The sequence below is a fragment of the Harpia harpyja genome, chromosome 1, assembly GCF_026419915.1.
Source record: "Harpia harpyja isolate bHarHar1 chromosome 1, bHarHar1 primary haplotype, whole genome shotgun sequence".
NCBI classification, from domain to species: Eukaryota; Metazoa; Chordata; class Aves; order Accipitriformes; family Accipitridae; genus Harpia; species Harpia harpyja.
In genome coordinates this window covers 12346742-12457807 of record NC_068940.1, presented here as the reverse complement: position 1 = coordinate 12457807, position 111066 = coordinate 12346742, and the positions used below count along the sequence as shown (strand labels likewise).

At 43.7% G+C, this 111066-nt stretch overlaps 1 protein-coding gene and 1 long non-coding RNA gene across 6 annotated transcripts; both read right to left on the bottom strand.

Moving 5' to 3' along the window:
* Positions 1 to 21433: 21433 nt before the first annotated feature.
* On the bottom strand, positions 21434 to 86249 carry F13A1 (coagulation factor XIII A chain). Of its 5 annotated transcripts, none has more exons than XM_052778400.1 (15): positions 86053 to 86249; positions 81787 to 81959; positions 75791 to 75979; positions 64212 to 64463; positions 57410 to 57528; positions 51753 to 51860; positions 49053 to 49227; positions 45205 to 45343; positions 38000 to 38103; positions 37101 to 37189; positions 35972 to 36125; positions 35106 to 35393; positions 30825 to 30985; positions 27663 to 27799; positions 21434 to 23683 (listed from the first exon to the last, which is right to left on the bottom strand). In XM_052778400.1, the coding sequence occupies exons 2-15, from the start codon at positions 81932 to 81934 to the stop codon at positions 23539 to 23541; spliced, it is 2208 nt and encodes a 735-aa protein (XP_052634360.1). In that variant the 5' UTR covers positions 81935 to 81959; positions 86053 to 86249; the 3' UTR covers positions 21434 to 23538. The 5 variants fall into 5 exon arrangements, with proteins under 5 accessions (XP_052634360.1, XP_052634272.1, XP_052634605.1 ...); XM_052778312.1 differs by lacking the exon at positions 86053 to 86249 and adding an exon at positions 82863 to 83105; XM_052778645.1 differs by lacking the exon at positions 86053 to 86249 and adding an exon at positions 82863 to 83035 and having other exon boundaries at positions 81787 to 81935.
* Positions 86250 to 91376: 5127 nt separating this feature from the next.
* LOC128139982 (uncharacterized) lies at positions 91377 to 105153 on the bottom strand. Its single transcript, XR_008234581.1, has 3 exons — positions 105053 to 105153; positions 91769 to 92620; positions 91377 to 91569 (listed from the first exon to the last, which is right to left on the bottom strand). It is a non-coding gene; the product is annotated as an uncharacterized LOC128139982 (long non-coding RNA).
* Between the last annotated feature and the right edge of the window lie 5913 nt (positions 105154 to 111066).

The following is a 111066-nucleotide window of genomic DNA, read 5'->3' as shown; positions in this document are numbered from 1 at the left end:
TGCCCAGTGGGACACCACTGACGGGTGCAGGAAATTTATGCACACACGTTGGCCATACTGGCCATGCACATGGTGCCCTTGGTGTATCGCAGTGCGGCCTACCTTGATGGTAGGCTTGACACTAGGTTGGAGGAGGCCAATAGTGCTCCTGAAGCCATCCAGATCCTTCACCCAATCTGTGCCAAGGTAGTAGGGAGCCTGACAACCCAAGCAGCAGAAGCCAGCAGGCCCTTTCTTTTGGTGAATGTGATTCTCACAAGGGACAAGCAGTACATGATGCTATTTGTGCATACACCAGCACAGTCCTCTGTCTCTATAACCTTCTATATCATGCTGCACCGTGACTAGTAACACCTATGCTACTGCCTACCTCTGAGATGCCTCTCTCTCTTTCCATCACTTCCAACTCCATCCCTCCCGGTAGTTTTCCCTTCTCTGCCCCCTCTCTTTTTACATGGCAGACTCTCCTGACCATGCCCCACCAACCTGGCTGGATTTGCCAGTGTCCCTCACTGAAATCCTCTCTTTATGAGAAAAAATGTTAATGCTTTTTCAGACTTTTCATTGTCTGAAACAGGAGGAGTAGCTCCACGGTGTGAGGACCAGCTGCCCTCACCTCCCTCACACTCCCTTAAAAAAGGCTCCATGGCACCCATCCTGGAGGACATGCCTGACAGTTTGCCATGATCTGGATGTGTTTCACTGCCACATAAAGGTCCATGTCAAGGGGGACAGAATCTGCTTGAATCATCCAGACATAATCAAATTTGTTCTGACCTTCTACCTCAAGCTAGTATAATCAAGTCACAGCTAAGCTTTTGGCCTGGTCAAGGCTGAATGTGGTGAGGGGAGGGACTAGCCCAGCACCAGGATAACAGAATATAAATTCTTACCTCACATACCACCCAGATTTGAAGGCCTGCTCAGCAGTCCTAGTTAATGTTCTTGTCTACTTTCTACCATTTTCTGCGCATCATCTGGAGACAGCTGCAAGTTGTAGCAGAGTCTTCAGAGATTAACTCAAGTAGCAGCCTTGTAAATCTCACGTCCCTGTCAGCTGCAGCCTGACTGCTGTATAATGCCTCAGGGTCCCTTGATCGTGCCATGGTCTAATGACACTCAGAGAATAGGCCTTTATGTTACATGGTGTTGGTGGTGCCCAACACATCATGTTGTTCAACAGATCATTTGTTGAACTGGACATAGGTGGTCATTCACACAGCTATGCACAATGTTTTGGAGAATACAGTGGTACTGTGACTCATGCAAAGGGTATGACAAAATCTTTTCCCTTGAATTGTCACAGAACTCCAAAATAAAGAAACTTCTTTGTTATCAAGGCCTGCATGGATGCTGTGATGAGGGGAGGGGTGAGATATTTCTAAAGATCTCTGCACTTGTTGTGGGAGGAATGTCCCTCTGGCAGTTGCAGGCGACAAAGGAAATGTTAGCTGCAGCCTTCTTGTTGGCACTCTCATTGCGCCAAGGTTAGGGATCACACGTTACCTTACCTTTAGAAAGTTCTTCCTGTTGACTGACTGGGACATCCAAAGATCTCTCTTGCCAGCCGACACTTCCAAACGTAGGTTTGGTCCTCTTCATGCAGATACTCCAGCGCAAGGATGAGCAGGAAACTGGGCAGTTTGGCTCCTTCATACAACCTCCAACACTGGTGGATAGCGGATTAGACGATCGCATGAATTTCTGTATATGTCTTAATACAGATACTTCTGGAAACCTAGGTAGCTTTACATGTCATTTGTTCTCTTGGACCTTTGTTGAAGCATTCCTTGCTTTGCTGCAAGCTCATGCCATGAAAGGAGTGCTTGCAGGGCCAACCCATGCTTCGGTGTAGAAGTCCCTCCTTAAAATGGACCCTTCATGGGCCATGATGCCTCCATGTTCTCCAGTCTTTGGGCAGCTGGTGGATGGGTGCCCTTCTGCCACCACTGGAACAAGGTGTGTGGTGTGGCCAGCCAGAACAGCTGAGCACCACTCAACTGGTGGTGAAGTATCCTTTTCATTAAAGGCAATGCTGTGGTCTCGGTCCTGGTGTGACCGTTTAGGCTTTGTGCCAGCGAATGCCTCACCTCCCTCACTCCCGCAGAGCTTGAAGACTGTCCTGTGCGGGTGACTGGTGACTCGCCATGGCTGACCAATATGGCTGGACCAGGGCCTGACCGAGAGCAACAGGGAGGCTCTCCTGTCTGTTTAAAACAGGGAACGGTGGGTTGGGGTGCTCAGCTGGCACTTGCCAGGCAAGGATCTAGCCCTGCAGATTTTCACCGGGGTAGCAAGACAAGCTGTTGTGCCGGTAATAGAATGAGGAAGGCTGAAAAGAAATATTTACCTGGCAGCATCCCTTTAAACCCATGACTCATCATCACAAGCACATTTCTGATTCTCTTTCCATTCATGTCTCAAGGACCAATATCTCAGTTCATGAAAATTTTAGACAGTTTCTTTTCTGCCTGGTGTTACAAACTCTATCTAATGGATGTGGGTAGTACAGATGACTTTGTTATGAATGAACAGTGCTCTGTTGAGGAAGTCCATGCACATTCTCCAGCTCCTCACCAGAACACCTGAGGCTGCATGTGGGTCTGACAGGGGGCCAGACTTCAACATCTGAAATGGAGCCATGATGGAGGGACTGCTGTTTCACATGCTTATCAGCCATAGCTTCAGAAAGCAAACCAATGTGGATTTCAGGGCTCTGCTTTAGAGAGAAAATCCTTCGAATCGAGGTGCAGGTCTAGTTATAATACAAGGTCTTATCCCACATTATTGCATTGATTATTGTAAATATGTCCTTTCAGGACTTTTTCAAGCTACACTATATCCAATTATAGCTGTTTTAAATACGTTTGTACTGTACATCATGTGGTGCTGGAGAAAGGAGGTAGTAGATGTATTTTATTTAGCTTCCTGTTCTTACAGTAAGGCTTTTTATGGATAAGAGAGTTGGCATTATTAATAGTCTTTATTTCACTGATGGCTATATCTGAAGCTATCTTTCTGAGCACCATGCCAAAAATGTACTTATCTGTGTTTCTGCAGTGCAGAGTGTCCAGTTTTAGAAAGGGATGAGGAATAGGCCCTCCATACTCTCGGCCCATTCTTTCGTGGTAGGATTTATACACTGAATTTTCATGCACTTCTTTTACAATGGAACACATGAAATGTGGCATCATTGAAGTCCAAAGCAGCAGTGAAGTTGACTTCAGCGGGAACAGGATTTCTCCTTGAGTATCCCCTTATGTTGATCAGTACTGCTTAGAGGAGCTAAACATTCTGGGCTCCTTATGCAAGGGAGGAGCTTTCCTAGGAGGGTGACTCTATATTGCTCTCCTTCCTTGTTTTCCTCCTCCAGAGCTCTATGATTTGGGTGGTTTTTAATTGTTGTCCTGGTTTTGTCTGGGACAGAGTTAATTTTCTTCCTAGTAGCTGGTACAGTACTGTATTTTGGATTTAGTATGAGACTAATGTTGATAACACACTAATATTTCAGTTGTTGCTAAGTAGTGCTTACCCTAAGTCAAGGATTTTTCAGTTTCCCATACTCTGCCCGAAAGCAGGTGCACAAGAAGCTGGGAGGGGACACAGCCAGGACAGCTGACTCAAACTAGCCAAAGGGATATTCCATACGATGTGACGTCATGCTCAGTATATAAACTGGGAGGAGTTGGCCAGGAGGGGCAGATCGCTGCTCAGGGACTGGCTGGGCATCGGTCAGTGAGTAGTGAGCAATTGCATTGTGCATCTCTCTCTTTTTGTTATCTTCCTTGTCATCATCATCATCATCATCATCATCATCATCATCATCATCATCATTATTATTATTATAATATTTCAATTATTAAAGTGTTCTTATCTCACTCCCGTGAGTTTTACTTTTTTTCCAATTCTCCTCCCCATCCCACTGGGAGGAGGGGAGGAGTGAGCAAGCAGCTGCTTTGGTGCTTAGTTGCCGGCTGGGGTTAAACCACAACAACTGTTTGGGGTTTTTTGCTTGCCTAAACTTGAAGACAAACTGCACTTAGGCTTTAATTGCCTGGCTATGCATTCCCCTTTCCTCTGTGCAGAGGGTGAGTGCAATACTGATGTATGACTTACTTCCACCACCTCTAATGGATTTAAACAATTTGTTGGCCTTCTTTTGATTCCTTCATGAGAAATGATCTCAGACTGGGAGAACCTCCACAAAAGCCATTCTCAGATGAAAGTCACACTGTTTCCAGTTCTTGAAACTGCTTTTCCATCCCAAAGGATTTCTTTCCTTCTCTCTTTCTTTTCCTTCCTTCTTCTCTCCCTTTCCTTCCTTCCTTTCCTTTCTTTTCCCATCCAGCAGGGAAATAGCAGAATCATTATTGCAGGTGTCAAGTTTTCCTCCTAGGAGGCCTTGTTTCTTCAATATACACCTGGCATGATGAACATGCTTCACCCTGTTAGCATGCAACCGATTACTTCATTTGTAGACATCATCAAGTGCTCTCATGCTTTGCTGAACCAGAACCAGATGTAGTTCTAGAACTGAAGCATCAAGTGTCCCTATGAGATGTTGCTTTTCCTCTGCTAGAGTACTAGCAAGCCAATTCTGGGTGCTGCAAATTACTCTTCCCTGCTCTGATCTGTCATCCCTCCTTCCTAGATTGAGACCCTCTGCTCCTTCTGCCTTGATCCTGCCAGTCTCCGGCAGCTCTGCCAGCCTCTCTGAATCAGGTCCATTGGTTGTGAATACCTGCAACTTCCCAGCTGCTGAGCAGCTGACTTGCCAGAGAGGGCTCCCACCACGGCACAGTTTGAGGTATTGATGGTTCCCACTGGGGCAGAGAGAGAAGAGGAAAAGCAGGCTTGTACTGTTTGGCGGCCTGCTGGGTCAAGCCTGTTGGTTTGAAAAGGAAAAGAAAGGGAAAGAGATTATTATCCATTTTTTTTTCCCTGGTTCTCCCTCTGTGCTTTCAAATAGTGAAGGTCAAAACGGAATGCCGGCATTTCCTGTGAGCGTTATCAAGTGTCACCAGGGAAAGGAAACCCAGGTGAGAGTCTGCAGATGTCCCATGCACCCTGCCGGTCCCACTCCTCAACTCTCAGCAGTGCTGGCCCACCATGGCTAGTTTATGTAATGAATTCCCCCAGCCACCCCAGGCTTCAAACTGCATTTGGGAGCATCAGCCTCATGGTTTGCATTGTTATGAGTTAATGTCTTCTGGTCTCTGAGTCACTGCTGATGAGTATTCAGATGTTTGGAGCCTCATCCCCTTGCACACATGAACATTTTCCAGCAACGTTAATGAGCTTCACAACCAATCGTTGCTGACTAGAGCGTACCCAGAGCCAAGCAGAGCAAACCAAGTGGGAGCAAAGTAGCATGCTGCCATAATCCAAACATCCTGATATCCAAATGCTGACCTGCTGACCATAACACTTTTAGGGACAAAATACTTCAAAATTACCTGTACCTTTGCTTTATCCTGTGTCAAAATACTAATTTCTAGTCAAAAACAGAAAAACAAAAAGCCCTACAAAGTCCGAAAACTATTTCTGTAATATGCCTGAAACACACTGACTTGAGTTAGGACTTCCCACATAGCATGAATATAAAGTTTCAGTAATTCAGCAGAGGATATATGATGCTAAAATGTTCTAAATCCCCTGAATATGTATTTTTTTAAAAAAAGTGACCAGAATCGTGATAGATTTTTATGTTTATGCTCATGCAGACCTACTAGTCTCTATAGTTGCTCTTCTTATAGTAGCAGGCACTGAGATCTTGTATGTAAATCGTGTTGCAGACTCATTAGTGTTACTGCTGCTTGGTTGCTAGCTGAGACACCAGTTCTGATTTAGGGTATTTTGACACTTAGCAACAAACTAAGATTTGTGAGCAGGTGGTTGAGCCAAAATAGTAGCAGAGTTCGCAGTTAGCTGAAATAATAACAAGGAATTGCTGGTCAGAATATGCTTTCTTTCTTGATTTATTAAAACAGCCTAGGAAAAACTCACTTGTGAAGGATCCACTCCCACAAGACACCTGCTTCAAAACCACCGTGGTACAGGTGTGTTGCTTTACATGCAAGGGAACAGTTCCCACGCTCAGACTGTCCAATCAGTAGACCCATTCACCTGTGGTGGCCAAAGCAATCAACAGTGTGTGTGTCTTGCTTACACAATGGATCTTTAACAGCTCAGTTCTAGGCTCTCCCAGCAGCTTCTTGCACCTGCAGCTCTAAATCCACCCTCCTTTCCAAATCTACGTTGCCGTGCTCTCTGCCTGAAGAAATGGAAGATGTCTCAGTTGGCCTGTAGGACAGCCTCTCCCAGCTCTGGTGTGGCATTTTTCTTTCTCTCACCCCACTCAGGCTATACAGGGAGGCCAAGGACATCTACCTTTCTTTTGAGGGTCTCAGTGATACCTTGGACCAAGGACCTGCTCTCACTGGATTCCAGCCTGGCTGTCAAAGTTGACCATCTCCACACAAAACAACCTTCCAGGCAATGGAGACAGCATGAAGCTGTCACTCTGCTGTGCAGTGCCCACAACCTTTCCCTTTCCAAGAGGGAAGGAGACCACTGCTCCTGACAGCAAGACCTTCTCGATGTGTCAGAGCACCAGATTAAAACAAAAGAAAAGCCTGAAAATCTGAGGAGATCCCAGCTCTCCACTTCAGACAGCATGTACTCGGTTGTACTCTCTGGTCACTCTTTATTCCTTTATGCTGCATGTTTGTAGTCTAATGCAGGGATATGAAACCCAGGGCTGAAGGTCAGACACAGCCTGAAAATTCATCTCTCATGGCCTGTGGCCACTCAATTTTTTAAGGTGTGACCATTGGCTTGCCCAAAGCCCTGCACTCCTAGGGTGGCGGGCTAGCAGTGGTTGAAAGAGCAGCAGGGCTCTTGGGAAGAAGGCAGGTCCCACCCTGGCCTTGAGGCTGGAGGAAGGTGCTCCAGAGGTCCAAGCATCCGGCTGCTCATCGCAGCTCTGTGATTTCATTGCGAGGCCATGAGCAAACCTCTTCCAGAGCTCTTGTGTTCTGCAAAATGGGGCTAGAAATAGAAATTTTCCTCATGCGTGAGACTTGCCATCTGTTTGGGAACCTTGCTGGCAGGTTCACCAGCTGAAAGTTACGTGTTAAAGGCTTTGTATGGGAGGATGAGAAGGTGCATGTGTGTGTGTGGGGGGAGCAGGTTGGGGTGGTAGCCTTGCAAAGACTCATGCAGCAATCATGCCAGCAGTGGAAGGGACCGGGGGCACAGCCTTGGTAGGGACTGCTGTGGGTATCTCCAGCATGCTGAGTTGGACACGAGGCTCCACGTTCAGGCCCATAGGCCAGTGAGTGGTAGTTACTTGGTAGCAGGCATCCATTTTCTTGGTAACTTCATTATGGGCATCCAACCTGAACCACTTTAGAGGGGCAAAACTTATTTTCAGAAGGCAGAGGAACATTCTCCGGAAAAACAAGCTTTCTTGCAGCATCTCAGTTTGAACTTGCAAAAATCGCTAGTCACTTTCAAAAATCCTGACAGTTTACGTTTACAGATCACTATGTATAAAGAACTAAGTTTTATTAACGTTTCCAGAAGAAATCAGTGAAGATATTGCAGAGAATTATGATCCCAATGAGGAAATAAGCTGCAGGAAAAGAGGAATGGTTAATAAACAAGGAGCTTTTCCCAGAAAAATACCATTGCCATTATTAGGAAAGCATGAGGAAAAGTGATATCTATAACTCAGGACATGAGTGAATTGTCTGGCTTAGGGGAGAAGGTAAAGGAGAATTGTTTCCTAAAAAGTTATTTTTAAGATGTAAGCAGGTCTTTAAGACACAGGCAAGCATTCTGTGTATTGCATTCACTAGCACAGGGAATCCAGCAAATGAGCACCAAACCCAAAGGGCTCCATCCCAGATGATAATTCTCATGCAAGGGGTATTTACGTGTACCCCTGGGGCCACATGGAGAGATTGGACAGGGACATCTGTGACAACTGCACTGCAGAGAAAGAGGAATAATGATCAGCAAAGCCCATGGTATAGACTGGAGTTAACAGAATAAATTTAACCCTGCAGTAGGTGGTCAGATCCTGGAATTGCTTCTATGAGCACCTAGCCTGATTATTGCCGTGTGTTAAATCAGATTATTTCTTAGCAATAGCTCTTGAATAGCCCTTTACATGTTTATGAAGAGACATAAAAAAATGTAAGCTGCTTTCTTACCAACTTGTGACATCCTAAAGGACCAGGGTTCAACTCCATTGGACATCCGAGTGCTTCAGAGGTGCCTGAAGATGAGCATGCATGTATGTGTGTGTAATTCATGTGTGCGGACACCTTGAGAGCATTTTGGTAGATGGTGTCCAAACATTTAACCGGAATGACTTGAAAGACTGCCTAGGATAAAATGAATGCAGGGGAGCAGTTTTGGCAATGGACAGATGGCAGGTGAGAAGCACTGACCCTTGGGCTTCTGGTGCTCTTGCCCTCACATCTCAGTCCCTGATTTCTGAGTTGTTTGGGAACTCAGTAACGTACTCAAGGCTACTGAGTCAAACAGAGCCAGGCTCAGAGCTCAAAGGTGTTACAAACCTTCCTGTCAAACCTCCAGGGGACCAGGCTACCATTTAAGCTACAGGATATATAATGTACTTTACCACAAAGTTGGTTCATTTTCATGTCAACAGTCTATATATGTGTTAATATTTCAAAAATCAGTAGGTCAGTTTAAAGGGAAAGCAATTGATAATGCTTTAGAATCAATGTCAACTGAAGTCACTGACTCAAAAGCAGTAGAAAACCATCAAGGCTGTAGCAATAGAATGAAACAAGCTTTTATGGAGATATAGCTGTGCTTAATTTTGAATGAAAGGCATCAAAACATCACTGGGTGTACTTCTAGGGTGCCAAAAAAATTGTATCACTGTGTTGCTCCATATCACTCTGAGCCACTCTGGACCAGCCTTCAGTGTAGTGAGACACTTAAGATGACTTGCAAATGTGTTGAGAGAGGAAACAGGTGAAAAGTGTTTCCAAGTCTGACACAGTAGTAAAAGTTTTGGTCTCTGATGAAAAAAGAAAACCTGGCTGGAGTATGGAGATGTTGTTTCACTGTGCTTGTCACACAGCAATGCTCAATTGAGACACTTCTCAAGAGAAATTTCTGAGTCGAAGATGACACAGCAGTGTCGAGTTCAGTGTTTGCACTAGTACCACATTAGATTTATCAAAGACTCAGGATACAAGCATCCAACCTGGGCTAATTAAAAGTAGATCTCTGTTGCCATCAAATACTACCTCTTAGTCAATAAAGAGCACAAAGCCAAACCAAGACCTGATGTAAGCTAGTCCAACTCTGACAAAACAGCTGCTTTTGGTATTAATTTTACCTGTCTTTACAACACAACAAAACATAGTTAATATTGATTCTTTTAAAAGCTGGCACATTATCAATGTTCTTGTATGCATTCTGGTAAGACACATCTCTTCCTGAGAGGGGCCATGTGCTTTCACTGAAGTCAGTGGGAGACAAGCACTTTTTACTTCATACCTTGAAAAAACAGACCTGCAAATCAGCCCTCACCAAAAGCAACCATCTGGGGCATTTGTTGCTGGAGATGTTACATATAGGATAACTTTAACTCCTCTACCTACTTCTACATTATATACAGGATTTCTAATCATCTAGTGTAATAATACCATGTTTCTAAGGCTTTTTAAAATCCACAGCCCATGTAAGTGTTTGTGAAAAAAACCCCAACTTTCTGACCATCACACAGTTTTTTATTTGAGCCAAGTAAGAATTAGCTTATGCATCGAAAGTTTGTTTATTCTTATTATTTCTCCCCATTTTTTTATTTCCCTGGAAGTGTGAAGTTTTTGTAAAAAAACCAGCAGTGGTTGTTCTGAGGATCTCTTTCTGGAGTCTGTGGCTCAGCATTGGTCCTTGGCTCCAGGCAATGCTTGCAAGCAGTATGACCCCTTCCCAGCTGCAAAACCAGGACACAGAACAGAGAACTGACTTGCAAAAGGATGCCCAAAATTAAGCTGCAGAGCTAATTTATCCTGAAGTACCTTCCAGCTCTGTCTGGTTGACCTCATTGCCTCCCTTGGCAAATGATTAGCAGAAATGTTTCCCCCTTTCTCTGGCTTCAGCAGTGGGTTCAGTTCTTTCCTATTGTATGAGGCTATAGTCCCTGTTCAGGTTCTCTGATTTTATTCCCATTATTGATTTTCCCCTTGATTTTGCTGTTAATTTTTGGAAATCCCCTAAGGTCAATACATATGAGAAGAGAAGCAACAGTCAGACTTCTGAAGAAGTTGTTTTACCAGCTCTTGTGTTATTGTTTATCTTTTCTGGTGCACACTAGGAAGATTAGTTCTGCTCCTGGAGCTGACTTCATTGCCCCATGACTTCATTGCTCCCTTTACCAGGAGCCTATTAGGGTGGATTGCAATAGTGAATGGATCTACTGTAACCCAGCCAGACATCAACAATATGCCTCAAAATTCATGAAGCACAAGAAATAAAAAAGAAAGAGGAAAAACAGTTGTCTTTTAATTATCTGGTGTTTTCACATGTTTCTTATTTATTTTCAAGGGACAGAGAGGGAAGCACAAAGTCAAATATCTCTCTCTTCCCTCACTGATCACTGTGATGGGTCTTCATGGCCAAGCAAAGGGGAGGGGAATGGATTTCTGATCTCTGCTGCTACAGGCACTTGCCAAACTAATCTCAGTTATCTCCCAGCCACATCAACCGTTAAGTCCAGGCTTCAACTCCATCACCTTGAGTTTGTGTTGCACCAAAGCCCCAAGCTGGTAGGCTTACTGTGGGGCTGAAGGACTGACAGTCTCTGGACAGTGTCACACATGCTCATCCAGACTGTGCAAGTCCAGCAGCCTTGATGGTGGTGACTTTCCCTAGGGAAGCTCACCAGGCCAGGATTTCCCTGAAAGCCCTGATCCTACTGGCAGATAAAAATGTTCATCCGTCTGGATAGGTAACATCAATTAGTATAAGAAATCATTAAAACAAAACAATATAAGAACTGGACAGCGAAGTCCTTGTAAAGTTAGTTATTGCAGTGACCCATCGTTTCAGCCACTATTGTCCTACCGAAAGCAGCATGGGATACTCCCGTTCTCAAGAGCTAGTACAGACAGCCTACCCCAAGCATGTATCGCCACATATGTTCAGGGCTGAAAGATGGGATCCCACCACCAGTATGATGTCCACGGATACCCTGCACCTTGGCCAGGAGTTTTGCCCTCTGCCCTTCAGCTCTATGACACCCCCTCCTTTTGTTTTTTTTTGTGGGCACTACAACGTGTCTGAAGTTTCTGCCCTAAATTCAGTAAAGCCAAGGAAGGAGAGAGGGAGCCTCAGCAAGGGCTGGGGGAAAAGGTCAAGGAGCACCACAAGCCCCAGCTTGCCCTGCTTTTCCTCCCCACTGGCTATTCAAGCCCTGCTTAGAAAGCAGAGTTACTCTTTCTTCACAGGCTTTCTGTTGTACACCATGACTGCATTTTCCTGATAAGCCCCTAATGCACAGAGTGGCGAGAGGCCAAAAGTTACCTGGAAAATTGGGATACTCAATTAACAGCTGATTTTTGAGAGGAGTTAGACTTCCTGCTGCATTTTATGGATTTAGCGTGTGACCTGCATTAACTTCTCCCGCAGCAATGAGCATGCTGCCTCTGCACACAGGAGCCCTGTGCCAGCAATCAATCATCCAGAGCTGCAAACACCTAATCACTCATCCCAGATGGACTCACCAGCCCACCACCAGAGAAGTGCAGTGCCACTGAGCCTAAACAGTCAAGACCCTCATCTTGTTCTGCTAATCCCTTCCCTTGTCTGCTACATTTTCCCCCACTCCTGCAGGAGATGAGACTGGGATCCAGCAGGCAGGGGTTGCACTCACCTCACAGTCCTCCTTCCTGCCCCACCACATCATCCATCCTGGCCAAGGGAGGGACTATTCCTGTGGGAAAAAGCGTGTAATTGGTATAAACAAGGGCGATGACTGCCCTGCTAAAGGGCTGACTTAGTATCAGTCATGCATTCCTGTTTCTGAGCACTTGACTTTGTGACCTGTTAATGTCTCCTACGCAGACCCAGCAAGAGTAGGGTAAGGTGAGTACCTAGGAAGGGCAAATGCCCCAGTTTGTCTTTACATGCTTGGACCTGCCAGGTCAGAGCTGCCAACCATGCACAAAACAGACAGCATCAGGGGGAACGCAGCTGCTAAAATCTTGGAAAGGCTGCAGCTTTAGCCTGCAGCTGAACAGGCAGAATGTGGTCCGCCCGCCCTATTATTTTAGTCCATGGTTTCTTTCTAAGCGCCAATTTGTAGGAACAAGTTTTGTGCAAAACAGACCTATGGGCTGAACAAATTGTAGTGGCTGAAAGCCTCTTCAAATATCACCTTTTTCAAGGCCTTTCAGTTCTGGCACTAAGTTCATGTGAAGTACCTCTGAGGCAGTGGAGAGGACAGAAGGCTTTTGGGTGATCTGGGAAGGAGGGGTGCCACCTTGTACCCAGCCCTCCTCTGGCACTGCAAGATGCGTCACTTTCCCATCTTGGCCACCACTGCTCTAAGTTGCTATGATCAAACAGCACCTTATTTGACAAATCAACCCACTGAGTAAAGTGCACACTGCCATCCTGATTGGCAGGTACAAGCTGGGCTCTCAACAGTTTCCTTGACACAGTGGCAAAACCAGATCAGAAGCAGAAAACCCAGAAAAAAATCAGAAGCAGAAATTATGCAATCTGTTACAGGAGTTCCCAAACACAGACCTGCTTAGAATTATGAAAAGTAGCTAAAGAAAAGCTATGTAAAATTATTGTTGTCAAGGAAAGGCATTCACATAGACATATGAAGAAAAATAAACCCCACTTTCTTTTCAATCCAGATTGGCCTACTAAGATGTGATACCATAGGTACTGCTGTGTGTGCTTCTCATTAATTGTACAGTGCTGCGCTTTCTCCAACAGCCAGAGCGGCCTCTCGACAGTATTTGATCAGAGGCTGGGTAATGTCCATTCTGTGTTCCGTACAGGAGATGTGATAGAACAAATTCACACTGCTCTAACACACTAAAATGATCAAGCTATTGGTAATGGTATCTGGCCAAGAGCTTGCAGCTGATCTGCTTGAAAGCAAAGCAAGCCCATTCCATGTGTTTTGTTACTCTGCTGTGATATTGTCACTGTTATGACATTGGTTCTGCACAAAGTATGAGAAACAAGAAATAAAATGAAACAGCATTCACCTTAATACAATTTGTCCCCGTACAAGTTACTTAGAGAAAACTGTTCTTAAAAGATTTGTGTCTAATTTAGGATGGCCAGAAGTTGTACCTTCTGAAACAGGTGAAACAGGATTTCTGCATCTGTCCCAAACAGGCATCCAAGTTGCCAGCCGTGCAATGATTTGGGACTTCCCAAGGCATAGCTCACTTCTGGCTGCAAGGAATCTAAACCAGCCCTTCCCAGGAGAGGAAAATATCTCTGTAGAGGAGTCTGGGCAGCTCCAATGACTGCAGAGCCGTCGAAGCTAATCCCCACACTGATCTCCAGAAATATGAATCCAATAAATTCCTTGATATCAGAGCTTTTGTCCTGGCAGCTGCCTAGTACCTCTCCTTAGAGGGGAGCTCCAGCTCTGACCAAGGAGAAGAATGATAGTGCCAGGGTGGATTACTTCCTAGGCATTTTCAGAAGACTGGAGGGAAAGACAGAGTCTCTTATCATTCCTAGTCAAAACCCATAACGTCATCTGTATAAAGCACTTACTACAGCATTTTGAAGAAAGGATGGACTGAACAGAGCAGAAGGCAACAGAGATGTTCTTGCTACACAAGAAGGGATGTGAGCCATAAAGTCCCTTTCTTGCTCCAGGGAGAGAGGTATTCAACCACTGTTTGTTTGAGCAGTGACATAAAGGAACCAAGATCCACTTGATGACAGGAATTACAGACTTCAGAAAGAAAACTGCATAACTAGTTTGCCCGCTGGCATATCTATGTTGTTCTAGATACAGCCTCTTCTGCCCCTCTCCCTCATTTTTGTCCCTAGTTGTTGTATTTGCTCTCTGGCAATCTATTTATAATACTTAAAAATCACATGCAAGGATTTTCAGCATTGTGCCCGATAAGGTGTAACAGCCAAACTGCCAAATATAAGAAACATACATGTCAACAACTAGCCTACAACACAAACTGTTTTCTTGGGACTTTAAACATTGGCTGGTCATGGAGGCATCTGGTTGGGACTATAGGTTAGCGTATGGTGACAGTCAGAAATTGATTACTGGCAAAAAGGCAGCGAGAAGGAACTCCTTCTTCTATGAAGCATTGAGGTATGCTTCTCTAAGAATAGCTGTAAAACCTGTGAGGAAGTGTAGGTGGGTGCACTAGCACCCAGGACACCCCCAGCACGCACAGCCCACTGTGCTCCAGGGCAAACATGGCACAGGGTGGGGGGCCTCAGGGCCACACTGAAGAGGCAAACTAGGGATGGAGGGAGCTGTGGAAAACTTGATGATGGAGAAAGCAGCAGCTGGTATCTTTGTCTACACTAGTAAAAAGTCATAGAATCATAGAATCATAGAATCATTTCGGTTGGAAAAGACCTTTAAGATCATCAAGTCCAACCATTAACCATGCCCCCTAAACCATGCCCTGGAGTACCCTGTCCACTTGCTTTTTGAATACCTCCAGGGATGGTGAATCAACCACTTCCCTGGGCAGCCCATTCCAATGTTTGACAACCCTCTCAGTAAAAAAATTTTTCCTAATATCTAACCTAAATCTCCCTTGCCTCAACTTGAGGCCATTTCCTCTTGTCCTATCTCCAGCCACCTGACAGAAGAGACCAACACCCTCCTCACTACAACCCCCTTTCAGGTAGTTGTAGAGAGCGATAAGGTCTCCCCTCAGCCTCCTCTTTTCTAGACTGAACAACCCCAGATCCTTCAGCCGCTCCTCAAAGTACTGCAAAGATGAATGCAGTGACTTCACCTGGTCCATTAGCTCGGTGGGTTTTTAGAAGTCCAGCTAACAAAAGGCTGAACAAACTAAATGCTGTTTCCCAGAAAAACTGATGTCTTACAAGAACATCCTGATGTTACACAGCTTCACTAGAAAGACAGCAATAAGACACTTAATATTTATTTTACTTTCTTATATTCCCGACCCCCCACAGTCTGAAGTCTGCTTTTATTTTTTCCCCTCCCTTTTTTCTCAAAATGATGGTTTTTCCCATTTGCCTAACCTCGCACCTTCGGTTGTAACCGCAGTTGGATGCAAGTTAATTTGCAGCTTGATGATGACACTTCCCCAATGCTAAGTGTCTCTGAACACAGAGGCATTTTTTTCTTGGGCATCAGTAATGCTGATGAGGCCAACAGAGCTTTGGGAATAGGTTTTATTAGTTAAAAGCTCTTCCAGAGCTAGCTGATTGGAGCACAAAATATTGTTTTATAATGCAAAAACAGTGGCTACCTTACTTAACCAGTTGAAAGGCAGAAAATAATTCACTAGCATGTTGCAGTGGGGTTTATAATGGCCCTCTGCAAAGCTTATCTTAGTGCAGGAAAATATCTTCCTATAAACTAAACTGTTTAGGCAGCAGAGCCTTTGGAACATCATCTTTATAACAGCCCCTAAATTAGCTCAAGTTGTTTGCTTTATAAAGGACAACAAACCCAACAAACTTTTATGCAAACAGCAGGGTAAACCTTCACAGCTGCAAAGGAGATTTGGAGCCAGTGTACATCACTAATAATGTATACTGCATTTGATTAAAAGGAAACAAGTCCCCCAAACATGCATCTTGTACAATCACAAGCACAGATACAGCTAGATTAATGTAAAGATACTTTCAGTGATCAAACTGGATCAGAGCGTGCTGCTCTGTAGAGGGCACCAGGAATTCCTGCTGATAAGAAACCAGACCTGTGGGAGACCAGAGATTTTTTTCCTTAAAGTTGGACTATAGAGAGATACATTTTGACTGTTGCTTACAGAGTACAGTCTATTTGTGCCTCCTATAGGAGTGAGCAGTAGTGGTGTGAATGCTTTTGTACCAGTACGTCCATAAAGGGAAATACCGAATACTTCAATGCTCTCAGATCGCATTGCCCAGGCAGATCTTTGCCATGCAGCTGTCACAGATGCTGAGCTCTTGACCATCCCTCACATCTCCTGACCAGGAACAAGTTTTTGAAACAACAACTTACAGTGCTTTGGTTCACATCAGAGTGGTCTTGGAGCACACATTTTTCCAGCTCAGTTTTGTCTGAGAGCAGGTTGAAGAGTGCACCAAAGGCTCTCCAAGTACTCATAGCCCTTCAGACCAGAGAGGGGCAAGTTCAATATGAACCCTCCAAAAGACAGTATAGCTATTGGGTACTCGACACCAGCCATTTCACTCTACAGATCTCCTCCTGCTAAACTTACTAATGCAAATGTAGCTGAAGAATACTAAAATTGCGTTACAATTCACTAGACTTACCCCTTACTCCATGAAGTTTTGGCTGTTCAGTTTTCTGAAGTTCACAGCAGCATTTCTCTATTATTCTGCAGGCTATTTCCAGACAGGCTATTTCTGAATTTTGTAATCAGATAAAACAACCTGAAGGGCACCACATAACCACTGTGATACTGAGACATATTTACTTTGAAGAAGAGCAGAATGCAGATAACATTTAAGAGCACCTCAGAACCCTATGAATCTACATAGTGATGAAAAAAAATCAGCTGGTTTTCAAATATTAATTCCCCACTCCTTATCAGTAAATTGTTGTAGAAAGATGATCCATGGTCTTCTCAAGGGCAGTCACACTGGTGGTTGAGAGTGAGGGATTTCATGAAACAATGCATGCAAAAGAATAAAATATGTTCAACCTCGACTGTACAGAGCTTGTAACCAGGGCAGGTTTTGAATCTGTTTCAGCCACAGTTGGGTCCAGGTTTAACCTAATGAATCTGGATCCCAAGTGACACATATTGTCCCTGCACAGGTAGGCTGCTCGCTCATTAGCGGCGTCCTTTCAAAATACAGATGCTTAAAACAGCTGTATTGGCTTTAAATGGTACTTAAAGTGACATAATATTGGGAGAAGTTCAGAGGAGTGAAACAAGACTGATTACAGGCGTGGAACAGTTTCCATGCACAAAGTGACTAAGGTAGGACTCCTAAGTCTGAAAAAGGTGTGATTTGGGGGAAATACAGTACAGAAATCTATGAAATTACAGACCACATGTTGGAGAGGGAAGACGTTTTCCCTGATTCTTCCAGTACCAGAGATACATGGTGTCAAAGGAGGTCAACAGGAGAATGAGGTTCAAAGTAAATGTGAGATGTTTCTTTGTATCTTTTGGTAGCACACCTGGGGAACTCCTTGCCCAAGCACGTGGTAGATGCTAAAAGCTAACAAAGCTGCAAAAGCTCACAAAACAAAAAGCCAAAGCTACCAGAGAGACTACATTGCATTTGTGCCCAATAGGGAAGCTCCCGTAGCATAAGCAAAATACCTGCATCTGCAATGCCACTTGTTGCTACTACAGGTCTCGCATTTCCTACTTCTCACAATCAGGGGTATCATGATGCATTCGGATCACCCAAATTTACAGGACAATGTACTCTGTAAATTAAACTATTTCATGAATACACTAGGAAAGAAAACAAACACTTCAAACAAGGTCTAAGTCCCCTTTGTACAGACTAGCCTAACATGCAAATTCACTGATTCATCACTTAATTCATGATGTTTCTAACTCACAAGTTCTCTAATTCAAAACTCACAACTCATGCAGTTATAAGCAAAATAATTACCTAGTCGACAGTGAGAATGCTCATTCTTCCTCCTCTGTCACCTTGTGGGTGTTCCCTGTATGACACCTGGAAGCACAAAAGCCTCAGCAGTGTGGCTGCTGTCGGATCTGCTTCAAAAGCTTTTTGGATACGCTGATGTATTTATAACTTCCAGCTTGGAAGTTTGATCTACACCATTTCCATAAGTTACTGGATTCTGAAGAAACCGTCAAACAATCAATACACAAGGATTATGGCTGCAGGAGACAGCAATCTGCAGGTGATAGCAGCTGCATAATGACCTCTACCCCTCCTATCCATCACACCCTGCCTACATGTTGCTCTAGCTTTGACCTAACGGTGCTAATCCCAGCACACATCGGGCCCCAGCACGAGCTCTGTGTTAGCCAAAACTTGAGCAGGAGGGGAGTGAGCAGTCACGAGGGGTCCTTTTGATTCCCAGACTAATACTGCAGAGGCCAGATAAATGCAACCACATTTGGGCTGGGCTGCAGGTGACTTAAAGAAAATGCTGAGCCCAGCCCGGACCTCCTCATAGCACACACTCAGCCATGCAGTTGGTTTGCAAGCTTTGACTGCCTCGCAGTGCCTAGTTTCCATCACCCAACCCACCTTCTGACTTTCCTTTCCCCATGATTTGCCAGCCTTGCAGACAAAGCTTGCTCCTGAGCCTAGCCATGGCCCTCAGCATAGGCTTACTGGCCTACCTGTGGAGGAGTTGAATCCCTGTGCTGCCAGCCCACGTCCAGCTCCAGTGACAGCCAGGAGGTCTGCCTTCTGCCACCAGTGCCAGTCTCTCCAGTCGCTTCCCCATGTTAAGCAACACAGCCTTGGGAGCCTTCCTCTCTTCCAGCTCTCTCTTCCCCCCACAAATCTTCCCTTTGCATCATTTTGGCCATGTTTTCCCTCTTTAGCAAACAGTCCTTGTTGTCTTTCTTCAATATTCAACTCAGCTTTTTCAACTTTGCCTTTAAGCACTGAGTAAATCCCTCTCACCTGCATGTCAAAACCTCCTAGCTTCTCTCAGGCACTGTCTTCCATTACAGGTGCTACTCCAATATAAATTTCTCTAATGTACATATCACATCCCTACTCAGCACAAGCTGTCATGCCAGCTCCAATATATAGGACAATCCCTCTCCTTCCATCAACGCTCAGAGTATACTTTGACTTTCTCTTTCATAATGGGGCTATTAATTTTAGTTTGAACTAGCTCAGACACTTTTCCCACCCCCTCTGACCTGGTCATCTTCCTCCATTGCACCACCACTCAAATTCTGAAGCTAGCACCAGCAGCCTCTGCTGCCGCCTCCTCCTCAGGGAAAACAAGGACAAACATGAAAGCAATATGCTGATGAAAGGGCAGCCTGTAAGTCCCCAGCAGGAGAAAAGGGCAGGGGGCCAGGTGTGTCACCCATCTGGCAGAGCATTTATTGATTAGTTTCAGTTCAAACCAATTATCACTGGTAGTAACAGTCACTAGAAAAGCCAATGCTCAGTCACATTCTCTGATTTTGCTCCACAAATAAGATGCTGCCATTGCTTGTGAAAGGTCACAGCTTGGTGATAAGCTAGCAGCACAGGCATCAGGACTTGTCAAGCTTTTTCCATGCTTTGTTTAGCTGTAGGAGCAATTATCTAATGATTTGATGTCTACTACTGACTTTGTTTTAGCTTTTGCTTTGCTTTATCTAATTGCATGGTGAAATGTTTGTTGTTATATGTCTTTTTGTAACTTGTAGATAGTAATAGCAGGTAGTTATTCTCTGTAGAATGAACTATCTATGACCCCCAAATAAAATGCAGCATAAAGGTTCATTAGCATGAGATGATAACAGGGGCCCTGGTGGTACAGGTGTAGGATGATGTTGGAGGCCTCAGGCTACAAGTTACTCACCAGTGGTTAATTAGTGGTCATCAAAGGGTGCAACATTAGCAGGTAGGTAAGACAAATTTTAGATGTAACAAAGGAGAACAAACAAGTACCCAACACTTGTAAAATGCATCACATATAGCAAATTTGGATCGGCTGTGAACCAATGAAGAAAGAACAAGATGTGGAGTGTATTAGTAAGCATGTAAAAATGACTTCTGGTGGATCATAGGGTGTGAAGGAAGAAATTTTCAGTTGTGCTTATCCCAGCAAAGAGGAAGAGAAACTCCCCCTGCTAATGTCAGTCTCTACTTGGTGGAGGACCTGGGACACTGATGGCTTGCTGTTACACATACCCCCCCCAAGACTGAAGACATCAGAGGGGCGGTGTAGTGGTGCATACAACAGCAGAGAAAGGGGAGTATGCTAGAAAGTTTGCGTGTATCAGTTTTACCTGATATAATTTGGACTAGAAGCGTTACTATCATTGTAATAAAAATAGAAGAATATAATTCCATCCTAATTATCTCAGCTAATAATAATTCTTTGATTAGACTATTTTTAAAAAGACTAATATTGTTCCTAGGTCTGTCTGTAAGGCTTTTTTTGTTCTGATCATAACAAGATTTTGAATGTGACAAATTAATGTGAATTGAAGCAACCTGCTCTGTAGCTTGTATGTAACAAGTTGGTAACAAATGAGGTGTGCGTTCAGGAGCGCACACACTTTTGTTTGTACTTGGCTTCTCTGAGCTGCTGGAGTGTGGCATCTGTGGAGGCAGGGGTTTGGTTTTGGACATTCTCCTCCCCAGTCCATCTCCAACACGTGATGGTTGGGTTGAGGACACAAGTTCACCTCACTCAAAAGAGACCCTCAGCTGAAGAGTTTGAACTCCAACTCTTCTCAGGTTCAAAGATCCTCCAGATCTGGGGTTGCCGATCTGACCTTATTATTGATTGATTATTTCCTATGCATACATAATAGTGCTATCACAGCACTCACTGCTTCTTCAGTCAGATTTTACCCATGATTCATGCAACAGCCCATCCGCAGGGTGATGAGTGGCTGAAATCCTAGAGGCCATCCTTGTTTTGTCCTTAGGTTTTTGCGAGCAACTCTGTACAGAGCGAGCGGGCTGTTGATGCCAACGGCTGTTGACATCCCTGGCCTCTATTCCCAGTCATCATTTCTCTTTGCTTCAATATACCCCCCTATAAACTATCAATAAAAATACTTCCTGTCTCCTGGTGAACATCATTCAGCTTAACGACTTAGTAAAATGCCTTGAAATATTTAGCTGAGAGAAGCACACTTTAGAAGTGGGATGTAGGTAAGGTTTCATTAGGAGCATACTGGCCACTTAATGGGCCCTGACATGTTAAAGCAATTTCCAGGGGAATCTGGGGATTCTCTTTGCTGGCACTGTGACGTGCTCTGGAAATTATCACCTTTTCCAATGTATTAGGTAGTCCCTTGTTAAAACAGAAGGAAAACCAAAGACAAATAGTTAAAGTGAGCCTGGGTTTGGGGTTTTTTTGTTCATTTAAATAAAGATAGGCTTTTCTCCTCAGCACCAAAAAAAAAAAAAGGCACCTTTATTAGCATGGCTCAGAAGTGAATTTTTTAACTTTTGCAATTAAGGTGCAGCAAGTGGTGTCTATAGTGCCACTATGTAGAAGAAGTGATTGATCAAAATACAGAACACAAGACACAAGTGCATTCAGATATGCTTTATTTTAAATTCTTATTACACTGTAGTTATAAAAAAATCTGGAATGGAAAGCAGGTTTATATGCAAGAGCAAAAAATGGATAATTTTATTAAAAGATGTAGATTCTGGTAGGACTGCTTAATTACTTAACAGAGATTGTCACCTTGCATTTACAACACACTGTTCAGTCCCTTGTACCCCAGAGGACTTATACAGGAGACTTTGACATTGCAGAGCTTCTAATGTGGTCACATAAGCTGTACAAAATGAGTGTGTGCCCATGCCTGAAGTGAAAGCCCCCAGAAGTCTGGTGTTCCTGGATCCAGGGGTACTCATTGAGCATATGAGGTGGTATGAATCTTTGCTTTGTTCCACATACTTTAGCAAAAGAGCAGCCTGCATTTCTCCCCTCCCAGGCCTTGCTTATTTTTAATAGCTGGTCACAGGTTTTGCAGGAGGCAATGTGTGGCAAGAAGAGGAGCAGAAGGCAAGTCATCTCCCTTGCTTTCTCACTAATGAGACTACAAAATGACATGGCCATACACGGTACAATGAAGCCCCAGCATTTAATGAGCACGAGGCTCCTTTTAACTTCTTCGGAAGCTCAGTTAGCTCACCTGTGCTGTTAGTACGGGACATGCTCTTATACACTGTGGCCAGAGGAGAGGCATTGCCACAGCCTGTGGCACGTGCATCTTTGGCTTGTGGAAAAAGATCCCGAGAAGGATTTCAGGGGAGATGAGAAATGAACACACTCACACACCTGCTGCCCTAGCACAGTGGGGTCCACGGCTTAGGGCAGAGCAGTACCCTGCATGGAAGACTAATGGAAACCATATATTCAGAGCAGCTTCTGGGCCAGAAGGTCCTCAAGGGAGGAGCGATGCCCTGGGAGGCCCTACAGCACCTCACAGAGGAATATGCTGCGAGGAAGGCAGAAAGCATATCCAGCTTGCAGAGTTTCTGAATCTCAGGATACATTTTTATTCCTTTTCCAGCTAAGCTTCTGTCCCTGTATATTCCTGGGGTTGCTCAAGTAACAGGACTTCATTCTGCAGTAGCCATGATTCCCGGGAACTTTCAGGCATTGTTTTATCTAACCTCACCCCCAGCTCCAGCACAGGATATTTGCTAGGCTTGTGGGGCTGGCAGGAGAAGACCATCAGGCTGCTCCCTCCACTCCTCTCTCTTTCACCCCATTTACCAGCTGGCAGAACCTGGACTGCTCTGGGGCAGCAAACCCCCCTGACACACACATGCATGGGAAATAGGGCTACAGGGTGGGTTCAGGAGAGAAGAAAAGGCAGAAAAGGATGAAGAGAGAACACATCATACACGAGATGTGACCAGAAAATGCAAGTTTGGTGCGATGAACTCTGAGCAGGGGCATGAAAAACTCTGGATTTTCATCAAACAAAGGAGAGGAACAACGTATCTATGGCATACGGGGTGGGATGAGGGCATGAAATACAGGAGTGAGTATGTGTGGGTGCCTGCACACATGAAAGAGTAGGGGGAAAAGCATAGGAAGCAGCAAGAGGAAACAAGGAGCTGGGAATATTCTGGAAATAACACATCCTTAGAGATGCTTCTAGCAAAGCAAGCTCTCCATGAACTGGAAAATTATAACACTGTAGGATAAAGCAGTCCCTTTAGCTAGAAACACCTGTTTTTATTGCAGCCTGAATGATCTACCGTAGGGTTGTGTAATTCAGTCTAAGAATTTATAACACTGGGTTCTTTTTTTTTTTCCTTTTCAGTGAAATATCAGGCCTTAATTAAAACTAAAGTTCAGACTACTTTGGTGAATGGAGCTTTTCAGATTCCCTTGCAGCACTAATGCAAAAGACCATAAATACAAGTGAACTACAGGAATAATATGGCCTAGAATTGCTTTTAATTACATGTATCTAATTTTAAATCATTCACTATCCAGGTGCTTTTTCATGCTCTCCCCAGTCTTACCAATTAGTTTTCTTTATCAAATTTTTTTCAGCACAAGGATAACCAAAATAACAATAAGCAGATTTCTACTTTTCCCCCCCCCTGCTCCCTGCAATGTGATATTTTGAAATATAGCTAAATAAGAGATGAAGGCAGCACCTTGGTTCATGGTTTCTGAATCTGGACGTTCAGCTCACCATAGACATGCCTCAAAGCATCACAATTCAGGCTTGCAATCAACTTTCGTAACCCTGGTTGTTTTGGGGTGCATTTTACTTCCCAGATCAAGGTAGAGTTCACTGGGATTTGCCTGTAGGGAAAAAGGAAAGATAACAATATTGTGATCAGTCAGCCAGTGCTCTCAACCTGACCCACAACTGGAGAAACTGAAGGTGGACAGTATAATGCGTCTCAAATTTTTTATGTTTCACTCATTCTCATAAGTGTCCTATAAATTATTCCCTCCATCTTCTATTCCTCTCAGAACTGACTCTGTCAAAGCCTTTTCTAGCCTTTCCTCCAGGCTAATTTTAAATTTCCAAAATGAATCCATTTTCTTCTGCCTCCTGTCACTTCCTCTCACAATCACTTTCAGAATGATCTTCTTTATAGCTAACATATTTTTTCTACTTTATAATTCCATTTTACCCATTTATTATAGCCTATAGCCTGTCGATGATTCCTTAAATGGTTAAATAAGCCCTTGTTATGAAGCATCTAGGGCATTCCCATGCAAACCCGACGCAGCACTGATGAGATACTGAGGCCCTCCACCAGCTCCTACCCTGAACCACCCTGCCATGGTTGTAACATCAGCAGATCTCCTCACTGGCCACTTTAGATGACTTCTTCACATCCAGACAAAAAAGTCAAAGCGTTCTTGGGAGTCCTGCTGTTAGCAGTTACTCTTTTACATTATGTATGACTCTTGATAACTCATACTATAAAGAAACTGTATTCTGTGCTGCTCTTGATTTTCAATTTTTGCTACAATTAAGATGCACAGAGAGCCTCAAGTATTGGGTTTCTGTGTTTTCTTAGTACTTTCACTACATTCTGTATGCAGATTTTGAAGGCTGATATTGATTGATAGACTGATTGATTGATTGATTATGTTTGAGGCATGTCAGGATACAGCTGCTCCAAAGGAACCAATGGAGAAGGTAGCATAGTGGGGAGCTATTTGTAAAAATGAATGTTCTTTTCCTCAGCATTAAGACAGACGATTATGAATTTAGCCAGTGTTCTCATCTCACATGACTATGGTATTCTGCAAACAACTGAACAAAGTGAGAATAAAGTAAGCCTAAACTTTAGTCACTCTTTCAAATTCTCATCTGGTAGGATTTGGCTCTCAAATGCCATGTCGGTTGCTGGGGTCAGGACAGAAATGACTGCCCAGGCTTAGCACAAGTTGCCACAAGACAAGAAACCTTAATTAGCTCTAAATGAGCTAGCATGGGATCCTCCCACCTGAATATTTGTTTCAGTGCAAGTCTGCCTCTGCTAAAATGGGAGGTGTTCTAGCTCCTTAGAGGTTAGCTTAGGTATCTCTACATGGCACTGCATTCCATTCTGCATATACAGTTATAGGTATCCTGGGGCATGTACATAGTTTTAGAAAAGAAAAAGCAGAAGATCATATTTTTGGTGTGAGCATGTGCAGACTGCTTCCAGCAAGTGTTTTCCCTCTTTTTATCTTTGGTCTTAATGAGAGTTATTCTGTTCCCTTCAGCTGGCCTGCCTGCTCTACCAAATGCCCACTAAAATGGCAGCAAGATAAAGCAATGAGTTTAATTGCTGCACAAGGTTAAACACCTTTTTAAATTTAGAGTTTATGGGAATGATCTGCAAGGGATTAGCTGTATAGAAAGTAAAGAAGATATTATACAAGTCTGCTGTGCAGCAAGGTTCGGTCTACTTTCTTGAGCACTTGGGGGACAGAGTCTCTAAGGATTGAAAGTTTCCAGACCACATCTTCACAGTGTTCCAGTGAGAGAGGGTAGCACTACCACCTCTGATTTATAGTGTTATCATCTCTGCAGATATATATATATACATTTATATATATGTGTGTGTGCAGGAAGACAACAGCTGTGCTGGGAATCTGAACCCACCTTTTCCTGTTTCTCTACTGTCCTGCTTCTAAACCAACTTGCTTCTCTCTGCAAATACTAATACTAGCTGAGCTTTGACATGTAGAAACACCCGAAGTGACATACCTGCTAGTCTGAATGCATGCTTGGCTAAAATCCTTTTGACACTATCCATCACCGCCTGGTTAATTCTCATCTGTCATGCAATGACTATGGCCCATGTAGGAATTGCTGCTGCTAAAGGTTTTTCCATAAATCATGCTTCTTATCTGTCTGAGGCTAATAGCCAAATCCCAGTCCCAGCCCCAGCCCCTTCTACTTTATGAATGGTCAAGGCTGAAGCCCCCAAGCCACTTCATTCCCAGAATAATGTTGTATCAGCTGGATCACACATACCTGTTTTGTGGAGTCACCCAAGTGATACAGAAAAGCTACCTTAAAATACAGAGAGGTCAAAAGTCTCATCCCCACAAAGAACTGCAAAAGCCACATCCCATGTGTGACAGTTCCTGATGGACAGGGAAGCAGTGGAAGGGTGGGGAAGGCCTGGAAAAGGTTTAATTCTCTTTGCAAATGGAGTAAAGCCACCCTAATCTGTTTTTCCTGGGAGAGGATTCAGTGATGAATGGTTCTGTGTAAATATGCTGAGCCATCACGACACCAGAGCCATTTATCACCCTGAATGCATGGAGGCAAATGTGATTATTATTTAAATAAACTACAACTGCCCCCTGCTCTGTCCTCTGTGTGTATAACCTGCAGCCTTCATTCATCTCAGAGAAGTTAAACCTTAAAATGACTAAGCTGATCCATTTCCATTTTAAATGATGCCAAAGGCACTACTGAAAAGGGTAAAACATGGTGACTTGAAGGAAAATGATGTCTGTTCCATGAGTCATTTTTCTCCCTCACTCCTGTGCCTTTGATGCACCTGACAACTTCTGCATCCTTGAAGGTGAGAGCAGCCCATGGCAGCTTTTGGATCGAGAAGGATGCAGAACAACAGGGGAGGCTGGCACGGCTGGGTAGCAACGAGGGCTGTCGCTGCAACTTGTGTAACTCATGTGGACCGTGCTGAGTCATGTTCAGCAGAGTTTGAGACATACCACGTGCACAAAGCAAGCACAGTATGATGCCCCTTCACAGTCATTTTTCTATCCAGCTCCACTCTGGAGACTGGTTTTGATCTTTTTATCACTGGCCCAGGTGCAATCAGGCTCAGACCTCCCCTACTGGCTGCAGAAAATGCTGACATTTTATGCAGCTGCTGAAGCACAGGCAATTTTTCAAACTCCTTTTGCACACACCTGGGGACCATAAGCTCAGGTAATGATAGATAACATTGCTTTGGCTGCCCAAGCCTAAGCAATGGCTGAAAAATTTTCCAAGGATCTCAGTTATATATCGTGGAACTGGCTAATGCTGAGCTTATAACACTGAACTCAAATGGAAAGAGGGTTTAGGAAAAAACATGCTTAGCGTATGGGTACCACTCTGTCGGCGTGAGGTGCAACTCTGAGCGTAATGAAGGTGGCTTTCCTTTTTGTCAGGCTTGGGAGCACCCTGTGTTGGGAACACACCTCTGTGCCAGAGCAGACCTGCGCAGTGGTGTTACTGGGGGGGAGCTGTGTGCTCACACACATGCTGCAGCCATCCCAGCGGGCTCTGCTGCATCCGACACACATTTCATGTCTTGACATAAGCTTGCAAAGATCATCTGAGGTACCTGAGCGTCTTGTATAATCATGATCAACGAGTGGAGAAAAGCCCTTTTTGAAAAACAGCACAGGACTTGATTTGCACATACTGAGCAAGTGGCAGTAAACACTTGATGTGTGGGATAAATCTGTCTGTCTTTCTGTGATAGCAGCTTGTAGGTGCCATTGTCAAGCGCTAAAAATAATGTAATACAGTGAAAAAGTAAACTCAGGCTGCATTAGCAACTACCCACAACCACTACCTCTTCCTCCAACACTGGTACTGAACAGATGAAATGCTCTCACAGTCTCTCTGGACAGCCTGACTTCTTCTGACTATAGAGACCTATAGCCCCCCTGTGCATTGAATTTTAAAGTAAGGAGAGAGTGTCTGAATTGAATTACTCAGTGCAGCATTAGTTAAGTGTCTCTTGTGAGCTTCCTCCTCTAAGCAAGCAGGGGACGAACTCCCAGCTAGTTGTGCTTTCTTCCCTACCTGAACTCCTTTTTCATCGTTCTCAGCACACCGGGTCCCTCGAGGCGGAGCGTGACGTTCTCCAGGGTTTGTTTCAGAGGATTGGTGAATTCCACAGTCACAGACATTTCTTTACCAGCTACCATCTCACCTTGGGTCTGCAAGATAAGGAAAGGACAACACTCCACAAGCTGATAATAATAAAATGCCCCAAGCTGAAATCTGTAGGGTAAAATGCACAGTACTTGCAAGGAAGGAGAGGAGGGGGAATGGAGCACACAGCAAAACAGCATGAGGCAGAGAAAGCCTAGTCAGTAGAAAATTGTTGGATGGGCCCATAGGTGCCACTGCAGATTTTTCTACCCATTGCAATTTTCCCTCAAGCCACATGGCAGGTCAAGAGGCAGGCTTTCATTTGCATAGAAAAACCAGAAATCTGCATGCACAGTCCTGGAGCTGAGTGTCCAACTGCGGGCGAGTCCAGCTGAGGGGGCCTCTCTCCCCCCTCCCCAGGCTCCCCACCAGCACTGAAGTGCATGGCCTGCTCAGGACGTAAACTCCAGAAAGAGAAGGGCAGGTCTTATTACCCTAAATCAGAAACACTGGGTCGCATTTCTTCACCCCCCCCGAAAGTGTTGTGCCTATCTTCCCCCTGCCTTGCAATCGCCTGTTGTGCTCTGAAGGGTTTCCAACCCTGCGCATGTGCTCTATGTAGACCTGAGAGCCAGTTGTCCTGCAATACCCCTACACAGCAAAACAGCAATACGTTTTGCACTGGAAAATATTAAACTGCGAGACTAATGAACAGAGATTGCATTGACTTCCACGGGTATTACAGTACACAGCTGAAGGGATCTGTCTGTCCCTTCAGATCAGTGCTGGTAGTACAGCTGCCTGGAAAACACCTCCAAATGAAGGTGGTTTTAAACAGACTACATGCATGGGGATTTGGGTTTATTTTCCCGTAGGAACACAACATTTCTCACAGAATATAAAAGGCTCAGGCAAGGGTTTTCAACTTACGGCTGGCAGATCCCAGCTGGTCCATGAACGACTTTAAAGGGCCTTGAGAAAGGTAACTAAGAAAAACAAGTATTTTGTCAATAAATTTAAAGTGCTCTGCTGGGGTCTGCAGCCCTACTACGAATTTTTAAGGAGTATGACAGTTGCAAAAAGCTGGAAACACTCCGGTCTAAGGGATCGCTCTGCACCAAATACCGATATATTGACCAGAGTAAAGGATGAGATACTTGCAGCTAAGCTCTCAACAGCATTTGACCACCTGAATTTGCAAAAAGACATCAGTGGCATTTTCAGAAGTCCTAGCCCAGTTGGAGGTCTGATGTCCTCCTTATTTCAATTGCCCATTTAAGATCACTGTTACATGGGAGGATTCAAAATCACCCTGAACTCCCACACATGCAACTGAGACCATGATACGTATTTGCTGAGCTCATTTTTGTAACCTGGTCTCAAGCTAAATTAGAATATGGTGTAATACCCTCAGCTGTTAACTCCAACAATCTTCTTAGACCAACAGAGAAAGATCAAAGGTGTATCCAAAGACATAAGGGGAAATAAGCTTTTTCATTCTTCTCTCTTACTCTCACATTAAGAACTCCAGTCGGCCAGTCACATTCAATGGAGAAATCTGACAAGAAAACTAGGGAGATAAGCTTCCTCAGATTTCTTTAAAAAGCAATAAAGCAAAGTTTCCTATATAAATATATAGGTATATACACATGCACGCACACACACTCTCTTAAAAAAATCCAGCTATTAAAATTTCAGCATATTTTTACGCATCACAAAGATGCAGAGACAAACTCAGTTTTATCAGAAAATGTGGTTATTGGACAACAACCTATCCTATATACTAAACATCCTTTCTTTATAACAGCAAGAAGGATAAACTATTTTGAAGCTGAAATTGGGGATGCTGTATAAGATGTTCTGTTTAAGTATTGAATTGAAAGAACTCTCTACTTTTAAAATTTGGTTATTGAAGACAGGTATTTGAAGTAGAGTTTATCTGCCTTGTTTACCTCCTCTCTAGAATGCTCAGTAAACCAAAAAAATTTTGTTTGAAAATACCAATAATCTGATCAGATCATCATGACATTTCTGCAGACCATGAAATGGAGCAGATTTTTTTGCAAACTTCACTGTAGTTTTGATCTACGTTCTTTAAAAAGCTTTTTCTGCAGAAGGCTGTGGTTACTACCTAAATTATTATATGGAAACCTGAACATTGGTTCAAATAAACATACAGGGGGAAAAAGGTCTATAAACTTAGATTTCTTTCAAGGTCCTGAATTTTAGGGAGCTGCATTCATGTTTATATAAAGCTTCCTGAACAGGTGTTCTGTTGTTGGTTTTTTTTAGTATTAGGAAAAAAGCAGATCCAAATGACGTCATTCAAAGCAGATGAAGGCTCAGCACTTTTGAAAATAAGGCCATTTATTTGGATGCCCAGTTACGAATTGAGAACTCTAAATCTCAGCCCTGCCTTTGCCATACAATGTAGGGTCCTTGTCCTATCACAAACATTACACTTCTACATTGTCATAGGTACCATGCCACCCTCTGCAGAAATGCTCGAGCTTTCAGGGAACTCTGCTGACAGTACACTTGCAGAGCAACAGCAAAGCACTGAAATCCTGAAAGCATTGTCCCAAATTGATGCTGCCTGTCCGAGTTTGAAGAAACTTTCCACAACACCTGCAGGAACTTTCCAAGCAAATTCACCTCAATAGCAGTGTCCTTCATTCGTCAGCAAGAGGCCTCTGTGCTGTGTTGTTTTAAATATAATGGACTTGTGAAGTAGTTAAAGACCTGAGTGACTTGAGTGAGTAATCTCTCCTGCCCTTTGAGTTTCTCCAGCTTTCTCAGATCTTTCCCCTCCTTCCTCCACTGAGATCACTCCAGCTTTCCACTACCAGTGATGCCGTCAGCCTCAGACTTCAGTGTAGGGATACTCAGTACAACGTATAACATACCTATACACCCTCACACCCCCCAGCCAGCTGCTGCTTTATAAGGTCCATGTTAGATTGAAAGTCTAACATGCACACTGCACACACACATACATCCCTCTGTCCCAGAAGTGAATGTGACAGCTTTGTAGAGAACAGCCTGCATGCAGCGTGGTGGTCGCTCCCCTCCACCGCAGCCTTGAGCTACCTTGATCCGCAGCATGGGAATTTCCAGGACTGTTGCCTTCTGCATGGCCAGAATCTTCCCTGTTTCAGTGATCTGTGCTGTCACAAAGAAATGAAAGGAGGCTTGGTCCAGCAGGTCACTCAGGTACTCGCTCGATTTGATCAGAACATCAAAAGTGCTAGCTGAAGGGAGAAACAGGAAAGAAAAAAGGCATCTGAAGCAATCTAATGGCTAATTACTCCTCCCATCATGGCTAGTGCCAGTTACACGAATGCCCTGGAAAAAAGATGGCCCACGACCAAAGAATGGCTTTGATTTTTTTGCCCAAACTATCTTCATTTCTTTACCTCACCATTCCCCCTCTTATCTTGCCCTCTTTCCATTTAGGCTGTGAGTTCCCTGGGGCAAGGGCTGGGTTTGTGCACAGCCTCTGCCCAGTGCCTGTCAGCATGGGCCCAGGTCACTGCTGAAGGTTTCTAGGCACTACCACAAATTAAGTGAGAACCAAGACTGGCAAGAAATAGCTACTGGGCACAAAGGTCCAAACAGGCTTTTGAGTGTCCCCCCTGTAAATGTTTGCTCTTTCACTTTATTCCTGCGTTTTCTCTGCCTCTCTTCCTGGCAGAGGGATGCCACCAGGGATGCCACCAGAGCAGCCACTGGTGGGTGTGAAGTCATGTAGGCTAGCTGGGAGACCACCTGCTCTCCAGGACATGTCTGGATATCTGCCTTTGTCCTACACTGGACTTCCCTGCAAAATTTAGCAAGAAGGTCCTCCTGTCGCCAGCATGCCCTCCAGAGAGCTTTCACGTGCTCCCTGACAATAATTATTGGAAGGAACAAGTCCCCCTAGGCTAGACGGTTCAGATGCAGGGAATCATTAATTTTAACCATATCGAACTGCAATTCCCAGGCCAACAACGGTGTGAGAATGTGATGCACAGAAGCAGACCTGCTAACTAAGTGACCAGGCAGAATATATAGACCTGGAGCTCTTGCATCTATAAACATTCATTATAACCCCAGTAAACATATCAAGATCTCCCATCTGTTAACTATGATTATTACTGTTATCCATTATTTGTATTGTATTTGTGACATACACTGTACACACTGAGATAATTGAACTCAATTGGGTGAACGACATTCACCCCTTTTCACTCTTTTGATCTGCTCACTTCAAAACCAGTTTCTTGATTTGGTTTCAAAGCTATTCCCTTGGTGACCACCTGACCCGGACTTACCAGGCCAGCCTTAAATTTACTTGATGTCCTCCCCCTCCCTCCCTCTCTCCCTCCCTTTCACTCTGTATCTGTTGTAAAAGAATTTCCCATAATGCCCCAAGCTGTAAATTATAAATCAGGCAAGGTATTTCTCATCTGTGTAAAGTAAGTAAATAAATAAATAAATTAGTTACAATCGAAGAGAATTTTACTTTACAGTGGAAGGGAAAGACGAACTTTTCTGTTTAAATTTAATCACCACAGGAAAAAAAAGAATAATAGACTTCCATTCCCTTAGCACTGGCTGTGCTTGTAAATTGCCAGTACCACTTACTGCACCTGGGAAAGCCAAGGGAGACACAACACTGAGCTGCCTTACAGCCTTTCAAAAAAATAGAGAAAACTAAATATAACTGAGTAGATGCAAGAGCACCTTTGAAGGCACTAGAAGGTTTAAGCTATTCAAATCCTCAAAGATGTTTTCAACCCACACAATTCCTTTAATCATTATTCTGAAAACCATGCATTCGCTTCCTGTTTGAAAACTTGGTTTGCTTCATTCTTTCAGCAGCACGGGCTGGAAGAATGCCTTTGACACATTTTTATTGTATTGTAATTTTTTGTTACTTCCAGACGTATATGTACACTTCTTGCCATGAATGAAGCCTACAAATTCTGTTTGAGTGCCTCGGAAGGTATCCTCCCATCACACCCCTGATGGAGTATTCTCATGCAGTTGCAAATGATCATGCTGCCTCCCTTCACACTGCCCATCTGCTCAGACATTGTTCCTGATTGCATGTGTACTCCTTTCCAAGGCAAAGGTGGAAGAATTCATGCTCAAGTTTTATGTATCACCTTGAGAGATGGCATAACTTGTGTGGGTTTTTTGTCCTGTTACAGGACAAAGTGCTCCACAAGTCGATGACTGTAGCTCAGATATAAGCTAATTTACACCCTGAAAGGTGGTAACACCTTAAAACCTGTCTCCTTGGCCAGAAGCAGTGATGGGGACATACTTTTGTTACACATGCAAAAAAATCCGTGTTCTGTTCTCTCAGGTGCCTCTCTCTGCTCTGTGTTCACTCACCATCAGTCAATTCAGAGTTTCCAGCATGGTTTCAAGAAGCTTTTTACAAACCATTTACTTAACTTAGAAGAAATGAATTATGAGGCTCACTGATGCTTAAACATCTATTCATTTCATTTTTTGCACAAAGCCAGATGAGCCTCAAAGCACTGCAGAAGCTGTGTTTTAGGTTATAATACCTTAGACAGACCTTTGATGCAAGAGCAGATGTAAGTCCTGGATCCAAGCACAAATCACAGCCAGAAAGTGTAACAGGTATTTGCACATCTCCTACAAGATCACTGAGTTTCCCCCCGTCAAAGCAGCATCACAGAATTAGACCGAGCAGTTGAAATTGATTTTTTTACTGTACCTAGCCAAGTCTCCAAAAGTTTTGCAGTATTTCAGATCAAATATTTAGTAACTGATGCAAGCCACTCTAAACCTCCACACTGTGTTTTGATAGACTGTGTTAGAACAACCCAAAGCCCATTTCCAGACACCCAGCAAAAGAGTTGGGGAATTAGAAAGAACCAGCAAGCAGCTGTCAGAGCTTTGTTATAGACCAGAGGTAGAATTTTTATTAACCTTCACCTGTAGATCCCTGTAAGTGGACTCTTATTTTATGGAGATTAATCAGCTCCAAATAAAAATGTGCAGTTTTAGATGATGCTCAAAGTGAGGAAGAAAGCAGAGGATTTTTTTTCACGGCATGGCAGGAACCGTGGTTCCATGGATGCTTCTCACTGAGACAAAACCCTTCTTCTTTGAGGAGAGAGGGCTCACAGTGTCTCTTGAGCTGGGATGAGATAGACAAGACAGAGGAGAAACCTCAGAGGTCAGCCAGGGTTGCTGTGATCCAGCACCAGATCCAGATCAGGAGGCCCATCCTTTGGCCTCCCAAAGTCCTGCCACTCCTGCTGTGCTCAGCAGAGATTGCTTTTGCCCAGTAGTAGCATCAAGAAGGCAAAATCATTGCTCCTGACTCTCTCACTAGGAAATTCAAGTGGAGGATCCTCTGACTTAGCCTCCATAAGAACACGTTCTCATCACTTTTGCTGAGCTGGAGGCACTGACCCAAGAGCACAGACCTGTCAGGAGAACAAGTGATTGGCAGTCACTTGTCGCTGGAGGAGCCAGGGATCTACAACCAGCCTGCTCCACACCACTTTGGAGTACAGCAGGTCCTCAACACTTGCTGAATGTTTTCTGAATGGGGCTGCCATGGCTGACAGGAAACAGATTAGTTATGTCCAAAATAAAAAAGAAGAACGTCCCTCTTCCCTACTTTGAGCAATGCAAAATCCTGCCCTCAGCCGCGTCAGCTAGGCTGCCAGAAACTGCTTTTCTCATGAGAAGGAGGAGGCAGGATCTCCCCACCGCAGTCCAGAGGGCACTAGGAAAAGCAAATGCTGCATCTCTAAAGACAACTCACCTTTGGGGTACCTGCCCAGCTGACAAATGCTCCTGCTCTATAGTGGCACATTCTAGTTACACATCAGCTTTTTAGATCACTGTAAACATAAAATCTTCCCAGTCCTCCAAAGCCAGATGTGCGCTTGAACCCTCTCAGAGCTTGTCAGCTTCTACCAGGTAAGACAAGATATTCACCTTTTTGTCCCTGTAAATGACACCCTTAGGAACCAGAACTTTTCTTCCACTTGCTGAGATACTGCTAGAAGACTAAAGGTATGGAAAACAATACCTTGCTGCTTAGTACATCTACTCCCTTGCTTTCTTCTGTACTAAATAAGAAAAATTAACAGTCCTCAGACATGCAGCTCGGTGAAAGAGAGCATTATGCAGGGAGCAACAGCCTGAAGAAAACAGTCTCAGCTCTAAATGACACTGGTAGCAGGGCCAGACTTGGGAGTGGAGCCTCCTGATACCCAATACGATATCCTACCCCTAGCTACTAGAATTGCCTCTACCCATGGGTAGAGACATTGGTGACAGTTAATGACACAGAAAAAAAGCTAGCAGGTTTGAAAACAACTATGCAAGTCTTACATGAAGAGGGTTCCAGTTTTGCACTGAAAGAGTGTTTCTTGAATTCATTTTTTGGGACTCCTGTATAAAAGACTATGTTGCCTGAAAGGTAGGTAGTAGCAGTGTAGTAGTTGCGACTTTTGTTCCTGAAAGTTATAGTGACTTTAAAGTCACTGCCAAGGACTGCCTTTTGCACTTGGAAGTCCATGTCAACATCCGTTTGTGGCTGATAAGTGGTATCTTGGGTAGTTTGCTTTTTAACGCCATACATCACAGCAGTCTCAAGAGCCAGTCTCTCCTCCGCTGAGCCTAGAAATGAATGAAAATCAAATTTAGAAAAGAAACAGGGGTACTGCATTAGCCCAGTCACCGATCACAAGGGTGCCTCTTCCATAGTTTGTGGTAGCTGAAATGAACGGATCAGGACAGCGAACCTTCCTGTGGTAAAGTTAATATTAGGAGAACTTCACAGCTTCCAAGTGAGCTGGTGTTAAAGATTCAAGCCATACCAGATAAATTGATGTAGCTTAATTGATATTAATGGAGCTACACTGATTTACTCTGTGCGAACATCTGGCCTGAGTAAGAAATGTCTAAACAGCTGTACGGAAAGCCTTGAATTGTTTTGAATGCTTTGGGTTCCTCCATGACTACCCTTTGTTTTCACTACAGCTTACTCAGTCCAAAGCATTTCCAAGTAGCAAAGTTTGTGCTCTCATCAAGGCATCTGCAGTGTTTCTGGGATGGAGTTACAAATAAAGAGTTCCAGAGGGCACCTTGGCAGCTTTTCATGAAGCTCCCTCAGTGCCAGAGGTTCGTAAATCCGCCATCCAAGATCTGACTCAGGTAAATCTACATCAGTATGATCCCACCCCATTTCAGGTTACCTTCTGGGAACTTGTACTCCTCAGTAATCTCCATCATTCCATCACCCCCAACTTCCTTGGTCACGATCAACTGCCCAACATGGGTTGTGTCAATTTTTTCTATCACTTGGGTTCCATTTTTCTGCTTTCTTGAGTAAACAACATCACTATTCACCTATAAAATTAAATGAAAAAGGATTGAGATACGTGGAAGTACAGAGAGGAAGGGAAGCCAGCCTATTTCCCCTCAAACCGATGACATGTTGACTTGAAGTCCCACTAATTACTCACAATGAAGTCCCATGCTTAAAATTAGTCATATGCTACAATAATGACCAGATGCATTTTACTATTTGCAGCTCCAGAATGACAGACAGTGTAAACTTGGGTAGGCTACAGAGATACTGGTTGGACTTGGGGAGCATGATTACCCATTCCTTGCACCAAAAAGCTTTAGACCATAGAGAGGTGAATGCTTCATAGATAAAATATCTTTTCTGTCCTAAGCTGTATATAATTCAATTAGAGAGAGACTCGCTCTGCAGCTGCTGCAATTCTGGGCACACCAGCTCTGGTGGTGCAAGAGGTTAAAACTCCAGACCAGGCCCTCTTGCTCCTCATGGAGATATTTCCCTCTCAGATCTGCCAGTCAAACCACCCATGTGAGCTCTCCTTGACCTGCTGCAGCCTAAAGGAATGTGGTGAGCAAAGACTCCTTTAAAATCACTGCATCCATTTTGACTGAAATAAGCAAGGGAGCCATAACATAAGCAGATTTGCTGGCAAGCCTGACAAGGAGGGAACAGCTAACAAGGGATGAAGATGAGCAGCTAGAGCTAGTGGCTTGTTTGCCAGCATAGCTGGAATCTGGGAAGGATAAATGACCACAGCCTGAAGTTTCATCGGAGCCAGAGTAGCTTTTTCTGCTTATTACATTGGTGAGCAGAGATTAGAGAAATCTCTGTCATTCGTTAGAGCTGTATCACACCTACTGGCCTGCATGTCAAAATACAATCATGAGATTTTTCTTTGATATGGAGTATATGTGAAGTAACTTCTCAACCCATATATTGCAGTGGGGCCCTATCTTCTGTCTCACCTATGGTCCCACTGATATCGCTCAATGCACTAAAAATTTTCAGGTATGTACCTCAGCATAGACAAAAGGAGCATCAAATTGGAAGCAAACGTGACCATGTTTAATAGCTTGAACTGAGGCTGGGCCACACCTGTACATACCTATGGGGAGAAGAGAGATAAAGTGAGAGACTAAATTAAATAAAAAACATGTCAAAATGTTCTATTTTCTCAAAGAAAAAGAATTCTTGGGGGTTTTGTGAACTCTTTCAATAGTTTACAGGAACTCCTGACCAAGAAGTGAAAAGTTTAATTTCTGTTACCAGCCCTCTAAACAACACAGACTCAAGTCTGAAACAACCTAATGGTTTGGTACCTTAATGGCACTATAAAGTCCACTGTAAGTCTCAAGTGCTTGAAATGGAGTTACAGCTGGCTTTGGTTAAAGCAGATAATTTTGGGAGGGCTCAGTTAGACCACAGACTGAAAAAGATCTCAATGCACATTTGCTAAGAATGTCTTTTAAGAACTGGAAAATTAAGGACTGGGAAGAAATAGCAGTGGCTTTTCACTTTTTCTCCCCTGCCTACTGCCTGCTTAGGAAGTTTAGTAAGGGGTGCAGACAAAAAATGAAGGAGAATTAATTTGATCAATTTCCTGTATAGGTTCTCTAAAATTTTAGAAGCCATCTTTTGGCAACAGGACTACATCTATTCTGTAGCAAGCAGGGCCCTTCTCATGCAGGATTTTGTGCACATGCATCATGAGCAAGTGTTATAATAAGGACAGATTTATTTTAGAGCTCAAAACAAATCAGAAGGCTGCCCTGAGCACAGGTGAGTGTGGTTATCTGGTGCAAGAAATTGTCACTGGCCATATGGTGCCAGTGGCTCAGCTACCATCAGCTCATTGTTTGCCACAAAGAACCCAAGCATTGGAAAGAGAGCTAAGGAGGACTTCAAGCAATATTACCATCACTGGTTTCTTGGGGTGTCCCATCAACAACCTGCCATCCTCCAAAACCAACAGGAAGATCAGGTCTGGTCATCCAAGCTTCATTCCAGCAATGATAGTTCCTTAGAAAAGAGATGAGACCAGAATATTAAATTCTTGGAAAGAAACATACAAACCAAAATAAACTTGTGTATTTATGTCCTGCCATTGCTTCAATAACAACATCTACCAATTTAACGGTGAAAAAGTTGGCTCTTTTTAGAGAACAGATTTTTAGGTCTAGAAGTTTGTTACCTATCTGTTAAAATCTGAAGGCCACAATCCTTCATTGTAGTTTCTTGACTGCAAGTTGAAGAAGCTTTTTTGATTCTTCTAGTGTGTTCTGAATGCAAATGTCTCAGAAAACTTTTCAGTGCTTGGAGGTTGTTGGGGTATATGAAATGCTACACAAACTACAATCCCTTTCCAGCCAGATACCTCCACTTCAGTCTGCTTGCTAAAGCAAGCTTTGAATCTTCTTCAAGCCATTGAAGCATGGTCTGCTTTATAACTATTAAGACTGAAGCTTTGGCATTTCTTCTGAAGCGATTTCAGGATCAACTCCATAACGTACAGTGTGTAGCTTTGTCTTCATGACTCAAAACAAACATGCTTAGCTGATTTCCATGTTGGTTGAGAAAAAGACCCTGCGTAGGCTTTATAAGACTGTCCTCATTGTGGGTTCCTTATAAGGTCTTCCCAGTGTGTCATGCCAATGAGGGAGATCAGATCTCCCAGAATATACAGCTTTCATAAAACCCACCTACAACCACTGTGTGCCAAGTCTTGCCTTTAGGGCCCAGGACAGTATGCTGAAAGGTGAATTTCTGAGCGCCGTTCATCTAGGCACTCAGGGTTGAAATGCCCTCACTTGGCTGGATTCTCAGGAAAAGAAAAAAAACACTACAGCACCAACACAGTCCGCCCAGAATGTTTCAAAGATGAGCAGAAAAGAGAGACAGATCTTGTAACTTCTGCAATGCTATCGGTGCTCAAGGGAGATAGCACAAGCAAGAAAAAAAGAATCTGGGAAGAGGTTCTTGCAGTAAAGCCGGCAAAGTGTTTGAATTTCATTACTGCAAAAAATAAAAGAAGGAAGGAATAGAGAAAGGGGCAATTTTGCTTGCAAATTGTACATATCCTACAGCAGATATGAATGAAATTACATCTGTGTAGCTGCTGATACAGCCCATAGTACATGCAATGATATTAGCAACCAAAATGGGGTTTGTTAAACTCTGACCGTTTCATTAATAATAGGTGAAAACCAGCCATGGAGCAGAGTCAGAAGGATCTGAGGCTTGTCTAACAAGACATTTCAAAGTGGAAATGAAAGCTTGGATCAGGGTAAAACTTGTCAGTTAGGAGAGTTAATGAAGCAGCACTACAGAAAAGGAATTATTCAAGGAAAATGACGCACACTCAGAGAATTTTTGATGCTGCTGAGAGTAGTCAATGCTGAATCATGCTCACAGAGCTTTGCTGAGGGCTACCAGAGAATGAGGACACACTTTGTGGTAGGTGGGTTTTTGAAAACTGTTATGCCAACATGTGGCAGAGACAATCCCTGCCCTGAAGCCTTCACTAGTTCACTTTGAATCAAACTCAGATGTGTCATTAGCTTTGTGTTCTGCAAACGAAGAACCTTAAGAGCAGGCAGGAGGGAAGGATGATAAAACCAAGGGGGGGATAACAGTGTGGAAAATGGCAGCTCTGCTTCAATTCTGTAATTAGGCAATGCAGTTTTTTTCTATATTTTTTTCTATACTCATCCTATGGGACAGGACCTTTCTTACTAGTTTCTATTGGTGTAATGTTGAGCGCAACAGGATGCCAATTTCTTAACGTCTGCTGCCATGCAAATAACAAAGACATTTAAGGATATTGAAAGTGAATGGTCAGAAAGACGTTGCTTGTAAAGCACATGAGCGTTAAGGAAAGGAGGATGAGGGGAACATTTGCCTCTCCGAAACGTAGCAGTAACTTCTCTTTGGTAGAAGTGAGCACAGCCGAGGAACTGGCTCCGCAGCCATAATTTGTTAAACTGATTCTATAGTTCTTGTATTCTACAGCAAGCCTGAGACATTAAAGAAAGCAAGAATGGCTATACAGATCAATGTAGTGACCATTAAATATTTACAGAGATAATTACGAATAGACTAAACTAAGCGATGGGGAAATTAATAAAAGATGATCAGGTGGGTTTTATGCCTGGAAGACAATTTAAGAAGGGTACTTCATATTGCTTATGAGACAGGCACATGCTAGAAACAGCTGCTGCCCTTTCATTAGCTAATAAGCTCAGGCACTGGGGTTGAGAGAGGCACTGGTAACATTATTGAGAAACTGGCGAAAAGTGAGCTGGAAGTGAATGGGAGAGCAGAGGTCTCAGAAGGGGTTTCTGCACAGGCCTGGCCATGGATGAACCCCCATGGGGCTGTGTGACTTCAAGCAAGTTTCTGCTGAGGTACTGACGTGGGTCTGCTTGGACCTCACAGTAGGAGTGAGTCTTGATTCCTATCCAAAAGAAATATTCTGTAAGTGTCTTTATATCATCATTAAGAAAGACAAGGAGAACAAAGTAAGGGGACAGAGGCAGTACTGATGGGCCCAAATCCGGCCAGCTTTATAAAAATAACTTTTTGCAAAGTCTGTGTAATTTTGTATATCTGTTTTGTTGTTGTTGTTGTTTCCTATCCGGAGGGAGAAGATGATCTTTAATAAAAATAAATAAATGTCAGATAACATTCAGAGGGAGCCCCACACTCAGAGATTGATTGGACTAAAAATCCTGGCTCCAAGTATTCCTGAAGTCTGAGAGTATTTAAAACCTGAAGACAGATCAGCTCCAGCAGTACAAGGCAATAGAAATGATATATTAATAAAGAAAAAGAGCTTTGCTTCCAGTTTTCAGAAGATTATAAATAAAAGTGAGAAATACATTTAAAAAAATCATTATATAAATACCTTGAGCTTGTCCTCTTAAAAAAAAAAAAAAAGAAAAGAAATAAAAGAGACATTAAAAATAAAATCAAGGTTAAGACACAAGTCATTTAAAGTCGGCATGTGGGCTACCATGGAGTGTTACAGAGTAATGAAGAGAGAGGACACAGAGGAGAAATGAAAAGAGGTATGTAATATATTAAGTCATGCCCAAAGGGTTCTGTGCACCATGTACTAATAAATGCAGCAGGAGGATAAAGGGATGAACAAGGCAGTTCAAAAAGTAATCAAGCCAAAAAAACCAAACGTAGGATGGATGAAATGCTAGTGTGAAGTTGCGTATAGATTTCAGTGGAGCAAGGATGATTTTGGATGATCTGTCCCTGTCCCAAAAGAATGGAAAAAAACAGGACTGAATTAAGAAGTCTTGGGAAACAGCTGGGAAACGGAGAGGTAGGGAAATAAAAGGAAATGTCAAAAGTGGGGGAGAGGTGTTTCATAGATCAGGTTCGGAGAAGGGGAGAAGAGAAAAGTCTGAAGCATAGCAATGATCCATTACTGGCTGTATATGGACTGAGCAGTGAGGCAGCTAGTCATTGGGTCTTGTTTCACATCATTTATAGGCAGACGAGGTTTCAGAAGAGTGTCTGTTCCTTTACAGCTCTGTGAGCCGTAGAAGGACCAGCCCCATGAGATGTACTGAGGTCCTGCTGTCACACAGACCATATACAGCTTAGCAAGCTGGGAACACCAAGGATCCTAACAGGAGGAAACACGGCAAATAGCAGGACCAAAACCCTGGACTTCAGGACAGGAGGCTTTGGCCTGTTTAAGGTCCTGCTTGGAAGAATCCCATGGGAGGCAGTTCTAGGTAGCAGATGGTCCAGGAGAGCTGGTTGGTCCCCCTCCAAGCTTAAGAATGGTCCATGCCTGTGTGCAGGAAATCAACCAAAAGTGGCACAAGGCCCACATGGTGAACAAGGTGGTCCCAATTGAACTCAAACATAACAATAAAGTACACAAGAGGTGGGAGCAGGGACAGGTGACCAGGAGGAATATGGAGACACTGTCTGAGCATGCAGGGACAGGTTTAGGAAAGTCAAACCCCAGATCAAGCGGAGTATGTCAAGGGATGTGAAGAGCAAGCACATCAGTATCAAAAGGAAGACTATGGAAAATGTGGATCTGCTGCTGAATGGGGCAGGGGACCTGGTGGCAAAGGACTAAGAAAAGGCCAGAGTATTCAATGTCGTCTTTGCCTTGGTTTTTACTGCTAAGATTTTCCCTCAGGAATCACAGCCCCTTAGACCAGTGTGGAAGTTTGGAGTAATGGAAATTTACCATCTGTGGAAGAGGGACAAGTCAGAGAATATTTAAACAAACTGGACACACAAAAGTCCAATAGATCTGATGGGATGAAACCCAAAGTGCTGTGGGAGCTGGCCAATGTCATTGTAAGACCACTCATATCTATCGTTGAAAGGTCGTGGTGATTGGGGGAGGTTCCTGAGGACTGGAAGAAAGCAAATATCACTCCTTCCTTAGAATCATAGAATTGTTTACATTGGAAAAGACCTATAAGATCATCAAGTCCAACTGTTAATGTAGCACTGCCAAGTCCACCACTAAACCATGTCCCTAAGCACCACATCTAGACGTCTTTTAAATACCTCCAGGGATGGTGACTCAACCACTTCCCTGGGCAGCCTGTTCCAATGCTTGACAACTCTTTCAGTGAAGAAATTTTTCCTAATGTCCAATCTAAAGATCCCCTAGCACAACTTGAGGCCATTTCCTCTTGTCCTATCACTTGTAACTTGGGAGAAGAGACCTACACCCATCTCACTACAACCTCCTTTCAGGTAGTTGTAGAGAGCGATAAGGTCTCCCCTCAGCCTCCTTTTCTCCAGGCTAAACAACCCCAGTTCCCTCAGCCACTCCTCATAAGACTTGTGCTCTAGACCCTTCACCAGCTTCGTTGCCCTTCTCTGGACACGCTCCAGCACCTCAATGTCTTTCCTGTAGCGAGGGCCCCAAAGCTGAACACAGTATTCGAAGTGCAGCCTCATCAGTGCTGAGTACAGGGGGACAATCACTTCCCTAGTCCTGCTGGCTACGCTATTTCTGATACAAGCCAGGATGCCGTTGGCCTTCTTGGCCACCTGGGCACACTGCTGGCTCATATTCAGCTGGCTGTCGACCAGCACCCCCAGGTCCTTTTCCGCTGGGCCTTTTTCCAGCCACTCTTCCCCAAGCCTGTAGCCTGTTCTTCTTCAAGAAAGAAGGAGTACCAGGGGAACTACAGACTTGTCAGCCTCACCTTGATCCCCGGGAAGGTTATAGAGCAAATTCTTCTGGAAAACATTTCCAAACATATTAAGGACAAGGTGATTGGCAGTAGTCAGCATGGATTTACAAGAGGCCAGCTGTGCCTGACCAACCTAATAGCCTTCTCTGATGAAATGAATGACTGAGTGAACAAGGGGAGACCAGTGCATGGGGGTTGGTTTCTCTTTTGACTTTAGGACCATCTCCCAGAACATCCTTAGAGACAAACCATTGAAGTATAGACTAGATAAGTGGACAACAGTAAGGTGTATTGAAAACTGGCTGAACTGCCTGGATCACAGGGTTGCGATCAGTGGTGTGAACTCCAGCTAGAGCCTAGTCACTAGTTGTGCACCCCAGGGGTCGATACTAGGTCCAATACTGTTTAACACCTTCATTAATGACCTGGATGATGAGACCTACTACGCCTTCAGCAAGTTTGCCCATATAGAAAACTGGAAGGAATGGCTAATACACCAGAGGCTGTACATGAGGAGAGGCCAAGAAAGCTGAGACTCTTCAGCCTGCAGATAGGAAGGCTCAATAGGATCTTATCCAAGTGTATAAATGCCTGGTTAGGGAGTCAGGGGGAAGAAGACAGAGCCAGACTCTTCTCAGTGGCCCCCAATGACAGGATGAGAAGAAATGGGGCACAAACTGAAATACAGGAAATTCTGTCTGAACATCAGGAAACACTTTTTTTACTGTGAGAATGGTTGAGCACTGGCAGAAATTTCCCAGAGAGGTCGTGGAGTGTCCATCGTTGGAGATATTGAAAACCCAGCTAGACACAGTCCTGAGCAACCTGCTCTAACTGACCCTGCTTTGAGCAGGGGAGTTGGATAACTTCCAGGGGTCCCTTCTAGTCTCAACTATTCTGTGATGCTGTGATACAAGCTTCAGATGTAAATGAACCTAATTGTCTTCCTTAGATTCCCTCTCGGTAACAGATTATAGAAATCACATAAAAGAGGTTACAGCAACAGGTACAGTCATTTCCTCCACCACAGAATGGGTTTATTACAGTTTTAATATAAAGACTTCCAGAGATTAAGTTATTAATGAAACATGCTGATGAGCAGCTATGCTGATGAGTTGAAGATATTGACACAAATCAGGTGTATTAACACTGAATAGGACAAGTATCTCCTGAATGTAGGAATATAGAGGTCACATTCACTGCTTCACTCTGAGGAGGAGAGGCTTGAGGCCCAATAACCCACACATAATTTTTACTGAACAGGGCATATAATCAATATCTGCTACACTTCTCCTGTCAGACAGGAGACAGTAAGAATTCGAGGAGCAAGTTAGAGGACTGTCTTATCCAAAAGAATACGTAGACTCCATTTCTTGTTCCTAGGGAGTTTTCTTTTTATAAATCTGGCAGTAGCATTTCAGTAAGTTGTTTGATACCTTGGCTCGTTTCTTTTTCAGCTGAACTGGATTTATTTCAGAAAGCACCTACTTGCGACAGTGACTGCACGAACACAATGTAAAACCAGCCTACAAGTATGGGAACTGGGCAGAAGCAGAACAAGAAAGGTGTTTTTCCATAGATATTGAGGTATCCCTTTGAGCCTGGCTCCAGACTGATGGAAGTGCCCATCCTACCCCCTTCTATTTTTAGAAACAGCCTGGCCCTAAGGAGCACAAACCCACTCCAGCTTTTCTCCAGTGTGCTTAAATGTGCACTGTATGGTAACATTAGTAGTGGGATCCCCTAGGGTTTGTCTCTTTACATGACAAGCGCTTCATATAAGTCCGTCTACTAACAATCCATTCATTCCATTTTACATAAGCTAACAGTGTTCTTTAATGCACAGAGAAATAAATAAACCACAGACATTGCTGTCATGTTTTTTACTACCTATACAGTTGACACATAAAAGGCATTTGCCAGGAGAACTCACCAGACAGAGTCTTTTGTAATTTTGGTGTCCACTTGCCCTTTGTCATCCAGAAAGAAGTCCAACTGTAAGTTGGCATTATTATCATGGGCAGAAGAATAGTTGGTAACGAGTCTTGCAGGTATCCCCAAACACCTCAGAACTGTGGCAAAGAGAGAAGTGTGATGAGAAGGACAAATATGAGGACTGTGCTCATGGATGACGGGATGAGAGGAGAGAAACTATTAATAACTAGAATAAAATGGGAAAACTCAGTCAAAACAACCCAAATAATTCCTCCTATCTGCCTTTATATAGAATATGTTGAATATTTTATTTGGTCCCAAAATGATGAGCATTCAAGATATGTAGTGGTACAATGGTTATAACCTAAGCAGCTGATTACCAACAGTTTTAGAACTGTCTTGCATAGTGACCACACCATAGCTTTTCAGGGCAAATCTGGGTGGAGTGGGTCAACTGCATGACCAAATGTGGTACAAAGAAAAGTAAGTTTAAGCTTGTAAGAAATAGAAAATATATTAGGTCTCCTAGTATCAGGAACCCAAGAAAATCATGAGTCTGTGCTAGAAAGAAAATGAATAGAAAGTATCTCCTTTTGGTTGATTTGGAGTTTTCCTGTTTGATATCTGCTGTCAGAAGGGATCTGGAGAACACAAAGAATAAAGCAGAAAATTATTGCTAACAAGGGAGAAAAGCTACATCATTTGCAAGTGAAATGTCAGAGTTAGAGAGTCTGAACAAAATGCATTACATAATTTGTATTGATTGCTAAGTAATAGTATTTTGGAGTCAATAGTTCTTTCCCATAAAGGATCTTAAAAGGAGGATGAAAAAAAAAAGCCCCTACCCCTAAATCTCAGACCATCACAATGTAGCACTGATGGCTCTTCTCCCCATTTGACAAGTGGTAAATTTGGGAAACGTGAAAATGCTATGGCTACGCCTGCAGTGCATTAGTGCACCATCAGGCTTCTGTGTTTGTGGTGCACCCTGGCTGATAAAAAGGCATGGAGCATGGCCCCGAGGGAGGTGTGGGGCTGCAGGGTGACACATCATCTCAGCTTCTCCAGATGAAATATTTTGTCTCTCAGCCAAAAAAAGTTCCTGTTTTCCAATTTAGGAGCCAACATGGTTCTGCAGAAAACAGGGGGTTTTTTTGGAAAGGGAAAACATTTTTATTGAAAATTCTATTTAAGAATAGTTCCAATGCTGCAATGTTGAACAGCCCTTGCTGCTACTGCTGGGGTTTGTATATTCATTAGTGTCACTACTGTGACTCCCAATAAAGTGTAACACCGCACATTCATTTCAAGTTCCTGGATGACAAATTACCTGGATGCATCCAATACCATATGTACCTATTGATTAAACTTAATTCAAGTGCCCTCCCAGGCTTCCAGCACATGAGCCATCAGGGCTCATTGAAAATAATTTGTCTGACAATTTCAAGATTAATGACCATTTTTCAGAATGTTTTAGCATTTTTAACAGATGACTATCCAGAGTGTACAATATAGTAACCTTGGAAAGCTGGGCTGGTCACAACGATAAAACATTGGCACCTCTGAGAAAGACTCAAACTCAGCTCAAAACAAGCCTTTTAGTTGCACACGGCTGTTTGGACCTTTGCTGTCCTCTCTGTGCAGTGGTCAGCAGCTGGACATGTCAGTGGCTATGTATCAGATCAGCCACTGGACAACATTTTCATTTCATAATGCTCAACAAACTTTATACTTCAGCAATCCTTGCAACAGTACAAAGTGCCAGGTCTCTGACTTGACTAACTTAGTCAGCAAACTGAGTCTAGTTTTGCCCCAGATAAATATGCCTCTCCATTTAACACAGCAGGCTCCGGGCCTCTGCTGCGTCGCCCCAGTTTCACAGTGGCCTGCAGGCAAAATACTGCATAGTGGTGATTTGGGGCCAGTGCGGGAGGAAGGTGGGAGAACTGGTGTCTGCGTCTGCCTGTGATCTAGAGAAATCCAGATGAGGCAACGGGCAGAGAAGACAAAGCAGCCCGTGGAAGTTGCTGCGAGGAATTGCATCCATAGGAAACATTTGCAAGAGCCTTTTTGAACCCATTGTGTTGTGCAGAGGCTCAGGAGCGTCAAGTACAGACCATACAACCTCAGGCAGTGAAGGAAGTAGACATCTCTCAGGTTTTTTGGATGTGAGTGATTGCTCATTATCCCACTGCACCAGGAATAAAATGAACTATTTCATGCGTCGAAGGACAGAGCACCTGCCAGCACCTCCCCAAATCAAAACAGGTACCTCTCCAGATATATGAAAGAGAAGCAGAGAAACCTGAAACTGCGTCCCCCATTGCAGATGTGACAAGTGTGTGCCAGAAGAAGGCTAGGTGGTCAGAAGACAGCTTTATTTCCAAGGTCCTTACTGTTTTGAATAGCTTTTGAACTACCTCAAGTAACCAAAATGAGTTATGAAATTCAATTATCCAGGTTGGAGGAAAATTATGTATAAAATGAAACATACATGTACAGAACAGGCAAAAATAAAGTGAAAACGTAGAGATGTCCAGGGCTGCCTGAGGGTGAAGAACCAGTCTTGTAACTTGTCATTAATTATTCAGTTTCCATGTTTGTTGCAGAAAATGCGTGATTAATATCCTTCATATTTGATAGAAGTATAATGTAAAGAGAAGTATAATGCTATTCCTTGAGACAGCAACATGTGATGGTATTGAGACAGATGAAAAAGGGAAAGGTTTCACAAAGAGTTTTTCTGTAATTTCCTTTTCACATCTTAAATACAAGCATCAAAGCTTAGACCTTCAACTGTGGCTGAAAAGTACTTGATGCAAAGTAGGCTCCAAGCCTGCGGAAATACCTATTGTGTCCCCCTGGTCCTAAGCTGATCTGGTCCTCCCAGGTTTGATACTTAAATGCATATGTTGTAAGTGCTTCTAACAAAGATCATCTGGGCTTAAGAAAGACACTCTACTTTTAGTTTCTGTTCAGCTTCTTCTATTGGCTAGTGCCATAAGTATAGAAACTGCTTGACTGGCTCTAGATTGGCACTTGACATAAGCATGGCTTCCAATGTCTGGTCCCCATTATCTGTATAATGCACATTTTTTACACTCCCAGAGTCTTTCTTGACTGCAGTGTGTTCCAGTGTATTAGCAGATGATGTTGTTAGAAAGTGCTAGACAGTAAAAAATGGGACCAATCCAACATTGCTTTTCCTACTGGGATTTACAACACGCAACATCCTGTTTGCTGCAACATTGGAACTCTAGTTTGAGGAGGTGTGTTCAGACTTAGCCTTGTAGTGCTAGACAATTCATAAACCAGGCTAGCATTTTCCTCATTGTTCTGGCTCACAAACTCCATAGAAAGTGTTAACAGTGCTCAGTAGACAGGTGCTGGGACAGCACACGTCAATTTTGCTAGGAACTATCCTCAGTAGGTGCGATTTGGCCTTTCTGGAGCAGAAACACCACCACATATCCCATATTGGGTAACAGTTTCATGTTGCAGGTCTAGATGACAAACCCCCTGTTCATCTCCGATTTCCTAACGGAAATGTGGACTGTGCCAAAAGACTAACTTTCTCTCTCCCAAACTTACCCTTGTGAGTCACTGAATATGTTTTACTGAACCAATAAATAGTTAAGAGATTTGTGTGAAAGAGCAGTCGAACTGAAGGAGATGCCAAAGGCTTATTTAAAGACCATCTATTTTAGCCATGTATTTTTAAGTATCTTTACTATTTACTCCTGAACACTACAGAGCCAGGAAGTATTTTAGTCAGTTTAACCTAAAAGCTCTCCTTTTTAAGCAAGAATTGCATAGCAGCATGGAGCTTTTCTCACTGATACCTACATGTGTTGAAGACACCAGCAAAGACCCAGCACTGGCCATATCGCACGGGTTGCTTAGAACTGTAATACTCCAAGAGAATGTCCACGCTTCCTGTCCAGGCTGAAGGTGCAACACCGTAAGTGTACATATTGTCCCAGGATCCAGCAATCATACCATTATCATCCCTGGAGTTGATCTAAAGACAAAGGAAATGAGCATTAGGGATGTCAGAGACTGAATAATAAAGAGCTCTTTAACCCAGCAGACAAAGATAGGATGGGAGAGACTGAATATAGCCAAGTTTAGGCTAGAAGACAGACAGAAATGTTTAATTAAGAAGGTAGATGAATAGAACAATCTTGCTAAGGGCCACGGATTCTCCATCACTGAACAACTTTGAATGAAGGTCAGACACTTAAAAATAATGGAGAGATTAAATCACCACAATGAGTATCCATGTTGCCAGTTTAGTAAGTTTTATTAACATTAAACGTGCTTATTGCTATGTATTTTTAATAAACATGATCAGTTACACACTAATAAGCAGGCCTCAGAAATATTAAGCCAGATTCTTTTCTAACATCGTCTGTTTTTCTGTCTGTATCAGCCCAGAGATTTTAATAAAATCACTCTTGATTTACAGCGGATTGAGAGGAGAACCAGTCCACTGTTATTTTTAGAGTAGAAACTAATTTCTACAGTCCAGCACACACAAAAACAAGAAGGAATTTGCTGTGTAAGTTTTCTCCTGGTAAGATTATACAAAGCAAGGAGTTTTGCTGACTAATGGCTATACTGATAGGCATTAACGAGCAATACATCTCCTAGCAGCAATTTGAACCAAACCAGTCGAGGCTGTGCAAAAAGCTCATTCGCCCTGTATCTTTTAATTATGCTAATGTGGAACAGCTACACACCAGCCAAATAAATCACAATTCTCATTTAAAAGCTTTTGGCTAGATTAACTACTGTTTTATAATTAGAAAATCGACTTCCTGTGAACCCTAGGACTGAATAAAGATAAGTATTCAGAGTCATAACCAAAGGGTTAAGGGGTTGTGCCCATCTCACTGTTGTAGGAGACATGCCAAGAAAAGAGGCACTTCAAGGACAAGGCAGCATGTTGATCTTCAGGCTGTCCTCTGGCTGTAAAGAGAGGAAGAAGGGGGCAACTCTACCTGTTCTGCAATGTCAGGAAACCTTAGAATGATCCCAGAACGGGGGCACCTCCTCAGACAAACTCAGGTCTACCACATTTCAACTTGAGAAAGAATGAGGGTAAAGAACACAGATGGGACTTAAACACCTCTTGGCCACTTCTTACTGAGGTCCAGATTTCAGACGGCCAAAACTCCCACCCAGCTATGGCCTAGTCCTGCAGATTAGACCTAAAGGCCATTGACTCCTGGATTTCCAATGGTGAATTTCTCCACCTCCCTAGAATGACTGAGTGGCTCAAAACCTAAGTAATATCCAAGCCCTCTTTGAGTTCATAAACTTTGTGCTATTCTGCCCTTAAGGCTTCCATGGTCCCTGCATGAGGGACCTTTTACACCTACTAGCCCAGCAATGACGAACCACATTCAATTCGTACTTCTGTCTGAAGGTCTGAAGTCACATTTCTAATGTCTTGGGTGAAAGAACTAACCAAAAGGTTAAAAGAGAAAGAGAAGCGGGGGTGTTCTCAATACTTCTTGCGGAAGCTATTCTATTTAACATGATGGTATGCAACGTTCAGCATGTGGCACTGAGAGGCTGGAGATCCCATTTCAATGTCATCTAAGACAAAGAGCTCATTCTTTTAAAGCCTGGGAAAATGCTGTAACAAGTGGGTTAAAGGATCATCTGTCTCCAGCAGCCATTTTTTGTGGACAGTCTATTTTAGTAGCTGACTTGGGAGAACATCTAATGACACTAGCTCGATGACTAGAGTATTATTCTGGGAAGTGGAAGGCATCAATTCAGACGTCTATAAGGCAGAGGAGTGGACTCAGCCTCTGCCTTCCACATCCTGGATGAGATGTCCATCTTGAATATTAGGGATGGGGCTGCTCTTGTACCCACAGCGTGACTCCTGGTGCCTAGCAGCTGGAAAGAATGGAGACATGGAAAGTCTTCTCCTTACTCTTTGCTTCTGGTTATTTTAGGTACTTCCATTCTGAATGGGGTAAGTTTTGTGGACTCCATGTTTAGGAGGACAGCTCTCACAGTGTTTTCTTCTGGGGCCAAGGTAGCTCACATAAATATTCTCAGCCTGACTAGGCCATTCAGGGCGTAAAAATCAGACACAGTAACACCCACCATTGCAGTGTCTTAAGACCCATTAAGGTTAGTGCTGGAGTCCACATGAAGTCTCTCAGTTCCCCATCCAAAATTCCACCCATTATGCTGCCTTACTGTCCATGGCAGAAATAGCTTTCTTAGCTATCTCAGCTACTAGAAAGTGAGCACAGTGTCACAAGAAATGCTATCATGCCTGGAGTGCAATGTCTAAAAGCAGTTTTCCTACCAGTGAGGTACCATTCTCAGGAAAAGGCGATGAGCAGACATAAGTATTTCACCTTTAGCCGAGTGAAATAAAATACCAGACCCCAGAGGTCAGAATGGACAATTGATCCGGCACCTGTTGGAGTGAGCACATAGGGGCAAGAGGGCCAGTTAAATAAGCCTGGCTTTGATTTATGAGTTGCTTCTGAGACATATTAGGCATCCATTACATACCACTGCAGAGGCAACACGGCAGATTTTGATTGGGTTTCCACGCCCAGAGAGCTCCAGTTCTGCCTTGTCCATCAGGAACAGGCAAGCATCCAGAATGTTTTCTTCAAACTAGATAAAAGAAAATAAAAAGGGAAACAGAGGGAAAATTGAGTCACTTTTTATTCTGGAAAGCAAAGGCAAAGTTATCTTTCGTTACTGTTATAATAGATGATCAGCTTCAAAATTCGCTGGTCAAGTCAAAGTTCCACGTTTAAAAATACAAGTTTTGTTCTAGAATAATTGCTCATGTATGGTAAAAAAAAGTGAGTGGTTTTGAGGGAAAAGAGAGTGTAATTTTCAGTTCAATCTCAGTCCAGTTTCCAGAAGGTTGAAATGACAACACAGCCTTTCTGACAGGACATAAAATTTTAAGTGCTAACAAGTATATAATAGGAAGATATTATAATAATAACTACAAGAAGCTAGTCTGCTCGTGAAGGACTTCATGTCCTTCACAGATTCCAGACCTGTTAATTTCAGGACTTCTCTGACACAGCCAATGCAATGCTGGGAAGTTAAACAATAAGTGGTTTGCCAACGTTAATTTGAAGACACTTACATTTTAAAATTAATTTTTAAATCTGTTTAAAATTGACAAGCCAAAAGCTGACTATACTGATTAATCCTGGTCTACAAAACTTAGACATAAAAAATACCAAGTGATCTAAAGTAGTCTTCTTCAAAAATAGTGAAAAGGTACAATTTCTTCGATCCAGCATGAACAAGCACAAGAATGAATTGAGGGCAGAGGTGCCTAAATAGACCAGAAATTATTTGTCACAGAACTTGCCCTGCAATGTATTTCATTTTCCTTAGGAGAAACTGCATAGCAAAGGAAAATACCTCTGTCCCCTGGAAAACAGTAGAAGACAGGGAAATGCACATTAATAAAACTAGAAAAAAAATAAAATTAGTATCTTCTAGGTACACAATCTTATATTAACATTCAAGGCTGTGACAGAAACTCCACGGAGCTTGTCCCCTTGCCGTGTTGGGTGCTATATTCTAAACTTGCATCCTTAAAGATATGATTCACACTAATAGGATTTTTGCTCTCATGCTGCTACTAGAGTTGGATTGATTTTGCAACCGTCTCCAGCCTGGCTTAGGCCTCCTTGGCAGATAAGGGCAATCTGAGTTTTGCCTCCTGAAGAAAGTGAGAAAGAGCCCAGCCCAAGCTGCTGCTTTGGCAGCCCAGGGAGAGGCAGAGGAGAAGGAAGAGTGAGGCCAGAGAGCTGAAAAGGAAGCCCCAAAGAGTCAAGACTGCTGCTGATGCTGCAAGGAAGATGGGAGGGATGGGGGTGACATCCCAGGCAGCAGCCGAGCTTTGGCAGAAGCCAAGAAAGCAGAGGCACCACTGTGTTTCACCACTCTCAGCCATGTCCTGGCAAGGGAAAGTCCTTTTCTTTGCCTCTGCCTCAAGCCTGCCTGTCTCTCATTGCTCAGGGTACCACAGCCGTATGGATCCTTTTCAGCAAACATCCACCAAGGCAGCACACCTCTCTTATCATCACCCACACTTGCATTGGATTACTTTCTCTGGAGCAGACATTCACTAGTGAGTAACACCTTATAGTCTGAGAAAAACTGAATTCATGGTGTTTGGGCAAATAGGAAAAGAGGCATCAGTGTTTCCCAGAGACCTGCTCCTAATATTGTATCATCCCTGGGAAGCTGAATAATTGCATGGTAGACTCTCCAGTCCACTCCACTGGTATGTGATGTAAATAATCTCGGGTGAATAACCATGCTGTGGAGACCGTCCTTCTCAGGGAGAATGCTCACAACAGATAATGTAAACTCTGGGCCCTCATAGCCGTCCTTTCTGCTTCAAGTTCACTTTTCTTCTGATCTGGCCCAATGATTTATCACTTTCACCAGGATCAAAATCTGCTTTCTGCACTTTAAGTCATCAGCAGTGCCCAGGACCTGAGTTAAATCAATAAGAAGTTTACCCTGCAAATTAAATCTTTCTCATCTACAGTTTATGAGACACTGTCGATCTTGCCAGCATATACAGAAAGAATAAAGGAAAGAAATTGCTGTCAGGGTTGTTGCCTTCCACCTCAGCATTTACAAAATGACATGAATGCTCGTGAAATAACTGGATTAACAAAAGAAGAGATAGGACAAACTGTAAAGTCTAGCTGCCTTACACTGCTGCAGTAGTGTACGATGCAGAGTAGCCTTAACTCTAAAGCCAGTTTTGCCCTTCTTCACTATCCAGGGATTTAAAACCATTAAATCAAACTAAATCAGTGTCCTGCTCTTGTATTGGCATGAAAATGCTATCTAGAGGGAAGCGGAATAGAAACATAGCACTTGTAAGGCTAGACACCCTTGAAATGCCAGGGGAACCAGAGCAGCAGCAGGCAGCCAGGACAGGTGAGTGAACTTGGGCCAGACTCAGGCACTGCCTGCCCATCACAAGCTGAAATGGAAATAAACCAAATTCAGGACCAAGAAACTTTGGCAGAGCCACCTGGGAAAGACTGCAGGTGGAAAACAAGGCACGAGAAAACACACAGGCAAAGAGATTCTGTCTGCCCACAGATGTGTGTTGTGTTACAGAGCAATGCATTCATATAGGCTGGCCTTCAGTGGGCATCCTTTTTCATGCTAACCTGTTTCTAATAGATGACCTTCCATTTAAATCAAAGTAAGAAGGGCTGTATCACCTTTTGGACCAGTTGAATTAGGGCTGTATTTCTCACAGTCAGTTGCAGGCAGATGTGATCTCACGTTGCCTACAGTCTGATCTGACCAAATGCACGTGCTGTAAAATTACATTTGCACAGTGGGCTGCAAAGCTAATGCAGCTCAACATGTGGACATGAGACAACTCAGGACGGTAACAAGAACTCTATGCCCACCTGTTTTATTTTATTTTTCTCACAAAAAAACCAATGTTAAGTGATCAATATAGCATTCAACTTCTGATCTTTCTCAGCTAGAGAATTCCTATGTGCCTAGATTTCTTCCAAAGTCAGACTTCCCCTGAATCCCCTGTGGGCTTTTGTGAGTGACTGGCTATTTACGCTTTCTTAGAAGAAAGGAATCACAGTCGTGTTACAAGGAACACCTCCATCCTCATTCATTACAGCTATGTTTCAACTGGTCTGTTGTTTTTTCTTCCTTGGTCCATTTTTCTTGCCTTTCCTCCTCTCATGTTGATGCTGCTCATTAAAGACAGCAGCTGTGAGAATCATCTCCCACTAGTAACCCAGTTTTGAACTGTATGTTCCTTTTTAATTTAGAACCTGAGTTAAAGCTTCCAGCTGTCATTGTTCAAGGCAATTTTTTAGCCTAAGATTATTACCGTGCACAAGTCTGTCTATATTTTTTTATATGACCATATACCTCTCACCTCTATGACTGTATGTGGCCTTATACTTTTTACTTACACTGTTGTACAGGGCTATATATCATAAAAACAAAATACATACTTGTATGCTATATCCATAATATAGGCCTTGCTGCTAGTACTTTTACTCATTCACAGCAATGCTCTTATTCTTAACATCTGGAATTGCTGAAAATGAGGGAGATGCATGTTTTTAATGGTTGGAAATTGTCAGGGTAAGATCAGGAACATCACGTCTTCCATCTCACTGGAAGTGAGGGAACCAGAAGAATATTTCTCCATTGCTTTGCAGTTTGAGATGTCTGTTACACCCATACAAAATGATTGATTCCATTAAAACTCTTAGCTTGGGCCCCCTTAGATACATCTGCCACACTCAGTTTGCACACAGGCAAGTGATAGCAAAAGGTGCACCACAGTACAGTGTGGAAATCAGGTCCTCCAATTTCAGACAACACAGGAATAAAGTACTTGACAAAGGGCTACGGAACAGCCCTAACCTCCGAGACAGAACTATCTCCTAGCAAAACCAAATAAATAATGCAGTTTCTCAAGGGATGCTGGTGTTTGTGTCAGGAAGGTGCCAGATTTGCAGAATATAAGCACCTCAGGCCAAGCCACCATAGGCCATTAATTTAGCATCTTAGGACATAAATCCAGCAGCTGGTTTAAGCAGCACCTTCCACCTCCAGCCACTCATTCCCCTCTCTCCCTCCCCCTTACATCTGCCACGGAATGAATCCTAAATCTAGGAACAGAGCAAGCCCAAAAAATAACCCAGGGGAAAAAAAAAACGCAAAACCAAGGAGATGCTTATTCAGCTAGATCAGCTCTCCAGTCTGATTCACTGCATGGCTGCACAAGCACTTGCAGGGGGAAGGAAGGACCAGGAGGGGGCATTTTTGGTCAACTTAAATGCACACCCAGCTTTGGCCTCAGGATCTGGTTCCACATCTCTTATATCAGAGGCACCATCAGCTTATGGCATTGCATCCCCCCTCCCCCCTCCCCTTATTTAAGGGTTATTTTTGTCTCAGTCAGGATGACAGTCAGACCCCGCAAACAACGGCACTGACACAACCAAAGGAATGGTGCAGAGGCAGGAACTCCCTAAGGCAGTGCGGCTGCAGGAAAAAAAGATGAAATTGTACCCTTAAATAAGGAAACAAGAGAGATGTGAGTTCAAAGAGCTCTCCAGGGCAAGCACACTGGCAATCCATCCAGCTCAAGCTCTGAGACTGTCTTTAGCTGAGGGAAAGAAAGCAAAGCAAGAAGGCCCCTTCTGCAAGGCTGCGCTGGGGAGGTGCCAAGAAAACTGAATGGATCCGTCACCATAGCATTAAGGAAATACTTCAATACGTTCTTAATTGTGCTGTTGTGAAAATCCAAGAGGTGAGCTGAGCGGAGTTCACCGTGTCCAATAACTGTCCGTTGGAGCACCTCTGAGTGACAGCTAGGGTTAGCTTTGCTCATTTTGATTCTGCTTGTTAATGCCTTTTTCCTGTTCTCGCACAACAACTTAACTCTTTCATCCCGTAGGGATTTTCAGGCTTGTTAGTGCTTACAAACAGATTGAGGTAAAATAAGCAAGCAGTAAGTCTGATGTTACTGAAGGCACACCAGTACCGCACACCAGCCTGGCGCGGGGTGTTTCCCACTGGCTGCAAGAGGACACTGGAGACTGATGTTGTCAAGTCCAGGCAGCAAAGGGAGGGGTTTCCCCCCTTTGTCACTGTGGTGAGGAAATTTAAAACTCTGGTATTAAATCCCAGTTTGTCATAGGAACCCTGTGACAAGCTGACCCCCAGGAAGATCAGCATTATTTCCACCAAGCTGCTAAAACTAAAAGGAAGCATCAAAAAGCAATACAACCTATTGCCGAAAAATGGAAAAAAAAAAAAAAATCTTCACTCTTTCACCAAATTGGTTTGGTCCTGAAGTAGCAACAACATAGCATCAGAAATACTGCTGCACTGTGGAAACCTCAGCTAATGATTAGAACTTTCAACAGGCAGCCTCTTAGTATCTGAAATATGCTCCTAAAACAAAATCTTTAAATATTAGCTATTATAACATTGCTTTTCTGGATTAGGCATATACCCACTTCATACAATTTTAAAATTATGCCCCTCGTCTTTCTGAAGGAGACACCAATAATGCACTTCAGAGCCCACAGTCTGAACCACAGTCTGGTGTCAATTAAACTCACTTGTTGTCCTACTGGGAGCAGCCAGAGAAGGTCTAAATAGCTCACCTGACCGTAACTCCAGCTTCTCGATTTTATCTCATTGATGTTTCCATGGAAAACAATACCAACATCATTCAGGACATATTCTTCTCTTTCCTTCTCTTCATCCAGGTACACGGCATCCTCTGCATCAGTTTACCAAAAATAAATGTTAACATAGTTGCTTAGTTTTCATATAGGACAGATAAAAAAATCTTAGCATATAATACAGTCATCTTTGATGAAAACTACCCCTCTTCCATCAAACAAAGCATTACTTGCTTCAACAGAGTACAAGAATAAGGAGGTAGTGACCCCAGTTAGGAATATGATACACAACTTAAAAGCATGCAAGATGCAAAAATGCTGACAACTCCTGCCTGTTTTCTCAGGATCTGTAAAGTATGATTAAAATGTCACGTCTTATCAAGAATTTTATGATTACTGTGTACCACTAATTTAAAAGTTGAAGCACCATGATGAAATTCTGCATCTGTACAAACAGATCAAAGAACAATTTCAAGCCTATTAATGTTAATGGAAAACAGCTCAAGTCAAAGAAAAATCTGTAGTGCACTAAAAAAAAAGGAATACAGTTTTTATAGTGTATTAACAGAAGGGTTTGATTGCTTTTTCTGTACATAAGTTATTGACTGGAGTATCCCTCCTCCATGTTGCTTGACTGGCCAGCTAATATGAGGAGACATTCAAGTGTCCAAGTGAAAACTGTAAGTAATTGTAAGGATGTAAGGAAAACATCTTTATCAAAACATATACAAAGGGTATATCCTAGATTAGTCTTATATCAAGAGTCAAGAGTGTATGCGTGGACCCTTACCCTGCAAACATGATTCACATACGTAAATAACCCATTATTAATATTCATAAATAACCCTGAATGACATGAAACTATTCAGATGTTCATAGGTAAGTATGAAGTAGGTCGTGATTCTGTGACGCTAGAATAGTTGAGGATTTCTTTCCTGTGCCAATACTTGTATTTTGAGACTAAAAGATGCTGCTTAACCATTAATAGTCTGGGAACTGATTAATTTGAGGAAATCAGTAATGTGGTACCAGATACCAAATTAAAGGGAAGCAATAACCTCTGACAGTTTGATATGAGCAAGTACAAAACTACCACTCACTACTGCCATAGTGGATTTTTTCAGCATCCCACTACAAATTACTAGAGGATCATTTCACTTTTAAAAGCCTATTGATTTGTTGTATTTTGTTGAAATGCAAATCAGATTTGTACTTCCTTGTAAACATCATCCTCAAAAGCTTCTTCATTTGCCCATAGAACTGCAATTTGGCTGAAAATAAGCTCAAATCGGAGCCCTCTGAAAAAACCAATGGCAAAACTCACACTGGTTTCAGCTAGGTGAAGGGTTTTGCCAGTCTGCACACCTGACCCTGCTGGAAGTTTTGTTTTCTATGAAGATATATTTATATCTCTATGTCTATACATACAGAAGGGATTATGCATAGGTATGTGACATAATGACCTCCACATTGGTGTGCAAGGAATGATAGGGAAGCAGGTGTTAGATCCAAGAAATTTTTGTTGCATTTGAGGACATCAGTGCTTGCTGTTATGCTTTTGACAGGGTTGCTGTACAGGCGCTGCAGACTACCTCCGAATCTGAGCAAATAAAGAAGCGGCAGGTTTTATCGGGTTTTCCCTAAGGCAGGCAGGTCTGAGACCCACTCTTGCATTTGGTGGGGTGCTGGTATTCACCCAGTTTCTGAAGGCTGGGCCATCAAGAAGTTTCTTCATAGGCTTGTCACTACTCATGACCTAGTTAACCTGCACCCAGGCACAAAGCGGAAGATCACGAGTTTATTATATTCAGAGGCTACCAGGTGCAAGAGAGCGTTAAAACTTGACAGTGAATCAAAAAGCTGCCGTTATTTATGTCAGCAGGGACTCTCATACTTACAAAACTGTATATTACATGACTTTTGTGAGATCCAACTCCCAGCTCAAAACAAGTTCTCTGTAACATCCCACTAAAAATGTTGCAGATGTTACAGATCATCTAGGTTCTGTTTCATTAGGCTGGATCTGCCTGATTTGCTGATTGAACAATTATATGCATTTTCTCACTGAGCTTTGGATTTTATTAAAGCAAGTCCATACAAATGGTACAGAGAACTCATTTAAAGAACAACTCACACCTTCTTCTGTACAGTTACGCATTCAGTGGAGTGTGCACATATGCCTTCTTGACAGCTGTTGTTTTCTTTCAGGGATTAAAAATACCAATATTGATCTGGTTGGTATCAATTGAGATGCTTATGTTATTTCGAGACGGCGTGATCTTTGCTAAATCAGATGAAAATTGATTAACTTCTCTGTCAATTATTTTAAAATATTTGTGGTTTTTGAGAAAGTAAAAAGGGCTTCTGTGTTTCACAGAGAAGCCAGCTGCTTTGATTTTTGACAGCTTTCACTACCCTTGAGACTGTTTAGAAGAAAATACGAGGCATTTGTGACTACTTTGATGCTAAGCATGCTCTACATAGTACAACTCCTAATTATTTTGTGCAAGTGGAGGCTCACATCTGACAAACAGAAGAATTCCACAGAAATGTGCTGGGTCTGTTTATTCTTTTTCTCTAGCAGTTTAGGGGGTTTTTTTGCTCACTTCTTTTATCCTGGGAAATTACTAAGACACTAGCAATGCTACAAAGAAGCAAATTAGCCTCTATGCTTCTCTGTTTGAAGACGGATAAGGTGAAAATACACTCCGCATGAAGACAGTACTCCAGGTGAGGAATCCCACTGAACACAGGCTCCTTGTAACAGAGATGAGGAGTGCAGAGCAGCCCTTTCAATTTGGGAAGGTGAATGAGCATGAGAGGACCCTACCCAGTATGGGGGGACCCCATCCCCAGCACAGCAACTGCCTGGAGTTGGAAATGCTATTTCTTCATGCAGACGGTGACCGCTGAGCACAGCAGCACCAGCAGATGGGTGGAGGTGGAAGCAGCAGGCTTGCCCTGAGCACCCAGCCTCCCTTCAATGCGCTCCTGTGGGAATCCAGGAACGCTGGAACCACAAAATTCCCAGGGCTCTAGCTGGGTAGAGGACAGCATTGTGGCAAACACAGAGCTGCAAGAGCTAAATACAGTTATCTACAAAACCCACTCCATCCAGGACCAAGATCACCATGCTGCCTTGCAACTACTAGAACTTGCCTACATTAATGCAGCAAAAGGATGAAGCTCTGTGTGAATTTTACGCACGTGGAATCTGCGATACAATAGATCAAATTTAAGATTTAGCTATAAATGCAAGAGAATATTACTGGGCCAAATTTGGATGACTAGGAACATGTGAGAGGAGTCCGAAGTCAACTACATGTTACTAATCCTCAAACCATATTAGGACATTTAAGCAGAAGAAATGTGCAACTGACTCAGTAAAGTTGCAATATATTCAATTGCTTAAATATAATGCACTTTGCAGGAGGCTTGGGTGAATGAAACGCACACCTCGGCCCACAGAGTCTGTAGCTCACTCAGATACACTGTGCATCTCCACCTGTGACAGAGCCACACAAGTCAATGCAAGGTCTTTTCCTGCTAAGCACTGAATGTTCCCCAGCAGAAAGTTGCTGGGACTCAGCACCTCCTCAGAAAGAGCTCACAATATCCAGATCAAAGGAGCCCTTCTCTGCTTTCATGTAGTCTGATACTGCTAAGAGTTAAGTTAAATTCCAAGAAGTTATCCTTAACTACTTGCCATTTGTATCTTCTGTTTCAGAACTGAAGAGGGCTCTGCATGCCCAAAAGCACATCTGTTTTTCCCAACTATGTCAGCTGGCAGAAGAAAGGATGTTGCCTCTCCTCACAGGCTTTACCTTGCTTATTAAGTAATGCAAATTTCACCTGAGTATCTGAAACCTCAATCCACTATCTTGCTGGATTCCCAGATGTTTGGGACTGGTGTACGTCATTTTGCAGGATCAGGCCCTGCATCTAAAGTATTCTTGGTGATCAGCCTTAAAGGTAGCTAAGGGGACTAAAACACATAAAAGCATCTGATGATTTTGGAAGCAAAGTACTCTGTAGCTTGGCTGGTAAAGTATTCAAACTTGTTCTGAAACAGCAGAAAAAAACCTGCATACTTGGCTGGGAAGATATGTCAAAACTGAACTACAGTGAAAAAAGGAGTAATAAGAAAGGGCACAAATGCCTCTGTCTTAAAGAAAAGCTGATACTGACACATTGATGTTTCTCCAAAATGATGAGTCGGAAATCTGCGCTAGACACTGACAGAACCCATACTCTGCTCCCTGCTATAACAACCCCCATTCATTCCCAGCATCAGCCTTCTCTCTTTTTAATGAGGCTTTTCACTCAGACTTTTCTGCTTAGCTATTAACCCAGCAAACAAGTCTAGGAGATTTTCAAACTATTGTTTTCTCTGCACTTTAACTGCCTCAGTTTTTATACCCTTTTGTCATTCCACTGAACAATCTTTTCCAGCCAGGGCATAAAGCGTGCAGAAACAGTCCCTGGTTTTCTAACACAAGGAAAGGGCGAAAAGGCAGATACAGGAGCCAATTAGCCCAAACTACCTAGGAGTAAAAGTAGGGGCAAGAAATGAGAATAAATCCAAATCCAAATGAAGCATGCAGAAAATGAAAACTACAATAGTCAGCAAGGGACAGGACCTGAAGTCATTGAGACACACCTGAACATGTAAGCTGGAGACAGAAATGTGTTCCTCCAGGGGCGACCCCAAGGTGCCTCCCCTGGGACTGGGGGCACGCAGCACATCCCTGCTGCCCAGAGACTCTCTTTTGCTTTCCTGAAGCAGAGCTTTTCCATCGGCCTTGCTGATGGCTGCTGTTGGAGGCAACTGCTGCATGTCTTGCTCCCTGCAGGTTTGCTTCCATGCTGTGGTTTTAATCTTGCTGGCTTTTGGTCCCATTCAGCTCAGGTGTGAGGGAGGCAGGGCACAGGAGAGCGCAGCACCCGTATGTCATGAACAGAGATGGATCAGTCAGCACCCTGGGCTGGTGCAGAAGGAGGTGTGAAGAAGGGATTGATTTTCCCCTTCCCACTCCCTGACCAGCACCTTGAATCAGCCTGTGTGCTCCCAGTCATACCACAGTGGGGTAGTCAAGCCCCCACATTGCATTTTTTCTCCACATTAGGGCTGCATGCAGCCCTAGCTAGTTGTGTGCTAGTCATGAGGCAACCTGAAGCAATTTAAGAAGCTTTTTCTTTGGGGTTTATCCCTTTCCAAGGAGGTGCTGAGCCACTACAGTCACCGTGCTGGCTAACAAACTGGCTGTTATGATACCCAGGACTAAAGCCAAGGGATGCTCTACCTTGGGGTGGAGAATCGCACCTCCCTAGCTGGCGCTGTGACAGGCCGATGATGCCTTCACAAACCTTGAGCAGTTTTGTCTGCTCACCAGTGGGTCATATCTTTGGCAATGATTCTTCTCTTTCTGTTACACACTCTCCCTCTTCTCCCAGACTAAACTCTTAGCGTGCTGCTCTAATGTACCTACCTCTATACTGCTTTCAGAAGTATCTCACTGTGTTGTGGGGCCTTGGGCCCTGCCCTTCCCTCCTGTTCCCGCTTAACTAACTCTGCTTTACTCAGCATTAACATATATCTTCCTAAATAATGCATAAGCTAATCATTGCTTATATTCCCTTGGACCAGGGGCAAGTAATGAATTCAGCACAAATCATTCGATGTACTGACAGTAGTGCAGCTGAATAATGGACTCTATTAATAACACTAAACTTACTCGTCACTCGATAGGATGGCCCTTCTTTCGTATGGGTTTATTTGATGCAAATACTCTGGTAAAAAAATTGAAAGATGAAGGAGGGTAGTGGGAGAATATTAAAGTTAACTGGTGACCTAAATATACAGCAATATGTATGACTTGGAGCCTTACAAGTGTCAGAAGCTCAGACACAGTGCTATAGCCTGTCAATAGGCTGAGACAAACATCTCTGGTTCTTCTTGCGCTCTCCTTAAAGCCACACATGGAGTCCATTAGGTAAAATACAATTCTGCCAGCATAAGCGCTGATTTTACCCAGGATCCAGGGAGATTTAAAAAAAAAAATTGTTCTTCAACCCACTGGATTATAAAAAAAGACTTATTTGCAAAATGTTCTGTTCCTCACAGAGGACAGGGTGGCTGGTGATTAGTCACCACTAAAGGGGTAGTTATAAGGGCAAATACTGTGTAGCGGCGGGAAGGCACCACCAGTGATGCCACAGCGGCTGATGCCATCCAACCTGTGCAGGAGCAGCAACTCCCATTGAATTCCTGCAGGCTTTCGGCTGCAGATGTTCAATCCTAAATGTGGCAATCAGCAATGTAACTCAACAGAGTATGGGATGCTGCCATATCCTGTCGCACACCAAATCCTGGAAAAAACCATGCCTGTATTGACTTGTCAGTTTAAGGCACATACACGCAGGCAGGAGGCTCACACTAATGCCCACTGAAGTCGAAGCAAAGCCTCGGAGTATATTTACTACTAGACATGGAGCATTATCATGCTGCCTGAGCTGGTAAACACAGGCTTGGTCTCATAAAACTGCAGACTGCAGCTACAGCACAGGCACAGGTCTGCAGCATGGAGTCCCACTCATGCAGGGCTATTCCCCAGCCTGAAAGACTTGCCTCTTGGCAGAGTTACTATGCAATTTCCACATCCAAACTGGCCTGCCTCCAACCTCCTTGCTACCAAGCTCCCCTTCCTGGCCCACCCCCTCCCAAAACCCGATGAGCCCACCAGGAGAAAATGTGAACCTTTGACTCTGAGAAGGTACTTACGCTGGCACCAGGGATTGAACAGGATATAAGTGTCAGTCTCAGAGTTTCTGTGTGTCCGGAGGATACCAAAGGGAGTCCAGACAGCAACGTACAGGCGAAACTTCCCAACGATGCAGGTGGCAGAGGACATGATGGACAAGCGAATGGAGTTGTTCTCCTTGTGGATAATCTTGGCTCCCCACTCGCCAGGTTTCAGCACATCACCTACTAGGATAGGGATGTAGGTGCCTTTGTTTTGCTGTGGGTAGCGACCTGGAGAGAGAGAGATGAAGAGGTTCACCTTGTTTTGACCGTTTCTTCATTTCCTGGCAGTCCTCTATTCCTTTGTCTTATTTTCAACAGAGGTGGCAAGTTTTTAGTGGGCGGAAACCACCTCCCTCCCTCATTGCTCCACACAGTGCCTGGTCGCTTGGCAGTACAGCCACACGAATACATGCAACACCTTCCAGCAGGCAGCCTGTGCAGACACCCCAACCTGTCTCACTCCGGAAAGCTTCAGTCTTGCTGGCTTGGGCACTGCCAGGAGTGTAGCCCGGGCAGCATGAGCAGCGGCTGTCCCAGGCTTTCCTCACTCACCACTGTTTATCCTAGCGCAGCAAGCTGCACTCCAGTTTGCTCCTTGCCTTGGTGACAACTACGTTGTTGTTAAGTTTAGGTAAGAGCCCCTTCCGCAGTTCAGATGCACCCACCACCCTCGTCGCTAGCACGCAAGTGCCCACTGGGGCACAGACATGGGCTTTGGGGCTCTTTAGCAGAGCAGAACCTTGTTCTTCTCACTGCACTACTGTGCTGACAAGCAGAGACCAAGCACTCTTTCATGCAAGCTCACACAGACGGAGGAAATACAAGTCACTCCACCCGCAGATACCTACGCTCAGTTCTTCCCAAGCATCCACTCCTCATGGACAGAGCGGGAGGATATCCAAAGTATAGATGAGCATATCTGGGCTGGATAACCAAACTTTCTCTGCAAGCAATGGGTCCCAAAGTATGACACACCTCCAAAGTGTGACACACCTCCAAAGTATCGCACGTAATAGTCTACCTCATAGTAAGACAAATCATACCCCAGAGAAGCCTGTTTTACTCTGCCAACTGTAAAAAGCATCTAGACAGATAGGCTACATGTAAACATGTACACTGCCAGGATTCAAAGTTATATGTGAGGATCCACCCTTTGAGCCTGATGTAGAGCCAAACTGTATCTGGAAGCCAACCAGCAGTATAGACAGAAAAGACACTTGTGAGAAGGCTGAGTTCCTTATCTCATTCTCAAATCTATTCTTTGTTTTATATTTTAGGCTGAAAGTCAGACTCTCTCTTTCAAAAATAGGGTAATGAAAAGCAACGATGGCAGACAGACAGACAGACTTCTATATTTTTCATTCCTACTGTTTAAGAACAAAATTAAACTCACAGGGGCGTTGATTTTCCTGCTTGCTTATTTTTATACAGCTGATGTAGAGATAATCCCAGATCTGAACACTGCTACATTTTGGGAAAGGACAACTCCAGCTTTGAATCTGAAGCTTGTGAGCTGCCACGACATCCGTGTTTCTAAGAAATATGGAGCTATTGTGCTTCATCCAAGAGATTATTTGGTGCACATGAATTTCCATTTTGCAGATGTTCAGCACACATAAATGGCCCACTTTGTCGGCCAGGGTTGCTGTAACCCATGAAATCCATTCAGATCAGTGAGGGATGCAACAGAAGGGAAAGACCTACAGAAGAAAATAGGACTAGAATAAGAGAGCAAAATCAATAGAAAACACTAGAAGATAAAGCACTGGACACTTCAAATATAAGCCATCAAAGGAAAGCCAGTCTAGAGAGAAAAGCCTATAGAGGTAACAGGGATGAGAGTCTTGCGCCTGCTAACAATTGCGATCTGAGAGCTGAACATATTCTTGTTCTTTGTTGTGCAACTGGGTATGACCCAGCTTGCCTCTACTGCTGATATTTTACCTCTAGTTTTGACATAATTGTTTTTTTAAAAAAGCAGTCCATGCAAACAAAGCAGCAGAGCAAACCAAGTAATTGAACTGACATCCCTGAAAACCATTAACAAGTGCTACTTTTAAAAATACCTCCCTTGCCTCCTTCAGAAAAGTGGGAGGAGGGAGAAATTACTATTTTAATGTGGTTAGGAACTGACATTGTTATCTTCACTGGAAGGTGCACATCAGTGTAGGAGCCTGTCGGGGACAGAAGGAGCTGTGCTCTGGCAGGAACTTGGCACCACCGTGTCCATGCACACCACATGCACATGGGGAGGCTGCAGAACCACTCCCCAGTAAACCTGCCTGTAGGAACCAGATAGGATCTCAAAGAGGCTATGAGGCCTTTGCAAGACATCCTTATGGAAACCCCATCACTGCCACCTCATAGCAGGTTCGGCAAAGTACCAACCCTCTGGTATTCTCACTTTTCTGAAGCCCTAACACACAAAATTCCATTTACCCTTCCAAACAGGGGTCCCTTTTGCATGCAAAGCCACAAGACACCCTAATGTGCCTGTCGCTTGACAAGGGAGAACCCATAGCTGCTGCTGAGGAGTATACAAGGTCCTTTCAGCCCAGAGCCCTTGCATGCCCCACACAGCTGCTCCCACGCTGTACGAGAGAGAGGTCACTGCATTATCTTGCTCACCCATGAGGAGAAGGTGCTCTGGGGATCTCAGAGATGCCAGGGAAGGAATATCCTAGAAGTCAGGATAATTTGCAGATGTTATAAACAATAAACACAAGAGAACATTGTTTGCTTCTGACAGCGAGTAGGGTTCAGTGCTCGCTAATGGTTGCATAAAGCCTGAAACCACGAGGAAGCCTGGGAAGATGGGCAGAGCCCTCAAGAGCATAGTGAGCAATTTCCAGTGTTTTATTTGAAGAGAGGACAGGTTCCCTAATCTTCTGAAACAAAAACCGAAATGCAAATGGAAGAGCAAGGGAATTGTTACTTCTGACAGGAGCTTGTGGAGCTGAATTGTAATTGCACATCTAGACACCTGACAGCACCAGCCACACTAGTCTCATATACGCACATCTGTTGTCTTGATACTAGAGCGCTATAAAGCTGAGTAACTTTGGCATTACATGTTAAGGTTGCTGGCAAAATAATCCTTATGTAGGTTCAGTACAATGTTTATCAACACTGTAGGGAAGTCCTCTCAGGATGGCTTGGCCATTTGACTTTTATCTACATCTTGAGCACATATTTCTAGCTGCAATGGAAAAAGTAGGGCCCATTTGGGCTCATAGCTGGGATATCTGTAATGTCAGCCCTTTCTCAGAAGGGATAACATGCAGTGGTGATTTCATTCTCTGGGTTAGAGTCTCTAAGGAAGAAGATTCAATGTTACCCAAAGACTCATTACCAAAAGCCTGTGAATGCCTGGCAGAGCACTCTCTGCAGGGTCTCTGGTGCTAACCCAACCCACAGAGAGGCAGGACGGTGTTTGGGTGCACGTCAGGACCAGGAGCCATGTAGAGAAGATAAGATAAGCTCTTTTTATGCTGACAGGAGGGTGCTTCTGCCAGCAGCATCAGCTGGCTCAGGATCTCTCCTGCTCTGATTTGCTCCAGGAGTTGGCAGCCTGAACCACGCTCCACAGCCAGTTCTTTGTGGTTGCCTCACTCCCCAATGCTCACGTCTGCTTTGGGTGTAAGAGGCCCTGGCCCTCACACGAGGACATTTCACAGCCAATTGCTCCATGAAAGACAAAGTCATTGCATGACATCATGCTGTTGGGATGTCCCTGTGTGCTCTAACAGCACACGGAAATGGGAAAATCCACCCTGAGAACTCAGAAATCCTGGCGGTCACTGCACTGTTACCACCAGGCACAGGGTGAATTTTTTACAGGCTCCTTTGGCAGGTTAGAAAATATCAGACACTGAACGAGGGCTACTGACTATCCTGCCTTCAAGGTAGGAGAGGACGGGAGAGAATTCACAGTGACCCTCTTTCATGGGCCTCTAATTCTCTGCATTTCAATACTAGGTACTGAGCTATGAAACTGCCAGAAGACATTATTTTTACAGAAACCTCCCTTGTACAGAAGGTTTAATGGCACAAACATACCTATTTCCCCTGCTGCACACCGGACTGGCCTGCAACCCTTTGATACTTCTTTCTTATCTTTTCTCATCCCACCTTGGTTTCTGTAGCTATCCAAGCTCGGCTCCTAAAGCTCCTGCTCACTTCAGTTACAGTTCAGCTGAGCTCTACATCTCCTGGGGTTTCCAGGCACGCAGGAAAAGAGGAGCAAAATAGCTGTTGTCCCTATAAAAGGAGCTCAGGTCTCTCTTAGTGCTGTATCACAAGGCTTTGAAAGTAAATAAACATGAGTGAAGGTCTACATGGCAAAATGCACTGAAGCGTGTGTGGATGTGGGTATGTATGGGATGCCCCCTGCCACACACACACACTTTACAGGGGCAAAAAGCAGAGTGCAGTGTTTGTTAAAGCTTGCCAAAGTCTATTTACGCAGCAGCAAAAGAATGGGCCGTCTAAACCACAGAACTGTGGCCACGCACACATGCATTCAAAGTGAGTTATTTTTAACATATGCTTTAGCTCCTTAGCATGTCAGCTCCAGGCCCATCAGGCACAGAGGCAAGCTATATTTAATTCTGGGTAAAACTGCCACACCAGAGAGGGATTTACAGCAACAGAGGGAGAGCGAGAGATAGGTGCAGCAAGTTCAGCTGGCAAAACACGAGCGCTCCTCCTCCGGTTATCCAATTCTGCTGCTGTTCCTTACAAGTGACTAACAGGGACCAGGGCTTCCTCAGATGATACTCCTTCTCCTCCTCCTCCCCTGGCCAGTCCCTAGAAGTCCCTGTCTCCATCTAGTTTAGTTTTTCCCTTGATCGCCAATGGACATACACATTGCTGTACATGTGCGTGCATTACACAGCTCTTAAATGCCGCTGCTGAGTTAGCACCGTGCTGGTAGCACAGCCAGCGGAGGGACTGATGGGTGCTCTTGGATAGGCCCTACACAAGTGAGTAGATGTTTTACTTTCGGCAGGGAGGAGGGAAAATTTGGTAGCACAGAGATTAGAAGTATAGTGAGCTTCAGAGGATGTTTCCTCCCTGATGGAAGTAGGATACTTCTGAAGAGAGGGAAGTGAACAAAGCTATTTGTCAATAGTCTTTTTGGAACCCTCCTTAGAAGATTGTTTTTTAAAGGAGTTAAGGAATCTGTCTCCCTTTGGGATATACATTACACACAGGAAGGTTAACAATTTTGTTGTTAGGTTCATTTGTTTTACCTAGATACACTCTTTCGTACAAAGGGTAAAGAATCTATTTCAATACCAGCCCTGGAAGTATAATAATTGTGACAGGTTGATAAACAAATTTGAGCTGGAAGCCCCAAGTACAGTAGCTGCGTAGCAGAGGTAAGCCTTACTGTAGCAAGCAGCCTGGGGATGGGTGTTAGCATACTGGGACCATGCCTTACTAATCACTGTGAATAACTACAACAAATGTCAGGAAAGGAAAAAGGAGAGAAAGGAGAGAAAGGAAGAGAAGGAAGAAGAGAAAGAGGAGAAATAAGAAGAGGAAGAAGAGAAGGAGGAGGAGAAAAGGAGGACAAAAGAAGGAGGAGGAGGAGGAAGAGAAGGAAGGGAGAAAGAGAAGAGAAAAAAAACAGAAAAAAAGAAGAAAAAGTAAAACAAAGAAAAAGAAAGAGAAGAGATGCTCTAATAAAATCCCAAACAATCAAAACAAGCAAGAAGGAGAAACAAATTTTTGTAAAAAACAGTAGCATCCTTAAACCACTGCTTTAATATCACATCTGGGTCCCTCCCACCCTCAAATTCCATTGCCTTCACAAGTGCTGCATACAAACTTGGTAATGTAGGAAACTGAAATATCTTGAGATAATTGTTACTCATGGCTCTAGATAGGAATCCTTAACATCTGACCACTCTTTCCCAGGAGTGAATGTTTCTAGTACTTTACAGTTGTAAAACACACATCAGAGTCACCCACCTTAGCTATTAAAACCATTAAAAAATACAGCTAGATTTTATGTGCCACTTGATGCTGCTGCAGCTGTGCAAAAGGAGAGCATAATAAAGATAAAGATTCCTTTGCATGAAATACTGCATTCATGGAGTACCTTGAGGGACTCCCTCCTCTCTGCTCCTCTGGGGCCTGGCTGGGAATTCCAGAGGGGAGGAAAAAAATACCCCAGTGTCTTTGTTCAGAAAGTGGAGAGCTTTGTTGTTTGCTAAGAGCTGGCAAACAGGTCTCTTTGTCTGGAGTCAGTCTCTGGGAAATGTGTTCCACTGCTAATAAATTATTCTTTCTCCCCCAGAATGGGACTTCATGTTTAGTCCATCAGGTGTATCTTTGCTCAATTTTTGTAGTTTTTTATTAAACAAGCATATAGTGATTTAATAAACTCTCAATGTTGGGTTATGAACCAACACCAAAATTGTTTGCCCCCAGCACCAGAGTTAGTTACCTTTGTATAATGTCAAGAAGGCTCCTAAAAAACTCGAGATCCAACTTTTTCCAACAAGCAACTTTTTCCCAGAGGCAGAACTCAGCTCAACATCCCATCCGAGGTGCCAGGGGACACCTCATGTCCCAGCCACTCCATTAGCTACCACCTGCCCTGCCCCAGAGCTGCTGAGGACAAATGACAGCAGGGGTAGCAATACTTCCAACTAAGACAGATTTACTGCCTGAAAAAAGGAACAAAACCTTAACCCTCCCGGAATAACCCATGTCCCAACACTGCTGTGAAATTAGGAAAAGGCTGTGGACACTGTAGGACAGCATGAAGAGCACCACTGATTCTGGCATGGGTGTGCTGAATCGGACCCCTGGTTGTTTAGTTGTACTCTGACTATAAGTGGGAATTTGGTGTCACCTGAATAAGCCCTATGGGATCAGCTCTAACATCTTTATGTTCTTAGCTGCTTTCATGTGTTTATAACTATTCCTCTGGAGCAGGCCTGGGAAGACTGTAGAAAAAGGAGCAGTAAGTCTCTGCTCTCATCTCAGGCCAAAAGCCAATGATTTATAGAAGCCTGAGGAGTGCATATGGGCGGGTGAGTGGGTGTCCACGCGTGCACACATGTGGAAAGGTGATAGTAGCCTGGAGGACTGGGATTTATGATCATTCCAGAAGTCTGCCAATGAATAAAATGTTCATAATTATATTTAGGGCTAGACCAATATATATGGATTTATGAAGCCATTTAAGAAAAATACAAATAGACAACAATTTATGAGGATGTGGGGAAATATATCATTAGAGTAAGGATGCACTATATAAACTCATCAACCACTCTAGGATTTACAGCCATGTACAGGAAACTACTACTAAAAGCAAGATTGAATGCCGTATAAGCCCATCTAATCATACATTTGCTTTTCAGAGGAATCACTGCCAGTGCAGCAGTGACTGTGGAAACTTTGCAGCACTCATGCCAAACTGGCTGCCACAGGTGTGGGAGCCGTGCTCAGCCAGGCTGAGCCCAAGACACTGTGGAAAGCCAAGAGCAACACGAAGTATCCCCATCACCACGAAGGCAGTAGTCAGGAGAGATCAAGATGGATGGGTGAAGGAGTCACTGGCTCCTCTGGGCTCCCTGGGGCTCCAAGCAAACTGAAATTGTTCCCGCTGTGGGAAACTGGATGTAAGCACAGCATCTACACTTCTCTTGTGGCTCTTTCATCTCAACCCCAGGCTAATAAAATGAGTATTTCCCAAGGGGTGATGCTCACCTTTCCTCTCATTAAAGCCAGGAAGTGGGCTGAGAGGAAGGAAATATGTGGTGATGGAGCAGCTCCCAAACCACAGGTACGGAGGCAGGGCTGCAGTCCAGCACAAGAACTGGAATAACATCCCATTACTCTTTATAAGTGGATATTTTTCCATGTGGATTTTTTGGCACATTCATTGTTTTCCATACTTTGGCAGACAAGTATGGTCCTAATTTACTGAAGCATTATGTGCAAAACTGAATTATAATAATTCACATGTTAGCACTTCAGCTAGTTTCACCGATGGTGACTATACAGGAAACAGTCTGCTAAAGCAAAAAGGACTTTAGTCATAAGGAACCATCGCAGAAGAATTTCAGTAAAAATGACTTTCAAAAGATTAGGGTGAAATATTTATATATTTACATGTATATCTATATTTGTTTATACAATTTAGCCCATTCTAGACTCTGTGAATGGTCTTTAAATGGACTGTAGTTTAAAAAAGATTGTTACTAAGTATTGTTCTGTGAGTGTTTCAGACCTAGTTTGACATGACGCAAGAAGCATTTGTCCCAGGTATCCTTGATTCATTATCAATTAGAAGGATTAAGCAGTTTCTACTTGCTTTACTTGCTTCATTAATCATCTTTTTAATGATGCAAAAGAAGCAAAAATAGGAGCAAAAAAGAAAAGTAAAACTAAATTTTAGGGAATAAAGGAAATAGAATAGTTCTTCACATACACAGGATCAAGTCATTACCATTGTCACATTTTTCAGGAGCAAAATTAGTCTTTAATGGATAAAAATTCTGTGATGGATTAACATAAATGCTGGGAAATTTCCAGTGCTAGGAACTAATCATTTCTGAATAGCTTTATACGGTGCTGTTGTATAAACAGCCCTCACTGTAGGCAGAGCCCTGCAAAAAGAGACGTTGAGTTTTCCCAGCTCCAGTTGAATTCCCTGGGATCCAAGGCCAGCCGTCCCTACCAAAAGTATCTTTGTACCTTATGAGAATAGCACCTTGAAACACCCAAAAGATTCTACAGCTCTGGATAGCCTGGTTCACATTGCTTGGGGTAACCTCCCGACCCTTGGAGATACTCAAAACCTGTCTCTAGGGCAAGGCCCTGAGCAGCGGGAGCAAGCTGGACCTGCTTTGAGCGAGGGCTTGGACAGGAGACCTCCAGAGGTCCCTCCAACCTAGGGTATTTTACAGTTTTGCTGCACTGTTTGAAATCTACTGCTCGGGCACACAGAGGGCTCCTCGGAAAGGTCATTCTGCAACAACCTGCAAATATTTCTGTGTGTCCATCACTTTAATCTCTCAAACTCAGCACTTGCCTAGGAAGCGTCCTTGTTTCAGTGCAAAAAGCTTCCCTGAGCTCAAGCTGCCTCTGCTGCACGGCTGTTGTCTGAGCCAGACCCTCGGTGTAGCTTCTGCCTGACAGTACCGAAGGGTAGGGGTAGGACTCGCCTCCCCTGACTTCGGTGATCTTAAAGTCAGAGCCTGGTCTATGGGGGAGAGTCAACGGAGGAAGACAAAAACTCCAGAAAGGAGTTCATCCCATTTTAAGGCAGCAGGGCTGAACTGCCACCTGGAGCTGCCTGCCTTCCTCCTCTGAGCACAGAGGCAGTCTAGGCAACAGCTTTTGGACTGGGCTCTGGTTTTCAGGCAGCTGACATTACGAGAGGTGAATGCCCGCTCTTCAGGCAGACAAACAGAAAAAAAATGGATGAAAATTGCCATGTCTCCCTGTGACAAAAAAGTTTGAGAGCACAGCACTGAAACCTTGAGCACTCAGTGCCCTTTCCTAAGTACAAGAAATCTCTTTCTCCTCTTCAGGGCATTAAACACTGGACTTGCCATGAGAAGGAGAATTAACAAGAACCAAGCAGATCATCTCTGAATAATTTCCTTCTCCTTTGTGGACTGTTTTTGTTTTGCTTTCTGTTGCTAGCCTCTGAGAACAAACGTACTGTGTTTTCACCACATGTGCATAAAGAGAAAGATTTGTGGAGCACTGAATATTAACCAGTTCCTAGAAGAGGAGCTTGAACATCTCTTCTCCCAGTTCAATCTCTGTGAGCTAAATTCCTTGTAGCAAGAGGGCAGTGGTGCTCACAGAAGCAGACACTTAAAAAGCAGGGGAGGGCAATAGCATTTTATATTATCCTGTATATGCAGCACTTTCCTTCAGCTGATTGCCAGCCACCACACATGGGACATCAGCATTACCATTCCCATTTCACAGAAAGGACAGTAACAGTGAAGAATGGGAAGGTGAAGTCAACCACAGACTCAGAGCTGACTCCAAAGTAATTCAGAGCTGAGTTTTTGCAAAGTCTCCCCTGGCTCAGGCTGTGTTTAATCCCATTCCTACCATGGCTGAGGATGAGGGGATTTTTATCCATGCTTAGGGATTCAAGGTACAAACCGTGGACAGATGGGTTAGGAAGGACCAACAGGAAAATAAGTGAGTATGTTCTCTTAAGTGGACTGTGCAACGTCAAAAGAAGTGTTAAATTTCTTCTTCCAATATAGAATATCTGATTAAAACAAATGCAAACTGCACACGATGCAATAAAAAACAAATGTTCCATTTTCCACTTCTTCTTGCTACAGCTGTTTGTTTTAAATGTATAAAGATTAAGGGAACAGTCCTGAATTTAATTAAATCCCCAAAGAACTAATGATATTTATGCATATTAAATTTTTAAAGGCACTTGTGGCTGTTCAGCCAATCATTCACTGGACTGTCATAACATGCCTCCCAACCCTAATTTAAATTAGAAAGAAGAGACCCATGAAAAAAAACGTGCAGACAGTAACCTTTTCATTGCACATATGTTTAAGAGATAAACGCCCATCTAGCTTTAAAAGGCAACAAATCTAATAAATGGCCACATCATCATAACTCAATGGTGGAAAAAAATCAATGTTACAAATTTCTGAACTGCATCTCTCAGAAAAGTAAATTAAAACATCAATTCAAACCTACTTTAAACAGTTTATAAGAGGAACATTGACGTCTTAACACAGAAACTCCCAGATCACTCTAGATGAAGCTGGGGCTTTCCCAGAGCTGTGATGTAGGGAGCAGCATTCATTGGGGCCATCTTTGGCACACAGCAGGAAGCCCTGCTCGGTTGCTTGCTTTTCCCCTTCTCTAGCGAAGCCATGCCCTTCTCTGGTCCTGTACCTTCAATAAGTCAACAGGCGCATTAGGAGCTGGGTCTCTGATGAAGGTCTCTGAGTGAGAGGAAAAATGCTTTCTTGCTCTTTTTGCAGTAAATCAAGAAAGCCTCTGATGTGGCCCTGAGCAAGTCTCTGGTCCAAAGCTATAATCTCTGAACCTTCTCCCTTGTTACCAAGTTGGCTGTAAATGCAGGCTGCAAAGTTGCAGGGCCTCCTGTTCTCCCACCCTGCGTAATTTTCCCCCCTTGCGTACTCAACATTTTTTTATCCCAGTTCATACATAGTCATCTCTCCCACTTCAAAAAACAGACCCCTCCTCGCTGCATCTCCTAAACACTAATAAAAGATATTTCCTGTTCCACCTACCTTTCAGCATTGCCATACAGCATTAACCAGAAATAACTCTGAAAGCTCAATACAGTACAACCTCTTGCTAAACAGAAAGCCCAAATACTGCTCCTTCTCTCACAAGCAATTCTGACCCTGTTTAGAGAAGCACTTCCTTGCCTATGGTTAAGACTGTTTTTATGGTTTATCAATCATAACAGGAAAAAACCCAGCCATTAAGTACTGCTGTGCTCCTGTTTACGAGAGACTCTTCAGCCTTACTTTGCTGATACGACACAGCCTTTGCCAGGCACTTACCTATCAAATACTCCAGCCAGAATTTGTCTGTCTCTGGCTTGTAGGGTCGGTTGAAGTCAATCTGGATTTGGAAAGGCTGTCCCCGACGCACTATCAGCTTGGGGCTGTAGTACTTATCAGTGTGGTGCTGTTGCTTGTTGATCTCGTGGGGCTCCTTGAACATATGAATGTCCACAACATGCAGGTAATCTGCAGGGACACATAAATGAACACAGAAGTAAGAAGTCAGTATGTTGGAATGTCAGTATTGATCTCAACATCATTAGAGGCCCTGTCCTCCCCTTCCCCAGCATTGCCTCATTGAGGAACACCATGCAATGGAGCATGCTGGATCTGTTTGGGGCTTACATCCTCCCAGCTGAGCACGGACTTATGGACTGACACTTCTCTGTCCACCTGCCATTTTCACAGAGGCTGTAAGGCTTCTAGTGTATGGTGAAAGCAATTGCAGAAAGAGTAGGTTGCTATGGGTGGAAAGCTGAATGTCCCCAAGGAGAGTTGGGCTCCACCTTTCCTTTGGCACCAGCTTTCTGCAACTCTGGGCCTCGCTGTCACAAGTTTACCAGTGCAATCGGTGGGCCTTTGACAGCTGTGGCTTCATATCTCCCTTCTTGCAGCCCTCCATTTGTAAAATGCAAATTCACAGGGGTTTTGTGATGCTTAATTACATTAATGTTTGCAAAGCGCTACTACTATTGAGTGCTGAAGAGCCTGAGAGGCATTTAATGATCTTGCATTCAGCTGAGAGCTTGGATTGTCTGTATTAAATAAGGTTTTGGTAAACTGTATGTGTCTAGACTCAGCTTCTCAGTACACCTCCACTGCTATTAGTGTCGTCTTATGAAAACTAAATATAACATTACAGTATATAATTACAGCATAGAGTTATAGGCAAACAGCAGTAGGTATCTATAACATGCATGGGCAAAGCTTCGCTCCCTTCAAATTAGGGCCGTCTAAAGCGTTATAGCCTACCACTGCTGGAAGTTAGTTTGCTCAGCTAATGATCGATGTGGGGTGGCACTGGGATAGCCAAAGGCACTTGCAGTCACCACGAGCTACATGACTGTACGATACCGGGAATCTTCACAACAGGAGTCTTCTCACACAACGAGCAACCACATGAAAATGAACTGGACATTGTTCTTTTGCCTGCATGCTTGGGCAGGTAATCACGAAACCTCTGCCAGGAGGACCATTGCTGGTCCTCACCACCAGGAGAGAGACAGAAGAGTAAAGCTTGATTTGCAGCTCTCAGCTTGTCTTTCCAGGTGCTGACAGTTAGAAACTAGCTAATTTCTGCATTTTATACTGACAGTGACAGAGCCAAACTCATGTCTGGCAAAAAGACGTGCACATTTACAGCAGCTGGTAGAGCTGTGTGTACTCGTGGTGGTGGCTAATTTGGCCTGCTGCTGAGAACACTGTGAGCAGGAATGATGTGCTCAGTGACTGAGTCGGGTATTCAAGTCACTGAGGGCTGAACGCAACCCATTTCACAGACAACAGCTCAGACAACAGCTTTGCACACCGCTTTTCCTTGAAGGCAAGGATACGCTGCATAGTGGCCAGCTCTGGACAAGCAGCAGAGCAGCTCCCTCTTGGGTGTGTAGCCCCCAGGCTTACAGCAGCCTGTGTGTTAGCCATGCCCCTCTGCAGGGATGTGTTCAAGACATCAGCAGAGCCCTGCAGGCAGCAACTCCCCTGGACACCAGCATGGTCCTTCTCCTGCCCCAGCCAAGCCACCCAGCCTGGGCTCTGGGTGACAGCTAATGGGAGAGGGGGAAATAAAGGCAGCAGGAGCAGGTCCCGCTCCTGCATTGTCATCATGAGCTGCCTAGCCCTGCCCTTCAGGCAACAGAAGGAAAGGAAACTGCCCGAGGACACAGCAAGATAAGGATCCTTTCATGGAAAAGCCCTGGACAACTGAACCCAAACCCATTTGCCTCCTGCTAACCCTAATCTGTGGAAAGGCTGGAATACCCTGTTCAATCCTGAGGCAGGCTTAAAGTCCCATGGCAACGTTATTGTTATTCTCTGCTCAATTTGCCAGGCTTCTGGAGTAACTTCTGTAGATCCCCACTGGCTTTAGCACTGGCTAAAGTTACAGAGATGGTTTTTGTGTGAAACTTTAAACGCGTTTTGCTCAGAAATCATTCTCATTGCCCCTCTGTGAAGTGGGGCATGTCTTTGCCTCCCTCCCTGCAAAACTTACCAATGCCCACTCACAATAATGCCGACAAAGCTCACAACCGAATTACATGAGGCAGGAATTTCCTGGAAAGGGGGTAAAGTGGGGGCAGAGGAGAGTCTCTCCCATCATCTCTCCCAACCCCTCCCAGGCTGAAAGCACTGCATGTAAAAGCCACATATCTTGGGGCTCTGTGAGGGGTGATGTTATCAGTAAGTTTGGCTCAGCTTCTCTCTCCTTCCAAGGAGGCTTAAAAATGGAGTTGAGGGTTTGCTGTGTTTTCATCTTGTGTTCTGAAATAAAAGGCAACAGTGAGTGACCCTGCCCTTCCTTTGCACGTTAGCCCCTTCAAGGAACTGTAAAGCTAAGCCACCCTGGGCCGTCAGTTCAGCATTTGCTTTATTTTATCTCAGGACTTTACATGGCTCCCGTCAAAACACAGCCATACACATCTGCAGAAAACACATTTCGCTTTCAGTCTCAGTGTTAAAATGTACGTTGAGCTTGCCAGATGAATATAACCTGTGACCAGAGCCTATGTTAATTACAGTAATGGTAATTATGGAGGACAAAACATGAGCAGGATAATGGGATGTGCTAACACCATCACCAGGGTGGGATCAAAAGGAGGGCTCCAGGCGATGCGCACATCACTGCTCATCTGCTCATGAGGCACAGGTGGCCATCGAGGCGTCCTTTGAAGTCAGGTCCATTTGACATTTGCCCATAGCCTGGTCTGCTGTTTAGTGCAAGCAGGTTCGCTGCTTGAGAGGCAGCAGTCCGATGCTTTCTTAAAGCTTTTGCAATGTTAAGCTTGCATGGAAATAAATGAGCACAAGCTTGAGCTGTTTTTCGAATAACAAGAATAGCCTTCAAACATTAGGTTTTCTTGGAGGACCAGAGAGAAAGGGCTCTGGATTACAAAGCAAATAGCGTGAGTTTCCAAAGGAGGTGCCCAGGGGAAGCACGATTCCCTGGCGAGTCGCCGAACTTTGCAAAGGAGGGTGCGTGGGGAGCTTGCAGACCGTGGGCCCGCAGGGCTGTGTCCTCCCACCGAGCGGCTGTAAGCGCCAGGCCCACTCGTAACACGTTGCGGTGAGATGAGCTGGCTAGGAAGAGCCAGGGGGAGGACACGGCACAGCCGTGTTCACGGAGACACAGGCTTCTTGCTGAAGAAGCACTCGGGGGGGCTGCGTGTCCTCCTCACTGAGCATCCCTCCCGCAAGCAAGCGGGGGTCCCGCAGCAGGCAGCCCACTGACCGGGCTGGGGAGGCAGCAGCCATCCCTGGCAGCCTCGGCCGCTCGCTCCGGCTGTGATTCAGCGGAGTAGAAGTGGGTGTCAGCAGAGAGCTAGTCAAGCACAGGGTTTTACCTCATCCTAGAGTAGTAGCTAAAATAGGTCAAATGAGTCACACCCTAAAAATGCCTGTTTCTCTCTGTTGGCTGTCAAGGGAAACGAGGGTGACTAGCTCAGCTGTAGACACCTACACTGCACAGATCAAGGGCAGGATTCAGTTAAATTTAGGCACCTAAATGATGTGAGCCTGGTATGTAACCTCTTATTACAGCCAGTTGGTGGCTGGTTGCTGCAGCCAGTGGAGCTGAGAAGGGTACAGATCACCCTGAAAGGGACACCCACTGCCTCTCTGGACAGCCTGTGCCCTCACCTCCACTCATGGATGGCTCTGTGTTGACTATGATCTGACACAGGTGAAGACACTGAAGTTTAGATGTTTATAGCAGGTGTCCAATCCCACCCCAAAGGCTAGAAAACACCTCAGTTGTAACAGCAGGGATAAAAGCATTGGCATGCTTTTTTCCGTGTGTTATGGCAATGAAACGTGGGAACCACTACAGAAAATTTGGACAACCCAGAAGCGTAGAGGCGTGCAGGAGAAGGAGGTGGCACAAGCAGTCATCTGCAAGGATGTGCTCGCGGTGCTAGAGCCCTGTCGTACTGTGCCGCTCCTGCTCTGCCTGCAGACGCTCACTTTATCCCCCAAGAACAACACTGTGAGGGCTCTGGGCAGGCTCAGCCCCCAGTCTGAGCTCCATTGGGCTATAAACCTTTAACATGGTCTGACAGGTGACTTAAGCATCCTACCCCAAAACAGCGTGTCCAGGGACCACACTTATATCAGGTGGCATCACAGGCTTAGATCACAGCTGATGTGCACTGAAACAGGAATGCTGCTGCAGTCCTCTCCCTTCAGGTTAGCCCTTGCATGTTGTTGCTACAAGCATTGCAGAGCTGAACTGCACAGCAGAGCTGATCCAGCTGTACAAAAAGAGTTTTGCTGTTACGCACAAATTTATTTTTCAGCCATACCAGTCCCAGGTATATCCTATGGCCACAAAAACTCTTGCTTTGGACAAGGGTTGTTTTTCTCACTAGCAGTATCTCCTTGAGCACATGTTGGGTTCCTGCCTCAACTCACTTGACCTGACATTCCTAAGTTTCCATTGCATTTCTGAAAAGCAAGAGGCTCCCGCCCACCAGCACCGTACTTCATTCAGAGCCTGATGTGAAGCACATCAAAAAGCAGTAGGAATCTTTCTCCTGGTACTGGTGGGCTTTAGCTACAGGCTGCATTCCTTCTAAGGTATCCCACACTCTTACACATCTCCAGCTTCTGTGAGCATATTGGGTTTGAAACAATGTCTAGTCAGGACATGTACTGCGTTACATTTGACAGTTTAAACACATATACTTGCCCCAGAGCTACAGGGTTGTTTGAAAAGGTTCACGCAAAGTTTCTACAATCTTAACGTGCCAGTTGGTTTGCTCAGGCATTTCTTAAAAGAAATGCTTTTTAAAGATATGTGTGTGTATTAAAATGGGGGGACGTGTTGTTAAGGCACATGATTAGGATTACAGAAATAATGCTTTGCAATAAAAATTTGAACTTGTCGCATAAAATCTCTTTGCCTGTTTCCTGGTGTGTAAAATGCAGTAATTAATGCTTGTACACATTTATTAAGCACTCTTTCAACCCTGGATGAAAAGTCCCATACAAGCATTAAGTATTATTACATCTGGCTACCCTGAGTTGCCACGTTCAACAAGTTCTGCTGTTCATTTCAAATAGGCCAAAAAATTAACGTCATTTGGTTGGTGACTCATTCAGGAACCAATCCTGATTTCTTTTAAACCAAATCCTACCTAATTTTTTTCAGATTCACTCCAAAGAGTTGGCACTGAGGATGTGGTTTGATTTCCCCATCTCCTACCATGATATTGTTTTGTCTGCCCAGCCAAATGATTGAAACATGTTTCACAGGAGAATAACTAAAAATATGGGGATTCCTTTTAGTTTTGCATTCATTTTTATGAATGAGCTGAACATCTAGCAAAAGTTTTCCCTGCCAGCCAGCATTTTGCAGTAGTTTCACAGTCAGTTTAAGGCCATACAAACCAGAAGGGCTATTAAGAGGGGAGGGTCCCCCGGGCCCCCTTCACCCCAGTGCTGCCACAGCCATGCCTGAAGCCATCAGGTCCTAAAGTGACTCTGTGATGGTGATCAAACTGGGAAAACCCATTCTTGCCTTTTTTTAACCACTCCCACAGTTCAAGCGGAAAACTGGTCACTCAGCTTCTCCACTCTTCACTTTCCCTACCCATAACCTGCAGTAGCATTTCCATGCACATGGGTGTTTTTAGCAAGTTTTTTCCTGAGCAGCAATAAAAGCTATCTAAGATCAAAGCATGTAAGGAAAAAAGTGATTTGGTTTTAATTCACAGACCTGGGCAGAGGTGAGTATGGAAGATGTAAAAATAGACTCATGGCTTAATTGTACACTGTACCTTTTGGATTAAATCCTCTAGGTATCAATCCAAAAGCCTCCATCTCAGGGACCTCATTTTCTTCATCATTAGAGTTGTTTGATGGGAGGGCTCTTCTCCCATTCAGAGGAGGGTTCTTCTTCTCGTTGGTGCTCATTGTTTCAGACATCCTGTATTAAAAATGTTGTAATAACCTGAAAGAAAGAAAGAGTGCAAGGAAAAAGCAAACATGAGCCAGCATGGCACATGTAAGATGGGAGAAACCAAAAACAGTGTGGGGTGCCAGTGAGCTACACATTTTTAGACTCACATAAATAAAAACTGAGAGGCAGAAAACATCAGTCTAATGATGGAGTACAGCTCTCTAAGGATTGGAAGGCATTTTGTGTTTGTCAAAACATATGAATAAGAGAAGAAGGGGGGCGGGAGAAGGAGAGGGAAGCCTAACACAGGAGTATTTGCCTAGGAGAAGCAGGGCATTAAAAACATTAGGGAGTTTCAGGTAAAAGAACTGGAAAATCATTCACTCTCCCACCCTCCAAAACAGCATTATTGAATCCAAAATAGCAAATTATATTTCCAGAAAGTGCATCACACACTACCTCCCCCTAATAAAAATGACATTCTAAGTTATACTGCAATCATCCCAAATACTACAGCCTACACCAGTCTGTGGATGATTACTAGAGAATTGTATTTTTGTCCCTATGCATGCAAACACCCAATATTTAAAGGGCTAACTCCTGCACCCAGACAATCCACTTCTGAGAAAGAGAGAAAAAAAAAGAGGCAGGGGGAAGGGAAAAAAAAGAACAGAAAAAAGCACTTATCCACTTATTTCTCTCCCACTAATGACCTTAAGGGAAGTCTCAGATGTAGGCTGATCAGAGACTTCTCTTTGAGCTAGTCAAAACTGCTTTCACATCTATTTCAGTGTAAGCATGTAGCAATGAAAAAGCCATGCCATCCTTCTAAGAAAATATTAGTGGCTGAGAACACGACTTCTTCCCAAAGCTCCTGAAAACAGCAATTCAAAATGTAGCAATTATTTAATAGCAGTAAGCTCTTAAAGGAAGTTTTTTAGTTAGCAAGGATACCTTCTTTTCAGATAGTCTTTTTTTTTTTTTTTTCTTCTCTCTTGCAGAATTTCTGAAGAGCAATGGAAGCCTGGAAAAAGTTGGGGGCTTTTAAGTAACGTCTGTATATCCTCCTCCCTCCTGTTGCAATAGGACAGTGCTGAAAGGGTTGCCAAGCCCTCCCCGCACCACCTCTGAGGATCTGCCACCACTGCTGGCACGTCTTTGCTTACTCCCTCCCTCTCCCTGCCTATCTTACCCCAGCTCTGCTCACCAGGAGCATTTCAGAGTGCTTGGGCTAAGGAAACATCTTGGGCACTTAAGTTTCAGTTCTTAGTGAGACGGACTAGAACTGCTCATAGCACAAGGGCATATGTAGCAGGAGAATGGAGGGGATTTTCTGAGGGACACAGCCCCAGAACCCATGCTCACTATGTTGCCAGTCTTTAATGGTGTCTCTACCTCAGGATGCCCGCAATGCAACTTCAGGTGCTGGTTTTCAGAGTACTCCCAGGCAGACGCAGAGACCAGGTTCCCCTGCCTAGTTGCCTCACGGCAGTCCTTTCAGAGGACTGTGGGGCATGTGGACATGGAGAGCTCGTTGGTTGCCCAGTGGAGAGGACATTTTTCTATGCAGTTCAGGAAAGTGAAGGTATTTTGCACCAAACAGCTATGTTTGGGGCAAATGACCTTCAGCTCTTGCTCATGATAAAATGTGCATCACCTAACAACCAGGGTCTGGGGCAGTACCTGGTGGAAGCATTTTAGCTCCACGTCAACTTTGTTCAGTTCCACCAAGCTCCAAGATAACTGGAGACCGTGTGACACCTCCTCTGTCAGGCATAACTCCACAGACCAGTGGAGTTACATGGAGAAAAAGCAGTGTACAGGGAAGAATTCAGGCCCGCTGTCCTGCCAGCTGCTGCTGTTTGGCAGCAGAGGTACAAGTCACCTACTAAGAGCATGCATGGACAGTCGAGAGCCCCTCTGACACCACTTATTTGCCTCAGTGGCAGGGTGGATAAAGGAGCGAGGAGACACAGTGAAGAGGACTCCACTCAGCCAGCTATGACTTCCAGGCCCATAGCATCAGTGAAGCCTCAAACCTCTGCTGGCTTAACACCACTGAAATCAAGCCAGAAGGCAGAAGAAGAGAGAATCAGGTCACATTCCTATAACAGAAAGCAGCAAGTGAATCATCTGGAAGACAGGACTCCCACCCTAGCTCCCTGGGGATTTCCCAGCCACAGTGATTTAGCTCCACATGAGCCAGGACACCTGCACGGCACGGGGCAGAGATGCCAGCTGGGGACCTGGGAGCAGCGTGGCTGCACCAGCATGGCGTTGTAGCCAGGCTAACAAGCCTGCTAGGGCTGATTGCCGAGGTACCGCACCAGGCTGCAGCCGTTTTGGAGGCAGCCTCGCTATCCGCACCCCAGCTTTGCACTACGCTGTCTCATAGCCAAAGGGCTTGAGCTCTCTCCTGCCTCCCCCAGCTGGCTGTTAGGCATGTAGCATAGAAAGCTACCTAGCCAGGGGACTCCCCTTCCCCTGCCCTGCTCCCCCAGGAGCACAAGCACCCTGCGGGGACAGATCTGGTCCCATCACTAGCATCCTGAGCTGCAATTTCCATTGACTCACTTTCACACAGATGGGCCCTGCAATAACCATCTGGAGGGCAAGCAGCACCTCTGGCACCCAGGAACACAATGAGCTTTCCAGGGAAGGAGGCCGGTTGCCGATTTTCTTGCTTGCTTTTTTTTTTTCCTTCACCTTCCACTCTGATTTCTACATGGCATGGTGTGCTTTGTGCCTCTGTCTCCACTTCCAGCCAGCACTTCAGTTCCCAAAATTGCAGCTGCTGCAACAACGTTACAAAAACTGATATAAATATTGCCTCAGTGCCATGCCTGCTGGAGGCCGGCAACACAAATAAGAAACGCCATCTCCCGAGGAAGTCATGTGCTTCCCCAAGTGGCTGCGGTGCTGTCAGAGCCGGGAGGAAAACTTTGTCAGAGCGAGGAAGGGAGCGAGCGGATGCAGCCGAACAGATCCCACTACAGCCGTTGCGCTTAAACAGCCAGCGGTTGCAGATGTCTCCCCGTGCCCATGCACATCTCTCCAGGGCTTTCAGCAGAAGCCAACGATCACGCGGAAAAGGGGGAGGCCAAAATTTTTGGCGGTAGCGGCAGGAGGGGGGCTTTGCATCCAGGGAGAGTCATGTTCCGCAGGCTGTGATTTATTTATTTTGTGGAGAGTAATGTAAATTTGTGCTTATGACAGCTCCAGATGGCAGGTATTTTCTCATTACCTTGACTTCTTAGCATTTGCTCTCCCTTGCCTATTAGACTGCGCTGGCCTTAATTTAACTTCCATGGTTCGAAACTACTGACGTCAGGGCTGATGCGGGAGGGGGCACAGAGAACACGAAGCCCTGGTTTTCCTGTAGGGCCTTATGTTTAATGAATGATGCACTGGGATGACTGGTCAAAGAGCACTCTCTCTTCCTGAAGCCGCTTCTGCACTGCACCCTGTGGGGAACCATGAGCCCATGCCCATTTCTCAGAGGCAGCCTTCAGATGCTCGTGGCCTTTGCCAAAGACCTTTGCAGCCACGGGCACCCTTCCCACTGCAATAGACTTTGGATGATGGACAGCCCTTCCTCCCGCTCCCCACAGAAAACCCCTTAAATGGCTGCAAAGCTTGCACCGTAAAGAGTTATCCAAAATGCAGTTTCCTGTTGTCGTCAGAGCCAATGTCACTCTGTTCCAAGTCCTCCCATGCCAGATAAGTTTGTGGGGAAAAAAAATCCCGCAAAACACAAGAGTCAGTAAAGCTTTACAGCCAGAGGAGAGGGTGTGCCAAGATCTGTCACAAGCAAACTGATCAACCAGGTGCTCACATAAATGGGTTGCTGTGCTGTGTGCCAACGGCTGGATGGGAGAGATATTTTCCCTACCACTACTGTAGCTACACCAAGCACTCCTTGGCAGCAGCTGAGCATTGTCAAGCTCTGGAACAGGGTGACTTCCTTTCTTCTTTTGTTAAAATATTACCCTCATGCCGTTTTCAGTCTAGGTGGGTGTTCAGATACACTGGGACATGATTACTACAGCATGTGCACAAGTGTACCTGTGAGGAGATCATTGTCACTCCCCATAAACCAGACTCTCTCAACTCTGATCTTTTATACATAATAACACAACGTTACCTCTCTCTTGTCTTCTCAGAGCTTCACTCGGGAACTTGCACCCTTTCTTAGATGATCAAGTCTGTCTTCCCCCTTCCTCTGCATCAGTACTTGTCTCCCAGAAACTGATGTTCCTCTTCCTACGATGCCCTGCCTCACCAAGGCTGCAGGCAGAGTAGAGCAGATTCTAGCAGAAAATATGAATAAAAAATGTTCTTTTTAAACAGAAGCAAATTTCAGAAATGTTCATTTGGTGGTTTTGTTTGCACATTTTGCTTTGGGTTTTTTAAAAAACAAAAGCAGTTAATGTATCTGTCTGCGTGTAACACCTCTGGCTACCACACACAGAGGAGTATATTTTGAGTTAATGCTGAAAATTCAGAAGGCCCAGCTCTGAAACATGGCACGTGTACACATGTCTGTGTTTGTGTGAAAGAGGGGCAGAGGCAGAGAGAGATAAAATGGCAGCTCTTGAGATAGTGGAACATTTGGAGAAGGGGATATAGGGCCAGTTTTCAAAAGATATTGTTGCAAATGTTTCTGTTGCAGGAAGAAAAAAAACGTGTGTGTATATATATACACATTCGTGTACACAGTCTGATGGGAAAATGTGGCTTAGGAAATTTAACTCTTCTCTGAAAAATTGTTGTTTCAAACTGCAAGTCTAAATTCAAACTGTAGATCTGCATAAGCATCTACATCTGAGCTGGCCATCTTAGGCTCCCTTTATCCTCCGCACAGATCTAGTCTAGGCAGTGATTCATCTCCTCCTACAGCAGACATGTAAATAGGTCAGATGAATCATGGCCTAAAAGTGCCTGTTCCCTATATTGACTGCAAAGGGAGCTTGGGGTGAGGGGTCCTACCATATGTGTCTACACTGCCAATGCCTATAGTGAGGTGAGATGAATCCTAGCTTAGGCACAGAAAAAGAAAAGGATTTTATTTTGGTTTTGAGGCCTGGCCTTCAAGTGCTAAATTATCCTTTACTTTTATGGAAGATACTGCTGCAAATCAGTATCAGTGATATACAGTATACAGTTCAATACACTTTTTTCTCTTAGAATATGTGGCTGCCACTACCAATTATGTAAAATATATTTCTTACAAGAAGCGTCAGATTACAGTAAAGTACATACAAACTCATGAGTTCAGGCTTGGGAAAACACATGCATCTTTTTGTACTCATCTGTGAAGGCATCTTGCTTCCTCAGACAGAACTATAACTGTAGGTGTGGTAACTGCAATAAAATAAGAAAACAATCGTCTTGTCTGTTATGAACATACAATCCAGGTTCCCACTCCTATTCTTACTGACATCTGAATCCAAAGCATTCAGTTGGTCGAGTACTAGGGTCTGCCTTTGTTTCTTACAGAAAGAGTAAGGGAGAAGCCAAGCTAGGGCAAAGGGGTCTTTCATAAGAGACGATGTTCACAGGCTCCAGCTAAGTTTACTGGCTTATGTTTCACTGGAATTGAGGCCTTAAAGGATTAAAGAACATCTCTCAAAAATGGGATTGGATAACTTCTCTGCTGTGGCCAACTGACCCAGAAGCTGATAGAGACACAAAGGCTGTGGACCTTAGATTTTTATTTCAAACCCAAAAGAAAAGGACAGGACATCAAACCAAAGCCATAACTACCCAGAGACTTAAGCAGGGAAAGCCATTTTAGATAAAACATTTGTCTGAATAAATTTCATCACACATGCCGCATGTTTGGGCCAAAGAAAGAGACTTTTCTAAAGCAACCACCTCAGTACCACTTTGTCTTCTTAACCCCACATACCCAAAGAGAAGCTCTTGGCCTAGGGATCAACCCTACTTGGTCCATCAGGCAATGAGACTGAGAAGAGGGACTGTAACTTCAAGAGCAGTGGAAACAGATGATTTGTATGATCCCCTTTCAGAGATTATTGACAGATACTCCCTATTGAACAGCCATTGTGTCTAGGGACAGGCAGAGCAAAGAATATATTCAGTCTGATAAGACTTTGTCTATCATTCTTGCTATACACTCAGAGACCTGCTTGAATTTTTTCCAATGCATCACTCTCCTTATAGGGAATGCTGATTCCACAACACTGAAACATTTTCAAGAAAATAACAGTTGATTAAGGTAAAACAGTTAGTAAGAAGTTACCAAAACATGCTTAGCTTTGAGTTGGTCATTTTAGCTTTTAAGTTTACAGCCAGGCTGCAGTCCCCAGGTACTGGGATGTCCATGGCAGGACAGGCTTGGGGAGCTCAGGGAAGGGAACCTTGAAGTTTCTGCAAAGACCCGGCTTGCGTTTAAGTAGCTGCAGCTCAGTCCTGCACCCAGACTGGCTGCTGCAGAGCTGCAGCCCTCGGCTCCACAGGGGCTCACTTGTCACATACAGCATCAGATGCAAATGAGGGTCATCCATTTGTGCTGTGCCCAAACTACCATGGCTTCTGGACAGTGTGGAGTCATCTTGGATACATCCAGGCCAGAACCGATAAGCCAAGGAAGACCCAAACAACCTACAAGCAGAAGCACAGGGCCTGTGCCCTTCGTCCCTGAAGTAGTCATGCCAAAGACCTGGTACAAGACACTTGAGATGTCCCTACATAAAGCCATTTGGGCTGAGCAGGGTTTAGTAGGTCCAGCTCTACATCATGCACAGATGAACATCCTTGGTTTAGTACTAGGTTGAACAACAGTGGTCATGGAGCACTGCACCTCAGCCAAGAAGCTAGATCAGAGCAGAGCTCTTCCTGCATCCAGGCGGTGGGTAATGCACAACCCAGGCAATCCCAGCATGCTTAGTTGACAGTTGTTTCTAATTAATTTAGTAACATATGTGGACACGCAATGTTTCAGTCTTAATGTCACAAAGCGTTTCAACATTACTGACACACAATGTTTCAAGTACGCTCAATTACAAGATTTCTGGAATTAAAGATTTCCTAAATTTCATTTCAGGGTAAAACTTCCTGTTCCAGTTCAGAACAAAAATACATTTTTAAACGCCCGAATGTCTTGTAGAACAGCTTTTCCTCTTAATACAAACACAGATGTAGTGTGTAGGCCCATACACAACAAAACACTTAAGCACATCTTAACTTCAGTCATGTAAGTAATTCCATCTTTACGCATATGCCTAAATCCTGTAATGGGCTCAGATCAACCAAATCAAGGCTGTATAATATCTGTTTGTACAGAAACATGCTGCCTGTTGATGTTGCATTTCTGCAACATGACATTGCAGTTTAACAAGTCTCTAGTGCAACTGCTTCGTGACTCGTTTCAAAGATGGTTGCCGAAGTGGGTTGTTGAACCATCTTTCAGCCCCAAGACTGACCTTATCTTTGTGCAAATGAGCTGAGTAATTGCTTATTTAAGGAAGTGTGCAATGTTTTGAGAAGTAGGTTCAAATGTGGATTGTAAAACATCACAACTGGTTGGTTTGTTAATGGCGGATGTTCTGGAGGAAGAAAGGAAATTGAAAGGATGAATCATTATCCAGATGAAGTTCAAAAGCAATTTAAAAGTCATTTCATAATCACAGATGTGTGCCAAATATACCCGTCCAGCACAAGCTGTAGGCTTTGATTTTTGTGAAGTCTGCAATTTCTTTCCTTTGCTATTCCTACTATAAACTTTTGCAGCATGGTTTGAAAAAGAACGTAAGAAGAAATTAATGCCTTCTAAATGCTCCATATACCTGTCTCTTTCTATAGTGCTGTGCTGCATCCACAAAATTACTGTCAATGTGCACAGTAGAATACAAATACTTTTCCCTTTATGCTCGTACTGAGCTTATGGTTGGAGTAAAGATAAAAGTCAGATCAGCTGAGAGACACTGCATCAGGAAGGCAACTCCAGCATGCACCCACAGCAAGGTCCCTGGCTTCTCAGCTAATGTTAAACCCCTATGTTACGAAGAATAGGTATGCGCAGTATTTCTCTTGTGTCCAGAAGCTGTGGAAATCCTGTCAAAGCCATACAAAGTCCAAGGCAACAACCACAGTCAACAGATGCGCTCTCCATTTGAGGCTTATCCATCCTCTCCCGCAATTCCACCTCTGGTTGTGTGCCCCTAACAGAACCTCTACAAAGTTTTAGGCTGTGAAGCTGCAAGAAGGCATGCTAAGATAAAGCTCTGCAGGTAGATATCTTCCCCTTGACTCCTTGATCTCTCTCTGGCCCATATCTCTCTCAGCTGTAATCTTCACAAACTTTTGCAGCTATCACAGGAATGATATGATCTTTCACTCTTTTCCTTTCAAGCCATTTTCTTCAACAACCTTACACTGCTTTGATTTCCTTTCAAAACATCAATGGTTGGTTTGTTGCTGGGGGGGACATTTACTACTTCACTGATAGATTGGAAACTCATCCGGAAAACAGCAGTGCAAATAAAATAGGAATTGATCTATCTTTTATATTAAACGATCGTTTTCTCAGAAAGGCCCTTGGAATTCTTAATCTTCAGACTTGTAAAAAATTATAGTTTGTTCAACTCATACAAAAAGAAGGGGCTCACTGGCTGTGGCTCAGACGTCTTGACCCAAGTGCCTTGTTTGCCTGGGATTTCTCCTGAAACTCTGTAGTCCCTGTAACTTACTTGGATAATTCCCTGGACATGTGCATAAAAATGGGGTACAAGCAGCACGTTAGGAAACGATAAGAAAAGTGGTGGTAACGTTAGTTTGAAGAAGTAGCCAATGTATTTTCAAGTAAGAGCATAAACATGCTTCAAAGGCATCCACTGGAATACACAGATGGAAATGGATTCATTCAAAGCCCTATCCCTTAAAATGGTCCATGTCACCATCTTGTAGTCTGATTTCCCACCTCTTGCTTGCAAGTCAGACAGCTAATCAATGAACAGGAACAATATCATAACACCATAAAGAGCAGTTACTAGTTAAGGATAATGAGAAGCAAGTAACCTGAATAAATGGCTTTTGAAAAAACAATAAGCTGTATTTGTTTGCATTGTACCACAATAAATTTTAATCAAGAACATGCATTCATAAAAAGAAAAGTTGATCTGTGGACCTCTGAAGGAAAAAGTTGTAGGCAAATTGTAATGACCTACTTGTTTAAATTTTCCCATAGGTAGGGCCATTGGCTGACTAATATTTCTGTTTCATAACTACTGACAGTCGGTATTCAAATGTTGAATCTACAGCACTGTACAGTGCTCTGACAGCACTGTTGCCAACATTTTCTATTGCATTCAATAGTAAATATATTTTTTTGTGTCTGTTACTTGAAATACCAATAATACCTCTTTAAGAAATATGGCTCAAAATAAAATACGTGATTTGTGGGCATAAAAATCAGCAAACCCCTGGCATGTCTAGAGAGGCCACTGTTGTGAGTCTTATCTAACAAATACTACTTTAAGGTTGTGTTTATTCTCACAAAAAACACGGCTTTTCATGAAGGCAACTGAAACATACACGCAGAGCTTCAGGAATAACGCAAATTGTGATCTAAACTCACTGTAGCCATGATATCTTTTCAAATGAACTCCCATCAGAACTCTTCATCTTCTTCACAGCTCTGAAGGATGAAAACATTACACCTTTTTAAGACTTTAACCATGCCAAAAAAAGAAGTGCTATCTCACTGTAATAATGTTGTCTTAATTATGTACAATACTTAGCACTAGTTTTACACCAGATGAGTCATAGTAGAAGCTTGTACTTTGCTGTTTGACTAAATCCCACAGCACTTAGAACTCCCTGCTGTGAATGCTTACCAGCTTGTGCTCAGCTCTTTTCTCAGACCACGTTTGCTGGATCCTTTGGGGGAGGCTGGTTTGAATGGTGCTGAAATAGGATGAGCAGACACTGTGGTTGGAAATAAGGGCTCAGAGTCAGTAAGAACATGCCAGAGAAATGTCTTGAAAGCTGCTCAGGTGCTTATGCTTCTCCAGTCATGTCCATTTTAATTAACTGGGATCCTAGAAATCATAAAGCTGGGTTTCATTCCTTTCTTTTTAAAGGCAGTTTATCTTCTGAGTAGAAAAGTGGTCATTTTTCGTCATCTTATGCTGTTTGTTGTAACAATTAAGACAATGCCAAACAGGCAAGTGAAACACTTGTCATCTACAGAATCCCTGTTTACTGGCCTTACTCCATCTAATCTTTTACTAATAAAAATAATCCCATAGCAGCAGACACCTATCATTTTATGAAGAATTTTTACCACTAGGTTCTCCAATGAGATAGCATGGTCTGCTGGGCACCTCTTCATTTGTGCAGGTTTCTTCTCCTTCCTACATTTCAGGGCTTGTTGAGCCCAGTGAAATCCCTGGTAAGCACTGGATCTTCCCCCAGGTCCCTCCATGAGCACATCTCTCGGAGAAAACTGGCCATTCTTAAATTGGTTGTTACCTTGATAATTCAGCTCTCTTCAACTGAAACACATGAATAATACCGCTTTCAAGCCTTCAAAAATGGTGTTAGAAACTTCAAAGGAAGAACACTATTAGACCTTTTAAAAGGTATTTATGAAGTTCAAGAGCGGATGGACTTGTACCGGAGTATACTGCAGTCTTCATTCACAGTCAGCAGGAGAGGTAGGCTCCAGCCTCCGGTTCTTTGAATCTCTGTCTGGAAGACCACATAGGAAATTTAAAGTTAGACATTGTGAAGAATTGTTCCCATCTGCCTCCCCTCCTTCACCCAACAGATATGCAGAGTGCCTAAGTACCTGGCTATCACAGATCACTGGGAGGGAGTTGCTGAAGCCTCTGTCTATGCGAATGACAAATATTCTATTCATTAGACATTCCCATAATGAATGTCCTGCTATGGCACCTCCCAAGAGACTCTTGATTAATTGAAAGAAATAAAATACTTCATGTTGAAATAACAGCTGGTTAGGATACTTACCAGTATCAGCTGATAGTCTAGAGACATACATTTCACCAGGAAACTTTCACTCCTACACATTATTTAAATAGAAGCTGTTTTTTGCAAACTTAGTACCTCTAAACTGAAGTTTATGACATTTGGCAGTAGGGTCTTTCTAGTTAACGGCCAGTGTTTTTCAAAGCACAATACCTGTCTTATCAAAAACCTTACCCAGAAGAAACCGGGAGGAGTAGTGTGCACGCCACACTGTTGTGTGGTGCAAAGAGGATGCATCCAAGTGAAAGGACAAACAAACCATTCTGCTCACGAAATCATTTCATTTCCATTTTAGCCAGGAATGCACTAAATAATGCATTATTCCTCGGCTACTCAAAAGGTCACCTTTTGGTCTATGCGCAGCTGCAGCAGCTGTGTTCCCTCGAGACCCCGCTGAGAGCAAAGAACAAAGCGTGAGAGCTGATGACAAGCTCAGGGGATGCAGGTATGAAACAGGCTTTTGGAGGCCTCCCAGCAGCTCCAGTTGAGAACCACTGCCAACTTTCCTTTCTCTCATTTTTCACTTCAACCCCAAATAACCTCCTTCTTTCACCTCCCCTTCCTAAGTAAATTAGTCACATGTAAAATATAAGAAAATAAACAGCCAACTCAGATTTTGACACACCATGCAGGGACAAGCATCCACAGAGATTAGGGACCTCCTATTCATCATTGATTTCCCATCATACTTGACAGGAAGGTACAACAAAGAGAATAAAATAGCCCCCCAGGAAGGCACTCTGTGAGGCTGAGTTCAGCTTAGAGGCTGCCGAGTCTCTTATTCCCAAACTATAATGCAAGCAAGCTGATTCTGCAACAAAAATACATATGCAGTAGAAGCATCTGACCCACAGCTGGTCTAGATACACCCCTGGTATTTGAGACGTTCATCCAGTAGATCTGGATGAAAGAAATTGGTGGCTTTTTAGATATTATTTCCTTATCAGGAACCCAGATACAAGTTTTGCAGCTTGGAATCCATTCAGCTTTCTAGATCAGGGTGTTGGTTACAATATATGGACCTTAGTTTGGAGGGAGGGAGTTTGAAGGGGAAAGAAAATCAGTGTGGATTATCATCTAGTTCAGAAACTGTCCTCCTGGCAGGTAGGTTGGGATGGTACAGAGGAGACATCCTGACCAGACCTGGCTTTGACAGGATGGTGGGTGAAGCAACGTGTTGTTTTTGTAGGATATCCTCAATGATGTTTTCCACAGACCTAATCCTGTTCCATTTCCTGAATACCTAAATCAAAATTGTCTACAACCAGAATAGCTTTTGTTTCAAATTAAATCAAACAAGCAAGGAGAGAAATAACAACTACACATGAGAAAAACAAGCATGTAACTCAGTGTAAGGGCCATCTTGCATTGATGCATAGCAATTCCTCCTAGACTACAGCCTAGGGAACACTTTATTTTTAAAGGTCCAGCACACAATAACAGAATCATAGTAGACATTCATCTAACCATCTAACTCATATCTTTCCTTACCCAGAAAAACAAGCAAACTTTAAAAAGAGATGGTAAAAAAACCCTAATGAGCAAGCACTGAATTAAATACAATGCAAAAAAATTTCAAGTGCATATGTATTCCTTAGTCCATCCAGATGTGTTTTCATCTCCTTCAGTCACTTGCACATCAAGGTTGCAGCAGACCTCCATGAAAACCCCCTGAGCTCTGGGACTCCCGTCCCTGTTCCAGGGTGGTGTAGGATTCAGCAACTCCAGCTGCCACTGTTAGCTTTTCCCCACTGCAATGGTTCAGTATCACTGCCAGCCAGCATAAAATCCTGCCCAAAAGCACACGCCGTGCGGCAAGGCTCTGCAGTTCAGCAGGTTGCCAGCCTTGGAGCCACAGTGGGCACAGCAAGGTGGCAGATATCAAAGGACAGAAAAGAGAGCAAGGGGTGGATGGGCCCATAGAGTTCTTCAAATGAATTGGCAAGCAAATTTTAAAATTTGCACCTTACAAACTGAAAGCAGAATATTGCAGAGCAACCAATTTTGCCATAAACTGCTCTTTACAACAAGCTGGAGGTAACGGCAGTGAAAGCCAGAGAGGCTCTGCAGCCGTGATCAAACTGAAACCTCCTGCTTGCTTGTGTACCCCTCTGCCACTGGTACCTGAGGGCCCTGAACAGCATGTACTGCAAGTCAGGAGAAAGCCCCATACACTTCTGACTGCAGCCATCTTAATTGGTTTCCAGCCACGTTACCATCAGGTATGGGTGATGACTGGCGTTCGGTCTGCATCAACATTATCACATATACTGGACCCATCATTCAGTAGATACTCCAAATGGGGCCAGGATACCACTGGCATTACTTAGCTCATCTAGCCAAGCCCAAGTCTGCACTGGCCTGCATAAAAGCAAATAAAGAAAAGCAAGTCTGTTATCAGTAGGCTTAAATTTGTTCAGCAGGAGCACACACCTCCTTTGCAAAACATCTGTGAGCCTGGAAAGTATAAGAGGCTAAAGACACAGACCAGTCACGCACCATTTATTTAAAATGTGTGATCCCAGAAAAACTGAGGGATGTTTCTAGCTAGAAATCCAAGCCAGAAAACAACGGCAGCCCACTGCCCAGCCAACAATCCAGGGTTTAGTACTGGACCAAACAACAGCTAAGTAAGTGCTCTTCCTAATGGCAAGAGAAGCAGGAATGGGAACACACAGACTTTGCACTCCAAGCCTAACCTTGTCTTCCTGTGCTTGAAAACCATGTGCTTTTGGGCCTCCCTAATGTGATTTTGGAGTCTGTGATGCATCCTGAATTTGCCAAAGGTCTTGACATCGTTACCACTATTCTAAGTCACATCCTTTCCTTGTGCTGCCTCTAAAAGAGCCAGCCTCTTTCCACTGACCATACGGGCAGCCTGGTAAGAGGAGGCTTCCAGTGCAGACTCCTGCACAAGGTGCTTAAAGTCAAGCAGTGACAATATTGCTCCAGACCCCCACCCTTCCACCCCTGCTCTTCCCTCCCTGGCTAACGAGATGATTTTCTTTAGCAAAGCAAACCGCACCCAACACATAAAAACAACTGCCAGACTGCAATAAGAGTGCATCTGTGCTCCCAAATCAGGGTGAGCAAACTAGCCATTTCCCAGCTTCACACTGAAGCAAGACCAAGAGAGCACTGGTGCCCTCCATCCCATCTCCAGGCCACCACAGGCAGGAGAGCCCAGCCCAGCAGCTGGATTGGAGTCCCGCAGCACTGCAGCGAGCACCACACTGTGCACGGTATCTGCTGGCCAATTAAGGTACAACTATAGTAATTTTTTTCTCGAGCATATTTTCAGAACTGTCCCCTTTGACATATGTATTTAACGGGCTGCAAACCTGTTAACACATGTGTGGACACTCACAGGTACACACACGTGGAGCTGATTACATACAGCTTTCCTAACAGTTCTGATAATCCGGATAATTTATTCAGATTGGCAAGGTTTGAGTGTTTTTCCATTTCCTCTGCAGGAAGGAAGCAATGTGATTGTTGCTGTGGTGATCCTTCCCTTAATATTTTTTTAGCCATGATCTGGCTTAAAGTCATGACTGTCTCTGGAAAGTGTAATTTTATGAAGGCACAATATTAAAACATTAGTGAATAGCCTTTTCTTTTTCACACTGAATATTATATATATTTATTCCTTGAAATTCACATTTACAAATGAAAACATGTAGATATTCCTTTATCGTAAACAGGGCTGGTTTTGGCCTTTATTTTGTAACCCTTGTTCTCCTCCACCCCCTTGGGATAAATCTGCACAGTCAGAACCGCTGCTTGCCTGGGTTGTTTTCAGGAGGGTACATACTTAGTCAGAAACATCAATGCTGGCATTAAGAGTAGTTGCATGTGTAATCTCCCAGGCATGGGGTTTAAAAAAGCTACCTCCTTCCCCATTAGTGAGGTTAATAACTGCTCTGGAGAAGAGGAGCAAGGTGATTTCATTTTTTTCCTTCATTCATGAGGTTGCAGAGCCAGCATTCCTCTGTCTGTGGAGAGGACAGCAAATGTTAGCTCCCAACCTTCATTTATACTTTGATCAGTGAAGTTGTTTGGCAGAGAAAACTGTTACGTGCAGTAAGAAAAGAAGTACAAAACTTCTCCTACTGATGCAAATGGCTCATGGCAAGTTATTCCCGTTTGTAGCCTGGGCTGTAGACGTATCCTTGCATGGCTCTAGCAAAGTAAGGGTGGTAGCACCAGCCCCCCAAACCTATAGTTCTGCCATTGCATGGCAGTAGTACACAGCACACAAGGAGGTGCTGATGGGGGGGGGTGCAGGTCCAGCCCTCAAGCATCCTGTGCTTGTCTCCTTCCCTTCACTCTGAATAGCAAAGCCAAGCATCCTGGGAACGGCTGTGTTTTTAAAGTTGCAGAACTACTTTCATTAGACTGCTTTCCCATAACCTGCTTCACATTGAGTTCTCCCATGGGATTAATCACGGAAAAGGATACCATGCAGTATAGATGAAAATAAACTCAACTGGGCCAATGGAAAGCTGTCCTCTCATTTAGTCGTGATTTTCTGAAAATTATTGTTTGAGATGAAATTTCGTTCATCTAGTTTAAAATCCAGAATTAATCATTCGGGAAAGCTGACAATTCTGTTTCTCCATTTTGTGTCTCCTATGGGTGTTTTCCAGCATTTAAAACAGTTTCCAGATTATTATTCTTTGAGGTGGGAATGAACAAGGGGCTTGTTTATTTTCCATTCAGGCAAATAAAAAGTGACATTCTAGAAGGTTTTATAATTTCCATCATTGCAACCAAGTGTGTTTAGCATATCTGAATAAACCAGATGCAGATATTTGTTCTTGAGATGCACTAACAAAAGCTACCACAAAACTTTTCTTTTACAATGGGATTGCAAATATAGGTTATATGGAACCATATATTTTCTTCATTTTTATAAGAAAAACTCCTAGAATCAGAAGTAGGGAGAGAAACTACTTAACAAACAGATGCGTATCTATCTATTTACACACACACGCATGCATTTACTATGAACTGCATTAAACCTGATGACAGAATACCCCAGCACGAATGTGCCTATGTCTTTTGTTTCTCACTGCTTCTCTAGAAATTTCAGGATTTTAAGGATTTCATCTGCAAGTTTTCAGTAAGTGCTAGAAACTCATGCCTTCCAAAAAAGCAGTTCAATCCTCAGTGGTCTTAACACTCCCTGGATAGAAGCTGGTAGATTCAGCAGCCTGTTGATGCAGCGAACTACGTCAGTGGTACAAAAAAACAACCTGTGCCTCACTGGTGAAATTGGGACACGGCTTTCTACCACCCCTCCAATCCTTTCCCACCGTCAACAGCCTGGTGAGGGCACTTGGACTCTGCCTTCCCACTGATCTCCAGAGGCAATGCACCAGACACGGATGACAGGCACGTGTGGCTAGACTGTGCCCTCCATGATATTTTGGGGATGCCCTGGATCCTACGCAGCCGCTGAACAGGGACGCTGGGCTCGTGCTCATCCCCACGATGCCAGCAGGCCTCCCACAGCTGCAGCCATCATGTCGCTGCTCCACGCCAATTCCCTCGCCAGACCATGCAGGCATAATCCAGCTTGTGATCTTAATCATGCACTGGCATGGGGAGGGCAGGATTTGACAGCTGGTTTGCTTTCACCTTGGCCCTTCCCATGCCCTGTCCCATACCGTGATGCCACCACTACCAGAGTAGTCTGTGGGCATGCATTTATGCATATCGTGTATGTGTGTATTCTTGCCCGCACTATGCCTTAGAAATGACAGAATTCTGCAAAGAAAGGAAGTGACAGCCCTGACAGCTGGGAATAAGCATGCAGGGTCAGCGGAACCTCTTTTCTGGGTCATTTTAAAAGAGTCAGACTTCACCCCACAGACCCACTGTAATTTAAACCCACTGTAATTTAAACCCACTGTAAGAGAAACAAAACCAAAGCAAAGCAGACACTGTTGGATGGAGGCCAGCCTGCCTACAGCTACTTTGACACCTCTCATTAGCCGTAAATGCCAGGTCTCGCTTTCCCTGCTCAGCCGAAGGTGCTGGATTTTGGATCACTTCCCCTTAGCATGCACCAAGCCTGACCTAACTGCAGCTTCATGGGACCAGACTGAACCTTCAAAGTCCCCCTCTGCTGCATTCAGCTCCATTTCCACGCAAACCCTCTGCATTAAGGCAACCTTCCAACACATACTCCAAGCAATTAGAAGATTTCCTACCTGCTGTAAGGCAGCCTTATTGTGAGTATACATCATAACATAGCTTTTTACGTGCTATTCCACACCCGGATTGCTGCCTTTGTTGCAGGGGGCTGAGCTACAGCCCCTGCGGGAGCTATGAACAGTGCATTTGCAAGCAAAATGTAGGTTTCTGTGCTATTTCTGAAGCTCTGCAATTCAATTCCTGCCTCACACACGGACTGGGGTTTTGCTTAGATGCAAAGCTCAGATTGAGCTGTCAGTCACAATATACTTCTCGTTTTCCTGTTTTAGAAAAGGGATTTGTATCGGTAAAGGATGCACTCAGCTCAAAATCCTGTAGCCTTAACTACATGGGCTCTGGAGCGAAATATTGGAAAGGGATGAAGGTATGTGACAGAATTAAGTCTGTGCTATGAAGCAAGCCTAACTTATGTCCAAATCCCAGCCTTGCTGAAGTACAAACAGTGGTCTCCTCTGGCTGTGCTGGACTTGGTATCAAATCCCCACAGAGCCTGATATGAAGCTGTGCAGGTAAAAACAAGCTGAATTTTTTAACAGTGTATTACCTAGCAATTTCAATGATTCCTGCTGACAGTTTAGTTTTAAGGACCAAATTCTGAGACAATAGCTCATGACCCAATTCTGAAATCAAGACTACAGTTCACAGATAATTTTCCCCATACATCCCTCAGCAATTTTGGAGAGAAAGGGTGCTAAAAGAAGGCCATAGTAAGCACAAAAGAGACAAAAACAGTTGGCTAGATATTTAAGCCAGATAAACACAAGTTAGTAATAAATACAGATTTTCAGCAGCAGTTTTTGCAAACCCATAGAGGGGAGCTTAGCAGCTCCTAAGTCAAGGCAGGTAAGAAGTTGGAGTGTCTTAGCTAGTTACTGCCTTACCACACACCACCTGCTTACCTCCACTCCATGTGAAATGAAGGCAGAAGGTAACTCGCAGTTAAAACCAGACTGAATTCCTTCAATTCTGACTGCATTCCTCCCTCCTTCCCCACTACCAAAAGGTATTAAGATGTTTACGAATCTTTAGTCAAATCAGTATCATAAAAGACAGCTCAATTTTGAAGGGGCGGGGGGAGCAGGAAAGCAAGACCAGGATATTTACTGTCTCACCTTTCTCCAGAGCTTAATTTTGAATTAGCTTTGCGGCTTGGCTAATTAGCCCACACACTGATATTTTAAAGTGATGATTAATTTTCCCAGCTCCTTAGAATACAGGCTTAATTCTAGTAATCACAGCTGCTCGTTTCTATAGCCTGTTAATGCTTATTGAATCTTTGAGCCCTCAACTTCAAGCCTCCACCTCTGGATACCTTTAAGGAGGAGTTAGACACACATCTGCCAGGGATGATGTTGATATAGTTGCACTCAACTTCAGAAGGAAAGGTGGTTTAATGATCTCTTAAGGTCCTCTTCAGGGCTAATTTTCCATGACAAAGTCTGATCATAACACAACCTAATTGCACTATTTCAAGAGAAAGTTACCCCATCCCAGTAGCTCCCCCCCCGCCCTCCTACTTCTCTTCTATTTGTGTTTTAATAAATCCTTTCTCTGTAGTAGTCTGGCCATAAGAAAAGCAAGAAGCCTATCTTTGAGAACTATCCCTAGGCTAGATAGACAACTTTCAGGTGATAGATAGGGAACCATCAGCTCTGTCTTTCTGTTGTGCCATATATTGTATGTGACATAAAACTAGGATATTCGATACTGGGAGAAGAGGGGTAAAACAGAGTATCTTACTAGGGTTTCACAGTCACAGGCTCTGGGTCTCTCCGCCATCAGACCACTCAGCAGGATAAGTTTGATCGGGACTGGATCTGGGCAGAAGACTGCATTTCTATCAGGCTAGTCGTAGTACCGGAGATACAGGTAATATCTGCTCCAGCATAAAATTTGTCATTGCCATTTCCAACCTCAGACAGTCTTTGGACATTTGAACCTTACCTGGAGACACCCGAATGATACTTATGGCGCCAGTGCTCTGCATTGTGTGGCCACCATGTCTATAAAACACTCCTGGGGACCTTTCTGTTGGGTTTGCTTTACTGTCAGAGTCTGGTCTAGAAAGAAATGAAGGCCTGGGCCCCCTGGCGTTTCCGACAGACTTTTTGAGGCAGGTCCTAGAACAATTACGAAGCAGTTCACAATCCACATGCGCATATTTTCGAAGCGTAAAATGTTCCAGAAATTCCTGGTGTATTCTCCACAATTTCTACCTTCTGTGCTGCTTTCCTTCTTTTTTTCTTATTTCCATTCTCTCACCACTTCAGTAAAGATCAAAAGTCATTATAGTCTGTTCTGTTTGATGGATGAAATCCCTCTAGACTAATCTCTGCAATGACATACAGATCTGCAGACATATTTTTCTGGAAAAAGTTAAAAAACATTTGAATATTGTTCAGGATATTATAATACTTTGTCTGTTCATTTTTAATCACCTCTAGAGTGAAGCTTTATGTTTTTCATTTGAACACAAAGATTTCTTTCATGCCTAAGATGTAAATTAGCAGTGGGCAAAGCGATTCCAAAAAGAGAAAAGGAGAGGGGCTGAAAATTTCACCTCCCATCAGAAAATAAGTGAGCTATGGAAGATGCGTGCCCTGAGCTGCAACCCCTCCATCTTCCCACCTCTCAGTCCGCTGACTTGGTGCAGACCCAAACCTACCCACCTCACGTAAGGCTCCCATTCGAGTGCTCTGGCCCCAGAGAGACTTTGGAGACCAGCACAGAAGCTTTAAACCTCCCATGCTCAAACTGAGCCTTCCCCTTTGCTGCTTTGCCAAAAACATCTGACAGGACTTCAGTGGCACTCTTCCACAGATGCTGTTTCCTGAGCAGGACTATACAACGTGGCAAGCCACAGTAGCAGGCAACTGAAGTCCTTTAAGCGCCTGTGTTTGTCCCCAGAAAAGAGTACAGGGATGAGGGGGCGAGGAGGGAGATGACGACGTTTGGCAGCACTTGGCCCGGGTGGACTTAGCAGAGTTTCAGCAAACACAGAGTGAACTGGAAGGGGTCACTTGGTTTGTAGCCTGCTGGCCAGCAGTAGGAGAAGGAGCGGAGGACTAAGGAAAGAGTTCCCTGGTCGCAGAGGAGAAAGAGCGCTGGGTTATCAAAAGCATGTGGATGTCAGGGAACCATCTGGTCCTCTTTCTGCGGTTTGCAGCTAATCTCCAAATATTTAGTGGGACACTGCTCCCCATGGGTGCAAATATTTGCTCATCCTTACAGGGCAAACTGTAACACACAATTAGAAGTATGTTTTGTAATACAGTATTGTTTACAAACACACTGGCTGGGAAAGGATGGAAGTTGCTTCTGGTTTTAAGTGATTTTGTTTTATATTTTAGTTCTCTAAAATTAACCATGGTAAACCTGACTGCATCTGATGGCCAGATAGAACAAATTCAAAACCTTAATGCCTGTCTTTAAAATAAAACTAAAGTAATTATCTGATTTCAGATCTCTCCTTTAAAATCCTCTGACTGCAATTGCCTCTGTCTCCTTAGATAAAAAGAAGTGCCTGATCCCCCACCATTGCCTGTATACCATCCAAGGGACAGTACTGAACGCTATGGCATTTCTCCAAATGTATATGACTATCAACAAAATCTGGTCAGGTGACTTCAGGAAGAGTTTTCCTAGTGGTACGTCTGTGCTGTAACCTGCTGTGAGGAACAGCAAATCTTTCTACACCCTTTTGGTACAGCACACCCGTTACACAGCCCCAGACAGACGCGTGGGATAGCACTGTGCTAAGACTCTGTACTACAGACAACGTGTCAGAGATAGGAAAGAGGTAGTGGAGAATAACAATTTCCATTCTCTGATCCTCTGGCAGACGGACTGTCAGCACTGAGCTTTCCTTACCCAGGGAGGGGACCCACAACCAACACACTGCTGCCCTCCCAGAAGGGTATCCTTTGGAGCAGAACATGGCAGGAACCAGCCCATACCCCACTCTCCTGCCACACTCCTGCCAGCACAGTGTTTTAAATGGTAAGGTCTTAACGTGCTTTGTGCCCAGTTTCCCCTGCAAAGGCTCAATGCTGTTTATAAGCATCATTTCATCAAGCATTTATCCATCTATGCTGAGAAAACACATGGCACAGCCCCTCAAGGCGTTCACGTTGGATCTGATGAGATATATCAATGATTCTGCTCTAATACACAGTTCTTGTAATCTTTCACAAGACCCTTGGTGTTGCCAGAACATTGCCTGGTTTACGCTAAACCTACAACCTCTTCATTCATTTCTTAGGTACCACTTCATTCTTCTATTTTAAAATATTCTGTAATTTGTCTAGGTAGGGGTTTTATGCAAGCACACGCCCTTGTCTATTGGCTTTGTTCCAGCCTGAGGTGTTACTTTTTTTTCTAGCACACAAAAGACCTCACACATCCCACCCTAAAGGCTGCAGTATTTCAATGCTGTTTGAAGTCGTCGTGTCTGTAACGCCATCCCTCCAAGGATGTGAAGAAGGGTGCTAGTGTATAGATCATTTTTTAAACTGTATACCAGTTAGGAAGAAAAAGACACTACATGGGAAGTGTCATTGCTGTGAATTGGATTTATAACGTTTAAAGAACCAACGAGTGGACTGGTAATGTGACGTACCTACAGATTTAGATGTTAACTTCTCAGGAGATGAAGTACATTCATTGAGTGCTGAAAACAGAACCTGGTTATAGAAGAGCTCCTAATTTTATTCCAGCCTGACCAAACATAAACTTTGGTCAAACAAGGAGTTACTGGATTTGTCAAAGATGTAAAGGAAACACGAGTTATCCTAGAAGCTGCAACAGATAACCTAATGGTGAGTTTCAGCCTAACGTGTAATGAAGAATCTGGCCTATACCGTAAAGACAAGAGTAGTCTGGTCAGACTATGGATGCTACGCTATGGGCCCAGAGCAGAGACTGCCATTTAATAATGCAGTTCTGGGAACCGCAAAGTCACATTCCCTGCCTTGGGATACCCAAGTAGGTTGGCTCTTGACTCCCTCTAAGCATTCAAAAAAATTAGGGGATCTCAATTACAACCCTCTACAATGAAAAAAAAAAAAAGAAAATCAAGTACATTCGGACTGAGATGCAATTTGTTTCGATAGGGAACAGAGTACGGTATGATTCAACTGCAAATAAAACCTAACTGCTCTTAACTGCATCCTGCAAAGCTACTAAGGACCTATACATGGACAGCAGGATCAATACAAGCTAAACTTGCATTTCATAGCTGGAATCAGAGCCACTTCATACTGACAAAATAATAAAACAGCAAAAGAACAATGAGACACTCTGGCACGTGTACATTTGCTAAAACCACCCATAATGAAGTCTTTAGCAATGCAGAACTCAACCTCCCAGCTCAAAGTTTTATTGGCTATTATCTCACTGGATTTGGAGCAACGGCTCTGAATGCAGTAAAAGACATTCATTTTTCACAGTGTTTCCCCACATAACTAACAAATTTGTTTTTATAAAAAAAGACACAATTTTGAAATCCTCAGAGTGCCTGACTTCTAACGATGCCAAATATGTTTCTCTTTTCATTAGCATTCAGGGATCACTATGCCCAAACCACCCTCATCTACTTTTTCCACTCACGTGGATGCAGCTGATGTTGGATCACCAGCCATCTCAGTTCTGGTCCAAGGTAATAGCTTAGGACCAGAGCAATCAGATATACGGAGAGGCTGTTTCTAAATTAGAATGGAAACTGCTAGACATCCCCAACATAGCCTCCCACTGGCCTGTTTCAATATGATGTGAACTCTGTGAAGATCTTGTGGCTACCCCACCTCCCTGGTTGAGAATTATAGACATTTCTCTCAGTTTGTAGAATGGTTGCAAAAGTAGATATATTCAGAAATTCAAAAAATTATCGAAGAACTCACAAGTGTTACCTAAAGCTCTGGAATGCATATATCCTTCAACAGGCTTTGCACAGCTTCCCCCTCCATGGAAAGAAAGTGAACGAAATGGCAGCACAACATGTTCCAGGTGGTAACTGTCTGAAGAGGTCACAAGCAAAAAAAAAAAAAAAAAAGACAGAAATTAACAGGGCATCAAGGTACCTGGTTAGCCAAATTTTGCTTCTCCTAGGGAGAACTACTGTCCTCTCTTCATATTGCAACCCTTGTGAAGAGAGCAGGAACTTGAAGCCAGAGACCTCCTGCTTTCTCCTGGTGCTTCTCAGTTCTTTGCACCTCAGCCCAATGACCCAGATCTCAACACTACATCATTCTGAAAATCTTTGATATCTTGTTTCTCTCTTTCATGAAGTCCGTTTTTGGGCCTGATACAATACATAAACATGGTTCCCCTCAGCTGGACATGCCTAAACTTCGCTGCTGGAAGAAGGCTTCTTCAGGAAGGCTGGACCTTTTTCCTTCCCTGACCTCACTGGACACTTCCTCAGTCTGCCACCTCTCATCCTGTCCACCCTCCTGGTCAGCCTAGACCTCTTGTCTCCTCTTTGCCCACAACTCTCCTTTCTCTGAGGCACATCCAGGAGCTCACCACAGCCAGTGACACCAGGGAATGAGATATGGTGGCCATTCATATCATCCTCTGCTAGCCCCTTGAGTAACTCCTGCACCGGTTGTAACTGTCCTCTGGGATAGCCAGGCTTCAGCAGGCAATGGTATCACAGCAAGTGCCGTTAACCCAGTCACATCCACACATCACATTTTACCTTACAAAGCCTGCAGTAAGGATTTGTCATCTTTATTTCCACTTAGCTTCTTCTCACCCACCTTCACTGCAGCCCTCACTCTTTCTTTTTCTTTCTTTGTCATACTCAGACCTATCCCCAGTGAGCTAGGGTTGGATACTTCTCTCACCACAGCCAGCTAAGAGTTTGATATAGCCTAAATCAAATCAGTTGTCTCTGCTTTCTCTGCAGTAAATGGAGAGAGACAGCTCCAGAGGGCTGTTCATCCCACTGTATTCAGGTATGCCAGAGAGGGGAGGAATGCATCACCTTATAGAGAGCAGGAGATCAGGCAGCAAGCTCTAAGATGAGAAGCTGAACATTCAGATAGCTACAGTTTGGCAGTGCCACCTTAGAGCATGAGTAATAAAGATCTGAAAGACAGAGACTGACTGACTGATAGAGAGCTTCACTCCTCTGGAAGCCCAGATGTCCTGTCCTTTCCATTATCACTTTCAAGTTAGGGGGAGTGGGTGGGGAGGGGGGTGTGTGATTTCTGGTGTCCCCAGGAGGTTGCGAAGACCATAAGGTCATATTCAGCACTGGTCTCTGGGGCTGACATCAGTTCTGTGCAACACCATGCTCAATGTTAGGTTATCATTTGGATCAACAGCCACAAATGTTTCTTTCAAACTTCTTTTCAGACTCTGCATCAAGGTTAAGCCTAGTTCTCCAGGATCCACATCAGCCTCCGTTTAAGGCAAGGAAAACAAAGGAAACAGTTCCTTTGAAACTACTAACGATTGAAGCCTTTTAATTCTTTTCCTGTTTGCCATTAATTTCTTCCCCCGTGAGTCTCAGAGCTTGCTGCTTTATCTTCTAAGCCTTAGAAGCCTTGTCTCCCTCAAGGACACCTTGGATTTACGAACATTTCTTTCTTTGTTCACCATGCCCTTCCAATTTTTTTTCAGAATCAGGAAGTCATTACAGCACCAGTTGATTCTCTCTCCTTGCCAAGTGAACCTTGAGTTTGGAAAGTAAGTGTTTTCTGTATGCAGGGAATCCTTTCTTGATTGTTTTCCAAGTAATACAGAATGCCTATTATAAGAAAGAAATCTCTATATATCCTTACAAAAACATAATATTAATAAAAAGAGATAAATCTAGATTGATCCTCTATTTCCCCACCCCAATCTTCAAAACAACCCAAAAATATTATCATCATTCAGTAAAAAGACTGTCTCCTCTGTAAATCAATAAATTCACCTTTTCTCAAGCCTGTTTCTTCTTAATAGTCTCATATATACTTTCTTCCTTGCCTTGATTTTTCTCTCTCTGCTCATTATCATTAGGAGTCCTATTCTTACCAGGCATATGAAAGGGAATCTTGAAGACTTTACTGATGCCCACATCTATAGTCTCATTTTTCCTTTATGTCCTTCCTTCTCAGTCCAACATAGGCAATGCACAGTCAAGTCAGAGGCTGCATATCTTTATTGACAGTGAGTCCTACTTATAAACAAAAAAGAATTCAATCTCCTCTCCTGATTTCACAAGTCTGTCTAAACGAATATTCCGTCAGTTTAGGACATATCCTGATAATAGAGTTAAAAGTTATTTCAGGTCTCTTCATTCCCCTTGCCAATTTGTACAGCTTTTCAGGCAGACATTGTCCAAAATACTGTTCAAAACATTTTTCCCTGGTTGTTGTGATAAACCCCAAACAAATCAATAAATGCCTAGCCCACTGAGCAAACATAAAAAAGAGTCTGTATGACAGACCACCAAAATATGTTGTCAGACTATCCAAACTGGCAGGGAAAGAGTAAGTACTGAAATAATGAACCAACGCCAGGCTGAGTTACCATACGGGGTTATTAGTAAAATCATGCTATCACTCATAAATTCAACAAAAGAAAGGCCACCCTCGTGCACCTCACTGATGTGCTGTGGAAGGCAATAGTAAAGCAAAGGGCAGAGCCTGGCCACGTGCATGAGAACAATAGGATCCCACTTGACCTAGAAGAGTGAGGTATTTCCTGCTGGAGCGTGGCATGTGATCCACTGGGAAGGAGAGATGGGGAACGGGATTTCTAGTGAACAACCCCTGTGTTTACTGGACGACTTGAAAGAGGACCAGCCTTTAGCAGGCTCCTAATGTTGCCAGAGGTGGGAGGGACAGCCTATCCATGGGGAAAAAAAAAAAAAGAAAAAGAAAAGAAACTAAGAAATTGATAAATTTGTAGTTTATCGCTGGCTTAAAAGCCCACCTTGCATATTGTTCCAGATCACAAGCCCAAACCTGCTTCCAGGGAAGTCAGTGACAGCCAAGGATCAGGGTCCATTCCAGTTAAGTAATTTATATCCTTACAAGGGATATTTAGGATACCAGTGAACATATAAGTTTCTGGTTCCTTTCAGCACACAAATACCTGTGCTCTTTTAGAGTATACATATTTTAAAACTGTTGATGCTTGCATCTTGCTCTTACCTTTATGGTCTTCAGAAGCTAAAATATAACAATCATTACCCATATTTACTTCATTTATTTAAAATCTCATCAGCTTGTCTACGCAACACAGGTTCTCACATGGATGAAGCCACAGACGTTCTGTGGGCATTCTTGGGCTGCTCCTCAGAGCTCTGAGGAGACAAAGGCGCAAGATGAGGAGCAGCCTACATCTGAGACCTGCCCTGGTCTTCCTGCTACACCGAGGTGCAGCAAGGCAGTGCAATCTGCATGAAAGATCCTCATATGACAAAACCAGCAAAAGGAGATAAAAATCAGGAAGAGAAGCAGAGTCCTTTGGCTCATCTTCCAGCAGAGTCTATTTCAGAAGCACAGGCAGAAGCCCAGCCTGAGGTTTAGCTAGGAAGGTCACAGGCAAACATTTGCCAGTTTTTGACATCTGCTTGCATGCACGTCGTCCTCTGAAAACTACAAAGCTGTTCTTCATGATGGAAAAACACACAAACTCTCAAGAACTACATTCCTGAGAGCTTGCCAATCCCTTCAGCCACACTCCTTGGAGTTGTAGAAAGCATCAGTCATTTTTTTTTTCACATTGGGATTCTCTTCAGTGGTATCTTCCCAGCAAAAGGGAAACCCACTGTATCCCTTCTTTTTGTAGCACAATGTAGAGGGCCAGAGGGTTGTCATCGCATGAGGCCGGTAGTAGTGGTCCCCAAGACCAAGAATCTCAGAAAAATGTTATTGGCAATCAGTTTATGATATCTGATCCTGTTTCTCACCAGGAGTGCAACCCATTAGGAAGGGCACCCCAAACAATTGCCCAAGCTTTTAAGCTGCACCTCAATTTATACACACATTGCAGATATGTAACTGTAAGAACTAACCTAAGCAAGTTTTTTAGAGTATCACTTTTGTTTTACTAGGATGATTTCTGAAACATGCTGCTTGTACCAACTCTACATATCTTAGAAGGAGCAAAAGGGAGATAATTAAAGAAACATCACAAAAAATGAGCCAAAAGACGTTTTCATTTCAGAATCTTCTAGTGTGAATCAAAAGCTGTACAGCATGTTGTAATGCTGGTAAGCTCTGCTTTTCAGCAGTATTACACTTCCGTTTCTAGCTCTTGCTCTGGATGTTCAGGGATTCTTGAGAGAACTAGCAATTTCAGACTGAGTAAAAGTCGGGTATTTAATGGTGCAGGATAAATGCACATAATTACACAGCTCTGCATTTTAGTATACCAGTATTATTAACACCTACAGAATACAAACATTTCTGTGTCACCGTGTAGAATGACTCATTTAGTCTGGAATTAAAATGCATTCAACTCCAGGGCAAAACAACACTGCTGTTTGACTACGCGTAATCATAGGTCAAGAAGCAAAGAAGAATATCACATTCAATTAATACTTCTCACAACCTGAAAGATGCAGAGTAGAATTTAGTCATTTAGCTGGAGGGAGCACTATTATTCTTATGAAAAAGAGATGGGAAATTTCCTCATTACAAATATAGCTAATTAAAAGATGAATTTTCCATCATGCAATAAATTCCAAGATACCAACTTCTAGATTTGATTCAAGGAAAAAACCAAAAACTTTTAAAAACTTTTCAAAGTCAAAACTTCCAAATATTTTATGAAACAAAATCCTCTATAAATATTTCATTTGAATGCTTTTTAGAAAGCCCAAAAGGAGTGTTTGGATAAAATCATTAACTTTTTGACTTTTACATAAATGAATGGAATATAATATATCTGAAATGAAATTGTCAATGGAGCCAATACATGTTTCTGTGAAACATTTCAGTTTGTCACCTGAACACCACAACAGAAAGTTTTCCACCAGGTAGATGTACAAGGAGGCATCAGGAAAAGGGTTTTTCTGTAACACGATTTGGACCATTATTTAATGGAAAAAAGTATTATGAACTTAGAAATAGAAGTCAGACACACACTTTTCACCAAAAGGCAGTGAAAACTAGGTCACGTGTTTGTGCCCTTCAAAAATTTCTTACAATCTTTCCCTACTTGTGTCTCCTGAGTATTCTTTGAGGTGATGACGAGGCGCAGGAAGGTTACAGCTTCCCTGACAAGCTGGGCTCAAGCCTGAGTCTACATAATTTATGAGAGCTAAGACTCACAGGCCAAAAAAGGCTGCACAGAAAATAAAGGCTGCACAGCAAATAAAGGCTGGACACCTCACCGTGCCCTCTCCTGGAGCTCTCATTCTGAGTCACAACATCAATATTAAGTCAAAAGTTGAGAGAGACAAATTCACACCAGTTTCAAAGACCTGCAGGGAGAAAGGTTGTGGAGTAAATTGCCAACTCTGGAAAAGCAGCTGCCTATATGAAATTAAATTTTTTAAAAAGAGCACAACGTATTGATCTGATCTTTGCCAGAATAAAATATTAACCATAAGACCCTTCCTTCACACCAACCACAACCATTATCCTGATAAAAAACCCAGGAAGATAATAAAGTCATCTCACAAAAGAAAGAAAATAACCCAGAGAGATTTAGAACAGCATTTGCTCCAAACAGGTTTTCTTAAAATATTTTGCTACAGATAAAAGGACTTCACTTAATAGAGCTTTACTTCCTTTTCTTGAGCAAATGTTTGTAAATCAGAGAGGAAAATGACTAGTAACAGTCCCTTGCAGATTTGCAGGAACCTTTCAGTTGTATATTACGTGACCCTTGCTACCATGATGTCCATCAGGTTAGCTGGGATCACCGCACAATAAATCGTAGAGATTTTTAATAAGTGAATCTCTCCTGCGGCTTC

Coding starts and splice junctions, on each gene's coding strand:
- F13A1 (XM_052778400.1), bottom strand. CDS start 81,934: ATGTCTGAAACAATGAGCACCAACGAGAAGAAGAACCCTCCTCTGAAT. Junction 51,861..57,409: donor GAAGCTGGAGTTACGGTCAG/GTGAGCTATTTA, acceptor TCTTTTATCTAG/TTTGAAGAAAACATTCTGGA. Junction 49,228..51,752: donor GCCGTGTTGCCTCTGCAGTG/GTATGTAATGGA, acceptor CTTTGTCTTTAG/ATCAACTCCAGGGATGATAA.